Source organism: Opisthocomus hoazin, chromosome 26, assembly GCF_030867145.1.
Source record: "Opisthocomus hoazin isolate bOpiHoa1 chromosome 26, bOpiHoa1.hap1, whole genome shotgun sequence".
In the NCBI taxonomy this organism is placed as follows: Eukaryota; Metazoa; Chordata; class Aves; order Opisthocomiformes; family Opisthocomidae; genus Opisthocomus; species Opisthocomus hoazin.
In genome coordinates this window covers 1,413,466-1,544,129 of record NC_134439.1, presented here as the reverse complement: position 1 = coordinate 1,544,129, position 130,664 = coordinate 1,413,466, and the positions used below count along the sequence as shown (strand labels likewise).

At 67.6% G+C, this 130,664-nt stretch overlaps 12 protein-coding genes across 17 annotated transcripts; 4 read left to right on the top strand and 8 right to left on the bottom strand.

The window, feature by feature from the left end:
- Positions 1-11,563: 11,563 nt before the first annotated feature.
- RAPGEFL1 (Rap guanine nucleotide exchange factor like 1) lies at positions 11,564-18,911 on the bottom strand. Its single transcript, XM_075443493.1, has 15 exons — positions 18,463-18,911; positions 16,705-16,783; positions 16,063-16,213; positions 15,893-15,990; positions 15,109-15,221; positions 14,741-14,902; positions 14,559-14,656; positions 14,323-14,445; positions 14,062-14,240; positions 13,894-13,984; positions 13,747-13,797; positions 13,420-13,507; positions 13,264-13,328; positions 12,880-12,934; positions 11,564-12,030 (listed from the first exon to the last, which is right to left on the bottom strand). Exons 1-15 carry the CDS (start codon positions 18,845-18,847, stop codon positions 11,906-11,908), a joined length of 1,863 nt encoding a protein of 620 aa, XP_075299608.1. The 5' UTR covers positions 18,848-18,911; the 3' UTR covers positions 11,564-11,905.
- Positions 18,912-22,296: 3,385 nt separating this feature from the next.
- On the bottom strand, positions 22,297-36,029 carry CASC3 (CASC3 exon junction complex subunit). Its single transcript, XM_075443492.1, has 13 exons — positions 35,764-36,029; positions 34,515-34,542; positions 34,151-34,188; positions 32,291-32,449; positions 32,052-32,203; positions 30,800-30,976; positions 29,893-30,587; positions 28,083-28,147; positions 27,717-27,831; positions 26,412-26,510; positions 25,424-25,638; positions 24,153-24,275; positions 22,297-22,738 (listed from the first exon to the last, which is right to left on the bottom strand). The coding sequence occupies exons 1-13, from the start codon at positions 36,019-36,021 to the stop codon at positions 22,697-22,699; spliced, it is 2,166 nt and encodes a 721-aa protein (XP_075299607.1). The 5' UTR covers positions 36,022-36,029; the 3' UTR covers positions 22,297-22,696.
- Positions 36,030-36,281: 252 nt separating this feature from the next.
- Positions 36,282-42,201, bottom strand: MSL1 (MSL complex subunit 1). Its single transcript, XM_075443500.1, has 8 exons — positions 41,997-42,201; positions 39,970-40,193; positions 39,237-39,622; positions 38,512-38,576; positions 38,248-38,315; positions 37,866-37,990; positions 37,289-37,361; positions 36,282-37,193 (listed from the first exon to the last, which is right to left on the bottom strand). Exons 1-8 carry the CDS (start codon positions 42,138-42,140, stop codon positions 37,103-37,105), a joined length of 1,176 nt encoding a protein of 391 aa, XP_075299615.1. The 5' UTR covers positions 42,141-42,201; the 3' UTR covers positions 36,282-37,102.
- A 5,341-nt stretch (positions 42,202-47,542) lies between these two features.
- NR1D1 (nuclear receptor subfamily 1 group D member 1) lies at positions 47,543-53,023 on the top strand. The gene is given in 8 exon segments (XM_075443758.1): positions 47,543-47,640; positions 49,397-49,711; positions 49,795-49,883; positions 49,969-50,113; positions 50,598-50,761; positions 50,763-51,365; positions 52,165-52,375; positions 52,455-53,023. Coding segments are annotated over 8 exon segments (1,755 nt in total). The 5' UTR covers positions 47,543-47,612; the 3' UTR covers positions 52,655-53,023.
- THRA (thyroid hormone receptor alpha) lies at positions 53,024-67,971 on the bottom strand. Of its 2 annotated transcripts, none has more exons than XM_075443766.1 (10): positions 67,898-67,971; positions 62,997-63,043; positions 62,253-62,456; positions 60,717-60,778; positions 59,398-59,498; positions 59,173-59,320; positions 58,372-58,577; positions 57,814-57,960; positions 57,478-57,736; positions 53,024-56,231 (listed from the first exon to the last, which is right to left on the bottom strand). In XM_075443766.1, the coding sequence occupies exons 3-10, from the start codon at positions 62,303-62,305 to the stop codon at positions 55,981-55,983; spliced, it is 1,227 nt and encodes a 408-aa protein (XP_075299881.1). In that variant the 5' UTR covers positions 62,306-62,456; positions 62,997-63,043; positions 67,898-67,971; the 3' UTR covers positions 53,024-55,980. The 2 variants fall into 2 exon arrangements, with proteins under 2 accessions (XP_075299881.1, XP_075299882.1); XM_075443767.1 differs by lacking the exon at positions 67,898-67,971 and adding an exon at positions 67,732-67,769.
- Positions 67,972-71,504: 3,533 nt separating this feature from the next.
- MED24 (mediator complex subunit 24) lies at positions 71,505-90,439 on the top strand. Of its 3 annotated transcripts, none has more exons than XM_075443756.1 (26): positions 71,505-71,588; positions 71,841-71,979; positions 74,313-74,395; positions 74,895-74,933; positions 76,398-76,471; positions 77,622-77,845; positions 78,408-78,519; positions 79,009-79,159; positions 79,402-79,515; positions 80,226-80,273; positions 80,502-80,584; positions 80,951-81,037; positions 81,359-81,470; positions 82,082-82,224; positions 83,049-83,086; positions 83,751-83,833; positions 85,206-85,384; positions 85,519-85,618; positions 85,979-86,154; positions 86,241-86,505; positions 86,712-86,893; positions 87,195-87,288; positions 87,654-87,753; positions 89,598-89,675; positions 89,817-89,965; positions 90,112-90,439. In XM_075443756.1, the coding sequence occupies exons 2-26, from the start codon at positions 71,850-71,852 to the stop codon at positions 90,226-90,228; spliced, it is 2,961 nt and encodes a 986-aa protein (XP_075299871.1). In that variant the 5' UTR covers positions 71,505-71,588; positions 71,841-71,849; the 3' UTR covers positions 90,229-90,439. The 3 variants fall into 3 exon arrangements, with proteins under 3 accessions (XP_075299871.1, XP_075299870.1, XP_075299872.1); XM_075443755.1 differs by having other exon boundaries at positions 80,499-80,584; XM_075443757.1 differs by lacking the exons at positions 89,598-89,675; positions 89,817-89,965; positions 90,112-90,439 and having other exon boundaries at positions 80,499-80,584; positions 87,143-87,288; positions 87,654-87,742.
- A 2,764-nt stretch (positions 90,440-93,203) lies between these two features.
- On the bottom strand, positions 93,204-95,340 carry CSF3 (colony stimulating factor 3). Its single transcript, XM_075443771.1, has 5 exons — positions 95,300-95,340; positions 94,858-95,024; positions 94,344-94,451; positions 94,024-94,170; positions 93,204-93,875 (listed from the first exon to the last, which is right to left on the bottom strand). The coding sequence occupies exons 1-5, from the start codon at positions 95,313-95,315 to the stop codon at positions 93,705-93,707; spliced, it is 609 nt and encodes a 202-aa protein (XP_075299886.1). The 5' UTR covers positions 95,316-95,340; the 3' UTR covers positions 93,204-93,704.
- Positions 95,314-97,617, top strand: LOC142364201 (uncharacterized). Its single transcript, XM_075443336.1, has 4 exons — positions 95,314-95,570; positions 95,670-95,872; positions 96,489-96,698; positions 96,867-97,617. The coding sequence occupies exons 1-4, from the start codon at positions 95,314-95,316 to the stop codon at positions 97,316-97,318; spliced, it is 1,122 nt and encodes a 373-aa protein (XP_075299451.1). The 3' UTR covers positions 97,319-97,617.
- PSMD3 (proteasome 26S subunit, non-ATPase 3) lies at positions 97,617-103,297 on the bottom strand. Its single transcript, XM_075443759.1, has 12 exons — positions 103,080-103,297; positions 102,135-102,325; positions 100,842-100,979; positions 100,165-100,301; positions 99,866-100,056; positions 99,601-99,704; positions 99,388-99,502; positions 99,035-99,154; positions 98,826-98,929; positions 98,393-98,548; positions 98,250-98,300; positions 97,617-98,131 (listed from the first exon to the last, which is right to left on the bottom strand). The coding sequence occupies exons 1-12, from the start codon at positions 103,246-103,248 to the stop codon at positions 98,054-98,056; spliced, it is 1,554 nt and encodes a 517-aa protein (XP_075299874.1). The 5' UTR covers positions 103,249-103,297; the 3' UTR covers positions 97,617-98,053.
- A 570-nt stretch (positions 103,298-103,867) lies between these two features.
- On the bottom strand, positions 103,868-110,883 carry GSDMA (gasdermin A). The gene is made up of 11 exons (XM_009935374.2): positions 110,812-110,883; positions 110,409-110,559; positions 109,256-109,512; positions 108,886-109,096; positions 108,095-108,260; positions 107,912-108,005; positions 107,058-107,105; positions 106,627-106,781; positions 106,050-106,200; positions 105,325-105,398; positions 103,868-104,719 (listed from the first exon to the last, which is right to left on the bottom strand). The coding sequence occupies exons 3-11, from the start codon at positions 109,461-109,463 to the stop codon at positions 104,483-104,485; spliced, it is 1,344 nt and encodes a 447-aa protein (XP_009933676.2). The 5' UTR covers positions 109,464-109,512; positions 110,409-110,559; positions 110,812-110,883; the 3' UTR covers positions 103,868-104,482.
- A 621-nt stretch (positions 110,884-111,504) lies between these two features.
- On the bottom strand, positions 111,505-122,327 carry ORMDL3 (ORMDL sphingolipid biosynthesis regulator 3). Of its 3 annotated transcripts, none has more exons than XM_075443774.1 (4): positions 122,216-122,327; positions 117,792-117,998; positions 116,177-116,328; positions 111,505-116,039 (listed from the first exon to the last, which is right to left on the bottom strand). In XM_075443774.1, exons 2-4 carry the CDS (start codon positions 117,963-117,965, stop codon positions 115,904-115,906), a joined length of 462 nt encoding a protein of 153 aa, XP_075299889.1. In that variant the 5' UTR covers positions 117,966-117,998; positions 122,216-122,327; the 3' UTR covers positions 111,505-115,903. The 3 variants fall into 3 exon arrangements, with proteins under 3 accessions (XP_075299889.1, XP_075299887.1, XP_075299888.1); XM_075443772.1 differs by having other exon boundaries at positions 122,230-122,327; XM_075443773.1 differs by lacking the exon at positions 122,216-122,327 and adding an exon at positions 119,058-120,230.
- A 3,446-nt stretch (positions 122,328-125,773) lies between these two features.
- Positions 125,774-130,169, top strand: LRRC3C (leucine rich repeat containing 3C). Its single transcript, XM_075443770.1, has 2 exons — positions 125,774-125,837; positions 127,461-130,169. The coding sequence occupies exon 2, from the start codon at positions 127,539-127,541 to the stop codon at positions 128,316-128,318; it is 780 nt and encodes a 259-aa protein (XP_075299885.1). The 5' UTR covers positions 125,774-125,837; positions 127,461-127,538; the 3' UTR covers positions 128,319-130,169.
- Positions 130,170-130,664: the final 495 nt, after the last annotated feature.

Sequence of the window (130,664 nt, the reverse complement as noted above, 5' to 3'; positions counted from 1 at the left end):
ACCCAGGCGCCCACGACCTTTGACGTGGTTTGTATCAGGTACTAAAATCCAGATCCCTTCTGAGACTCACCTTCCACGACATAAACTACAACTTCCTGATGCCACGGTACAGAGACCAGAGGAAGCCAGGTCCACCCTCACGTCAGACATTCCCACTCCCTGATCACAGCACAGGTCTGAGAACAAGAAAGACGAGGAGCTACTGGAGAGAGTCCAGCGGAGGGCTACGAGGATGAGGAGGGGACTGGAGCATCTCTGCTACGAGGAGAGGCTGAGGGAGCTGGGCTTGTTCAGCCTGGAGAAGAGAAGGCTGAGAGAGGACCTTAGAAATGCCTCTAAATATCTGCAGGGTGGGGGTCAGGAGGACGGGGCCAGACTCTTTCCAGTGGTGCCCAGTGACAGGACAAGGGGCAACGGGCACAAACTGGGGCAGAGGAAGCTCCAGCTGAACCCGAGGAAGAACTTCTTCCCTCTGAGGGTGCCGGAGCCCTGGCCCAGGCTGCCCAGAGAGGCTGTGGAGTCTCCTTCTCTGGAGATATTCCAGCCCCCCTGGCCGCGGTGCTGTGCCCCCTGCTCTGGGTGACCCTGCTTGGGCAGGAGGTTGGGCTGGGTGACCCACAGAGGGCCCTGCCAACCCCTGCCATGCTGGGATTCTGTGAAACACAGACCAGCAGCTTCGCTGCAATGCCGGCGGCTCCCCTGCCCTCCAGCAAACCACCAGCTCTCTGCGGTTCAGGAAAACAAGTAAATAAATGCCTTTTAATTAAAAGCAGCTCTTCCAGCAATTGAAAAACTCCTCAGCTAGACACCCTCATTGAGAAGATGTTCCTCCCTCTGTCTTCTGGTGTTTTCTAAGTCACCCGAGATCTCAGGTTCGCTGGTGGCACCGGCCACACCTCTGCACAGCCGGGAACGGCAGGAGCTCGAACCATCGTGACTCCACAGGTCCTCGTCCACCTCACCAGGAAGCTGCCTCCCTCCTCCTCTCGGAAGCGCACCTTCCCCCTACCTTCCCCCCACGCTACTTTGCTCCAGACGAGCTCAAGGCCTCGCACTGCAGAGCCAACGTCGGGCGATTTCTCCTCCAGCCCCACCGCGCCAGGACGCTCCGCAGACTGGAACGAATCCCGGCAAACCCATTCCGGCTGTGCCTTTCCCACCGCAGCAAGACCAGAGACGGCTCACGACGTGCTCGTCCGGGACCTGCCGGCGCTGCCAGGACGTGTTGCAACAGGAGTGTTTCTCCTCCGTGCTCCTTCCCACCCCGCTGAGGGATTGCAGGGCCGGGCTGGCGCGAGCTGCTGTCAGGGCAGAGCGTGACATCGGGGGGACGTCGGGACGGCGGCGTGGCACGACCGGAGGGAGGGGACGGGCAGGAGAGCCCCGGCCTTGTTTGAACACCAGCGGCCGGAGGCAATTAGCAGAAATACAGCTGAGAAACGTGCCAGGTAATGAGACTCCTGACTCCGTCTCATGTGTCACAGGCCTGAGCCAGCACAGGAGCGGTGCCAGCGCTGCGGGCCGTCACCTCCGCTCCCGACCCATGGGAACAGAAACACCCACACCACCTCCCCGTTAGGCTCCGGCGCCGGCTGGTTACTCACGGGGCGACGCTTCCCACCCAGCCCTGCGCCTCGGTGCCACAGCAGACCCTTCGGACCCTCCTGCGACAGGGACACCCCACCTCGCCGTACGCAGACGGACAGACCGGGCGCTGCCGGCTGCCGGAGAACAAGTCAGTGCCACGTCTGCCAGGGCCGCACGCTGCTCGGGTCCCCCCCTTTGCCCTGCTGCCCCCCACGTCAGCCCTGCGTCAGGCGGAGCAGCTAGGGACGATCCCCCAGCAACGTTACCTCCTGTAAGCACAGCCAGGGAGGAGAGGGGGATTTCTACAAAGTAAACCATGAGTCGTTATCTCCCCGTATCTAACATGCCCTCAAAGCTAGGGCCGCACCGAAACTCGCACTCAGATAAAGGCTCTGACCTAGAAGGGCGAGAGGAGGGGAGAGGAGAGTTTAAGCTAAAGCAGCTTGAGGATAAACTGGAGCTGAATTCCCAAGAAACAGGTCATTTCATTTCAGCACGCGGCCCCGTTCAGGTTGTGGATTAACAGCAAAGGTCACATTGAAAAACCAAAATCAAGAGGCACCGAACTCGGCACGTGGTGGCTGCTGATTATTTCACACCACCACAAAAGCCGAGACCTCTGGGTGGGAACACCAGAGTGATCCGTGTTTGTCCTTCAGATAACACCTCGATCTTTAATGTTCGTGCAGACAGACAGAGCTGATAAAGGTTAGGGAGACACAAGCGAAATCCTCCAGGAAGAAAAAATCAGGGGGTTCTCCCAGCACTGCTCACCACCCCTTCGCGTCTGGCGTACGCCTTGCGGAAGCTGTGCCCTTTGAAACAATGCCGCTCCGCCAGCCGACGTCTCTGCGTTTCTTCTCCTTTGTTCTTCGTTACCAGGCTCCTTTCACCAAGCCAGATCCGAGCCTCTGAGAGCTCCCCACGCCGCGGCGGCAGCTCGCTGCGCTTGCAGGGAAAGCGGCTGGGAAGACCCGAACCAGGGCAGCAAGGGAGACAGCCGCCAGATCAAAGCGCAGAGGAGAGCTTGTCTTTGGCTAAGCCGCGCCGGGCAGGTTTGCACGTCAGCTTTCCTTTCAAAATAAAAAACCAAACCCCAGCAAGCCGTGAGAAAACCGGGAGGCAGGCGACGTGTGAAAAGCTGTCACTGTGGAGCAGAGACGGTTCCCCTGCAGGAAGCTGCTTCCAGAGCTGCTGCTCAGCCCCGCTGGACCCCCCCCCACTGCAGCACCCCTCGCCCCATGGCGGCACCGACCCCGGGGCAGTCCTGCAGCGTTCGGAACCCACTCTTCCAGCCCTGGGTTCAAAACACTGCTAACACCCACGAACGTCACACTCGGCAGCCCCCCTCTCCCGTGAAACGGCGGAACCAGCCAGACGTGGCCCGGCCAGCACCGCACGCCAGGCTCCCCGGCGTGTTTCAAGTCCCCGTGTGCCACAAAGGGAAATGAAATATGAAATGCCTTCTCCAGCAGGCAGCCCTGGATTCTGCTCGTCCCTCGGGGGGGGTTGCTTTTTGAGCAGGACGGGCGGCAGCGACCTTCAGACGCCGTCAGCGCGCTTCCTCGCTTTTCGGGGGGATTTGGGCGCTGCGGCGGATTTGTGTTTCCCAGCCACGCCGCGGCCAGCCCGCATTTGCAAACCCGAGACGAAGCTCTTCATCCTCAGGGAGGCAGCGGCTTTGAACTGCAGATCAAGAGGAATTTCCAGCCCTCTGATGTCGGCTGCAGAATGCGGCTGCACCGGTTTGGGGACGACTTCCAAGGCTGGACCTCCCCAGCACCCTCCCTCCCGCCCCCGCCTCGCAGGGCGCCTTTATCTTCCACCTCTCCCCATCCAAACCCTCGGCTCCTCAGCACCCTGAGCGCGGCCCTTCCAAAGTCAGACCCTGTCCTCTGAAGCCTGACATTTCTGCCCGTTCCTGAGGAGCGAGGGCTTCGGCAGCGCTGAAGACGCGACATTAATAATTTATCCCGAAAGACAGCCATCGCAGGATTTAAGGTCATTCAGGCTTTTAAAAATCGTATCAGCATGCTTTAAGAGAGCGAGCTGCCACCTCGATTTGGAGCGTCTCAAAGAGCCGGCGCATCTCTGCGTGCAGACAGACAGACACACTCCAGCCCCGCGGGACTCAGACGTTCACAGTGAATTATTCACAACCCACGGTCACTGACAATGCATTTTTAACAAAACCTCGAACACAAAAGTTTCTAACGCCTCGGGGCCGAATTCCGCAGCCCTCGGCGGAGCCATGGCTTCCCGGTCCCTCACCACGGGACCCCATGGCCAGGCTGTCCTTTAGCAGCTCCCCACCGAGCTCAGCTCCGCTCGGCAGAGGAAACCTTTAATCAGTGGCGAGGAATCGTGTCCTGACATTAGGGGCTGCGGCAAAGGGAAGCGCAGGAAAAGCCCGTCCCAGGAGGGCCCGCAGGCTTCCCTGCCTCTCCCCGTCCCGTGTGCCAGGCGAGGAGGGAAAGGAAGCCGGGAGGGAGAGGTGGCACACGAGGGGAGCGGGCAGGAACCGCTCCGAACCACCGCTCCGTCCCACGGACGTCTCCGGTTGTTCCAGCGGGAGGAAGCAGCGGGCGACGCAGGGACTTCCCGGCTGCCTGGGCAGTGCCCCGTGGCCGGGGATAAGGTGCCGCACGGCCCGCACCTCGCGGAGAACAACGCGCTGCCGAGCGGGACGCGGCTCCCGAGCCCGGCGGCGTCAGCGTGCAGATAAAAATGCCTTTTTACCAACTGCCAGCGAGGCACCGTCCCCTGCACCGCAGGCTCCAACGCTGCCTGCGCATTCAGAGCAAACGGAGCCCGCACGCTGGAGCCGACAGGGCCGGGAGCTCCTCCAGGCGCAGGGTGGGAAGGGAAACATCGGCGGCCTCAGGCTGCTCCGAGCGGGACAGGGAGCAGCGAAGGGCTCCAGCCACCTCCCAGAGCCTTTTGCAGCCCCCCAGCAGCGCCGGGCCTGCTGACGCTGGGCTCGTTTAGAGGCAGGCGCTAACGAGCCACGTCCCAGGCTCTGCACAGCAGACCCGGCGCAGCGCCAGTCTCCGGGTGACACGCTGTGAGCGCAGGGCGAGGAACGCCGAGAGCACCCACCGTGCTTCTGACCGTCACTCAAACCCGACAGCGTGAAGTTCTCAGAATCACAGAATCCCAGCATGGTGGGGGTAGGCAGGGCCCTCTGTGGGTCACCCAGCCCAACCCCCTGCCCAAGCAGGGTCACCCAGAGCAGGCTGCACAGCACCGCGGCCAGGGGGGCTGGAACATCTCCAGAGAAGGAGACTCCACAGCCTCCCTGGGCAGCCTGGGCCAGGGCTCCGGCACCCTCAGAGGGAAGAAGTTCTTCCTCGTGTCGAACAGCACCAGACGCGCCGCGGCGCTGAGCCTGCAGCACCAGCGGCCTTGCACCGGCGCAGGCAACCGGCCTCCAGCTCCAGTCTGCCACCCTGAGCCGACACCGTCCGCTGCCGCAGCGCCGGCCGACGCAGGTCTGAGTCACGAGGCAGCGACAGCAAAATGCCCAGAAAACTGTCTGCCAGAAAAAGCACATTAATGGGAGGGGGGCCCCCGCGGAAGGCCACGCTTTCAAACCAACCCCCCGCGCCGAGCTCTTCCCCCAGACCCACCCCAACGCCCGAGCGGCTGGCAACACGCCGAGCCACCCCCTCGGCAGAAGCGACGCCGGGCCAGCGCCGAAGGGCCGACATCGCTGCGCCTTCCCCCTCTGCCCCGGCCCAACAGCCCACGTCTCCGCAACAGCTCGAGCAAACGGGCCGTGCCGGTGTCTGAGGAGAAACGCCAGCGGTCTGCCCGGTCCCCCAGCCCCTACCCAGAGAGTTTGGGGACCACTGTGGAAAAAAACCCCCGGTGAAAGCCCGTGAGCTGCACACACGCCGCCTGGAAGCCCGCTGCTCTCAGGAGCTGCCATGAGAACAGCTGCGCCTTTGCAGTCCCGCAGGACGGCTCCAGCTTGAGCCCCTGCACCCCGAGCGGAGCGCTCAGTCACGCCCGAGACCCCGCAGCGGCCGCCTCCTGCTCTGCCCGCAGCCCTTCGGCCCCTTTGCCCCGCAGGGCAGCACCCGGGGCTGGGTCAGAGCCCCCCAACAGACACCCCGTGCCCCCCCAGGTGTCCCCGACCTCCTGCCAGGTGTCCGTGACGCTCCCTCCCTCCTCCCCTGCGGCCGGGGCTGCGGACGGAGCCAGCTCCGGCCCCTTCGGCCACCCCTCTCCGCAGGCCGGAGGCGCAGGGGCTCTGCCTGCTCGCCAGCCTTCGCAAGAGCCGCTCCGAGCCCGGCTGCGGGAAGCAGCGCCGAAGGAGCCGAGCTAGAGCCAGGCTGGAGCGCGAGGCCTCCTGCTGCTCCACGAAACCCCGCCAAGTATTCTCAGGGTTTTCCTAGGCAAAGGCCAAGCAGAGATGCGCCGATTCGCAATCCAGAATACGCAGGGCAAGAAACCGAGGCAGAGAGCACGCTGCTGGGAGGTGCCTGCTGCAAGGGCGCAGTCCCCGCCGCAGAACAAAGTCACCTCGAACCACCCCAAAGCCACAACGGCCGCGCTGGAAGGAAGCCACTCCGAAAACCATCGCTGACTGCTTCTAAAAAATCCAGTTGGCTGAAGAAACGCATCTCTCCTCTGAGCAGGTTTGCAGTCAGTTATGAGAACATTTACAAGCTACCACAGCACACCCAGCACTTCAGCGTTATTGTGGGACACACGCACACACCCGATGTTCGTGCGAGACCCCAGAGCTGCAGAGACCTCGCAGCCGGGCCGAGCGGCGCTGCGGATCGACGGGACGGAGCCCTCGCTGGGGCAGGAGGGCGAAGGCGGCGAGGGCCCAGCCCCACGCGACTTCGCTGCGACAGCCGCAGCTGCGGGAGGTGTCGGAGCAGGAGGGCAGCGCCTGTGCCAAGGCCGAGGGGAAAGCGAGCCAAGCCCCGGCAGAGCGAGTTCTCGCACAGTCGGATCCACGCTCGGCTGCTTCTCAGGTCGGTAGGTGCCAAGAACACGCCGCAAATTCACAGCCGGCGCAGAGGGAGAGGAGGGCTTTCTTCGAGACGTGATCCTGTAACGGGCTGTGACAGGCGGAGAGACTCGGCGACGGGGCCGGACGCCCTCGCAGACGCAACCCCGTCACTCCCAGCTCCCGGGCACAGCCACGAGCACCCCCGGGCCACCGACCCAGCCTCCAGCCCAGGCGAGGGAAGACCCAAGCCCCAGCAGCGCTGGCCACGCAGGGACAGTGCCCGGCTGCTTCGGTGAAAGCAGGGACAGGCCCCGGGCGCAAAGAAGCGCAGCGTGCGTCGCTGCCGGAGCCCCACGGCAGCGGGTGACAGAATCCCAGCATGGCGGGGGTTGGCAGGGCCCTCTGGGGGTCACCCAGCCCAACCCCCTGCCCAAGCAGGGTCACCCAGAGCCGGCTGCAGAGGACCTCGTCCACGTTGTCAGACCTGACGAGGACGCTGGAGCGCAGCAGCACCGCACGCCAGCACGCAGCGTCGCAGGGCGCGGGGCCCGGCACGACACCCACGTCTGCCCGGGGCCACGCCGCGAGCCAGCGCTGCCGAGCAGCATTCGCAGCTCCTCGCCTGCTCCCACCGGGAAGGGGAAAGCGGAGCAGCCTGCAAACCTCCGCTCCCGCCCGGCAGCTTCTCCCCTCGCCCTGAGCTGCCTCCGCCCCGCGGCTGCCGAGGCAGAGCCTGCGCCCAGGGCACGGGGCTGCCGCGGCTCCGGCCGGTGCAGCCGGTTGTGCCGAGCAGCAGGAATTTCCACGGGTATGGTACGGCCTGTGGGAAACACCCGAGGAAGGAAGGGGAGCGGGGATGGGCCGAAGGAAGCAGAGAGGCACCCCAGCCCCAGCACCAGGCCAGGGCGCGGAGCCCCACAGCCTCCGTGCTGCAGGAGACCCCATGTCCCGCGTCGGTTCCCAGCACCGCGGGCCTCCCCCGAGGCCGGTGACGAAGAACCCAGCTCAGCTCTGGAAAAGACCGTTTAATTTTGGAACCAGCCTCGTAACATCAGAGTGAGGAGCAAGCCCTGGGAGCCGCGCTCGTTCCAGAGCTGCCCTGGCAAAGGCAGCGGCAGAAACCCAAGACGCTCAGCCCCTCGTTAGGAGGGCACCTTCCCCCGCTCCCTCCTCCCAGCTCTGCGTCCCGGCAGAAAGCTGCTTCCTTGGCAGCGCCAAGCCGCCTTCCTTCCAAGCAGGCAGATGTAAGTAAGTAGGTCAGACAGCGACCAGGGCGCCTCGGCAGCAGCACTCTAAGGCAAAGCGCAGCGGGAAGCGAGCCCTGGCCTGGAACGTGCCCGTCACCTTGGCGCTGGGGGGGGCTGGCACGCCTCGCCTCGGGGGAACGCCGTCAGCGGGAGCAGAAGATCCTGCAGCAGCGGAGCGGCACGCTGCGCAGCGACTTTCGTCTCAGGGTCTAACACGCTGCGGCCGCAGCAGCCGAGAGCTTTGCGGCCCCGCACATCGGTGGCACCGGCCGGCCCGCCACGCTGCGGGACCGCAGAGCTGCCGTCCGCGGCAGAAAGTCACTCGGACGGACCCGCGGCGCTGGGACGGGCAGCGCTGCTGGAGGTGGCACTGGTCAGCCCTGCTCCGCTCTGTGCCACGCTCACGTCTCGGCGCCGGGCACGACACCTGCTCCACGTGGCACCAGCTCGGCACAGCGGGGCCCACAGCTCCCATTTGTTCACAGAGGGACGAAGCCAGGCCCCCCCTTGTGCCCCCCAGCACAAAGAGGGGTCTGTGCTCCCGGCCCCGGCACGGCCATGGGAAACGGGCCCTGCCTGCGCGTCCCAGCAGCGCTGCGTGGCTGCGAGTGGAGAGCTGCCATGCCAGCGCCCGGCAGCCCCCACCGGCGGGGAGCGCGGCGGCCGTCACACGGGGTGCGAAGGGGAGATGTCTCCCCGGGGGGCTCGGCTGAAGCACCCTGGGGGACCCGACGCAGAATCCCAGAATCCCAGCATGGCAGGGGCTGGCAGGGCCCTCTGGGGGTCCCCCAGCCCAACCCCCTGCCCAAGTAGGGTCACCCAGAGCAGGCTGCACAGGACACGCGTGACAAGCTGCGACCGGCGGGAAGGAACGCAGGCAGCGAGCTGCGAAAGGCAGAGGACGCGTTCGCCAGGTAGCTTCGCCCCGCAGAGCACGTCCGAGCTGGAGCCGGGCAGATTCACACCTCATCCGCAAACCGAGCCGAGTCCTTCGGCAGCGCAGACGGGAGCCAGGTCAGATTAGCTCCTCTCTGGCAGGCGCCAGCGGGGCAGCGATGCCGCGCACCAGAGACCAGGCCAGAGCACGCCGGGCGGACACCCACCCGCGGCCAAGTCTGCCAAAGGTGAAGCGAGGCCGACGTGGGACCGCGGCTCCTGTCCGAGGGCTCCCGCTCAGCCCCGCGCGCAGGCTGCGGCTCCTCAGAACGACTTCTGTGCAAAGCCTCTGCCTCCCCCTGGCCCGAGGCCGCTGCTGCACCGGCTCCTCGCTGCCGTCCCACCAGCTGGGGGGCAGCGGCCCCCAGCCCGCGCCTCGCCTGGGCGGCAGGGTGGGAGACCAGGAGCGGGCCTGTCTCGGGGCGTCCAGCTCCCCACGTCAGCTGAGGGTCAGGGGGCAACAGGCATCTCCCCACTCTGCATCCCGCCCCACGGGGCCTGGAAACGCTGCCCAAGTCCAGGCCGGGGGGGGTGACACACAGCCTGGGCCCCCTCCCCACTCGCACAGGGGGCAGCTGGAGCAGAGCCACAGTTAACAGCAAGGAGGATTCAAGCTAAACCCCGCAAGAAACCTGTCTCCGAGCAGTGCCGGGAAGATGAGCTGCTTCAGCGCACGCTGCGCAGCGCCGGGCTCGAGGGGACCTTCGAAATGCCGATAAATATCTGCAGGGTGGGGGTCAGGAGGATGGGGCCAGACTCTTTCCAGCGGTGCCCAGCAACAGGACAAGGGGCAACAGGCACAAACTGGGGCAGAGGAAGCTCCAGCTGAACAGGGGGAAGAACTTCTTCCCTCTGAGGGTGCCGGAGCCCTGGCCCAGGCTGCCCAGGGAGGCTGTGGAGTCTCCTTCTCTGGAGATATTCCAGCCCCGCCTGGACGCGGTGCTGTGCAGCCTGCTCTGGGTGACCCTGCTTGGGCAGGGGGCTGGGCTGGGGGACCCACAGAGGTCCCTTCGAGCCCCTGCCATGCTGGGATTCTGTGCCGAGCCCACCCTGGCTGCTGCCTCCCCCAGGCCTGGGCTCAGCAGCTTCTCCATGACAGAGCAAACACCAACCTGAGCAACGCCTCGGCGGGAGCAGGGCCCCGAAGAGGGACAGGAGGGACAGCACGGTGTCCAGGCGCAGCCCACACGAGGCACGCGTACCCCGCAGCCTGAACCCAGCAGCGTCCCTCCTGAGGACGCACGGGGAATCCCGTGAACACAGAGCTGGGCTGGGCGAGAGCGGCTCACCGGGGCCAGCCACGCGCTCCAGCCCAGGCACAACCCCTGCATCAGCTCTGCTGATCCTCTGCGGGGGGAAACGCTGCGGCTGCTCGTCCCACGGTGCCGCCGCTCGCCCTCTGTCCCCAAGGACACGCAGGAAACCATCACCGATGTCCCGCGCCTGCTCACGAGCGGGCTCTGGAGCATAACCCTGCAGCAGGAATCCGGTCCTGGGGGCCGGGGCACTGCCCAGGCAGCATCGGGCTCGGCTGCACGGCCGTGCGGGGAGGGCGGCCGGTGGACCCGGGGGGCAGGGGGTTGGGCTGGGTGAGCCACAGAGGTCCCTTCCAACCCCTGCCATGCTGGGATTCTGGGATTCTGTGACCCGGAGCAGACGGGAGAGCTCGGCCCCTGCCGCAGCCCTTGGCGGCCCGGGCAGCACGGCCCCGCACTCGGCTGCTCGCAGGCAGAGCCGGGCCCAGGGAGCAACCGGTCCCGCGTCCCTGCCCGGGGACCCCCGCATCCCCCCCTGCCCCGGGGACCCCCGGACCACCGCGTCCCTCCCGGGACGGCACAACCCGGCACGCTGAGCTCCCGCGGCGGCTGCCCGCAGGCCGACCCGGGGCCCTCCCGCTCCCCCGGGAGGGGGGCGAAGGGGAGGCGGTGACGGGCCCCTGCCCGGGACGCGGGGAGCGGCCCTCCCGGGACCCCCGCGGAGCTCCCCCCCGCCAACGCCCCGGTTCAGCCGCGCCTGCGGACCCCGCCGCGGCCCGCGCACGCAGGGCCGGCCCGGTCCCGCCGCATCCCGCCGGCCCCGGGCTCCTCGGAGGCCCCGCGCCGCCCCACTCCACGGAGAGGCCCCGCGGGTGCAGCCCCGGCGCCCAGAGGCCCCTCAACCCCCGGCCCGGTGCCCCGTACCCACCGGCAGCCCCCGGCCCGGAGCCCCGCACTCACCCGCGCCCCGCGGCCTCCTCCCGCCGCACCCGGAAACGCGGCCCCGCGGCCCCGTCCGGCCTCCAGCCGCCGCCGAACAAAATGGCGGCCGCCGCCCCTCCTGCGCCTGCGCAGCCCGGACCGGATGTGGGCGGGGCTCGGGGGGCGGCGGGGCCGCGGCGCCATGCTGGGGAGGTCGGGCGGCCATGGTGGAACGGGCTCCGCCGCCTCGGGAAGGGCAACCGGGTGGAGGGAGGGCCCGGTTCCGCGGGCGCCCGAGGAGCGAGGGGAGCGCGGCGGCGCCGGGGAGTGACCCCCCGCTCCGGGCCCAGCCGTCGCGGCAGGCAGGAGGCGCCGCGGCCCAGCTCGGCCGCCATGTTGGGAAGGTCGGGCGGAACCCGTGGTTGTCGCCATCTTGAGGAGGTCGAGGCCCGGGTCATGGGGGGGCGTGACCCTCCGCCCGCGCTGCCCCCGGCATGACGTCACGCAGCAGCACGGCTGTGACCGCCCTCCCCAGCGTGACGTCAGCAGGCGCGCGCCGGGACAGCCTTTCACTGGGGCTCCCCGCCCCCCCCCCAGCTTTTTTTGGGGTTTTTTTTCCTTTTTTTTTTTTTTATTTTTTCCTCCTTTTTCTTAAAAAATAAATGTACAGTTCCGGGCTGCGCTTTGGTACAAAATATACACGTCTGGGGGGCGGGGCACGTACAAAAACGGGAGGGGGGGGGGACACGGGGCCCCCCGGGGGTCCCTGCACCCAGCTGAGGGGGGGAGGGGCAGTGGGGTGCCAGGGGGAATGGGGGGGGAGGGGAATGCACCCGGGGTCCCCAAACCTGCCGCCCTCCCCCCCCCCCCAGGCTGGTCCCCCCGGGCAAAGTGCGTCAGTGCTGGGGGGGCCCCGGGCGGGGGGGGTCCCCGGGCCCCCCCAGGGCCCCCCCCGCCCCCCCAGGCCCCCCCCGCCCCCCCCGCCCCCCTCACTGGCCGCCCGGCTCCAGCTTGCGGGAGAGCTCGCCCAGCAGCGCCGGGTTGTCGATGACGCGCAGCTGCCGCACGTAGGCCTTGGTCTGCAGCTGGCTGGGGGAGGCCTCCAGCTCCAGGCCTGGGGGGGGGACAGTGGCGGGGGGGCCGCTCCGCGCAGCGACCGGGGCGCAGGGACGGGGATGGGGATGTGGGGACGTGGTGACAGGGATGGGGGGATGCGGGGACAGGGATGTGGGGACACAGGGATGTGGGGACACAGGGATGTGGGGACACAGGGATGCAGGGAGGGGGATGCAGGGATGTAGGGATGTGGGGATGGAGATGTGGGGACACAGGGCTGTGGGGATGCTGGGATGCAGGGATGCGAGGATATGGAGATGGGTATGTGGGGATACAGGGATGGGGATACAGGGATGCAGGAAGGTGGTGATGTAGGGATGGAGATGTGGGGACGTGGGGATGGAGATCCGGGGATGCAGGGACAGGGATGCGGGCATGCAGGGATGCAGGGGTGGAGATGTGGAGACAGGGATTCAGGGATGTGGGGATGCAGGGATGGAGATGTAGGGATGCAGGGGGGATGCGGGGGGGATGCGGGGATGGAGATGCAGGGACGGGGATGTGGGGATGCAGGGGTGGGGACGCAGGGGTGGAGATGTGGGGATGGAGGAGATGTGGGGATGCTGGGATGCAGGGATGGAGATGTGGGGACAGGGATTCAGGGATGTGGGGATGGGGATGGAGATGCAGGGATGTGGGGATGCGGGGATGGAGATGCAGGGATGTGGGGACGGGGACGCGGGTCCAGACACCTCCCCACCCCCCGGGGCCTGCACCAGGGGCGCGGGGCCATGCACCTCCCCCCACCCCGCGGGCTCAGCCCCCTCCCACAGCGCTGGCCCCTCGCCCCCACCCAGCCGGGGCTGCGGGGGGTCCCGGGGGGGTCCCGGCCCCCCACCCCACTCACAGAGCGGGCGGCTCCGGTACTTCCGGACGGTCCTCACTTTCTCGGCGATGCAGTGCTGGGGCAGAGAGCACCCCCCCGTCAGCCCCCGACCCCCCACGACCCTGCCCGGACCCCCAGCCACCACCCGCCCCCCAGGACCCTGGGGACCGACCCCCCCCCCGCGGGACCCTGCACACCCTGGGGCACCCCCATCCCCAGGGACACCCCCCACACACACCCCCTGGATCCTATTCTGCAGCCCGGGGACCCTGCACCCCCCAGGGCCCCCCACCCCACTGCAGCGCCCCAGCCCCTTGGGGGGCCCCCCCACCCCTGGCCTTGCCTTGGGGGTCCCTCGGCCATGTCGTGTCCCCCCCCCCCCCCCCCCCAGCGAGGGGCACCCACCAGCTTCTCCACGTTGACCAGCCCATCCAGGAGGGTCTTGCTGCCCTCATGCAGGAAGGTCAGATCTGGGGGCGAGGGGGGGTGAGGGGGGCCCGGGGGGTGACAGCGGGACCCCCAGCCCTGTGGGGTGCGGGCAGCCCCCCGTGCCCCCCTCACCTTTGAGGATGAGCGGCACAAAGGGGATGAGGGGGGGCTTCATCTTGGCCAGCACCTCCCGGTAGGTCTTGTGGTTCCTGCAGGGGTCCTGGGGGGGGGCGGGCGGGGGGGTCAGGTCTGGGGTGGGGGGCAGCCCCCCATGGGTGCCAGCACCCTGCCCAGCCAGCCCCGGACCCCCCCCACACTGGCTGCCGTGGGCACAGGGCTGTGGCCACTGCTGGGGGGCTGGGGGGGGGCGTGGGCACATCCCTGCCCACCAGCCCCCCAAACACCCCTTGGGGGGGCACGGGGGGGCCCAACGCCCGCGGCTCCCCAGGCCCCTCTCACCGTCAGGTTCTCAAACTTCCGAAAGAGATTCTTGAATTTCCCGGGGAGCTTCTGCAAGACAAGGCCGGGGGGGCCGTGAGTCCCCGGAGGGGTGGGGGTCCAGGAGCAGCCGGGGGGGGGTCGCGGGGCACCCCCAGCCCCCCTCACCTCCCAGGTGAGGCGCAGGCGGCTGACGGCCGCGTTGTTGAGCCCGATGACGATGGCGTAGAAGGAGAGCATGTCCTGGTTCTGCTTGCATCTGCGGGGGGGGGAGGGTGAGGGGCAGGCAGGGGACCCCCCCCGCGCCCCCCCGCGCCCCCCCAGCCCCGCACTCACATGGCGGCCACCTTGATGAGCTTCTTGAGCAGGTGGGCGCGCCGGCCGAGCGCCTCGCAGAGCAGCAGCTCCGTGCCCACCCAGTGCTGCACCTCGCTGCAGCGCTGCAGCAGCAGCTCCAGGTTGGCCGTCTCCCGCCGGCCCCGCTCCCCGTGGAAGACGTAATCCACGAACTCCAGCTGCCGGGGTGGGGGGCACGCCGGGTCAGGGACCCCCGAGCCACGGCGTGGGGTGCCCCCAGCCCCCCGGCACCCCCGGCACCTCGTGGACGCAGCGGAAGAGCTCCCAGTGGAAGGCGGTGAGGTGGTTGGCGATCTCCTCCGGCTCAGCGCGTTGCAGCTCCGAGTCCCCCGCCACCACCGGGATCTCCTCGGGCAGCGGCACCTGGGCGCGGGGACGCTTGCGGCGGGGTCGGAGCGCGGGGCCGGACCGCGGGGGTCCGGCAGGAGGGTCCCCGTGCCCCCCACCCCACCCCGGGGGGTCCCGGCGGGGCTCACCAGGGCGTCGAAGGAGTCCCTGGCGCAGGCAAAGAGGTGGCTGTTGATGCCCAGCGTGGTGAAGACGCACTCCTCGCTGGGCTGCAGCACGGCTTTCTCTGCGGGCAGAGCGCGGGTGGGGGGTCAGCGCCCACCGGACCCCCCGCCCGCGACCCACCACCCCGCCCCGGCCCCGCGGGCACCTCCGGACGAGGCCACGGCGACGAGGATGAGGGTCTGGTGGCCGCGCTCCTCGGAGTGCTGCAGCTTCTCGGTGACCGAGGCCAGGATGTCCTGCACCGAGGCCGAGAGGCGGCTGCGGATGGTGACGTACGAGTGGTCGGGCAGGTACACGCGGCAGAAAACTGGGGAGGGGGCCGGGGGGGGGCGTCAGGGCCGTGCCGGACCCCGCCACCGCCCCGGACCCCGCCGCCGCCCTGGGGAAGCTCCTCGGCGCCAGCTGGGGAAACTGAGGCACGGAGGCGGCGCGGCCGCTGGCAGCCGGCGGCGGGTGAGCGGGGGGGACACTGGCACCCGGCCCCCCCCCGGCCCCCCCCCCGCGGTCACCCACTCTCGTCGGAGCCCCGGAAAGCCACGCGCGTCTGCAGGCACGAGTCGATGCGGCGGAAGTGCCGGAACAGCGGCTTCACCTGCTTGTTCGGGGGGGGCGTCTCGTCGGCCACCCTGCGGCACCGGCGCGGGGTCAGGCGGGGACCCCCCAGCCAGCACCCCCGAGCCCCCCACCCTGCCCCGTGCTCATTACCAAGGGGCTGCTAATGAGCCCACGATCCCCCCCCAGCTCCTGGGCATCCCCAAGGACCACAACTCCTGGGCCCTCCCAGAGACCCCCCGGCCCCTCTGGGGACCCCCTTGCTCCCCCAGGGACCCCCTGACCCACAGGGATCCCTGCCCCCTCTGGGGACCCCCCTTGCTCCTCCAGGGACCCCCTGACCCACGGGGACCCCCGGCTCCTCTGGGGACCCCCCGACCCCTCTGGGGACCCCCTTGCTCCCCCAGGGACCCCCCGACCCACAGGGATCCCTGCCCCCTCTGGGGACCCCCCTTGCTCCTCCAGGGACCCCCTGACCCATGGGGACCCCGGCTCCTCTGGGGACCCCCCGACCCCTCTGGGGACCCCTCTTACTCCCCCAGGCACCCCCCAACCCACAGGAACCCCCGGCCCCTCCAGGGACCCCCCGACCCACAGGGACCCCCCAGCCCCTCTGGGGACCCCCCAACCCCCAGGGACCCCCGGCCCCTCTGGGGACCTCCTTGCTCCCCCAGGGACCCCCCGACCCCCAGGGACCCCCGGCCCCTCTGGGGACCCCCCTGCTCCCCCGGGGACCCCCGCTCACCTCAGCTCCACGGTCTCCACCAGCTGGTGCAGCTTCAGGATCTCGTCCTCCAGGTCGTGGTAGAGCGAGGTGTCCTTCATGATGAGCAGGTAGAGCTCCTGGGGGGGGCCAGAGGGGCTCAGGGCGGGGGGCTGCGGGGGCTGGGGGTCTGTTTGGGGGGGGACACCCACCTTGATCACCCTCCCGGCGCTCTCCTCCTCCTGCAGCAGCCCCTTGTAGGTCTCGAGGAACTGGAGCAGCACGGCCAGCACCGCCCGCTTGCGCCGCAGCCCGGCCCCCCCCTCCCAGCGTGGGGGGGGGCTGCCCCCCACCAGCACGAAGGTGCCACCGTCAAGGAGGTGTCGTGCCCAGGAGGGACCCCCCAGCCCGCGGGCACCCCTTGGCAGCACCCGAGGGCCCACCCCGCTGCACCCCACTGCCCGCCTTGCACCCAAACCTTCGCGCCCACCCCCCGGGCACCCCGATGCCCCCCCCAGAGCACCCCAGCACCCTCCTTGCTGCTCCCGCCTGCCCCCCCCATGGCACCCTGCTGCCCTCCTCGTGCCCCCCTACTCCTCGCAACCCCATGCCCACCCTTGTGCCACCCTCCTGCCCACCCTGTTGTCACCCTCATGCCCCCCCCTCCGATGTCCCCCTGGTTGCACCCTCCTTGTGCCACCCTCATGCCCCCCCCCCCCGTGCCCAAGCTCAGACCCCTCCCCACTGCGACCTCACGCCCACCGTTACCGCACCCCGGTGCCCTCCTCATGCCCAGCCTCGGACCCCTCCTCGCCGCAGCCCCGCGGTGCCCCCCCCGTGCCCCCCAAGGATATTGCTGGAGCAGCTGCTGCAGGAAGCGCTCGGTGGGCAGGAAGAGCGAGTGGGTGAGCACCACATCGTCCAGCAGCGACTCTGGGGGAGGCGGGGGGCGCAGGCGTGGGCCCCCCGCCCCGCCCGGGCCCCACCGACACCCCCGAGCCCCCCGCCCGGCGCGGCGGGCAGCCAAGGGCAGCGATGCCAACGCCCAGGGCGACGCTGGGAGCTGCCGGGCCCCGCGCCGAGCCCCGCGCCGAGCCCCGCGCTGAGTCACGCACCCGCTCCCAGCCCCACGGCGCGGCCGGGTCCCGGGCGCAGCGCGGCGCGGGGGCAGAGGCGCTGGCAGGGCGGGACCCGAGCCGCGACGCCCGGGCGAGGGCCTGAAACCGGGACACGGCTCGGGGCACCGGGGAAACTGAGGCAGGCAGCCAGGGCGGGCGCAGCGAACGCTGGGGCGGCGGCACCGCGGGCACCCCGCGCCGGTGCCCACCGCCGGGCTCTCCGGGCCCGGCGCAGGCGGCACCGACCCCGGCGAGGGCGCTGGGGCCCGGCCCGGTGGGCGAGCCGAGGGGCCGACGCCGGTGCCCGCCAGCACCCAGCCACCGCCGCGACCTTTGGCCGAGGCACCGCTCCCCGGCCCAGCCCCGCAGCGACCCTCGACCCCGAGCGGGTCCCCGGCCGGCGGGGTGCCCGGGGGGGCCGTGGCTGTACCGGGGATCCCGGTGAGCCCCCAGGGCCCGTCCGGGTCAGAGGGGCCGTGCTGAGCCCCCCCCGGCCCCCCCAGCCCCCAGCCCGTTAACCGGGCCGCGGATCTGTGCCGAGCGGGGGCTGCGGCTCCCCCGGGACCACCGCGCCGGGGCACGGTGCCTGCCGGGACCCGGCGGCTGCCGAAAGCGGGACACGGCCCCCCCCCGGCCCGGCCCCCCCGGCGCTGCAGGGCCTGCGCCCCACATCCAGCGCCCCACACCCGCGTTGGGGCGGCCGGGGGCAGCGGGGGGTGCAGGCACACGACCCCCAGCCCCCCCCCGGGCTCTGCCTGGGGTCAGAAAGAGCCAAACACCCCCCCGAACCCCCCCCCACCCCCCGCAGGGCGCAGCCCCCTCCAGCCGTGCCTCAGTTTCCCCAGCCGCAGAGCCAGGTTTCCCACGCTGGGGGGGCGGGGCTGGGGGGCACCCCCCGGCCCCCCGCGCTGGCTCCTGCCCCCCCCGCGCCCGGCAGCAGCGTGTTGGCGCAGGCAGAGCCCGGCGCTGCCAGCCCCGACCCGCACGGCCCCCGCACCGCGGGGAGCCCCACCCGGCACCGTACCCCGAGCGCGGGGCCGGGGTGCCCCCCCCCCCCGGGACCCCCGGGACCCCCGGAGCCACGCCGGGACCCCCGCAGCTCGGGAGCGCGCCCAGCCCGGCCCCGGGCTTCCCCCCCTCCCCGGCGCGGGGGCACCGGGCAGCTTGTGCCGGAGGAAGGGGGGGTCCAGTCCGGCCCCCCCCGCCCCCCCGGGGTTAATTTTAGCACCGGTGAAACGTTAAAGAAGAGCCGGGAGGCTGCGCTCCCCCCCGACCTTGCCCCCCGCAACCGGGCACACCGGGCTCCGCGGTGCCCACCCCCCCCCCCGCCCCCATCACCGCATCCCCCCGGGCAGCCGCCGGGTGGGCGCCCGCCACCCCCCCCGCTGCCGCATCGCCCCCCAGCAGCGCCCACCGCAGCGCCCGCCCGCGCCCCCCCCGCAGCACCCCTCGGGGGGGTTCCCGCCGCCTCCCCCCCGCCCCGACCCCCGGTACCTGCTGGGCAGCCGCGGCCGTGCCCGCCGCCCGCCGGGAGCCGCTCGAGCAGCGCGGGCAGGAGGCGCTCGGGGGGTGCGGGCGCGGGGGGGGCGCAGCCGCAGCCGCAGCGGGCGGGGGGCGGGGGGGGCTCGGGGCTCGGCGGCTCCCGGTCCCCGCCCGGGGAGGGGTCTTCGGGGGAGCGGAGCGGGGCCTCGGGCGGGCGCAGCTCCAGCCACCGGCCCTCGCCCCCCGGTTCGTCGGGGGGGGTGGGCGGGGGGCGCGACAGGCTCTGCCGCCGCGGGCCCGATCCCGGCCCCGGGCCCGATCCCGGTGCCGGGGGGGCGGCGGGGCGGGCGGGCAGGTGCGAGCCCGGTTTCTTCAGCAACTTCTCCAGCGGCTTCATGGCCGCCCGGGCGCGGCGGCGGCGGCTCAGGGGCCCATGGGCGGCGGCGGCGGCGGCTCCGGTCGGGATCGGGCCCCGGCGCCGCTCCCCGCCCGCCCCGCGCCTGCTGCGCCGCTCCCCGCCGAGCCGCCGCCCCCGGCCCCGCCGCCCCGCCCCGCCGCCGCCCCCCCCCGGCTCCGCCGCCGGCACCTGCCCGCCCCCCCCCACCTTCCTCCCCCCCGGGACCGGCACCGGAGCGCGGGGATGCGGTGACAGCGTCCGGGACGCGCCCCCCTCCCCGCCCCCCCCCCCCCCCGCAGCGCCGTCACAGCGGGGACACGGCCCCCGCCCCCCCCCAGCGGTCACGAGCCGGGGGGGGGGCATCGGCAGGGCCCCCGCACCCCCCCAGAGCCGCACAGCCTGCCCGCCCCCCGCAGTCACCATCGCATGTCGCGACAGAGGGACACGGTGTCACCCCCCCGTGCCAGCCCAGCACCCCGACAGCCCTGCGGCACACGGCCCCCCCCCCCCCCCCGTGCTGTCCCTCCCCGCTGTCCCCTCCGCGGGGGGGACCCGGCCCCCCCAGCCCGGCTCCCCGCACCCCGCCGCAGCGTGGGAACGGGCCGGGGGTGGGTGCAGCCCCCCCCCCCCCCGCGGGCACCCCCCGGGTGGGGCCGGGCAGGCCGGGGCGGCTGCCCCCCCCCCCCCCCCGCAGCCCGGGAACCGGCCCCGCCGGGCGGGCAGGCCGGGGCAGCGCCGGGGCCGGGCGGGACGTGCCCCCCCCCGCCGGGCACCGAGCTCCGGCCCTGCCCGGTCCCGGTGCCCCCGGCCCCCCCGCGACCCCCTGCTCGGGTTCTGTGCCCCCCCGCCCGGGCATCGCCAGTGCCACCAACGCGGGGACAGACCCCGTGTGCCCCCCCCATCCCCCGGGTTCGCTCCCCGCACGCCCGCGGCAGCCCCGGACGGCGGCGGGGGGGGCTGGGGGGGCAGCCCCGGGGGGTCGGGGTCGAGGCACGGGGGTCCCGGCAGCCCCCACTCGGCTCGCGCTTCGCCTCCGCCCGGCACCTGCTTGGCAGCTCCAACCCCGCGCCCAAACGCATCCCCGCGTCCCCACCCCGGCCGCACGGGACCCCGGGGGTGGCACGGCCCCCCCCCCCACCAGCCCCCAGCCCTCAGACCCCCCCCATCCCACCCAGCACCCCGAAACGCTCCCGGCCGGCCGAGCTCCTCCGTTCCCTCGGCCTGGGGCGGCCGGGCGAGGGTCCCCGGCCCCGGGTGCGAGCGGTGGCCCCGGGGCATCAGAGCCTGGGGGGGGGGGGCAGGAGGGGAAACTGAGGCACGGGGGGGGCCACGCTCGCTGGCAGCAGCCGGACCACGCAGCACGGTGCCGCGCTGGGGGCCACGCTCCCCCCCGGGACACGACCCCGGATCCGGGCACCGCTGGCGCAGCTGTTGGCTTAATTAATTTGCTGTTCTTTCTCCTAACGAGCCCCCCCCCCCCCCAATCCTGCGCCTCCGTTCGCAGCCGAGCGGGGGGCGCGAAGCCTCCGGGCCCTGCTGAAAGCGGAGCTGGCGTGGGAGGGAAAAATCACACCGAGGGAAAAATCCCCCCCCCCGCGCCAGCGCCGTCACCCACGTCCCGGCTGCGGCGTAGGGAGGGGGGGGCTTGGCCATCGGGGCAGGGGGGGCCCCCAGCAGCTTCCCCGCAGGCCCCCGTGCACGTCTCAGGCCCGAGGCCTCTGCCAGGGAGGGAAACTGAGGCACGGGTGCTGCTGAGGGCAGGGGCAGCACGGCTGGGGGAGGGGGGGGAGATTGATGGCTCCTGCGTCTGCTGCCGGGTGGGCTCCGGGACCCCGACCCCACCGCCGGCGGAGAGGGCAGGAGCTGGGAAGAGCTGCAGGGAAGGGGGCACGACGCAACGGGGGGAGCTGAGGACCCCCCACCTCTGCCATGGCACTGCCAGGCCCTGCCTGCACCCCCCCCGGCCAGAGCCCCCCGCCGTGCCCCGAGCCCCCCGCCGTGGGGCGCAGCGGGAGGGTGCAGCAGCGGGGTACCGGCCCCCCCCGTTTGCGGTGCCGAGGCGGGGGGGGGGGGCAAGGCGCAGCAGCGTGCGGGCGGCAGCTCCCGCACCACCCACGCACTGGTTGTTCCTTCCCCCGCGAGCGAGCGCGCCAGGCTGCGGGGAGAGGAGCGAGGGGGAGAGGAGGGGGCTCGCTTCGGCGCCGAGCCCCCCGCAGAGCCCGGCTGCTCCCCGGGGCCGCGGGGGCTGGGCCCAGCCGCCGAGCAGCCCCTCTCCCAGTCCCCCCGGAACCTTCCGGCAGCGCGGCGGGAGCGACGCCGGAGCAGGTCGCGGCGAGCTGGCTCCCCGCCACCGCGTCCCCGCAGCTGCGGGCGCAGGCAGCGCCGGCCCCCGGGCCCAGCGCGGCGCCCGCAGCCCCACGCCTGCGGTCGGGTGAGCGGCGCGCGAAGGGCGCATGGGGGGCACGCGGCAGGGGAACCGCTGCGCTTTGAACCCGAGGGGTTTCTGCTTCTAAAACCTCGCTCGGAGGCCTGGGATCAGGAGGGAAAGGTCACCGAGCCGCGAGCGACCAGCAAAGGGGGTTTTTGCGCCGGGGAGCCGGGCAGGCAGGAGCAGAGCTCGCCCAGCGCGGGCAGGGGGGCTGTGGGCACCCCCCTCGCCGCAGATGGGGGCTCGGGAGCCAAGACGCCGCTTGCCTGGCGCGGGGATGCTCCCGCCGAGCGGCCTGCGCCGGCCGCTGGCACTTCAGGCAGGAACCGGCAGCCCGCCTTGGCCAGGCCTCCACCGCGATCTGCAAACGGCGGCGACGCCGCGGCCGAGCCGCAGCCGCTCTGCCTGCCGCGGTGCCGGCACAGCGAGCCAGGCGGGCACGGCTCGGCCGACCCGGTGCTGCGGTGCCAGGCGCCGCGGCAGATCGGTTTCCAAACCCCAGTGGAGGAAAACGCCGGTTTGGGCGGTGGCAGGCGTAACAACCCCCAAGCGCCGGGAGCAAAGCGCTCCTCTGCTCGCCCCGTCGGGCGGGTTTGGCTGCCGGCAGGGCCGCGCCGAGGCGCCGGGACGCCCACCAACCGCCCTCCGCGGCGCAGGGCTCTCCCCCTGCTCTGCCACGCGTGCTGCTGGCAGCGGGGAAGGCGGCCGCCCCGCGCTCAGCGATTCCACGCGACGCGAGCCGGGGGCTTGCACGCGCCCCGACGGAAGCCGCGGCGGCGTTACCAACGGGGCTTGTTCGGAGCAAGGAACGGGAGGAGCTTCCACGTGACGGGGTGACTGCACAGCCAGCGCGTCCCCGAGACTCATCGCGCTCAGCCGCCCTGCCTATGCTTACACAACGGCAGAAATAAACTCTTGCTAATTTAAAAAGAGAATTAAAAGGATGAATTAACTCCTGAGCTGCCCGCACACGGGGCAGGGGCTGTTGCGTTCCGGTTAGCCAACAAATTCAACACACCCAAAAGAAACAAATGAGCTTTACTGAAGGAGCCGCTTCATTTCTCCTAATAAAAACAGAGACCGCGATCAAGCCAGTCGCGTTGACCACCCCAGGCAGGGAGAAGGGCAGGCGTTCGGTAAAGGAGAGAAGTTGCGAGAACGTGCGGCCAGGGACCGACGCGGGGGTCGACTGCTCGGTGAGCTCGGTGCCCCGCTGCGGGAGCAGGGGGAGGGCAGCTCAGCAGGGCGAGACGGCTTGCGGGAGGGCACCGGTAAAACCAGCGCGGGAAGGCGCCTGGCCCCGAGCACGAGACGGCGCAGCTGATCTCGTCCCGCTGCCTCCTCCGCGCCCCGGGAAGGAGCCTGTCCCCGGGAGCGTCCTCCTCGCCGAGGCTGGCGTCGAGACTGCCACGGCCGCAGCCCTACATGTTGCTCCTCTCCTTCGCCTTCTCAGCTTTGCTGTCCTGGCGGGGGGAGGAAAGGGGAGGCTCAGGCTGCCCCACCACGGGGGCTGCAGCCCACGGCCAGGGTCCTGCGAGCAGACCCCTCCGCGCCCGCGTGCCACAGCGCCGGACCACCGCCCGCCCGCGCCTCAGCCTCCCCGCAGGAGGAGGATGTGACACGGGGATGGGATATGGGGACATGGGGGGGAGACAAGGGGACACAGGGATGGGGCACAAGGGGACCTGGGGATGGGGGATACAGGAACGTGAGGACACGGGGATGGGACCTGGGGACTCAGATGTGGGGACAGGGGGACACAAGGATGGGACACGGGGACACAGGGATTAGGGGGACATGGGGACAGTGAGTGGGGGGACATAGGAACATGGAGATGCTTCACGGGGACACAGGGGTGGGACATGGGAAGCCAGGGACTGGGGACATGGGGACAGGACACGGGGACACAGGGATTGGGGACACGGGGACACAGGGATTGGGGACACGGGGACACAGGGATTGGGGACATGGAGATGGGATGTGGGGACATGGGGGTGGGACACAAGGACCTGGGACACCGGGATGTGGGGACAGGGGTACACAGATATAGGACATGGGGACACGGGGGCTGAGACAAGGGGACTCAGGGATTGGGGACAAGGGGACACATGGATGGGGGACACAGAGCCGTGGGGACATGGGGATGGGACACAGGGACAGCCAGCTCCCCGCGGCCCAGCTCCCCGCCTGGGTGAGCACTTCACGACGAGGCCTTCGCCGGGGGCCGGATCGGAGGCTCTGGTGGGGGGTTCACAACCCCCGCGCGTCTCCCGGCCCTCCCCACGAACGGGGAGACGACCGGCACGGGCCTGCCCGGGCGCGGGCTGCCGCGGCTCAGGCTCGCTCAGCTCCCCCGCGCCAAGCGAGGCCTTCAGAGCAAAGCAGACACAGGCGGCTCTGGCACGCACGCACACGCACAGCTCGCAGCGCTGGAGCGAGGAAACCGTGCCCAGCGCAGAGCAACGGCTCTGCAAAGCCTCCGTCTGCTGCCCGAATTATCTGCTAAGCTCTCGACATCCATTCTTCCAGGGAAGCCCCTGCCTCTTAGCTCAGGGCTGGGTTTGTCTCTCTCTAGTGGTTTTTTCCTCTCCAGTGTTCTTTTTTCTACCCTGACCAAATTGAAAAAAAACCAGGCAAGAGTCAACTTTGGACTTACTTTTTAGGTGAGTTTAGTTTTAAAGTAGAAACTGAAATTAACTGGAGCCCTGCTTACCACCCGCAACGAGAACCTGAGCTTTGGGACATGTCAAAGGTCAGACAGCTTACGATTTCCTTGGAACAACGAATTTTCTGGCTGGGAGAGGGAGACGGCAGCGTGGCGCGCGCCCCGGCGGTACGGCACCACACACGCACAGACTCACGCCGAGGGGACGGTACCTCCGGAGGTGGCGGCTTGATAGTCACAGGCTGGGACGTCCTCCGAGGCGGGGAAGGCTTGGGCTGCACTTGCTGCTGGACAGTGTTGTAGTACGTGACCCCTCCGTACACCTGGGACTGGGCCTGCGGTCCCCAGAGAGCGGCAGCGTCAGTGCTGGTCGCTGGGGGGGACGCAGAAAGCCGCCTCCACCGCGACAGCACGACGCGCCTCAGAGAGCCTCTGCGGCACCTAGCACCGAAGGCCAGCAGCGACGGGGAGACGGGGGTTGATTTGTGCTGTGCTCCCCAAGGCTACAGAGAACGGCGGCACTTACAGCTCCCGGGGACCCCCGCCTGCCCCTGCCCCTTCCCAGGGCCCCCCTGCCCTCGGCAGAGCGGGCAGGTGCCGGCTGCCGCAGCCCGCGGCCACGCTGCGCAGAACGTCCTGGCAGATGGGGTTCTGCAGCCCTGCAGAGTTTCCCAACTGCCACACAACATCGGCGCTTCGCTACAGCAGCGGCTGCCGTCCTTCCGCGCAGGCGAGGCGGGCAACCATGCCCTGCGGCGCCGAGACCCCCTCCAGCCGCCCGGAGCTCGGGATCTGCCCCGAAAGCAGGCCCACGATGCCCGGCGGGGCGGCTGGGATCTGCCCCGAAAGCAGGCCCACGATGCCCGGCGGGGCGGCTGGCACCAGCCCGGGGCAGCGGGAAGCCGCGAGCGGCAGCGGGGCGCGGGCAGCGCACACGTCTCCGCCTTGCCACTGCGTGTCAGCCGTGTGCCGCCCACGGGCTCCTCTCCACGATGCCCACGGAGATTCGCCTCCGCGCTGCCCGGCAGCTGCTGCGGACGCCGGGCATGAACAGCCAGCCCAGTGCCAGTCGCACCGCGGGCTCTCCCGCCCGGTGCCGAAGCACCAGCCAGCTCCCAGCCTCCCGCCTCCACCTCAAACAGCAAGGACTTCCAAAGATATTTTCCAGGTGTCCTTGGCGTGGACCTGGAGGCGACATCACGACCCACGGGCTCCTGCTGGGCTGTTCCCCTGCTCTGTAGGGCAAAGCCTCAATCCTGAGGCCCACCAGCACAGGCATCTCCCCCAGTGGACCCTGAAGCCCGGGCAGCTGCGCAGCAGCGGTGGGAGCGGGCCTTCTCAGCGACCCTCCCCAAGCGCAGAGAGGGGTGACAGCAAACAACGTCCCACCACGGAGCAGCCCGGCCACTCCCTGTCCCCTCCCAGGAGGCCTTGGAGAACAAACCCACAGCCCGCAGCGCCCACCGGCTCTCGCCCGGCTTACCTGCGTGTTGGAATAGAGGTGAGGAGGGGGCGGAGGGGGGAGCGCTCCCGGGGGGTAGGGGTAGCCAGGGTTCCCGAAATTCATGACTCCAGGAGGGGAGAAGTAAGTCGGCGCGAGCAGCTGCTGCGGCGGGGGCTGGCTGGGGGGCATGGAGACCGGCGGCGGGTACAGGCCAGGGTTTGCCATGGGGGCCGGCGTCTGGTGGGGGTGTAAACCTGGGAAGCACAGAAATAAGCTGAACGTGACGTCACGTGCAGAGCCAGGGCGTCCCGCGGAGGGGCCGGGGCTGCTACGATGCCAGCAGTCAGCACGCTGCGCCCTCCCCGCCGCAGCAAGGAGGAGAAGCCCTCTGCTCAAAGGCCTTTCCTGCAGCCACGAGACCTCGGCTCCTGCGCTGGGCAGGGAAAAAGGGAAGCGCAGCGGAGCACGGCCCCTCCCCGATCCGGGGTCCCGATTCACCGGAACCGGCCCCCGTCAGCACATCCACTTCAGGAAACAGTTCTTGTGGGTAAGGCAGAGAACATGCCAAGTCGACAGCTCTCGTTTCTGCTTTCCTGATCTGCAGGCGGCAGGGACTGAAGAACCAGCCCAGCACAGCAGCTGCCAAACGCCCACTGGAGGGGAGGCGGCTCGGCTGGGAGGGCCCGCACAGAACCCGCCGGGAGGGCCCGCACAGAACCCGCCGGGAGGGCCCGCACAGAACCCGCCGGCGTCCAGCCAGCGGCTGCCAAAACCTTCAGAACATCTCGGACCTGCACCGGCTGCACGGGCCAGAAATGCCTGTTTTTCTTTCCTTAGCATTTCTCTCGATTCAGCTTCTCCGCTGGAGGAAGGCAGGGCTCTTCCACGTTGCGGAAACAGGGAAAATGGGTTCCCTCAGTGCGAAAGCAGCGTGATCTGCTCCCCAGCTCCGGCTGCGCCGCCGCCGGGCACAACCGCGGTGTCGGTACCGGCCGCCCCGCGCCCCGCTGCGGAGCCGGCTCCTCACCTGGATGAGGGAGGTGCATTTCTGGCTGCACGATCATCCCTTGGGGCGGCAGCGGGGCCGGGTTCTCACTGTGCGTGTAGATTGGTCCCTGGAATTGTACTGCAACACACAACAGTTACTAAGGAAGAGCTCCACCGCGTTTTACTCGACTGCAGCAAGTCACGCGCGCGGCGCAGCCGGCTGCGGCTACGAGACTGGAACGCAGCGCTGCAAGCTGCTTTCCCGTCGGCACATGCAGTCTACCAGGCTCACAGATGCTGCGTGCTCCCAACAGAAAAGCCTCCTACTCCCTTCACCAAGCAGGAGAATGCTCAGGGAATTTCTTCTCCAGCACTTTAAATGCTGGAGTAAATTCCTAATCTGTCCTCAGTCCTGCTCTGTAATTCCCCCCGCTCTTAAACGCCAAAGACACCGCTCTGGTTTCAGGTTAAATCCCAGTTCTCATCAAGAAAAGCAGTGTCCCACAGAATCCCAGCACGGTGGGGTTGGAAGCGACCTCTGTGGGTCACCCAGTCCAACCCCCTGCCCAAGCAGGGTCACCCAGAGCAGGCTGCACAGCACCGCGGCCAGGCAGGGCTGGAATATCTCCAGAGAAGGAGACTCCACAGCCTCCCTGGGCAGCCTGGGCCAGGGCTCCGGCACCCTCAGAGGGAAGAAGTTCTTCCTTGGGTTCAGCTGGAGCTTCCTCTGCTCCAGTTTGTGCCCATTGCCCCTTGTCCTGGCGCTGGGCACCACTGCAAAGAGTCTGGCCCCGTCCTCCTGACCCCCACCCTGCAGATATTTAGAGGCATTTCTAAGGTCCCCTCTCAGCCTTCTTTTCTCCAGGCTGAACAAGCCCAGCTCCCTCAGCCTCTCCTCGTAGAAGAGATGCTCCAGTCCCCTCCTCATCCTCGTAGCCCTCCGCTGGACTCTCTCCAGTAGCTCCTCATCTTTCTTGAACTGGGGAGCCCAGCATTGGACACAGCACTGCAGATGGGGCCACCCCAGGGCAGAGCAGAGGGGGAGGAGAACCTCCCTCGCCCTGCTGCCCACACTCCTCCTCATGCACCCCAGAATGCAGTCCCAGCGAGCCCTCACGCAAGGAGGGGAGGTGGCAACCCCGATGATATTTCTGTGGGCTCACACATCGCCCAGGGAGGCTCAGAGCAGCTCCTCGGTCACTGCACCAGACGACGCAGCAAGGCTGCTTGCGAGGGAAGACAAAGCCCCCGACCCACCCGGCCCCAGCACGGCGCGGGGCCTCCTGCGCCGGCTGCCCAGGCCCGAGCGCACGGCCAGCCCGAGGAGCGGGACGCAAACACTCACGTGGGTCGTAGTAGTGCCCTTCCATGATGCTGATGTGCATGGGGGGGCCAGGCTCCGGCACCGGCGGTCTCTGCCGCTGCGACGAGTAGCGTTTCACGCGGCCCCCCTGCACCGCCTGGAAGAGTCCAAGGGCATCGGCGAGGGTCAGCGTGCGGAGCAGGAGCCGTCCCTCCCGCCAGGGAGCCCCAGCCCGCTCCCCCTCCAGCCCCTGCCAACCTCTATGTGGGTCACACAGAACCCCAAGCTCCCGCAGCAGGGAAAGGCTGAGGCGTCACAGGCAGCCTCTAATTACAACCCAGAAACGAACAAACGCCGGGCTTCCGCGCTTCTAAAAGCAAGAGCCGCGCTCCGCGCAGCAAGCTTTACCATTTCCTCCATCCTGTTGAACTGCGGCGGCGGCCCAGTTCCCACGTGCATATGGTTAGGAATACCTGAGGACGACACAAACTGGTTATTGTGGTTTGCGTTTGTTCCCAGTAAAGAGCCGCCCCACCCGCGGCACCGCCAGAGCCGCCGGTCGCCGGCCCGGTGAGCGCCGGCAGCCTGGGGACGTCGCTGTACTACAGACAGGCGCAGCTCTTGCTCTCAGGACAAGAAACCCTTTCTAGCAACTTCTCCTCTTAGGTTACAATTTTAAATATTTCAGTAATTAGAAGCTGTTGTGCCACTGTACAGCCACCCACGCTACTCAACACCTTTTAAATCTTGATGAAAAAAAAACTGAAACCCTCAGCTTGAACTCCAGGCGCCGATCTCAGCCCTGCTCCTGCGGAGACAGCGACCTCGCAGAGCAGAACCACGGGTTCTCGTGGGACTGGGTAAGCCGCAGTTTAAGCTCTGCAGCGCGCAGCCACTCGTGCCACGGGCTCCTTGGAATTCAGACAACAAAGGCAGGGCGCACACTCAAAACCAGAGTGCCAAACTGGTCACAGCCGACTGCGGGGGAGGGAAAGGGGACAAAACCAGCGCTGACAGTGCCCAGGGATCACCGACACGGCACACGCACGCACCGGCGTGCGCGCTGCGCGTACAGAGCGGCCTGGGCTGGCTCACCCAGCCGAGTGCCTCCCAGACGGGCTCCTACCTTCTCTGCTAGGAAGAGAGCAGGGGACAGGAGCGTAACGCGTCCCTCTCAGAGACAGAAAGCGGTCCCCTACCTGCGGCCTGGCGCTGTCTCACGGTAAATGTGTTAAGACGCTTTGTTTTTAAGCATCAGAAGCGTACGCAGTCTCAGCTGCAAACCACAGCGCTTCTGAACTCTCCTTCCACTGGCACATTCCAAGCCTGCCCGCTCGCCCCGCAGCCCAGACCAGGCTCTCCTCGCACGCAGACTTCACCAGTCGCACCGGTACAAGACGACTTACGGTTTCACGACCTAAACCTCAAGCGCTGCTTATGAAAGCAGCAGGTCGCTCTCTTCTCCTTGCTCCAGTTTTCTTTCCCTTGGGAAGGACTCTAACGCTCCCCAGGAAAGACTCTAATTCTGCAAAAAGATAATTATACCTGAATGACCTCTCGCATGGATGCTCATCTAGAACTCAGCCCTCGGCTCGCAGGGGGTACCTCCGCCACGCGTCCTTCCGCCCGCCGGCCTGCCTGCTGCTGCCAAGAGAGCAGCTTCCTCCCACCGGGCGTGAACGAATCTGCCGACCCCGGTCAGGCTTAGCTAGCGGCAACCAAATCGCAGTGCTAGGAAATAAAGCTCCCTCCCGCCCCTGAGCAGGACACGAGAGGAGCCCGATGACTCCTTATCCTCACCAGCCGAGCGCAGCGCTCCTTATCTGCCGACCTCTGGCTCCGCTGCGGCAGCTGCCCTCACCGCGATTCACAGCGCGCAAAGTCCCCGCTGCCCGTTCCGCACGCAGCCTTCACCTGCGCTGAACCTTCCCCGCTCCCAACACAACACAGGGCACAGAGAGGGAAAGGATCCAGTTTTGTGTCCTCTCCAGCCCTAACTCAATTCACCTGCACCGGAATGTTTCACTACCCCTTTTTCTCTCATTTTTGTCCCCTCCAACCATCCCCACTGCACCTTCTCAGCAGCGTGCACCGCCATGGCGTACCCACCCTGGGACTGGACTGAGGCAGAGACAATTAATTCGGCTCCAGCTGAACGAACGCAGGACCGGCTCTGGCTGGGGCTGCAGCGGCACAGCACGAGGCTGCCCCGACTTACCCCTCAGCTCCCGGGGCGGTATGAACTGCGACTGCCCCGGGGTCCAGTTCTGCTCGGCGAGATTCATTTGGGTCATCTCCTGCTCGAGTCCATCCAAGCTGGATTCGACTGGCGACTCCCAGTTGCTGCTCTTGGCTGGCGGGGGGGACGTCTCGGCTTGCACAGGTTTTGGAGGCACAGGAGGCAGCCCTTCCGAAGCGGGCACTTCGTCTGCCAGCTTCCCCGCATCCCCAGCTTTGATTCTGGTCCTTCTGGCCCGGGAATAAGACTTCTTTTCAATTGGTCTGTCTGGCGGTGGCTGCGCAGCATCAGCGGCCGTGGCTTGGTTCTCCAGAGCAACCTCCTCCTTCACCGGGCTGCCGTGGCCGTGCGCCGCTTCCATCTCGGGCGAGTTGTCTCTCGGTGGCGTCTGCTCCGCACGCTTCGCTCGATGGTTGCTCTCCTGTTTCTCTTGCTCGCCGTTTCGAGACAGATGCTGGACGCCTGCTTCCGAAGCTCGGTAGCTTGGACGGGTCTCCTTGTAGCCCCCCATCCTCGGGTAGTTCCTCGGCGGGGGCATCCTCCCCGTACCTGCGGAGCTCCTGCTGGTGAAGGTTCGTGGGGGAGCCGAAGTGCTGTCTGCACCTTGGTGCCTTGGGGGCTTACTCGGCCTCTCGTTGGACCAGTTTGGGTCTCGCTGAGGAGGACTCCCAAACCTGAGGGAGAAAAACAGCACAAACGACTGGAAAAAAAAGACCCTGGGTGAGAGGTGCCACTGCACCAGGGAACCCCTCTCCGGGATGCAGCGTCTAGAAATCCCAGGACCAAGGTCCCGAGCCCGGAGCCAACAACAGGGCCTTCCCGCCTCGGGGCTTCAGACCTCCTCCCTCTGGGACAAGCCAGGCTCTAAACCAAGTTCGCTGCTCACCTTGGTTTGCGCATCCTCCTCGGCTTGATGTCATCGGGGTTGTGAGCTGACCTGATGTCGTAGCCATAGAGCGCGATCAGCTCCTGCCTGGTCTTGGGGGCCTGCTCGTCCTCCCGGAATTTGTCGTGCTCCCAGCGGCCCTCGTCCTTCCACAGCTTCCGCTGACGACCCTTCGGCCTGGAACAGTTACACAGGGAGGACCAAGCTGATGCAAAGCCAAGGAGATGTGGCAGCTTCAACCACACACAGAGACCGAGCATTTCTGGGGCAGGGTGTGTGCGGGAGACGACAGCATCTCCTCCTCCTCCCGCTCCTTCTGCCCAGCAGCTGTTGGTCACAGAATCCCAGCATGGCAGGGGTTGGCAGGGCCCTCTGTGGGTCACCCAGCCCAACCCCCTGCCCAAGCAGGGTCACCCAGAGCAGGCTGCACAGCACCGCGGCCAGGCGGGGCTGGAATATCTCCAGAGAAGGAGACTCCACAGCCTCCCTGGGCAGCCTGGGCCAGGGCTCCGGCACCCTCAGAGGGAAGAAGTTCTTCCTCGGGTTCAGCTGGAGCTTCCTCTGCTCCAGTTTGTGCCCATTGCCCCTTGTCCTGTCGCTGGGCACCACTGGGAAGAGTCTGGCCCCGTCCTCCTGACCCCCACCCTGCAGATATTTATCAGCATTTCTAAGGTCCCCTCTCAGCCTTCTCTTCTCCAGGCTGAACAAGCCCAGCTCCCTCAGCCTCTCCTCGTAGGAGAGATGCTCCAGTCCCCTCCTCATCCTCGCAGCCCTGTGCTGGGCTCTCTCCAGTAGCTCCTCATCTTTCTTGAACTGGGGAGCCCAGCATTGGACACCGCACTGCAGATGGGGCCTCCCCAGGGCAGAGCAGAGGGGGAGGAGAACCTCCCTCGCCCTGCTGCCCACACTCCTCCTCATGCACCCCAGGATCCCATCGGCCTTCTCGGCACCCAGGGCACGCTGCTGGCTCAGGGTCACCCTGTCTGCCCGCTGCTATTTCTGAAAAGCAGCAGGAAGGGTCACTGCTCACTGGCAAGTGGCTTTCCTTCTCGGTTTTTTTGCACCACCCTCAGTCTCTCCTTCAAAACAAAGAGCTAAAATGTCCTGGCAGGACGGTGCAAGCCAGCGACCGCAGCACAGACCTGCCCCGCGCTTCACGCCGAGGCGAGCAGCCGCGCTGCCGAACGCTGGCCGGGGGCTGCTGGCCTCACCCTCCCCGCGAGAGGCAGAGCCGCGGCGGACGCTCACGTACCTGACCTCCTCCTCCTGCGTCTGCCCTCGGAGGTCATGCTCAAAGAAGAGCCCTTTGCGCGGGATGTAAGCCGGGTTCTTCCGATCCTCGTCGTCGTCCAGGTGCTTGGGAACTTTCTTCCCAACTTTATTCTCAACGGGTTCAGTGCTCTCCTGTCGGAATCAGACAGCTCTCACCACTGCAGCAGTCCCTCTGCGAGCAGCTCCCCACGGCCCAGAGGACGCATGTTCAACACCTACCTGCCCGTCCCCGCTCTGCCTCTCACCAGTTACAGCCCCTTTGGAGTCAGGTTTCTCATCTCCTTTCTCTGCTTTTGCCGCGGACTCACAGGAGTCGTTACTATCCTGCTTCAGCTCCACTTTGGCACTTTCCTCCTCGCTGTAATCCTCTTCCTCTGCCTGGAAGAGCCCCAGTTACTCAAACAGGCACCTTCAGTAACAGGTCCCCCACCAATTTCCCCACACAAGTCTCCAAATCTGGAGCTAAATCCCCGTTCCAGTTATCAGAGACTCGACTCTTTCAATGCAGAGGGTTAGCTCTTGAGGTCCTTCCTAACCCTGTGTTTTCATGGAACAAGCAAAGACTAAACCCAACACCTCTCCCCACCACCGACATCAGATCCAACAGCCACGCTTTCTCGAACAGGGCCGGGTCCAGCTCCAGCCACAGCCTCTCACCGCTCGGAAAGGGCTCGTGCAAGCCGGGGAGCCCAGCGACCGCGGGCCCTCGGACCGTCCCTTCCTTCCCACGCCGAGGGCCCGGATCCAGCCAGCGCTGCGTTTCCAAATTCCCTGGAGTCACTCAGCTGACTCACCCGGAGCACTCTGCTCGCAGGAGCGTGACCTCGTTTCACCCTCCAGGAGCCTGCAAGCCTTGCTTAGGCTGGAGCTGACACTAAAAATAGCTCTGCGTGATTAACAAAAAGACTGCTCTATTTTTCTCTTTCAACACAGCGTATTTGCACATCAACTGCTCCTTTTGTTTACGCTGGGGAAACCCAGACGTGGCATTATTTTTAGGCACAGGAACAGAGTCATCCTGGCATGTCAGTGATGCAATACCCCCGCCGCTCCGGCAGCCCAGCGCGCACCAGCACCGCGCCGAGCCTCCGGGCAGCCTGCGCACCGGCTCCCGGGCTGGAAGAGCTGCCGCACGGTGAACGCGAGGGGCTGCCCTTGCCCTCCACGCGCTGCCGCTGCAGCCTGCCCCACTCCTTCCCCACTAATGGCAGAGATTAATTCGCAAATTAACAGCCCCTCTGAGCTTCCATTTCTTCTGCCCTGTTGTTTTTGTGTTTTCTCTAACCGCTGCCTCCCTCAAGATCCCCAAAACTGCTGTCTCAAGAGAAAAAAACTTCACTAGAAAAACCTTCACTGTAATCATTAGAAACCAGAACGACTCATTTTCCTGGAAACGTTGAACTTACAGTTCTGAACTAAGAGCCCAGGGACACGCAGAGCCACGGGCTGCGCCGGCTGCGTCCCCGGCACAGGCAGGGGCTCTCGGTGTGCACGAGGGGGGATTTTCTCAGCACTCGCCCAGCGCTGAGCTGCCAGCGCTCACGGCGTGCGTCACCCCTCCGGCTGCTGCACGCAGGCGACAGGGATGCTGCCTGGGATGCTTCCAACCCAGCACTTAGGTTCTTTTAATTTCAACTAATTAAAAAGTAACAAGCATCCTACGCTTCCTTCCACACCCTCCTTGGCCACGGCAAACCCTGCTCCCAGTACGCAATGTCTGCGGCGCCGGGCGCTGCCCCCCCTCATGCACCAGCCCCACATCCCCCCCCCAGCAGCGCCGGCGCCTTCTCCCCAGGGCTGGGCGCAGCGCCGGGGGCCGTACGCCGCGGAACGGCCCGGCGAGGGGCTCAGGCTGGGAGAGGCCGTTCTCTGCAGCGGCGACGCCGCAGCGCGGCTCGCTGCGAGCCTCTGCGCGGCTGGCGCGAAGCACACGAGCTGGTATCCTGAGACGCAGGCGATCGCTGCCGACGGGGTCAGTGGAAGAGAGCGAAGGACACAAACTGTGTTTTGTGCTAAAATTATGCAAGACGCAGCCACTCAGCAGAAGCCTTCAAACACCGGGACAGGGACGCCTCTTACCTCCGAGTCTTCTGCGCTTTCGTAATCGGAGAGTACGGCTGCGGGGGAGAGAGCGGAGCTTGGTGTCAGGGCGGAAACAGAAACACAGCTTCCCCCGAGCGTCACGCGCCGCAGCGCGGGCGAACACGCAGCCGGCAGCCCCTCCGCGGGGAGGTCGGAGGCCAGCTCCAAAGCGCCCTGATGAACACCACCGCGAGCTCACGCAGGACGAAGCAAGGGGGAGTCTGGGGCTTGCTGTCCCTGCACCCCACATTTGCCTACTATTACGAGGCGATATCTGGGACGACAGCAACTGCAGAACTACTGGGAAAGGCATTTTGTCCGGTTTTTACTTTCTGCAGTGCCAGGGAGAGCCGTTACTCACCGTCTCCTTCGATGCCATCCTCGCTTTCCTGCGGAGAGAGGGAGAGAAAGGGGCGTTAGCACCGGGGAAGGTCGGCAGCCGGGTCCCTGCGGCACCCGACGACCCCAGTCACGATCACCACAAGGTCTGGCCCCGGTCCCATCACATCCGCCCTTGGAAGCTCAGCCTCAGGGACCAAGAGAGAAGAATCAAAGTCAGGGCTCCCAGTACCTTTCCCCAAGATTCTTCTGGTGCGAGCTACGCTGGGGGAAGGCAGCTCAAGGCAAAAAGCACAAACGGTGTTAATTGCTGGGGGTCTTTGGAGGGAAAAGGGCGACACGGACAGACAATCCAGGCTCCCCTCCCTCGGTAACGGAGAGCCAGACAGCCAGCTCAGGGAAGGACTGGGGGATTACTTCAAGCAGGAACCCAGGAATAAGGAACAGATGCGGAGCAGGACCGAGCTCAGATATCTGCCAGAGACTCTGGTGACAGAAACACAGCCCTGCACCCTGGAGGAGATGTTGGATGAAGAGGGACAGCTCAGACGGGGAAAGTTTCTAGCGAAGAAGGGACTGATGGAGCCGTGCAGTAAAAACAACCTCAGGTCAAAGACAAAGCCAGCCAACGCATTAACGAGGCAGGGCCAAGCACCAAAACAACCAAGCAGAAATACGCTGCCATGGAACTTGAAGTAACCGGCACTATAAACCCACAACAGGGTGGAATCCCGGCCGGCTGTGAACGGCCAGAGCAGAAGAACGACCCCACCGAGGCAGGGCACAGCCGCACCGCGGATGCCCTGGACCAGGATTTTAACGCCCTCACTGAAAACCGGCCTGGCCGGGGCTGAGAAAGAGCGGAGGAGCCCTGGGCGGGCAGCAAACCCGCGGCCTGCTGCGGGGGGCCGGGCCGGGGGGCAGGGAACGGGGGGGGCCCGGTCTGGGGGACAGAGGGGAGGCCAGGCCGGGGGATGGGGTGCAGGGCACAGAAGGGGGGGGCCGGGCTGGGCGCAGGGGACAGAGGGGAGCCCAGGTCGGGGGATGGGGCACAGGGACAGAGGGGGGCCCGGGCCGGGGGATGGGGGCCGGGGACGGAGGGGGGGTCCGGCCCGGGGGCGCAGAGCCCGGCTTGCCCCAGCCCCGCGCTCGGGGGTCGCCAGCCCCGTTCCCCCCAGCTCCCCAGCCCCGGGCCGCCGTGTGCCCCCCCCTCCCAAGCCCCCGATGCCACCCCGGGTCCCAGCCCCCCAACCTCCCCCAGCCCCACTCACACACTCGGACTCGGGCGCGCTCTTGGCCGCCCCCCCGGCCGCGCTCTCGGCCCCGCGGCCCCGCGGCCCAGCGCTGAGGGCCCCGGCGGCTCCCCGCGGCGGGCGGTGCGGCGGCCGAGGCGAACCGGAGCGGGAAGCGGAGCCGGAGGCCGAGCGGGAGCGGGCGGCGCTGGCGACGGAGCCGGCGCTGTCGGAGGCGGCCGAGTCGGAGTCGTCCTCGCTGTCCTGCGAGGCGCGCTGCCGCCGCCGGTCCGCCATCTTGGGCAGCCGCGGGGCACCACGGGACGGACTACAGCTCCCGGCAGCCTCCGCGGCACCGCCCCCGCCCTCCCGGCAGCCCCCGCGGCACCGCCCCCCCGCCCCGCCCTCCCGGCAGCCCCCGCGGCAGCGCGCGTCTCCCCGGCAGGGGGCAGGCGAGCGCCGGGCGGGGCGCCGACGTCACGGCGCGGGTGGCGTCACGGCGGCGGAAATGACGTCACGCTCGGAGGGGAGGGAGAGAGCGGCGCGCAGCGTCCCTTTTCCACGTTTATTGTTTTTTAACAAAAAAAACCCAACAAAAAACAACAAAAAAGCGGGAGCGCGCGCGCGGGTGCGCCCATGTGCCGCCCCCCCTACCCCCCCGGGCCTTCGTCGTTCAGCGCTTCACTTATTAAACGTTTTTGGGGGTTTTTTTCCCCAAGAAGTTCCCGGGGGGGGGGGGGCAGGCGGGGGCCAGGGGGGCACACGGGGACCGCCAGCCCCCACCCCCGCTGCTCGCGGCACGCCGGGCCCCCCACAAAACATTTAAATTATAAAAAAACCATTAAAAAACCCAACGTTGTGCGTAGAGATTTCTATTTCACAAACAAAAAAAAAAAAAAAGGTTTTGTTTTCACCCCCCGGCCCCCCAGGAGGGGGAGGAACCCCCTCCCCCCCCCCAGGCTGCGCCCCGGCCCCCGCTCCTCGCCGCGGGCAGCACCCGCCACAAACCAGCCTTCGCCCTTCTCTAATGAAACGTAGCGAGACGGCGCGGGGGGCAGGGTCCTGGCCGGTCGCGGCCCCCCCGACCCGGGTCTCTGGCCCCGGTGCTCCCCGCGATCCCGAAGCCGACGGCGCACCGGCTGCGGCGAGGACGGGCGGGGGTCCGGGGTGCGCCCGCCGCCCTGCGGCCGGAGCAGCCGGCGGACAGCGTCCCGGCGCGGCCGCCACACCGGCTGCAGCGCGGGGGCCGAGTCCGGGGGCCGCGTTGCAAAAACCCGAGAGAACAAAACCGGGGTCGGGGAGGAACGAAAGCACCCGTCGAGGGGACGGCGGCGGCCATGGGCGCGACCCGGCGACGCGCGGCGCTCCCGCGGCTCCGCTATTTCCGGCAGGTCCGGTGCGGCGTCTGCTTCTTCTGCATCTCCAGGCGGCAGCGGCTGCGCTCGTCCAGCCAGGGCAGCTCGAAGTTCCTGCGGGCAGAGCCGGGGTCAGCGCCACGCGGCCGCAGCCCCCCGGCCCCCCACGCACCCGGAGCAGCCCCGGCCCCCCCGCCGCCGGCACTCACTGTGGGGTCAGTTTGGGTAAGGGCCGGCCAAAGGCGACGACAGGCAGGTACGGGGTGATCAGCAAACTTTCCACTGCGGGAGGGAGACCGGAGCGTCACGCACCCCTGCCCGCCCCCCAGCACCCCTGCCCGGTCCCCGGCACCCCTGCCCGGCCCCTGCCACAGGCAGCACCCCTGCCTGCACCCCAACACCCCCCACCTGCCCCCCCCGCAGACAGCACCCCTGCCCACCCCCCAGTACCCCTGCCTGCACCCCCCTGCAGGCAGCACCCCCTGCCTGCCCCCCAGCACCCCCTGCCTACCCCCCCGCCACAGGCAGCACCCCCTGCCCACCCCCCCAGCACCCCTGCCTGCCCCCCCGCCTCAGGCAGCACCACTGCCTGAACCCCAGCACCCCCCACCTGCACCCCCCACACCACAGGCAGCACCCCTGCCTGCACCCCAACACACCCCGCCTGCCCCCCCCTGCCGCAAGCAGCACCACTGCCTGCCCCCCGGCACCCCTGCCTCCCCCCCGCCGCACCCCAGCACCCCTGCCTGCCCCCCAGCCCCCCCCCAGCCCCCCAAGGGCTCTCACCGTCATCTGGCTCAGGGAAAAATGAGGTAACTTCGGGCTCCGACTCCTGGATCCCTTTCCTCTTGTACATTCGGAGCTGCAGCCGCTGCAGAATCCTCTGCTCCCTGATCCGCTGGATGTCCCACCTGCGAGCCGCGGCGCCGCCGGCGCTGAGCACCCGTGGGCAGGGGGGCACCCCGACCCTCCCGGGGGGCTGTGCCGGGGCCACCACGCCGGCAGCGGCACCGGGCACCCCTCCTCCGGCAGCGCTCCCGCTGCCCACCCCAGCTGCGGTCCCATGTCCCCCCTCCCGTGCCACCCCGGGGCCCCTCCCCGGGGGAGCGGGTGCAGCCCGCCCGCTCGGCCGGGGACCCCGGCCCCCCCTCGCCCGCTCTGCTCCCACCTTTTCCTTCGTTTCTCATCCAGCTCCAGCTTCGCGTGCCGTTTGGAGAAGACGCTGTCGTCCAGGTTCTGCAAGGACAGAGGGGGGTGAGCGCGCCCAGCACGGCCCCCCGAGCGGCGGCGGCACGGGGGGGCTGCTCCCTCGCCCCCACCCCAGCCCTCCAACCGCAGCCGCAGGGTTGGTGCCGGACAGCGGGACGAGACGCGGCCGGCGCGGCCGCCGACACCCCGAGCCGCTCTCCCGGAGCCGCGGGAGCGTACGCACCTCCAGGAGGTCGGCGGGGTTGGGGTCTCTCAGGGGCTCCACGACATGGTCCCTCCAAGACGGAACTGCGGGGCGAGAGGCCGGGCCGTCAGCGCGCACCGGGACCCCCCGCGCAGCCCCCCGCCAGCCCACCCGTCCCCGGGGAGCGCGGCTCGGCCGCCCCGAAGCCCCGTCCCGAGGGCAGCGGGCGCAGCCGGGGGTCCGGGGGGAGGCAGAGCCACCAGCCCGCGCTCGTCGCCATCCCCCCGGCCAAGCGTGCCAGCGACCCGCAGCCGCTGCGCGAGGAGACGCGCCAAGACCCCCACGCCAGGGCGTTCGGCCACCGCCGGCAGCCTCGGCGACGGCCACGGCGCAGCCCCGTGCCGCCACGGCTCGCTGCGCTGCGGCGCGCGGAGGTCGGCAGGACAGGACGGGATTCGGGGGCAGCAGGCGACCCCGCGCCGCGCCGGCACCAGCCGGAGACGTTTCCCAATCGCGAGCGGGAAGTTGCTTCACCCCTCGCTCGAACGGGCGCGGGAGCTGCTCGGCCAACGGGGCGGCGACGGCCAAGCCCTGCCGCGAGCTCGGCCACGAGCCCGGCGCGCGCCGCAGGTGCGGTTCCGGAGAGCCCATCGCCGGCACCGCCGCCGCGGAAGGAGCCGGCAGCACCGCCACGACGGGACTCTGCCGGCGCCGCGGCGAGGGTGCCGAGCCCTGCGCCCCGCGGCGGGGTCTCCACCGCTTACTTGCGACAGTCTCCTCTTTCTTCGGGGAGGGCTCCCGCAAGGGCAGCGGCGACGGCGGCGGCTGGTGCCAGCGGCACAGGTACATCTCCGTGGTGGCGAGATAGGGCAGGTCGTCGGCCTCGCCGCCGAAGAAGCCCCTCTCCTTGGGGTGGGCGCCGGGGCCCCTGGGTGCGGCCGAGCCTCGGAGCGGGGTCTCCAGGAGCGCCCTGGGCTTTTCCGGAGTCTCTTGGCTCCGCAGTTCTCGTTTGCAAACAGTTTCCGACAAGGAGCCGCCCGACTCCTCCTTCCCCGGGGAGTGCTTCGGGGTTTTGCTCTTCACTTTGGAGAACTCCGACACCAGTTTCTTCACCGGCGTCTTCCTCTCCGCGCTCCCAAACGTCGGCTTCCTGCGGGAGGACGCAGAGCTGAGCCCGGCGTGCGGACCCCTGCCCCGCCGCAGGGCTGCCCTGGGGGGCCACCGGCACCCCCTGACCGCGGCTGCCGTGCCAGGGCCGGCCGAGGCGAGGGGCTTCCCTGGCGCTTCAGGACCCCCGCCCCCCACCTCGCGGCGTTCCCCCGGCGGGACGCGCTCCCGGTGCCGGGCAGCCCCCCCGAGCAGCTCGAGGGTTGCCGGGCCGAGCTGGCACCCCCACGCCCGGGCAGTGCCAGCCCCAAAAACAGAGGGCGAAGCCACGCGGACAGCCCCCCGCCGCCCCCCATGTCCCCCCGCCCGGCGCGGCCGCGCTCCCTCTACCTTCTGTGCCCCTTCCCGTTCCTGCCGTAGGGGAAGTGCTTGGGCTGCAGGGCCGGGGGGGGCTCCAGCAGCTCGGGGGGACACTCCAGGGGCAGCTTCTCGCACGCCTCCGCCTCCGCCTTCTCGTCCGCCTCGAAGGCCTGGAAGATGCGGTGCTTCTCCCGCTCGCTGTCCTTCTTCACCAGCTGCACCCGCCTTTCCATGCGCTCGATGCGCGCCAGCAGCTGCAACGCAGAGCGACGGCTCGCCTCGGGGGTCCGCAGCCCCCCACCCCGCGGCACCCGCACCCCCGCCATCGCGCACGCGGTGCAGCGCCGGGGCCACGCCGAGGGGCCGGGAGACGAGGGCAGGGTCCGCGGCCGGCGCGGGGGGGGCCGTGGGCATCGCGCGCCCGGGGGGTTTCACCGCGGGGCCGCCATGTCCAACGGCACAACACGGGCCCTGGCTCTCCGGCTGCGCGGCCCCCCCGGTGCGGCCAGCGGCAAACCCCCCGCACGCTGAGGGGTGATTTGGGGGTCTCGACCTCTGCTGCACCCTCCCCAGGTGCCCGGGGAAGGGGGCAGCAGCGGTTCGTAATTAGAGGTGGGCTTCGTTAGGGGGCAAGTGGCCGACCGGGTGACACTCGGTCGCCCGTCCCCGACCCTCGCCCGTCCCCGCCAGCCGGGAGCCGCAGCCATTCAGCGGGGTCCGATTGGCAAAGCGTGGCAGGGGGTCCCGGACCCCCAGGACGTGGCGGCGGGGGGGACCCTGGGTCCCTGTCCCTGCCCGCTCCGTCTCCCCGGCAGTTCCACGCCGGCGGCAGGATGCTCCGCGGCGAAGCCCCGTCACGGCCTCGCCGCAGCAGCTCCTCCATGTTGGAGCACACGGCGCAGCGACGCGGCATCGCCGCGCGGCCCCGCCGGCCGCACCACGTGGGGTGGCCCCCGCGCGCCGCAACCAGGGCCGCCGCGGCCACCGCCGTCGGGACGAGGCCACGCGGGCTCCCGGCACACGGCACGCGCCGGGGGCGGCGGGTGATGCGGGGGGGGCCACGCACGGTCCCCATAGGGCAGCGGGGCAGGGTGCCTATGGGGGGGGCAATGTATGGTATCCATAGGGCAGCGGGGGCAGGCGGACCCAGCAGGGTGGGGGTCACCACCCACGGGCCCACGCGAGACCGTGCCCCGCCGCAATCCCCCCCCCCCCCCCCCTCCGCGACCGCAGTGACGCGGCCCCTTTAAGTTAACCCCCGCGCGGCGGGGCGGGAAGGCTCCGCGGGCCCTTTAAGGCCCCGCCCCCCTGCCCCCCCCCCCCCCCCCCCCCCGGGCGCGCTGCCATGGCGACGGGCGGCGGCCCGTTAACCCCCGCCGGCCCGCCCCGCCCCGGCCCTTTGTGCCCCCACCGGCCTTTGTCTGGGGGGCGACACACACCGACCCCCCGGGGGGGCATTAACCCCGGGGGGGGGGGGCAATAACCCCCGGGGGGGGGGCATTAACCCGGAGGGGGGGAATAACCCCGGGGGGGGGGGAATCACCGCCTATGGGGGGCATTAACCCCTGGGGGAGGGCAATAACTTGGAGGGGGGGTTATTTAGCCCGGGGGGGGGGTAATGACTGCCTATGGGGGGGCGTTAACTGCTGGGGGGGGGCATTAACCCGGAGGGGGGTAATGACTGCCTATGGCGGGGCGTTAACGGCTGGGGGGGGGGCAATAACTGCCTATGGGGGGCCGTTAACCGCTGCGGGGGGGGCATTAACCCCTAGGCGGGGGGCATTAACCCGGAGGGGGGTAATGACTGCCTATGGGGGGGCGTTAACGGCTGTGGGGGGGCATTAACCCCTGGGGGGGCAATAACTGCCTATGGGGGGCCGTTAACCGCTGCGGGGGGCATTAACCCCTGCGGGGGGGGCACTTACCTGTGGGCGTGGGGAAGCCCCGGGGGACCCCTGAGTGCTGGGGGGGGTGGGGGTGGGTAACCCCGGGGGGTGACCCCGCGGGTGGGGGGGGGTTAACCCCTGCCGTGCCGCACTGCCCCCCCCCCCCCGTACCGTGTCCCGCTCGGCCTTGAGCTCCTCGATCTGCCGCTCCTTGGCCTGCAGCTGCTGCTGCTGCTGCTCGATGAGGTCCAGCTGGAGCAGCAGGATCTGCCGCAGGCAGGCGGCCTGCCCCGGCGAGCCGCCGCCGGCCCCCATCCCGCCGCGCTTCCCCTTGCCCTCGGCGGGCGGCGGCGGCGGCGGAGGGCCCGGTCGGGCGGGCCCCGCTCCGGTCCCCGGCCCGGCTCCCGGCCCCGCCGCGGCCTCCCCGGGCAGCACGGCCTGGCAGCGCGGCCGGGCCCCCGCATCCCCCGCCGCGGCCCGCTCCCCGCCGCCCGCCGGCCCCGGCCCGGCCCCGCGCTGCCGCCGCTCCGCCGCCACCCCGCGATCGCGGCCCGCGGCTGCCCCCAGCGGCGGCGGCTGCGGGGCCCGGCGGGGCGGCGCGCCGCGCCCCCCCCCTTCCTCCTCCTCCTCCTCCTCCTCCGCCCGCCCCTGCCGCCCCCCCCGGGAGGCCGCAGACCTCATGGCCGGGCCCCCGCCCCGTAACCGCCGCCACCGGCTGCGCGGCCCGGGGAGGGGGGGGGGACGGAGGGGCCCCGGCGCCATCAGCGCGGCGCAGCCCCCGCACCGGGGCCGCGGGGCGGGGGGGGGGCAGGGCGGGGCCGGCTCCACGCGGCGGCGGAGGGTGAGGGGGGGGGCGCGGGCCGGTACCGGGGAGGCCCCCGGTTGCCTTTACACCGGGGTCGGTGCGCATGCGCCGGCCTCGGGGGGGGGGGCTGGAGGGGGGGCAGCCCCGAGCGCGGGACGGAGCGGGGACACCCGGGGAGAGCCCACCCCCTCCCCGCACCCCCCCCGCTGGGACGGGGGGTGGGCTCCGCGCGGGGGTCCCGGCAGTACCGGGGCGCGGCCGCCCGGTGGCTCCCGAGCGCGCGGCTCAGCCCGGACCCCCCCAACCCCCACCCCCCGGCCCCGGTCTGACGGGGACCCCCGCCCGGGGGGGGGGCACGATCCCCCCACGGGCCGGGGGGCGAGGAGGGGGCGGCTTTGTCCTGCGGGAGCCGGGCCCCGCCAGTGCCCCCCCCCCCCCCCCGCGGCGCATGCACCCCCCCCCCCGCGGGTCCGCAGCCCCCCCGCGTGCACACCCCCCCCCACGAGTCCGCAGCCCCCCTGGTGTGCGGCCCGCACGATCCCGCGGGGCTCTGCAGCCCCCTCCCCGCGCGCACACGCACAGCTCCACGGAGGTCGGGACCCTCCCCCCCGCCGTGTGCACCCCCCCCGCCCACCCCCACGGGTCCGCAGCCCCCCCGCGTGCACACGCACAGCTCCACGGGGGTCTATACCCCCCCCCCGCGGGTCCGCAGCCCCCCCGCGCCGCCCTGCAGAGCCCGCAGTTCCCGCCCCCCCGCGGCACTGCAGCCCCCGCACGCACACGCGTGCACACGCATTCCCCCCCCCCCCCCCCGCAGCCAGGGGCTGCAGCCCCCGCCGCCGGCACCCGCGCAGCCTGCGGACATTGCAGCCCCCCCCGCACCCCCCCGCACACGCAGCGGCACACGGGGACACGCAGGGGACACGCGGGGCACGTGCCGGGGCTGCGCAGGGGACACGTGGGGGACGTGAGCTGCGTTTGGGGGGGGGGGGTGTTCACACAGGGGGGGTCCCCCTGCACCCACAGCCCCCTCCCCAACCCCACGGGTGGCGGGGGTCCCCCTGCGCCGCGGCCATACCCCCACCCCACGCCGCAGCGGGGGAAGCCCCCGCGCCACGCGTCACGCCAAGGCCTCCGGCCGCGCACACGCGCGGCCGCGCTCGCCCCCGCGCCCGGCCGCGCTCGCCCACGCGTGACCGCGGCGTCCGGGCGAGGCGCGGCGGGGGGGGCGGCGGGCCCACGTGCCGCACATGGCGGTGCCGCAGGCCCGCGCGGCCGCCGCGGGTAAAAATGGAGCAGGGCTCACGTGCCAGCGCCACGTGACGCCGCCACCCGCGCGCCGCCATGGCGGGGGCTCCCCGCACCCCGGAGCGGGAGGAGGAGGAGGAGGAGGAGGAGGGGAGCGCCCGCTCGCCCGGGCTGGCGCAGCCGCCAACCGGCCCGCGACCCCCAAACCGCGGCCGCCATCGTCCCCTTGGCCGCGGGGTCGGGGGCTGCGGGGGGGGCTGCTGGGGGGGGGGCTGCCCCGCGGCCACCCCCGCGCTGCCTTTCCCGAAGGCGAAATGCGGGGCCGCCGAGGGGTGGGAAAGGGGAGCGGGGTCCGCAGACTGCGGGGTGGGGGGGGGCGTGAGGCCGAAGGAGCCCCCGCGGCCCCCGGTGCTGCCCCCCCCCCGCCAGCAGCTCCGGGGCCGTGAGCGCAAACGGGGGCGCGGGAGGTTTGTGGGGCCACGGCGGGGAGCGCTGCGGGGAGGGGGGGCCAGCAGTGGGGCAGCCCCACCCGGCAGGAGGGGGCTGCGGGGGTCCCCCCACCCGCCCCGGCTGCTCCCTGGACCACCCCGCATGGAGAGAACGGGCTGGGGTCCCCCCTCCCCCGGGGCCCCTGAGCCCCTGCTGCCCCCCCATATCCTGGCATCCCCCCCATCTCTGGGTCCCTGCACCCTCCTGGGGTCCCTGTACCCCCAGACCCTGCCCCCCTGCACCCTCCCGGGGGTCCCTGCACCCCCAGATCCTTCACTCTCCTGGGGTCCCTGCACCCCCAGACCCTGCCCCTCCCGGGGTCGCTGCCCCCAGCCCGGCTCTGCCCCGTCCGGCTGCTGCTGCATGGCGGAAGGGCACCCCAAAACCCCCAGCACCCAGCCCCACCTGGCCCCCCACGGCGGGACTGGGGGTCCTGCCCCCCCCCCCCCGGCAGGGGGACAGCGAGGTGAACCCCCGGCCGGCCCCGGGTGGAAATAAACCCTCGGCGGGCGCGCGCAGCGCGGCGTCACGCGGCACGGCCCCCCGGCATCCCCGGCACCGCGGCACGCGGCCGCCCGCCCTCGCGCCCACGCCCTGGCACCCACCCCCGCCTCGTCCCGGGGGGCTGCGGGGGGGACGCGGGGACGGAGGGGGGGGCAGGGGCACCGCTGGGTGCTGCCCTCGGGTCGGGGTCCCGCGTTGTCCCCCCGCCACGCCGGGCAGGGCTCCCGCGGCACCCGAGCGCGGCGGCACGTGACGGCATGGCGGGAGGCCGCGGTGCCCCGTCCGCGCCGTCGACCGCCTGGCGCGGGGACAGCGGTGTCGGGGGGCACGGGGACCTGCGGGGAGCCCCCCGCCGCACGGCCCCGGCCCCTGGCAGGGGCACCGCGATGGCTCGGCCGTGGCGCTGCCGAGGGTCCGTGTGCGGCCGCAGCACCGCGCCCCGTCCCCCGCCGCCCGCGGAGCGCTCCCAGCCGGCATCGCCCACCCGCGCTGCCGGGGTCCCAGCGCCACGGCGGGACCCCCCCGCGGGACCCCCCCGGGGTTCAGCTCGTCCCTCCCAGCCCCGCTGCCACCCCGGGGACCCCCGGGGGAGCTGAGCCGCGGGGTCCGGGCGAGCGTCGCGGCGCAGGGCCGGCTGGGCGCCGCGTGCCGCGTGCCGCGCGCCGGGGTGGCTGCCGAACCGCGCCGCGGGGCCCAGTCGCGGCCACACCCCCAGCACCCAGCAAGGGTCCCGGGGACCCCCAGCAGGGGAACAGCCTCGTGCTCCCACCGCAGCCGGGGGGCTGGGGGGCTCCTTGGGGTGCCGAGCTCCGGCGCCTGCCTCCCGGCGCCCCGCAAGCCCCCGGCGCAGCGGGGGTCCCCGAGGCCTCCCCTCCCGCGGCGTTGCCCAGCGTCGGCGCGTCCGCGCTCTGCTCCCAGCACGTGGCACCGGGGGGGTGGCGGCACCCCCTGAAGCCCCTTCCCCGGGGCCGGGAGCACCCACAGAGACCCCCGGCGCCGCGGCCCGGACCCGCTCGGCAGCGCTGCCCCGGCAGCGTGGCGCTGGGCACGGCGACGCCGCCGCGGCCGGCAGCGGGGCCAGGCACGGGCCACCGCGGGCCACCGCGTCACCCCACTGGCAGCGGGGACGGGCAAGGCTGCGACGGGGTCCTGCAGTGCCGGTGTCCCCAGGGCAGGGGACGGTGCCATGCGGGGTGGCAGGGTGCCTGGGTGTCCCCAGGGGACGGTGCCATGCGGGTGCTGGGATGCCAGTGCTGCGCCCGGGTGTCCCCAGTGCGGGGGACAGCGCCATGCGGGGTGTTCCCCACACAGGGACCACCCTGTGCGGGGTGACCAGTGTCACCCAGTGTCCCCAGTACGGGGCACGGTGTCATGCTGGGTGTCCCTGGTGCAGGGGATGGTGCCATGCAAGGTGACCAGTGTCACCCAGCGTCCCCAGTGCAGGGGATGGTGTCATACTGGGTGTTCCTCACACAGGGACCACCCTGTGCAGGGTGACGAGTGTCACCCAGTGTTCCCAGTGCAGGGGATGGTGTCATACTGGGTGTTCCCCACACAGGAACCACGCTGTGTGGGGTGACCAGTGTCACCCAGCGTTCCCGCTGCAGGGGATGGTGTCATGCTGGGTGACAGCAGTGCCAGTGCCACGCTTGGGCGTCCCCAGTGCAGGGCACGATGCCATGTAGGGTGTCCCTGGTGCAGGGGACAGTGCCTTGTGGGGTGTCCCCAGTGCAGGCGCCATGCTGTGCAGGGTGACATGTCACCCAGTGTCCCCAGTGCAGGGGGACGGGGGTATCTTGGTGTCCCCAGTGCAGGGGACGGTGCTGTACAGGGTGACCAGTGTCACCCAGTGTCCCCGGTGCAGAGGCCGGTGCCGTGCTGGGTGCCAAGGACACCCAGGTGTCCCCGGTGCAGGTGACAGTGCCACGCTGGGTGTCCCTGGTGCAGCAGCCGGTGCTGTGCGGGGGTCCGGGGGTGCCCGGGCATCCCCGGTGCGGGTGCCGGGGGGTGGCCCCGGTGGTGGCGGGGGGGGGGGGGGGTGTTCCTCGCGGTCCCGCTCCCCACTGGCAGGGGTTTGGGGGGGTCCCTGCTCCCCGGTGGTGGTTGGGGGGGGTCCCATGGTCCCGTTCCCCGCTGGCGGCGGTTTGGGGGGGGGTTCCCGCGGTGCTGCTCCCCGGTGGCTGTTGGGGGGGGGGTCCCCCTGGTCCCTTTCCCCGGTGGCGGGGGTTTGGGGGGGTCCCCGCTCCCCGGTGGCGGTTGGGGGGGGTCCCCGCGGTCCCTTTCCCTGGTGGCGGGGGTTTGGGGGCGTCCCCGCTCCCCGGTGGCTGTTGGGGGGGGGGGGTCCCTGTGGTCCCGTTTCCCGGTGGCAGGGGTTTGGGGGGGTCCCCGCTCCCCGGTGGCGGTTGGGGGGGTCCCCGTGGTCCCTTTCCCCGGTGGCGGGGGTTTGGGGGGGTCCCCGCTCCCCTGTGGCGGTTGGGGGGGGTCCCCGCGGCCCCGCTCCCCGCTGGCGGCCGGGCCCGCTCCCGCCGGCGGAAAGTGTGTCACTGGGGCACGAGGCTCTCCCCGGGCGTCACATGGGGGAGGCGGCGGCGCCGCGTGCGGCCCGGTGCGCAGGCGCGGCCGGTGCCGGGCGGGCGGGGGGCGGGCGGCGGGCGCAGAGCGGCGGCGGCGGGCGGCGGAGCGGCTCGGTGCGGCCGGGCACGGCTCGGTGCGGCTCGGTGCAGCCCCCCCCCACCCCGAGGATGGCCGCCCCCGAGGCCGGCAGCACAGGTCAGTGCCCCCCGCCCCGCCGGCACCGGCACCGGGCAGCGATGGGAGCGGAGCCGGGGTCGGTGCGGCGGGACCGCGGCGAGGGGCTGAGCGCTGAGACCGCGCGGCGGAGGGGTCCGGACGCCCCGGGACCGGGACCGGGACCGGGGGGGGGGGGATCCCGCACACCCCGCCGGGGCGGGAGGCGAAGCGGGGGCCGGGACCGGGCTCCTTCCTCCCGGCACCGGGCGGTCCCGCAGAGCGGGGTAAGGAGCCGGGGGGGGCACCGGGAGGGAGCGGGGGGACACCGGGGGGGGCTCGGGCACCGGCACCGGGGCTCTGCGGTGCCCCGGGGTGGGGACCGGGACCGGGGAGTCCCGCACGGCGGGGCGGGGGGGGGGGGTGCGGACGGGGCTCGGTGCACCCGGAGAGACCCGCAGCGATACCGGGGGGTGGGGGTCCCGGGGCAGCGGGGACCGGGCAGCGCGTGGGAGGCGGAGGCGGAGCCACGCGTGACGGGGACGCGCACCGGGAGGGGCGGGGGGGGTACACACGGGACAGACGGAGGCGGTGTTTCCCCCCCCCCCCCCCCCCGGCACGTGTCCCCCTCCCCGCCGCTGCCACGTGCGGAGTTTGTTTTCCCCGCAGCCCCGCCCCTCCCCCGCCCATTGGTCGCCTCGTGACGTCACACCCGGAAGCGGGGACGCCGCCGCTCCAACTCGCCGCCGGGGGGGGTGGGGGGTGGGGGCCGCGCCGTCTCCGGGGCAACGAGAAGGGGCGGGGCGCCGCGGCGGACCAATAGGGCGGAGGGGGGCGGGGCAAAGCGTGAAGGGGCGGGACGGCCGGTGGCCACGTGCGGCTCGAGCACGTGGGGCGGCGGCGTGAGGCCGCCTGAGCTATTTTTTTTGGGGGGGGGGGGATCCCGCTGTTGCGGGGTCGGGAATGGCCCCCCCGTCCTGGTGCACGCCCCTGGGGGGGGGATCCCCCGCCCCAAAGCCCCGGGACCCCCGGGAGTCCCCGGGCTTTGGAGCGGGGGATCCCCCCCCGTATTTTGGTCCCCCAGCAGCTGGGGGTCCCCAGGAGCTGCAGTCCTGAGGGGGGGGGACACATGGGACCCACTGTCCCCAATTCGGTGACCCCGTTTGGCTCGGGAACTGCGGGGGGGCCGTGACTGTGTGTGACGGGTGACACACGGCCCCCGCCGTCACCCTCCTCCCCCCCCACGTGACCCAGAGCTGCTGCGTGACCGGGGGGGGGGGATTGGGGGGCTGTCGCCTCTCCCAGGGCTCGGTGCGGGCACAGCGCCGGGGGCTTGTTGATATTTCGGGGGGTCCCCCCATGTAGAACCCAGCCCCGTAGCAGGGCTGCATCCCCCCCCCAAAAGAGGGGACCCCCCCCACCCTGGTGACGTAGCGGGGGCTTCGCCGTGGGGCTGTGCTGTGGGCACGGGGCTGGCGGCTGCGACCTCCGCGACCTCCCGGTTACGCCTCCGCCGGGTCCCCGCATTCCTCCCGCGGGTGCTTCCCCGGTGCCGTGTCCCCGGCCGGCACCCCCGGCTTGTCCCCATCCCACGTGGCACCGGCAACGCGTGGCGGGCGCGGCGCCTGGCTCAGCGCTGGCACCGCCGTGGTGCAGCCCCGGGGGGGGCCGGGGTGCTCCCAGCGGGGAACCCCCTGCCCACCCAACCCCCCTCGGCCGCCGTCCCCCTCCCGCCGGCGTCGCGGAGCTGAGCCCGGCGCAGCTCGGTGCATGCGTGGCCCCGCTGCTCTGCCCGCAGGCGGCGTGATCAGCTACGTGGGCTCCCGCGCCGCCTCGCCCGGCCCCGTCCCGCTCTGCAGCGACAGCTCCCAGGCCGCCTGCCAGCCCTTCCCCACCTACTTCCCCCCCTCGCCCACCGGCTCCCTCCAGGACTCCCGAGCCTACGGCGGGGGCTCGCTGGCCCCCCGTGAGGATGGCTCCCCTTCATCCTCCTCCTCCTCCTCTTCCTCCTCGTCATCGTACGGCTCCTCGGGGAGCTTCCCCGGCCTGCAGCAGGTCCCCGCGGACGAGCGGCGCCGCGGCTCGCCCAGTAAAGCCGGCAGCAGCGTCACCAGTGAGTGGGGTGGGCCGGGGTCCCCCCCTTCCCCCTGCGGTGGGCACCCCGGGGCCCCGCTGACCCCCCCCGTCGCCCCGCAGAGCTGAACGGGATGGTGCTGCTCTGCAAGGTCTGCGGGGACGTCGCCTCCGGCTTCCACTACGGCGTCCACGCCTGCGAGGGCTGCAAGGTGCGGGGACGGGGACGGGGCGGCTCTGACCCCCTGCCGTGCCGGGGGGGCCCCGAGTGACCCCCCCCCCCCCCCCGCCTCGCAGGGCTTCTTCCGCCGCAGCATCCAGCAGAACATCCAGTACAAGAAGTGCCTCAAGAACGAGAACTGCTCCATCGTCCGCATCAACCGCAACCGCTGCCAGCAGTGCCGCTTCAAGAAGTGCCTGCTGGTCGGCATGTCCCGCGACGGTGAGCCGGGGGGGGACACCCCCGAACCGGCACCCCCCGCTCCGGCTGCGCGGCCCCTCGGGGCGGGGGATCCCCCTGCTCAGCCCTGCACGTCCCCCCCGCCCCAAGTCGCGTCCCCGTGCCCGCGCTGGTTGCCCCGGGGATGGGTCCCCCCCCTCCACGTGCTCAGTTCTATGCATCCCCTCTGGGGGTGGGACCCCCGGTGGGACCCCCCCGTGCTCAGCCCTGCACGTCCCCTCCTGGGATGGGTCCCCCCGCCATGCTGGGGGCTGTATGTCCCCCCCCGGCCCTGAGTTGGGTCCCCGTGCTGGCGCTGGGTGCCCCGCATGCCCCAGGGATGAGTCCCCCCCCTCCACGTGCTCAGGGCTGCGCGTCCCCCCCAAGCTGGGGGGGTAGGGAGGCAGCCGGGTCCCCGGCCCCCCGCGGTGCGGGGCTGGGGGCTCGGTGTGCCCATGCCGCCCGCTGACGCCCGTGTCCCCCGCAGCGGTGCGCTTCGGGCGCATCCCCAAGCGGGAGAAGCAGCGGATGCTGGCGGAGATGCAGAGCGCCATGGGCGCCATGGCCAGCGTCGCGCCGGTGATGCCCGGCCCCGGCGAGGCTCCAGCACCGGGCGGGGGTCGCGCGCCGCTCCCCGGCCCCCCGCCGCTCGCCCCCCCCCGCCTGCTTCTCCCAGTTCCCCCAGCAGCTGACGCCCCCCCGCTCGCCCAGCCCGGGGGGGGCCACCGAGGACGTCATCGCGCAGGTGGCCAAGGCCCACAAGGAGATCTTCGTCTACGCGCACGACAAGCTGGGACCCCCCCCCGCCCTGCGACAGCGGCCTCCTGCGCTGGGACGCGCCCCCCGCCTGGGCCCCCGGCCCCCCCGAGCCCCGGCTCTGCCCCCCCGCCTACCCCGACCCCCCGGTGCGGGGCTGCCCCTGGCCCCGCGGCACCAAGGACGTCTTGCCGGTGAGCGCCGTGGGATCTCCCGCTCCCCGGGTATTTTTAGCCGCTAATCGCGCTAATCGCCTCGCGGCGGGGCCGGGGGAGCCCCGCGGTGCCGGGCTGAGCCGTGCCGTCACCCGCAGGCCTGCCCCATGAACAGCCACCCGCCCGGGCGCAGCGGGCGCTCGGTGCAGGAGATCTGGGAGGATTTCTCGCTCAGCTTCACGCCCGCCGTCCGCGAGGTGGTCGAGTTCGCCAAGCACATTCCCGGCTTCCAGGCCCTCTCCCAGCACGACCAGGTCACCCTGCTCAAGGCCGGCACCTTCGAGGTACGTCCCGGGACGGCGAGGGCTCGACACGGGCACGGTGTCCCGTGGCATTGCGCAGTGCCCCACAGCCTGGCACGGAGCCCCACAGCCCAGCACGGTGCCCCGTGGACCGGCACGGAGCCCCACAGCCCATCATGGTGCCCCACAGACGGGCACGGAGCCCCATGGCATTGCACGATGCTCTGCAGTGTGGCACAGTGCCCATGACATTGCACAGTGCCCCGCGGGATGAAGCCCTGGCACGGAACATGGCATTTTATGGTGCTCGATGGCATTTCATGGAGCCCCACAGCCCAGCATGGTGCCCCACGGGCTGGCACAGAGCCTCATGGCATTGCACGATGCTCCGCAGCGTGGCACAGCGCCCATGACATTGCACAGTGCCCCACGGGATGAAGCCCTGGCGTGGAGCACAGCATTGTACGGTGCCCCACGGCCTTCCATGGTAGCCCACAGAGCTGCAGGATGCCCGCTGGCACGGCACAGTGTCCCGTGGATGGGCATAACGCTCCCTGGCCCAGCACAGAGCCCCACGGCATCGCACGGAGCCCCACGGCCCAGCCCCGTGCCCCACGGCATCACACAGAGCCCCACGGCTCAGCACAGAGCCCCACGGCTCAGCACCGAGCCCCACTGCGTCGCACTGAGCCCCACGCCGTGGCACGGAGCCCCATGGCCCAGCCCCGAGCCCCACGGCATCGCACCGAGCCCCACGGCTCAGCACCGAGCCCCACGGCGTGGCACGGCAGCCCACGGCGCCGAGGATGCCCCCGTCCCGCTGACGCCGCGTGTGCCGCAGGTGCTGATGGTTCGCTTCGCCTCGCTGTTCGACGTGAAGGAGCAGACGGTGACGTTCATGAGCCGGACCAAGTACAGCCTGGAGGAGCTGTGGGGCATGGGCATGGGCGACCTGCTGGGCTCCATGTTCGAGTTCAGCGAGAAGCTCAGCGCCCTCGACCTCACCGATGAGGAGCTGGGGCTCTTCACCGCTGTCGTCCTGGTCTCGGCAGGTGGGAGCCGCGGCGGGGCGCGGGGGGCCGGGAGGGGGGGGTCTCCCCCTGACCCCGCTGACCCCCCCGGTGCCCGCAGACCGCTCGGGGATGGAGGACACGGCGTCGGTGGAGCAGCTGCAGGAGACGCTGATCCGCGCCCTGCGCGCGCTGGTGCTGAAGACGCGCCCGGCCGAGACCTCGCGCTTCACCAAGCTGCTGCTGAAGCTGCCCGACCTGCGCACCCTCAACAACCTCCACTCCGAGAAGCTGCTCTCCTTCCGCATCGACGCCCAGTAGGGACCCCCGGACCCCCCCGCCCCGCCACCCCTGTACATAGCACTGCGGGCTGGGGGGGGGGCACTGAGCCCCCCGAGGGGGCCGCACCAACCCCACGGCGCCCGCCGGACTCCCTGAGGGGGGGGCTGCACCCCCCGGGTGGGTGCCGGGATACCGGGACCCCCCCCTTCCCACCCCAGCCCCGGTTGGGCAGCGGCTCCGCGGGCAGCACCGGGGGGGTCCCCCCACCCCGGCCCCCCCCGCCGGCAGCCAGAGGCCGGATCCCGCCGCGCTGGGTGGGTTCGGTTGGGCTTTGGGTTTTGGTGGGTTTTTTTTTTTTTCCATCATATATTTATTACATAAATATATAGTAAAATAGACCGGCAACAATTACCATAAAAATATCTTTCTTTAAAATCCTGACCAAAACACGAAAGGGTTTCAAATCGCACGTCACAGACTGTGATTGTCACGGAGCTCGGCGGCCCCCCCGGCCCGCGCCCGACATTCAGCCCCCACCCCGCCGCACCATGCATAGAGGGGGGACCCCAGGCCGGGCTGGGGGGGGGCCCGGCGGGGGCACCCCGGGAGCCATGAGGTATGTGCTTGGGGGGGACGGGGACGCGGGGACGGGGGACGGCCCGGGGGAGGTGGGGGGGGGCGCGGGGGGGGGACCAGTCCTGCACCCCCCGGGCGAGGCCAGGGCTGGCGCTGGACGTGCGATGGAGACGGGGGCGCGGGGGGCGCGGGGGGGGGGGGCAGGGCTGTACCCCCCCGGGCGGGTGCCCTGGGCATCGCCTGCCCCTGGGCCGGGGGGGGGGGAACCGCACCAGCTGCGGGGGGGCCACGTTTGCTGCTTAAGACACGTCCCGCGAGAGCTCTGCCCCAGCGCGGGCAGCGCGTGGGTGGCACACGGGAACCCACGGGCACCGCGCAGCACCGGCACGGCCACGGCGCTGCGCCGGCATCGCACAGCACGGGCATGGCCACGGCACCGGCATCGCACAGCCTGGGCATCGCGTGGCATGGGCGCTGCGCCGGCATCATGCGGGCACTGCGCTGGCATCGTGCAGTGCGAGCACTGCACCGGCACGGCCACGGCGCGGGCACTGCGCCGGCATCGCACGGTATGGGCACTGCGTTGGCATCACACGGCACGGGCACTGCGCCGGCATCATGCGGCACCGGCACGGCCATGGCACTGGCGTCGCGCAGCCTGGGCATCGCGCGGCGCGGGCACTGCATGGTGCGGGCGCTGCGCCGGTGTCGCATGGCCTGGGCGCTGCGCTGGCATCGCGCGGCGTGGGCGCTGCACCGGCGTGGGCACGGCCCCTGGATCGCGCGGTGCGGGCGCTGCCCGGTCCCCGTGCCGGGGGGCCGCAGCCCCTGCCCGCAGCCCAAGGCACGTGTTGAGGCCCGTGCAGCTGTGGGGGGGGGGGGTTGGGGTGACCCCCCCACCCTGCGCCCCCCCCAGCGCGGGCGTTCCCCGGCACCGGCTCCTCTGGCACAAGGCGCAGCGGGCGCCGGTGCAGCCGAACGCGCCGGGGGCTGCGCCGGGCCCCCCCAGGCCAGAATTTAAGACATTTTGCACCAAGGGCGCCGCGACCCCCCCAGCCGCGGGGGCACCCCCGGGTGCCATGGCCCCAACGCCCCCCCCCGGCCAGATGCAGGGGGCTGGCGGGACCCCCCCGACACGACCCCCATGGTGGGGGGGGTGGGCCGGGGTGCGGCGGGGGGCCCTGCCCAGCCCCCTGTGCCCGGAGGGGGGGGGGGGGGGGGAAGTGTCTCGTGTTGGGATTTCTGCTTTTAAACGACCCGTAAAAAGATTTTTTTTTTTTAATTACAAAAATTATATATTTTATATATATTTATATATATATATATATTAGCTTAGGTGGGCCCGGCGGGCTGCTTGCCTCGCCGGCCCCCCCGGCCCGCGCCCCCCCTCGGCCTCCGCCTGAGGTAAGAAAAAATTCACAAACCTAAACTGGGGGGGGGGGGGGGGAAGGTGATAAAACCATTCCTGGGTGCCCCCGCCGCAGCCCTGCCCCCCCCGGGCCCCCCCCCGGGCCCCCGCCGCAGCCCGGACCCCCCCCCGCCCCGGGGAGCAGCGGGGGGGCGGTGGGGGGGTGCAGCCCCCCGAAGTGCTGCTGCCGGGGGGCCGGGGCAGTAGTGCAGTGGGGGCCGTGCGGGGTCCCGGGGGGGGCACCCCCTGCCCCCCCCCCCCGCCGGCACCTCCGGCGCCATCGCAGCTCCTGACGGACACGAGAGACAGACCCACGAGGACGAGGGGGGGGACAATGAAAAAAGAACAACGGAAAAACTGGGGGGGGGGATTAGGGGGGGGGGGCAGCCGCAGCGGGTCCTCACGCCCCCCCCCCGCGGCATCCCGCAGCGCCCACCGCCCGCCGGCGCTTGGCACAAAATCGTCTCCTCTCAGCCCAAAAAACCCAGCGGAGAAAACCAAAGCCCCGAATCTGGCCCCGAATTTTGGGGGGGGGGGGGGTGGGGGGGTCACCCCAGCCGGGGCAGACCCGGAGGCTGGCAGGGTGGGGGTGGGGGGGCCGCCAGCCTTGACACCTCCCCCCCATGGGCTGGGGTCCCCCTTGCCGCCGCTGTGCCCCCCGTGCCCCCCATGATGGGGGGGGGTCCTGGCCCCCCCCCGCGCCCCCTGCGCCGCTGCCCGGCCAAAAGTGCGTGTGGCCGTGGCCCCCCCGGCTGGGGCAGCGTCTCCCTGCGCAGCCCCGAGCCCCCTCCTCTCCTCTGCTCTTCCTCCCCCTCCTCCTCCTCCTCCAAAGTGCACTCAGTTTCATATTTTAGCCTCTCAGGGAGGGAAATAAATGCTTCAAAAATAAGAATCTACGAGGAGACGGGCGGCGAAGGGAACGCTCGCCCGCCGGGGCCCTCCCCTGTGCAAACAAACAAAATTCATCAAGTCCTGGGGGGCGGGGGGGCGGCGGGGGGGCGCAGCGGGACCCCCACCCCGGGCGCAGCACCCCCCGCCCTCACCCCTTTGAGGGGGGGGAGCAGGGATAAGAACATTTTGGGGGTTGTAGGGGCTTGTTGGGGGAGGCCCCCCCACCCTCACCCCATTGGGGGGGGAGCAGGGATAAGAACATGTTGGGGGGGGCCCCCGCTCTCACCCCTTTGAGGGTGGGGAGCAGGGATAAGAACATTTTGGGGGGGTGTTGGGGGGGGCCCCCCACCCTCACCCCATTGGGGGGGGAGCAGGGATAAGAACATGTTCGGGGGGACCCCCTGCCCTCACCCCATTGGGGGGGTGGGGAGCAGGGATAAGAACATTTTGGGGGGGGGTGTTGGGGGGGGCCCCCGGGGGGGTGGCAGCCCTACACCTCCTGGTCCTCGAAGACCTCGAGGAAGAGGGGGGGGAAGAGCTCGGTGGGGCACTCCACCTTCATGTGCAGGAAGCGGCTGGCGTGGCAGGCGCCGATCATCCGCAGGTCCGTCACCTTCATCAGCAGCTTGGGCCAGAAGTGGGGAATGTTGTGCTGCCGGTAGTTGATGTAGTGCTCGAAGGCCAGCAGGTACGTCTCCTGGCACTTCTCGATCTTCTCCACGCAGATCAGCCCCGTCCGGTCTGCGGGCACACGGCGGGCGCGTCCGCGGGGGGGGTCCCAAACCGCCTCCCCAGGGTGTTGGGGGGCTCGCCCCGTAGGGCCGGCGTGGGTTGGCTCGGCTCCCCGGGACATCGAGGGGCTCGCCCCACGCACCCCGCGCTGCGGGGCACTGGGGATCGGGGTGCCCACCGGTTCCTGGGGCACTGGGGATCGGGGTGCCCACCCCTTGCACCCCCACACTGCACCACTGGGGATTGGGGTGCCCACCCCTTACACCCCCAAGCTGTGGCACTGGGGATTGGGGTGTCCACCAGTTCCTGGGGTACTGGGGATCGGGGTGCCCGTCCCACATTCCTGTGGCACTGGGAATTGGGGTGCCCAACCCTTACACCCCCAGGGCTGCGGCACTGAGGACTGGGGTGCCCACCTCACACTCTTGAGGCACTGGGGACCAGGCTGCCCACCCCATGCTCCTGGGGCACTGGAATTGGGGTGCCCACCCCTTGCACCCCCAGGCTGCAGCACTGGGGATTGGGGTGTCCACCAGTTCCTGGGGCACTGGGGCTCGGGGTGCCCACCCCACATTTCTGGGGCACTGGAATTGGGGTACCCACCCCTTGCACCCCCAGGCTGCAGCAGTGGGGATCGGGGTGCCCACCGCAAGCCCCTGGGCACTGGGGATCGGGGTCCCCACCCCTTGCACCCCTCCCAGCCTGGCACAGCTCCCTGGGGCTCCGGGCAGTGGGTCACCCACCCCATATCCCCCCCCCACAGCCTGGCACAGCTCCCCAGGGCACTGGGAATCGGGGTGCTCACCCCACGCACCCCCGGCTCCTGGGGCAGGGGGCATCTCAGTGCCCACCCTGGGAGCTCCCAGCCAGCCCCACCTCTGAGGGCTCACGGCATCAAGGCGCCAAAGCCCATGCACCCCCGGGCACTGGAGTGCCCACCCAACGCACCCCGGGGATGACGGGGGCTCTGGCATCATGGTGGCCACCCCATGCAGCCTCAAGGCTCCCTGGGCATCGGTGTGCCCACCAAAAGCACCCCAAGATACTGGGGGCTCTGGTGCTGGGGTGCCCACCCATCAGACCCCCAAGATGCTGAGGGTTCTGGATGTCGGGGTGCCCACCCAAAGCACCCTCAGGATGCTGGGGGCTCTGGCATCACGGTGCCCACCCCACACCCCCTTACCGCTCCCTGGGCACGGGGTGCCCACCCCGCTCCCCCCCGCAGCAGCGCCGGGGCGGACGCCGATGCCGCTACCTGAGGACATGAGCAGCACGGCCTGGAGCAGGGCCACCTCGGTGTCGTCCAGGTTGAAGGCAGAGAGGGACTTGCCCAGGTCGAAGATGGCGTCGGAGACGACGCCGAGGCCGCCGTTCTTGAGCTGCTCGCGCTTGACGGCCATCTCCCCGCTGAGCGTCAGCGTCTCGCTCTCGGGGTCGTAGCGCACGGCCGCCCGCAGCGACATGATCTCCATGCAGCAGCCCTTCAGCAGGATGATCTGGTCTTCGCAAGGCAGCTGGGGGGGGGGCGGCGTCAGCGGGGAGGGGGATGGCCCCCCCCGGGCCCGCCGATGCCCCCCGGCCCCCCCGTTACCTCCGAAAACATGGGCAGTTTTTTGGCAAAGTCGACCACGCGGGTGATGGCCGGGGTGATGATTTTTGTAAACTCGCTGAACGCCTCCAGGTCGACTTTGTCCCCGTCGGGCATGGAGGCCATGGGCGACTGGCCGATGTCCTCGGGCTGCGGGGACGGCCGCCAGGGTTGGGGGGTGCGGTGTGACCGTGACCCCCCTCCCGGGACCCCCGCCACGGTGGGGGAAACTGAGGCAGCGCCCGGCGCGGGGCAGCAGCCAGGAGAGGGAGCTGTGGGGACGGGGACGTGGCCACCTCCCCCCCGGGGACAGCTGTCCCCTTCGGTCACCGCTCACCCCTTAACCCCGCCGGGGGGGACAAGCTCAAGGACACCGGGCGACGTCCCAAACCCCCCCGGCTCCGACCACCCCCCGGCGCAGGGGCACGGCGAGCGCTGCCCGCCATGCGTGCACTGAGCGCGTGGGTGCTCAGCGGCCGCCGGCCGGGGCGGGGGGTGCAGGGTGGCACCGGGGGGGGGGGTGCGTGCGTGTCGCCCCCCCCCCCAGCCCCGTGTCCTCACCAGGAATTTCCGCTTCTGCTTCCAGTGGCTGCCCTGGGCGTTGGTGCTGCGGTGGGCTTCGGTCACCACGTGGATCAGCTCCCACTCCTGGGCGCTGGGGCTGGGGCGGTGCTGCAGCGATTTGATCATCTCCTCCTTGCGCCGCCGCTCCCGGTTCTCCTCGATCAGCTTCCGCTTCGCCACGCGCTTCGAGTCGTCCAGCACCACTGCCGGGACCCCCCCGTCAGCCGGGACCCCCGGGTGCACGGCACGCTGGGCTGGGCGTCCCGACCCGCTCCCACAGCACGCCACCCCACAGCACCGCACCCCACGGCGCCCCACAGCACGGCACCCCATGGCACCCCATGGCATGGTGGCACCCCACGGCATGGCACCCCATGGCATGGCACCCCATGGCACCCCACCCCATGACACCCCACAGCACGGCACCCCACAGCACGGCACTCCACGGCACAGCACCCCATGGCGCAGCACCCCACAGCACCGCATCCCACAGCACCCCATGGCACGACACCCCATGGCACCCCACAGCATGGCACCCCATGGCATGGCACCCCACGGCACGGCACCCCACGGCACCCCACAGCACGGCACCCCACGGCACGGCACCCCACGGCACCCCACAGCATGGCACTTCACGGCACAGCACCCCATGGCGCAGCACCTCACAGCACCGCACCCCACGGCACCCCACCCCACGGCACCCCATGACACCCCACGGCACCCAGCCTGGTCCTGGGGGCCGCCCCCGGTCCCTGCCAGCCCCCCAGCCCCCCCCCGCCCCCCGCGCCCCCCGCTCACGGTCCATGGCCATGCCCACGGCGATGCACTTCTTGAAGCGGCAGAGCTGGCACTGGTTGCGGGTGATCTTGTCGATGACGCAGCAGCCATCGTACTTGCAGGAGTAGGTGGGGTGCAGGTTCTTCTGGATGGTCCGGCGGAAGAAGCCCTGGCGCCGGCGGGGGGGGGGGACGCGGTGAGGCCCCGGCGAGCCCCCCGCCCGCCCCCCTGCCCGCGCCCGCTCACCTTGCAGCCCTCGCAGGTGATGCAGCGGTAGTGGTACCCGGTGGCCTTGTCCCCGCACACCACGCACTGCTCATCCTTGTCCAGGTAGCTCGGGATGTACCCTGCGGGGCGCGTGTCCCCCCCCCGGGCCTCAGTTTCCCCCCCCCGGCAAGCATCACGTGTCAGCCCCCCGCCACACTGTCTGTGTCCCCCCACCCCGGCCTCAGTTTCCCCCCACGGCACCATCACACGTCAGCCCCCCACCGCACTGTGTCCCCCCCCCGAGCCTCAGTTTCCCCCCACGGCACCATCACGTGTCAAGCCCCTGCCACACCGTGTCCCCCCCCCCATCAGCATCAGCCCCCTGCCCCGCTGCGGGCGGCCCCGGCACGGGAAGGGTTAAAGGCTGGGGGGGCTGGGGGGGCTGCCCGAGCCCCCCGCACCAATAAAGCTCCCATTATCCGGCTCCCCAGCCGGCTGCGGGGGGGGGCAGCCCCATCCCCCCGGCACACAATGGCCCACTGTCCCCGCCGTTGTCCGGGGTCCCCCAGCCTGGCAGCCCGGGGACCGGCCCCCCAAGTCCCCCCCCCCCCAACCTCACAGGGAAACTGAGGCACGGAGCACCACGATGCAGAGGGAGCCCCCAGAACCCCCCCACACCCGGGACAGAGAGCACCCATGCACGGGGGCCCTGAGAGCCCACCCCGGCCCCCCGCGGGAGCCGGATGCGGGGGCCTCCAGGTCCTCCCCCCCTCCCCCCGAGCGGGGAGGGGTGCGGGAGGGATGGGCCGGGAGCCGGACGCCCGCCGCTCCCCGCCGGGGAATGGGGCAGGGCGGGGGGCAGCGCCCAGCCGGGCCCCCCTTATCTCCCACCCCAGGGTGCTGCCGGCCCCGACCGCACCGCCCGACCCACGGAGGGGGACGGGGACCCCGCGGGGACGTGGGGGGACGGGGACCCTGCGGGGACGTGGGGGGCCAAGGACCCTGCGGGACACAGCGGGGACGTGGGGTGCCGGGTGGGAGGGGCCAGGGGAGTGGGGTGCCTGGGGGACCCCGGGGCACCCGCCAAGGCCATGGGGTTCCCGGGGGACCCCGAGCTGCTCATGAGGGACACGGGGTGCCCGTGGGGACCCCGAAGAGACGTGGGGAGCCCCGGGATGCTCCGCGTGGACGTGGGGAGCCCGGGGGGTGCCCGGGGGGGTCTGTGGGGTACCCAGGGAGGATGTGGGGTGTCCGGGGGGCACTGCGGGGTGCCTGAGGGGTCCGGGGGGGTCATGGGGTGTTCGGGGGGGGCCGTAGGGTGCCCGGGGGGAGTCGGGGGGTCCCGGGGGGGCCCCTACCTGACATGCTGCTCTTCACCAAACATTGGCTGCTCTTTCTTTTGCGCTTGCCATCCAGCCACCTGCGGGGGGGGGGGGGGGGGGCTGGGAGGGTGCCCCACGGCCCCCCACAGCCCCCCCCGACCCCCCCCGGCCCCCCCAAGCCCCCTGAGACCCCCCCGACCCGTCCCCCCCCCCGCGGCTGGGCACCCCCCACCCGCGGGTCCCGGGCAGGGGCGATCGCCAGGCGGGGGGGCCGGCCGGGGGGGTCGGGGGGGGGCCCTGGGGACCCCCGACCCGGTGACGGCAACGCCCGGGGGGGCTGAGCCGGGCGGGGGGGGTGGGGGAGGGGGGCAGGGCAGGGGAAGGGTGGGGAGTGGGGGAAGGGCGGAGGTGGGGGAGGAGCAGGGATGGGGTGGGGGAGGGGGGGCGGGGGGAGGGGCTCCTTCCCAGTCAAAGACAAAATGTCCTTTCGGCTCGGCGGGGAAGTGACGTCAGAGCGGCTCAGCCAATGGCGGCCGGCGGGGGTCCGCGCCGCGCCCGCACGGCAGCAGCCCATTGGCGGAGGCGCCCGGCGGGGGCGGGGCGGGGGGCGCCGCCGCGGGGACGGGCACCTGCGGGGGGCGGCGGGGGGGTCCCGCACCCAGGGGCGCCCCACGGGGGTCCCCGGCTCCAGCCCAAGGTGACCCCAGGCCCGGCCCCCCCCCCCCCCCCCCGGGGCGCGCGAGAGCGCGCGGCCCTCCCGAAATAGCGCCGGGACCGGGCGGCGCGAGGGGCCCCGGCGGGGGGGGAGCGGGGGGGGGCCCGGGGCGTGGGGACACGGGGGGACACCGGCCTGGGGGGCACGGGGGGGGCACTGGGTGCAGAGACACGAGGGCACGGGGACACACGGGGGACACGGTGGGTGCAGAGACACGAGGGGATGGGGACACACGGGGGACACAGGGGCATGGGGACGCGTTGGGGACACACTGCGGGCATGGGCATGAGAACGCGGGGACGCTGGGCACAGAGACGCAAGGGCACGGGGACACATTGGGTGCACAGATATGAGGGCACGGGGACACACAGGGGACACACTGGGTGCAGAGACACGAGGGCGGAGGGACACACGGGGCACGGGGACACGTGGGGACACGCAGGGCACGGGGATGCACCCGGCATGGGGGCACTTGGGGACACACAAGGCACAGGGCATCAGGCCACAGACATGTACGTGGCCATGAAGGGATAGATGGGGACACGCAGGGCATGGGGACACACAGGGCACGGGGACATGTGGGGACACGTAGGGCACAGGGTCACGCAGGGCAGGGGGACACACAGAGCAGGGGGACGTGTGGGGACAACAAAGGGCACGGGGACACACAGGGCACAGGGCCATGTGGGGACACGTAGGGCACAGGGTCACGCAAGGCATGAGGACACACAGGGCACGGGGACCCGCAGGGCACGGGGACGTGTGGGGACACGCAGGGCACTGGAACACGCAGGGCACGGGGACCCGCAGGGCACGGTGACGCGTGGGGACAGCGGCGCCGCGGGCCGGGGGCTCACCGGGTGTCCTCTGGCTCCGACAGCGGGGGCAGGGCGCCGGGCTTCCGTTCCATTCACCGCGATCCCATCCAGGGGCGCCCAGCACCGAGCGAGGGGGCTCCGCCGCCGGCGCCACGCGCGGGGGGGCCGCGGCGGGGGGCTACGAGGCGCACCCCATGGCGCCCGCCTCAGAGCTCGGCTCCGCGCAGCATCCCGCGCCGGGCCCTGCCGGGACCGGCCGCCGTGAGCCCGCGGCCGCCGTGAGCCCACAGCCGGCGAGGGCACGCGGGGCGAGCGAGGGCACGCGGGGCGAGCAGCACGCGGGGCCTGTGCACCGCACGCGGGGCTGAGCGCGGGCGTGCGGGGCGTGCGGGGGCGGGTGTGAGTGTGCAAGGGCTGCAGAGGGCGGGCGTGAGCGTGCGGGGCTGGGCGCGGGTGTGCGCGAGTGTGCAAGGCTGCGGGGGGCAGGTGTGAGCGTGCAACAGCACGCGGGGCTGGGTGCGGGCGTGCGGGTGTGTGCGGGTGTGCAAGGCTGCGGGGGGCAGGCGTGGCCGTGCAAGAGCGAGCGGGGAGCACCAGCCCGCGGGGGCTGCACCCAGCTGAGGGGGCGAGGGGCCCCCCCGCGCGGCGGGGGGGGGCACAGAGGGGTGGGGGGCGCACAAGGCAGCCCCCCCCTCCCCGCCCAGGGCTCAGCCCCGATGCGTTCGCCCCCCTCCCGGCCCCCTCCCTCCCCCCTGTGCTGGGTGGGTGCAGGGGGCGACTTACGGGGTGGGGGGTCGGGGGGGCTGTCGATCCCTCCTCCGGGTGCTCTCCTGCAGCAAAGACACGGCGCGGGGGGGCTGGGGGGCAGCTGGGGCACCCCCTGCCCCCCCCACTGCAACCCCCCGCGATGGGGAAACTGAGGCACGACCCGGGTGGACCCCCGCCCCCCCTGCCCCCCCACCTCAGGCTCCGCAGGGGTGCCCAGCACCCCCCCTGCACACCCGCAGCACCCCGGCGGGACGGGGGGGCCCCGCTTGTGAGCACCCACAGCGACGCACCCTGACGCGGGGGTGTGGGGGGGGTGCGGGGGGGCCCCCCACCCGCGCCGGGGGGGCCGCGGGGCTGCGCCGGGCGCCGTGCCCGGCCCTCGGGCTCGGTGCGGGGACGGGCAGAAAGTAGGTCACGTTTGTCTTGGCCGCTGCAGAAATTCCTCCGGCGGATTGAAAACGCAGCGGCCCCCCCCCGGGGCCCCCCCCCCGCACCCCTGGCCCCCCTCCCGGCATCCCCGGCCCCCCCACGCCGCGGGGCACCCCGGCCCCCTGGCCCCCCTCCAGCCGGGGATGCCCGGGATGGGGGTGAGGGCCGCGGCACCCCACGCCGCTGCGGGGTGAAGATGCACAGTGGGGGGGGGTGGGGGTCGCGGGGGGGGTCCCCACCACCCCCAGGCGCGTGTGGTGGGAGGGGGCCCATCGCCTGCCCCAGCTTCTGCGGGGAAACCGAGGCACCGCAGGGCACCCACCCACCCAGGGGTCCCCTCCCCAACTCGGGGGGGCTCAGAGGGGGTTGGGGGAGGGTTTGGGGGGGGGCTAGGCCCCCCACCCCCCCTCCAGCTCCAGGCACCCATGGAGCCGCGGCGGCGCGGCCGGGGGCTGCAGCAAATGTCGGTCCCCATCTGGGAGCGGCGCGCGGAGACTTCCAAGTATAGGCACTGGCAGCGCGCCAGCCCGCGCGGCCCCCGCCGGGCACCGGGCCCCCCCCGCCGCCCCCGCCCCGCTCCCCCGGGACCCCGCTCGGCGGCACGCGGGGGGCCGGGGCGCGGCGTCGCGGCGTCGACGCTGGCGCGGGCCCGGGGCGCTCCGAACCGCGGTGGTGGGTGGGCTCGGTGGCCGTGCCTCAGTTTCCCCACGGCGCGGCCCCCAGAGGGGCTCGGGGGTAACGCCAGGGCTCAGCGCCGCGAAGTCGGGGATCGCCCGTGCCGGGGGGCGGCTCCGGCAGCCCCCGCCGACACCCCCGGCGTCGGGGCGCCCGCGGTGCCGCGCCAGGAACCCGCGCTCGAGGAACCGCGGGTGCGCTGGGGCGGCCCGGGCAGACGGACGGACGGACAGATGGACGGACAGATGGACAGACGGACGCGGGAGGCAGCTCTCCTCCTCCTCCTCCTCCTCCTCCTCGACACGTGCGATGAGCGCGGTCGGGTCTCAGCCCCCCGTGGCGGCTGCCACCCCGACCCACGCGTCCCCAGGCCGCGGGACGGGCGCGGGGCTGGGTGGGCGCGGGGTGGCAGCCAGCGGGGGCCCCCACCCGCGCCCCCCCCGCCCGCGCCCCCCCGGCCCAGCCCCACGCCCAGGGGCGCGTTTCTGCTGAGTCGGGCGGTTGCAGGCGACGCCAAACAACCCGGGGGCAAAGTCCGGGGCTGGGGGGGTGGCGGGAGCCGTCTCACCCTGCGGGGGGCACCCAGCGCCCCGCCGCCCCCCGGGACCCCCCGAGGCGGGCACCGCAGCCCGGGGACGGAGGGCACCGGCCACCTCGGCGCAGCCGGACACGGGCACCGGGGTGGCCCCGTGGGGATGCCCCTCAGCATCCCTGCCCCCCCCGGGGACAGATGGGCTCCGGGGGTCCCAGGCACCCCCCACCCAGCTGCCATCTGGGGCAGGGAGGTGCGGGCCTAAGCGCCTTAGCCAGGGCGCCAATTAGCGTGATTAGCGCGGGCTGGGGGCAGGGCGCCGCGGGCAGTCGCCCGTCCCGGGCACCGGCGCGGGATGACGCCCGGCGGCACGGGCAGCGGGACGGCGGGCACCGGCGCAGAACGGCGGGCGGGGAGCGCGGCCGGGTGCGGGGACACCCGCCACGGCGCGGCTGGCGGCACCCAGCACGTGGCTGAGCCCACCCGCATCCCCTCGCCCGCCGCCCCGCGCTCGCCCCGCAGCTCTGCCCGTGCGGCGGGGTGCCCGGGGCAGCGGGGCACGCGTGGCGGCGCGCGGGGCGGCCGGGCTGCAGGAATCCCCGGCACGCGCAGCAGCTGGGGGATGCCACGGGCCTGACGTCAGCGCAGCCCACCCCGCGGCGCCCGCGTGCCGCCCCTTCCCCGCGCACGCGGCGGCCGCGCCGGGCTCCGCGCGCACCCCGGGGCTCGGCGGCTCAGGGAGCCCGCGCCGGCGCGAGGGCCAGCGGCTGCGGGGACGGTGACCTGCCCCGGCGCTGACCCACGCGCTGCCGCGGCCTCGCGCCTCCGACGCGTCCCGCATCGCCGCGGCGGGGACCTGCGCCGCCATCACGGCCCCGCGGCCGCCGCCAAGCCCACGGCCTCCGCGTGCCGCCACGTCCAGCCCTGCCGCTGCTCCCGTCCACGACGCCCGCGTCTCGGTGTCCCCATCGCGCCCGGCCGGGAGCCGCGCGGCAGAGGGACACCCACGCTGCCACTTCGAGCCCCCCGCGCCGGCGTGGCGGGACGTGGCGGGACGCGGCCGGGTCGCCGGGCCCCCCCCCGGCTCCCGCTGCCCACCTGGCGGGGACCCCCGCGTGCCCGGCGCGGCGGCGGGTGCCGAGCCCCGCGGGTGCCCCTGCCCGCGCCCGGAGCTATTCTCAGCGCCCGCAGCTTGGCACGGGGCTGGGGACGTTTCTAAATCGGGGGCTCACCCGCTTCACGTGCGCCGGGGGGGGGACGGAGCCCCCCCCACCCCCGCCACGACGCACCCGGGTGTCGGCAGCGCCCGTGGGACCGGCACTGAGCCCCCCCGGTGGGCTGCCCACCGGGCCGGGGGCCACCTCGGTGCACCCTCCCACCCCGGGGGACCCCAGCCCCCCCCCCCCCGCCCCATCCAGCCCGAGCGGGGCCCCGGACGCGCTGCCCGCGCCCGCCTTCACCGCATCCCCCCCCCCCCACCTCCTCCGGCTCCCCCCACCCCCCCCCCCGCCTGGAAGGGGACCCAGGCGTCCGGCCCCGCCCCCGCGCTCCACCGGCGGCTGCGCGGGGTCCGGGGTGGGGGGGCGCGGGCGCGGGCTGGGACCCCCCCACGGGCGGGTCCGGTGCTGCGGGGCCGGGGCGGGGCTCGCTGCCCCGGGAAAGTGCGCGGCGGGGGAGAAGGGGGGGGGGCCCCCGCTTCCTGGAGCTGCCACCCCCCGAGAGGGGCCGGGGATGGGGGGTGCGGGAGCAGACACCCCCCTACCCCCCCTTTCCCGCGGGTTGCGGGGCCCCGGGGTGCACAGCCCCCAGCGTCCGCCCCGGGCTCCCCCCCCGGACCCCCCCCCCCCGAGGGGCTGCCACGCCGCGGCCCCACGAAGGTCACGGCCGGGCAGGGGGTGTCAGGCGGGGACCCCCCCGCTGCCGGCCCCGGGGTGCGGGGCTGCACAGCCGCGTGCCAGCAGCTGCGGGGGGGGCACAGGCGGCGGCGCCGGAGGCGGGGGGAGATGCGCCGCGCCCCCCCCTCCGCAGAGACCCCCGGGGGCGCGGCAGCCCCCCCCCCCCCCCAAACCGGTTCCACCGCGGTCTGCCCGCGCCCCACGGCGGCCCCGGCCCCCCGCCCCCCCGGGGGTCCCCGCTGGCGGCGGGGTCAGGCGGGGTCAGGCGCAGCCCCGACGCCCCCCGCGGGGGAAGGTCCGCCCGGGGCCGCCGGACCGGGGGGGGGTCGCGCCGGGAGCCCGGGCAAGGCCGCCCGGTCCCGGGGTGACCTTGGCCGCGGCGCCCGGCCGCCCTGCCTCAGTTTCCCCGGGTCGCACGGCTGGGGGGGGTCACACACGCCCCGGAGCCCGGGCGGGAGCGCAGCCCGCACCCCGCCAGCGGCACCGCGCCCCCCGCACCCGCGCAGGATCCGGCCCCCCGCGGGGCTGGGGGGGGGGGACACCGGGGGGTGAGGAAGGGGGGACCCCCCCCGCCACGCCCCGCTCGACAGGGGCAGCCCCGGGGTGCGGGGCCGGAGCTCCCCACCCCCCCCGCTGCCCCCGCCCCAACCGGGAGCGGCCGGACCGCCCCCCCCCCCCAGCCCCCCCCCCCCCCCGCGCGCTCTGCTCCCGGCGCAGAAAAAAATAATAATAAAAAAAAAATCAAAAAAAAAAATCGCAGGCATTCCGGCCGCCGCTGCCAGGAGCGGGAGCGGGGGGGCGGCCGCGGGGCACGGCCACGGGCCCCCCCCCTCACGGGGCCCCCCCGCGGCCCCGCCACGGCCACGGCCTGCCCACGGCCCGGCCCCGCGCCCTGCCCCCGGCCCGGCCCCGCACCCGTCACCCGCAGCCACGCCACGGCCCGGGCCCGCGGCCCCCGCCACGCCGCCACGCCACGGCCACGCAGCCGACGCGGGGCCGGGGGGGCCACGGCGCTGCGTGGGGGAGGGGGGGGTTACCCGCCGCGCGCGACCCCCCCCGCGCCCCCCCTGCCGTGGGCAGCGGCCGTGCCCCGCATGCAGCAACGCGGGGGGGCCCGCCCGCCCCACGGGTGGACGCGACCCTCCCCCCGCCAACCCCCCCCCCCCCCGCACGCCAAACGCCCGGATTTGCTTATTTTTTTGGCAAGAAAAATATTTACCCCCGGTTTTTTTCCTCCCGGTGCGCGCTCGGGGCCCCCCCGCGCTCCCCGCCGCTCCCGGCCCGCCACCCTCCGCCCCCCCCCCGCCACCGCACGCACCGAACGGCGCCCGGGCTCGGCCGGGGGCTCCGGGGGGGGGGTCCGGGGGGCGGCGGCGGGGCCGTACCTGGGCGCGGAGCGGAGCGGGGCGCGGAGCGGGGCCGAGCGGGGCTCAGCGGCGGCGGCAGCGGCGCGGGGGGGGGGCGGGGGGGACGGTGCGTGGCTCCGCCCCCGGCCCCGCCGCCCGCCCGCCCGCCCGCTCCGCCGCGGCCGCAGCCCCCCCCGCCGGCCGCCGCCGCTCCCTGCACCCGCCGCGCCCCGCCGGCACCGGGGGGGGGGCGGGGGGGGCCGAGGGGGGGGCGGGGGGCGCGGCCGGGCGGCGGGGGGGGCGCGGGAAGGTGCCCGCGGGGGTGTCGTGGCGGTGGGCGGCGGGGACAGGGGACGATGTCCGCGGGGGGGGGGGGGGGCTGCACCCGGGGCTGGGGACGGCGTCCACCGGGGTTGGGGACATGGGCACAGGGGTGTCTTGACAGTGACGACGTGGGGATTGTGCCCACGGGGATATCGTGACAGTGACGACAGGGACAGGGGATGGTGCCCATGGGGTGGGGGACTGCGCCCAGGGCTGGCGACGGCACCCACCGGGGTTGGGTTCAGTGCCCACGGGGGGGCTGGGGACGTGGGCACAGGGGTGTCGTGACAGTGACGACGTGGGGATGGTGCCCACGGGGATATCGTGATGGTGACGACAGGGGCAGGAGATGGTGCTCACGAGGGTTGGGGACACCACCCATGGGGAGCTGGGGACAGTGCCCATAGGGATGTCGTGACGGTGACGCGGTGGGGATGGTGGCCACGGGGACTGGGGACGGTGCCCACAGGGATACCGTGACAGTGGCAACGGGGACAGGGGATGGTGCCCGTGGGGTTGGGGTCTGCACCCAAGGGGAGCTGGGGACAGTGCCCACAGGGCCCCAGGGCTGGTGCCCATCTCCGGGTGGGGACAGTGCCCACCGGGACTGGGGACGGTGCCCACAGGGATGTCGTGACAGTGGCAACAGGGACTGGGGATGCTGCCCACGAGGGTTGGGGACAGCACCCACAGTGCCCCAGGGCCGGTGCCCACGGGGATGCAGTGACAGCAGCAACAGGGTGCCCACGAGGGTCAGGGACAGCACCCACGGGGACCTGGGGACAGTGCCCGTGGTGGGGACAGTGCCCACGGGGGTGTCACGATGGTGACGGCGGGGACGATGCCCACGGGGTGGGCGGCTGCACCCAAGCGGGGCTGGGGACGCTGCCCGCAGGGCCCCAGGGCCGGTGCCCGCGGCGGGTGGGGACGGTGCCCACGGGGATCGGGGACAGCGGCCGCGGGGAGCTGGGGACGGTGCCCACAGGGGTGTCGCGACAGTGACGACGACATGCACCCCGACCCACTCGACGCACCCCACCTCCTTCCCAGCAGTCCCCGCGCCCCCCCCCCCCGCCCCCCCGGACTACACATCCCGTCATGCCCGGGCGCAAAGGGCCGCTCCCCGTGTCCCCCCCCGCCCCCGGCACCGCAGCTCGGCCCTGGGACCCCCGGGGGGCTCGGCCTGGCCCCCCCCCCCCCCATGGCGCGCCCCTCCCCGGGCTGCACAGGCAGTGCGGTGGCACCCAGGGGAGGGGGCACCCAGGGGCTGGAGACACCAAGAGAATGGGGGTACCCAGGGGACGGGGGTACCCAGGGGATGGGGGTCCCAGTGGTGTGGGGGTCCCCAGGGGATGGGGGTCCCCAGAGGAGGGGCGTCCCTGTGGATTGGGGGTCCCCAGAGGAGGCGGGTCCCCAGGGGAGGGGGGGTACCGAGAGGCGGGGGGTCCCTGTGGATTGGGGGTCCCCCGAGGCGGGGGGTCCCCACGGCTCGGCGGTGCCCAGGGCAGAAGGCACCGTGACAGCCCGGGCTGCTGCTGGGTGACCCCCGCCCGTGCCCCCCCCGGCCCCCCAGCCCTGAGGTCCCCGCGACCCCCGGCCCCCATCTCCGCGGCCGGGGCCCCCCCGGCGCCAGCGTGGCAGGGGCAGGGGGGGCGGGGGTGGCGGCCCCCCCCCGGCCCGGCCCCGGCCCGCGCCGAACACTTTATCCTCGGCAAACACGGCGCGGCCCCCCCGCCGCCCCCCCGCCGTCTGCCCGCGATAAGGCCGGGGCTGGGCTCGGCTGCCCCCGGCCCCCCCCGCCGCAGCCCCCAGCCCCCTCCGCCCCGACGGGGAAACTGAGGCAGGGCTGGGGTTCGCCTTGCGACCCCCTCCCCCCTTCCCCCCGGGGTGTGGACGGGGGGGGCTTCTCCCACCCGTCCCACCCCCGCCATGGGCCCTGCCAGTGACCCCCAGTGCCACCCCCAGCCCCCCCCCCCTCCAGCAGGGTCCGGCCCCGGGGGTCGCGGCTGCCCCGGTTACCCCGCGGGAAGGGGAAGCCCCCCCCGCGCCGGCCCCCGCTCGCCCCCCGCCTGCCCCCGGCGCTGGGAACGGCCCCGGCCCCTTCCGGGCCCCCCCCGGTCCCCCCCCCCCCCGGCTGGAGGCAGCTGGGCCGGGGCTCCCTGCCAAGGCCCGGGGGAGGGGGGGACTGGGACCCCCTCGGCGCATCCCACGGTCCCCCCGTCTCCGGGGGGGGGGGGGTCCTCTTGTCCCTGCCATCCCCGGTCCCCCCCCCCCCTCCCGGCAGCAGCGGGGAGCGGGACCCCCCCCCCCGCCCGGCACAGGAAATCCCTCCTCATGCATAGGGGCCGGGGGGGCCCCCCCCTTCCTCATGAATAGGGGCCGGGGGGGGGGGACGACCCCTCCCTCGCCGTCTCGTCCCTTTAATCCCGGCCCCGGCGCGGGGGGATTTGCGGTGCCCATGAATAATTAACGGCGGGAGGGGGTGGGGGCGGCGGGGCCCCCCCCCTCCTCCTCTGGGGGGGGGCAACGGGCGGCGGGGACCCCCCCACCCACCCCATGGCGGCACATGGGGGGGGGGTCACCCCGTTATTAATCCACGCGGGGCTGCACCCCCGCCCCCCCCCCCGAGCCCCTCCCCGAGCCCCCTCCCCGGTCTCCCGTGGACGTGGGGTGGGGGCCAAGGCCTCACAGCTGCTCACGCGTGTCCACGCACATGCGTGTCTGCGGGCACCCCTGTGCACACGCATACGCGTGTGCACAGGGGTGCCCGCAGACACGCGTGCGCATGAACACAGGCCCCGTGCACGCACGTGTGTCTGCGGTCACGCGTGTGCAGGCACACGCCAAGGCACGCGTGTGCACAGGCCCACACTCGGACACGTGCATGCACGCGTACACTGGCACGCACGCGTGTTCCCATGGGTGCACACCCGTGTTTGCACGCCTGCACGTGCCCCGCCGGCACCCCCACGCCTTTGCACGCCCACGCCTTTGCACGCACCATTTTTGCACCCCCACTCCTTCCCACATCCCTTTTGTGCACCCCCACGCCTTCCCACGCACCGTTTTGCACCCCCACACCTTTGCACGCCCAATTTTTGCACCCCCACTCCTTTTCACGCCCCATTTTTGCACCCCCACTTCTTCCCACACCCCATTTTTGCACCCCCACTCCTTCCCACGCACCATTTTGCACCCCCAAACCTTCGCACGCCCCATTTTTCGCACCCCCGCACCGCCTCACCCCCCCAACTCCCGTCCCCTCCCTCCGAACTACAACTCCCAGCAGCCCCCGCGCCCCGCCGCGTATCCCGCTGGCCAATCAGCGCCCGGCTTGCTGGCGGGCGCCACCATGGCGGTGCCCAGGCGCTGAGGGACGCGTTCGCCGGCTGAAGGAAGGAGGAAGGTGAGGGGCGGCGGGAACGGGAGGGGACAGCGGGGGCGGGCGGGGGGCTCCGGGGTGGTGCGGGGGTCGGCCCCGGAGCCCCCCGCCCGCCCCCGTGAAAGCCAGGCCCCGAGCCGCGGCCTCCCCTTCCCCTCAGAAACCGCTGGGCCCAAACCCCTCTGCTTTTCCCCTGGGGAGGGGGGTTCAATAATCCTTCCCCCCCCCCCCAAATAAAAACCCTGTCAGCCCTGCCCTGCCACCCTCCCTTCGCAGAGCGCGGCCATGAAGGTGGTGAACCTGAAGCAGGCCATTCTGCAGGCCTGGAAGGAGCGATGGAGCGACTATCAGTGGGCCATAAACATGAAGCGGTTCTTCCCCCGTGGAGCTACCTGGGATATCCTCAACCTGGCAGGTCTGGGGACCTGGGGGGGGGAATGGAGGCGGCGGGGGGGCTGAGAAGGGGTTTTCTGTGGTGGGGCTGCTCGCCTTGGGGTGATCCTATTGCCTGGAGCCGCGGTTAAGCTGGCCCAAAGCTCAGCCCGTGGTGGAGGGCTGGGATCGCCGCTGGCTGCAGGGACACGAGGGCTGAAACGCTGCTGGCGCAGAGCTCTGGGGTCGCGCCGCTCTGCTCACCGCCTGGCTGGACGCAGGTTCCCGCTAGCTGCCTCGGTTTCCCCCGCCAAGAGGGGAGAACGATCCCGTCTGCCTCGTCGGTGTGCTTTACCAAGGGAGGGGAAAGCGCTGTGAGGGAGCCAGGTGCTGCTGCGAAGGCCCTTCCCACCCCCTGTTATTCAGGTTTCTTGTCCCGTCCCCGTTCAAGGGCGTTTGATACAAATCCTGCCAAACGCTGGTACCTGCTGAGCTCCACGGTTTAAAGATTTGCCAGGCTTTTATGCCAATTATAGAAACTTGCTGCTAGTTTGTTTGGTTTTTGCTTTTCCTGTGCAGCAAGCACGTGTTTGCAAGCCCTGGGTAAATAAACAGAGCGCTGCTCGGGGGTTGCTGCACCGGGGGATTTAAAGGGACACAGCCCTGGCGCAGGCAGCGGCGCTCCTCGCCCCGCCGAGGAGGGGGGCCTTTCCCTGGCGAGGCTCTCTTTGCCTCCTCCCGTCCTACCAGTGCTTTTCTGGCAGCGTCTGGCCCGCGATGGTGGGTTTTGTCAAGCCCTGTCCTCACAGCTGAGCTCCTCAGGCCGGGTTTGTCCCCCTCCCGTTGCAGCCCGTGGGGGGGTCAGCATGTGGACGTGCCCAGCCCCATGGTGGCGTGGGGCTGGAGGAGCCGAGCTGGAGCTGTGGGGCCTGGCTGTGGCAGTGAGGTGCTGGGTTTGCGCGGGGGGCTGGCACGGCCTGGGAATGCAGTGCTGGGGGGCGCGGGGGGCAGTTGGCTCGAGGGCTGGCCCTGCCACTGGCCGGCCGGTCCCCGGGGCTCCCTGGTGCCGGTTCCCAGCCTGGCAGCACCGGCTCCTGCGCTGCTCGCTGAGGCAGCGGGGCCCTTGGGGTGCTTGGCGTGGGCCCGCCTGCGCATCCCCGAAAGCAGGGCTGGAGATAATCAGTCTCTGAGGTTGCTGTAGAAACGGGTTTCTCCTGGCCAGCTTGTATCCGGGGAGAGGCTCGTTATCCTGAGCTTCGTTGGAGGGCAGCCCCTCTGCAAGAAGGGGAAGGGAGCCGGGTCCTGTTTTCCCCGCTGAAAAAGGGAGCTTAAAAGGGACGATGCTGACACCGGCGCCGTGGTGGGCACGCAGGGAGGCTGTTCCTGAGGCCCTGCTGGCTGCAACGACCGCTGCCTCCCTCGCCGCAGCCCTAGAGCCATCCTTTCCCAAGCTCGGGCCTTTCGGATTCAAACTACAAAGGAGGAAAAGCTGGCACAAGCTGCCAGGATCACGGCGGTGCCCGGCAAATCTGTGCTGACACGTCTGCGGTGGGTCACAGCGTGCGGCTGGCTCGTGTTGACACTCACTGATTAGACGGGGAGGGGAAGGCTGCCATTAGCCTTCTGTCCTCGAGCTGAGATGCTTTTGGCCGAGGTCTCAGCCTTCGAGCGAGACCCAGGGAGTCTCCTGCTCCCGCGGTCGGGATCCGGCGACGGCTGCTGCTCCTCCTCGTCCTTGGGGCGACGGCTTCCCAAACGGCTGCTGGCCCCTCTTGCATCTGGCTGCTTTGACCTACTTACAGCCCGTGCCACAGCCCCGGGGCCTGCTTTCGGGAGGTGGTTCCTGCGCTCTGCCGTGGTTCAAATGGTCGATTAAAGGCTTGACTGAGCAGACGGGACGGGCAGAGCCCCTCCAGCGCCCACGGGCCGGCGCTGGCAGGCAGCGGGGGCAGGGAGGGCCAGGCGTGCAGGGCTGGTCCCAGCTGACAGGGGCTGCCTGCCCGGAGTTGAGCCGCAGGTGCCGGAGCGAAAGTCGCTCAGTGGAGGATGCATGAGCCTCCTGGGCAGGACATGGGAGGGAGGGGAACGTCTTTGGAGAGCAGCAGGTGCTGTTTCAGGGCCAGAGTACCCGGGGAAAGCTGAGGTAGCAGGAGGCTGCTCGTGCTGCCGGAATTATTTACTGGCTTTTGCCATCGGGGATTAGAAAGTTGTGGGATTCGGTTAATTGCAGGGAAGAGCGATGCAGAGTCGTGGTTAGCACAATTAGTCTCTGCCACCTTTCCTGGGGGATGAGGGCAGAGCGCTGGTGTGTCTGCGTGTCCCCACAGCGTGTACGCGCTGACCGGGGACCTCCCGGCCCCTCTCCTTTGCTTGCAGAGGCTCTTCTGGAGCAGGCCATGATCGGGCCGTCGCCGAACCCACTCATCTTGTCCTACCTGAAATACGCTATCAGCTCCCAGGTAACGACTGCAGGCGCTGCGGGCTGTCGCCCCGCAGCCCCACTTGGCAGGTGGGCAAAGAGACCGGGGTGCGGAGTCGGTGGCGGGCGGACGCCCCGAATCTCCTGTCTGCGTCTCCCCAGGGCTCGGGCGGGCGGCGGAGGGCTCAGCGCGTGGCCGAGGCAGGGACCTTTCTGTAAACAGCCTCTGCCCGTCGCCCGGCTGCACGCGGGGTGGAAATCCTTGCCCTCCAAGAGCCTCTGCGCTTGCTGTAAGCTCTGCGCTTTCTTGGTGCGGCGTTTTAATATCGTCTGAAGTTTGTGTGAAACAAATTAGCCGTCACCTAAAAACGTCTGTTTGGATTTGTGCCGGGTCAGCGCCCCAGCCCTGTCTGCGGTGACAGGCAGCGAGGCCGGGCCCTGACCTTGCCGTTCCTCGGCAACGGGCGCCGCGCTGGCAAACGTCACCCGCTAACACGCCGCTGCACTGGGTTTGTTTTGGTTTTGTGTTTTGTTCCTAGATGGTGTCTTATTCCACGGTGCTGACGGCCATCAGCAAGGTACGGCTCTGACAGGTGCTGCCTGAGGTTTTGCTCTTTGCCTGTGACCCACGTATCCATTTCCCTCCCCACAACTCTCCCCAAATGTAGGTCAAGTGGAAAACGACATTCTCTGCTGAGTCAGCAGTGGTCAGCCAGCGCAGATTGGCGCCCGAGTCCTTCCGTGTCCCGCTGGGGACACGCCTGGCGGGTCCCGCTCTGGTTTTGGGGACGACTGCGGGTGTGAAAGCCCTGTCCCTCCGTCATGTGGGGCCTGGCCCTCAGCACCCTGCGTGTAAACCACGCCCCGGCTGTCGGAAACCACATCCTTCTGCCGTGGGGATCCGGTGCTGGCGATGGGAGAGCTGCGCCACTGACGAGGGAGTGCTGCCAGCGCCGAGCCCCGGGCTGCGGCCACCCGCCCCCCGCAGCTGGCCAGCTTCCCACGGGTGCTCCCTGTCCCCAGGGTCTTTCGGTGGGGACGAGCCCTCTGCGGCTGCCTCCGCTCGGCGTTCGGGGCGGCTCCGTGGGGAGCTGTAGCCCCTCGCCGGCTGCGTTGGGGCCCCCACTCTCCCCAGGTGCTGTCCTTGTCAGGGCAAGCTTTGATCTGAAGGAAGAATAACGTGAGGGAGAATAGTTTCTTCCCTCCCACCTTCTTGTCGTTCCTGGGGACAGGAGGAAAAAGGAGCTGGTAGCCATGTGGCGCTGGCACTGTTCTGGGGTGCCGCAGGCTGAGCTTGGAGCCGTGCCGTAGATGTGCCACGAAGCCCTGGTGAAGGTGGGGACCCCTCCGACAGGGCCTGGCACCGGTGCAGGGTGGTGGGCACGCTCCCAGGGGAGGGCAGAGCCGGCGCACGGCCGCTGACGCCGAGCACAGCGGCAGGTCTGCTCCGAACGGCGCAGGCTCGTCGCCGTTCCTGGGCCGTGCCCGTTCCAGCAGGGCGAGCAGAGAGCTGACCTTGACAGCCGAGGCTTCCTCCTTCAGCTCAGCGTGGGCCCAGGGCAGAGCTGCGGGCTAGCTCCGGCCCGGCGGGGTGGCCCCATCTGCTCTGCCAGGAGGCGGGGAGCCGCGCTTCTGCTGCCCACCGGCCCCGCGGCCAGCCGGGCTGTTGGCGTGGGCTGCCAGCCCCGCCGCGCCGGTGGTGGGCACGCGGGCTGGCGCCGAGCCACCGCCACGTCAAGGCAGCCGGCAGGGAGCGGAGCTCAGGCCCCCCGCCACTGTCTCGGGGATGCTGTGGAGAAAACCCAGCCTCCAGTCTCTGCTGCCGTGGCCTGGTTGCCTCCTGCGACCCCGGGAGGGCACGACCCAGCCGTCGGACAGCCCTGACCTAGTTCCCATTCGAGTGGCTGCTGGGCAGCTGCCAGGACGAGTGTCCTGCGGCCGGCAGCGCCCGGCCCGGCCCCTGGAGGAAGGGGTTGTGTTTGTTTTCGGAGCTGCTGAGGCCCAGCAGCCCCCATTTGAAATCTCGACTTGTTCTGCTCTAGTTCGACGATTTCTCCCGGGACCTGTGTGTCCAGTCGCTGCTGGAGATCATGGACATGTTCTGCGACCGCCTCAGGTACGGTGTGGCCCTCCCAGCCCTGCTGCCGCGGCCCCGGGCTGCGCCCCGGGCAGTGCCGGGAGCTGGCGGGGGCCGGTGAGCCCGGGATGCTCACCCTGGCAGAGAGGTGCCTGTTCCCCTCCCGTTCTGCGTCGCCGTTCCCCTGCGGCTGCCCCAGCCTGGGCTGCCACGCGAGCGCTGGCACGGGCAGAGCCGAGGGAGCCCAAAACCCCACCAGCTTCGTGGGAAGCTGCAGGAAACCCACCCGTCCTGGCAGAAACGCCTGCGCCGTGGTGTTCCCTCCTGGCTCAGGGGGTTAGGGGTGGGCGTGAGCCCTGGGGCCGGAGGGTGTCTGTCCCCTCGGAGCGTTTCGTTTCTCTTGAGTGGCCTCTGCAGCTTCCCAGGGCCCTGGCTAAGCGTCCCCGTCTGCCGGCGCTCACAGCCCTGCCTGCGCTGCCCCAGGCGCTTCAGGCAGCTGCCTTGTTTTGCTTTGTGCTCTTCCGCTGGTGTTGCAGGACCCAGGGGAGTCCAGACAATTCAGGCCACAAAAACTTTTTTAGAAAGCTCAGAAATCTTCCTGTTAACCCCTGACAGCCTCTTCTGGGAGGCCGAGGCAGTGAGCGTGCGGCGGGGGGCAGTGGGAGGAGGAGGAGGAAAGCTGAAGGGAGCAGCTCTTCAATTACATGAAATGAAGCAGCAGCAATGAATATGCATCAGTCACAGATGTTGACAAGGAGCTGTTGCTGGCCAACTGCAGAGCCGGCCACTTAATCCAGTCTCTGCCTAATCTGATCCTCTGCTTAATTTGATCAAAACTTCTGGCCCTGATGATTTGTGCATCAGGAGGGGAAAGCACTCGCCTCTCGCAGCACATTGATCAATGCTGAGCCTCTCTTAGCAAGATAATTTGATTAGAGGCTTGGAAAGTTTCCCTGTAGTAGAGTGGTCAGAGAGGAGTCTGCGCTGGGCAGGCTTTATTTCCCCTGGGACAGCAGGGATGCTCGTGGGCTGGGCAGGCTGGGATCTGCGGCGGAGGAGCCGGCGGGCACGCTGGGCTGGGAGCACGGGGTGCGGGTTTGGGTCCCCAGCCAGCCCGGTGTCTGTGCCTCGGTTTCCCTGGGCCAGGAGCCCGGCGCACGGTGAGCGTGGTCCCGTTTCTCCTCCCCAGCTGCCACGGCAAAGCAGAGGAGTGCATCGGCCTCTGCCGCGCGCTGATGAGTGCCCTCAACTGGCTCCTGCGCTGTGCCGCCTTCTACACCGAGAAGGTGAAGGAGACGCTGGAGCAGGCGGCAGCTGAGAGCCAGCTGAAGATGTGTCTGGAGCGGCTGGAGAAGATGCTGGGCAGCACCAAGAACCGCGCCCTGATCCACATCGCCAAGCTGGAGGAGGCGTGTATGTCGCTGCCCCGCAGCACCGCTCCGCGTCCCCGCTGCCGGGGCTGCCTCCTGGTCGCGGCTGGCCCTGGGGAGATGTCAGTGCCACCTCTCCCTTCCCCCTGCCCGGCTCCTGCCGCAGTGTCCCTGCAGCTCCAAGCCCATCCATCTTCCAGCCCTGTTGCTGTAACCGTCTCCTCCCTGGCTCCGTGCCACCCTCTGCCCCCTCCCTTCCCTGCTGCCCTTGGATGAGGAGCAGAATTAATGCGAAGGCTGTGTGAGCTGTTCCTGGGCGCGCCGTGGGTCCTGTGCTCCGCCAGCGTGCCTGGCACAGCCCTGCGCCTTCGGTCGGTGCCTGCGGCTGGCCAAGAGGCTGTGCCAGCCCGAAGCCAGAGCTGCTGAGCGGCCCGCAGACCCTCGGCTTGGGTGTGCAGGGGTGCCCTGACTTCTGCTCACCTTGGGCCTCGGTGGGGAGCCCCGGCCTTGGCAGGCCCTCTGTGCTGCCTCGGGCCTTGGAGCCAGCCTGCCTGGCTTCTCAGCCTGTCATTGTCCCCCGCCAAACGCCTGCCCTCCCTGCCCAGCCTCCTGGAGCGCCGTGGAGCAGTCCCTCGTCAAGCTCGGGGAGAACCTGAACAGCCTCAGCAGCTCCCCACTGCGAAGCCAGGCTGACGACTGCGTCTCCCTCATCAAGAGGTAGCTTTGCGCTGCTGTCTCCGTGGGCTCGGAGGGTAGAATGGGTCTGAGCCCTGCGCCGAGGTCCGAGAGCCTCCTCCCTCCCTCCCAGTTGACCCTGCGCTGTCACTGGGCTGGGGCAGGTGAGAGGCCCTGGGCTAGGAGAGGGGACAGGGCTAGTGGTGACCTACTGCAAAGGAGTCTTACCCAGGGATTGCTCCTCCGGAGACCCTGCGGCCCCTCGCCATCCCTCAGCTGCTCTGGCCACTCCGGCGCTGCCGTCCCTGCTCTGGATCCCCCCGGAGCGGCTCCCAGAGCCCGGCTGTGGCGCGGGGGCTTGGCTGTGCCCCGGGCTCTGCTGCAGGGCACAGGAGCTACAGGCTGCCCTGGCCCAGAGGGGTGCAGGACAGCAAAGGTCAGGGGCTTGGCGGGAAAGGAGGAGGGGATAGGGGAAGCAAGGATCGATCCCTGCAAGGCTCCAGTGACCCTGTGCTGTCGTCTCCCGCCCAGCATCCCCACCATGCTCTCGGTGCACTCCGAGCAGCTGAACAAGACTGGCTTCCCCACCGTGCATGCCGTGGTGCTGCTGGAGGGGACCATGAACCTCACGGGAGAGACCCAGCCGCTGGTGGAGCAGCTGATGATGGTGAAGAGGATGCAGGTACAGAAGTGGCATCTTGCTTTTCTGCTCGGGGTGGCCTGGGGCCGTGGGACCGGGGCCTCGCTGCGGCTCTGTGCTGTGTACCTCCCTGCGCTGATCCCGGTCCAGGGCCGTGGGCACAGCTGCAGGGAGCAGCGGGAGCCCATCGACACCTTCGCAGGGGGTTCGGGGGTTGGCTGTGCTTGGCGGAGGCACTTTGTTGCCTTTCCAGCACTGGAGGGTTTTGTCTCTGTGCCCCGCAGCGCATCCCCTCCCCGCTCTTTGTGCTGGAGATCTGGAAGGCCTGCTTCGTGGGCCTCATCGAGTCCCCGGAGGGCACGGAGGAGCTGAAGTGGACAGCCTTCACCTTCCTGAAGGTAGGGCCTGGCCCCGCCGCGAGCGCGGTGCTCTGAGCCCCGGGCCTGCTGCTGCGTTTTCCCCGCACGCCCGGCCTCTGCTGAGCACTAAACCCTGGCAGAGCAATTAGTTCTCCTCTCCCGCAGCGTGCCCCTCGGGGTGCCCCCACGCCCCAGCTGAGCCCCCAGCAGCCAGCCTGCAACCTGCTGAGCATCGGCTTTGCTGACCAGGGCCTCTTCTCAGCCCGGCCCCGCTTTGTTTTGCAGAATGGCTTTCCTGGGGTGCTGTGGGGGCCGTCGTGGCCCGTGAAGGATGCCACAGCAGCCTCGGGGCCTGCGCTCCCACGGCTCGGCGGTGGGCAGCCCCGGAGCAGTCTGCTTCGCCTCCTGTCTTTGTACCAGACAAAAGGGATCTGCGTGTAATTTCAGGCCGGACACGTGCTCTGCCTGTGCTGCGCTCCTCCGCAGCCTCGCTCCTCTGCCTGGCTGTCGAGAGGTGGCCGTGCCCTGCGGCTCCCTGGGGTGGTGGAAGGGCCTTGCAGAGGGCAGGTGGGGGGACAGAGTCCCCCGGCTGCACGGGCTGCTCCAGCAATGCTCCTTTCCGTGGGCTGGGAGAGCAGCTGCTTGCAGGCGTGTTGCACGTGGGCTCCTGCTGCCTGTGTTGCTGGGAGGTCCTGAGTGCAGAGCGGGCTCTGCCTCGGTCGCTCACATCCACGCCCCGTGTCTTTCAGATCCCCCAGGTCCTGGTTAAACTCAAGAAGTATCCCCAAGGGGAGAAGGTGAGTCTCGGGGGCCGTCGATGGGAGCTGTGTGCCACGTTGTGTGCGTAAGTGAGCTGTGTTTGTCACGACGGTGCTGGTGCCTGGCCAAATTGTGCAGGGGTGGCCGGGGTGGGAAACGGTCGGTGGCCCAACAGCCTTCTTCTGGTGTTCAAGGCGGCGTGGGAGGGGAAGGTGGGCTGGTGTGGGCAGCGCTCCGAGCTGAGTGCTTGGCTTTGTGTACAGCAGGACTTCACCGAGGATGTAAACTGTGCCTTCGAGTTCCTGCTGAAGCTGACCCCTCTGCTCGACAAAGCAGATCAGCGATGCAAGTGAGTGCTCGCCGTGCGCGGGGTGACCTGCAGCCCCACGAGCCCGGGGCCAGTCTGTGCCGCAACCGCCCCGTCCGCCGCGGGGAGCCGCGGGGTGCTGGGGCAGCTCCTGGCAAGGCTCGCTCAGTCTCTGGTCCCGTTCCTGACCCTGCCACTGCCAGATGAGCGCAGCCGTGAGCGTCTGGCAGCCGGTTCACGCGTTGGTGATGCTGTGTGATATCTGGAGCTGCTTCTGGCCCTGCAGCATCCTCAGAGGGGTGGGAGCAGAGCCAGGAGGGCAACCCGGGAGTCCCCCTGCCCTGCAGCGCTGCCTGGGGCAGCAGCAATGTGGTCCCTCGGGCGAGCGCTCTCCTCTCTCTCTTCCAGCTGCGACTGCACGAGTCAGCTCCTGCAGGAGTGCGGCAAGCAGGGGCTGCTTTCAGAGGCCAACATGAACAACCTGATTGCCAAACGGTACGGCCCCCTCAAAAGTTTGGGTAGCCAGGTGGGGTTGGAGCACCTCGTCTTGCTGTCCTTCTCGGGGGGAGCGCAAAGGACCAGCTGTGGTGCCGCTGGCTGTCCTGCAGCTGGGACGCCGTGGCCTGGAGGGACGAAGCTTTGCTTTCAGTGACAGACAGAGTACAGGCGAAGTCTGTCCTCTCGGAGTGGCAGCTGGCGGTGGCCTTCCCTCGGGGATGCCGAGCTTGGAGGTGGCTGGGAGGTGGCTGAGTGTGGGGAGGAGTGCGGCAGGGTGACGAATTCCTGCTCACCGGCCCTTCTTTGTGGATCCCCCAGGAAGGCGGACAGAGAACACGCTCCGCGCTTGAAGTCGGCGGAGAACGCCAACATCCAGCCAAACCCGGGGCTCATCCTGAGGGCCGAGCCAACTGTCACCAACATACTGAAGGTGAGGCCCCTCCCGCATCCATGCTGGACAGACTGGTCTCAGCCCCACATCCTGTTTCCAGCAGCACCAGTCCCACCAGGCAGCCAGGGGGGTTGGGAGGTGCCTGATCTCCCCCTGTGCTTGGGGTGGAGGAATGGAGGAATTGCTCCCAGCCTTGCCGCTCTGCCGGGGGGACCGGGAGCTCCCCTCCTCCTTCCCAGGGAGCCGGAGGAGCCGCAGGCAGCACGCTGCTGTCAGTGCCAGCAGCCTGAGCCCAGCCAGCCCTGCCTGCCCTGCTCTCGGCCACTTCCCTGCCTGCATCTCCCCCGGTCCCTGGGGACTCCCCCTGTCCCCGTGTCACTCTGGTTGCCTCACCACTGCTGAGTGTGAGAGGGTGTTTGGGTGTCAGTCGTGCTGCCCTGGTGCGCTGCGGCTCTCCCCTCCACCATGCCGTGCAGTGCCTGGGGCATGGGGGGTCCATCCCCGCCCTCCCTGAGCCCTGCGGTCCCAGCTCCCCGAGGCCTCATGGGACAGCGCTGGCAGCCGATCAGCTCTGCCCCCGTGGCCAGAGTTTTACTGCTGCTCTGTAGCACACGTTCCCCATGACTTCTCTTTCCTTTTTTTGTTCATAGACCATGGATGCGGATCACTCCAAGTCCCCTGAAGGCTTGCTGGGGGTCTTGGGCCACATGCTGTCTGGGAAGAGCCTGGACTTGCTGCTGGCAGCGGCAGCAGCGACGGGCAAGCTGAAATCCTTCGCTCGGAAGTTCATCAAGTGAGTGTCCACCTGCAAGGCCATTCCCAGCGACTAGCAGGTCTGGGGTGAGCGGGCAGCCCCCCAAGCTCTCCCCCAGACAGGGCTGGGCGTGCCTCTGGCCCAGTGTCCCTGCAGCACTGGATCCAGCAGGGCCCTGGGGAGGGCTGGGATCTCGGGGAGGCTGCACCCCGCGGCACCACGTCTCCTGCTCCTGCGTGAGCAGGGCAGAGAATCCAAGTTAGGTTGGTTTAAGGACGTTAAGAGAACTGAAAGCACTGGCACAGCCTCAGATCCAGGCCGCTCGCTGCGTGTGCGCCCTCGGTCCCCGGACGCCTGTGACCTGGTTAGAGCGCACGCACCAGCACGCGTGGGGCTGCGTGATGTGCTTCCTTCCTCCAGTGGGGAGGCCTGAGGCAGCTCGAACCGCGCCAGCCTGGCTGGGTGCCGGGCCCCGCCGTGCTCGCTCCGTTCCGGGGGTCGTGCCGCTGCGGTGTGGGGAGGGCCGCACTCAGAAATCCCCGCGCAGCCGGGCAGAGCCGGCTCCAGCGAGAGGGACACGCTCAGGCGCTGGGCTGGCTGGGTGTGGGGAGAAGCAGCGTTGCTGGACCTGTTTTGCTGCAGGGGAGCAGAGGCAGAGGGAGGCGGTGGCTCGTCCCTGCTGTGCCGGAGGGTGTCTGCGGAGCTGGGCCCCGCTTCGGACCCTGCTCCGCCGTGCCGGGCGCTGGGCTGGGGTGCGGGAGGGGGTCTGCAGGCAGGGGCAGCCCCCCGCCGTCCCGGGGGTGGGAAGAGGCCTGTTTGGCGTGGTGATAACGCTGCACTGCGGCTCTCTCTGTCCCCTCCAGGCTGAACGAATTCACGAAGCACATCACCGGAGAAGGCTGTAAGTGCATGCGCATCCCTGCGTGGGGTGGTTTGAGCTGTGCTCCCCCCGCGCCACGCGCTGGGACGCTGCGGGGCCCAGCTGGGTGAAGCTGGGACTGGCTGCGGCACCGGGGCGAGCCGAGCTGCGCCGGGCCCGGCTGGGGGTGCCGGCAGGGAGCCCGGCACTGGGGCACGTGGCCGGGTGCCAGTGGGGGTCTGGGCTCCTGGGGACCTGCCGCCCTCACGCGTGTCCATCCCAAGTGTGGGGTGTTCCCTGCTTGCAGGGGAAGAGCTCCTTCTCCCCGGCCCAGCCCGAGGGGCCCCTGGGGCCGGCCCTGCCCCAGCTCCCTCCCTGGAAGGGGTGATGTGTCAGCACAGAGCCCGAGATAAGGACTCTGACTGCATTTGTGCGTGATGAAACTTAACGGAGTGCTCTGACCTTCCGTAGCGCGGGGGGAGCCCGGGGTGGGCTGGGGAGGCCAGAGCTGCTCTGGAGGCTCAAGCAGAGGCAGACGGGGCGGGGGGAGGTGCTTGGCACGTCCCCTCGTTCACACACGAGCGCTCCGGGCTTAGGAAAGCTGCCTGGAGGAGGCAGGATCCTGGCCCCCGAATTCACAGGGCTCCTGCCTGCCTCCGTGTGTCGAGGCTGGAGGTCCCCAAGGTCTTCTTTTCTCCTCCCTCAGCCAAAACAGCCCCAGTTCGGGCCCTGCTCTTCGACATCTCTTTCCTCATGCTGTGCCATGTGGCCCAGACCTACGGCTCGGAGGTAAGCATCCTCCGAGGGGATGGGGCTCCAGCCCGTGTGCTGCAGCCTGCCACTGTCCCCACCGTCCCCGCAGCCACCCCGTCTCGTGGGGGAAAGCACCCGGTGCCTTCCACCTGGTGCAGGCAGAAATCCGTCGCTGCGGGATCTGCCAGTGCCAGGCAGCGTAGCGAGGGTGGCTGCAGCCTTCCTGAAGGCTTTGGTTGTGCTCCCTTTACGGTGCTGTGGTGTCGGTGGGAACGCTGCCTCCGCACCCTCTCCGGGCTGGCTCTGATCTCACCGGACTTTTCCCAGTATTGCCCCTCCTGTTTGGCACTGGTTGACTGGGGGGGCCCATGCAGCCACGCGGAGCGTCAGCCCTCCTCCCCCAAGACAGGAGGAACTTGCTGCCCTGCTCAGGAAACGGCACTTTTGGTTGCGTGAAAATTTTCCAGGTTTCGACATCTGCGTGTGTTGGGAGGCAAAACGATACCGAAACACTGGGAATGCGGAGCGGGAGCGAAAGGCGGGCGGGAGGGGGCCTGCCCGGCCGGCCCTGGGGAGGGGGAGTCCTGGCTGGAGGCAGCTCGGAGCAGACGTGCCCGGGGCTGTCTGAGGAGGTCTCATCCCCCCACGCTGGCCCAGAGCGACTTCCCTGACCAGCTGCTGCTGAACAGATGTGCAGAACCGGTTTTGACAAAAATAGTGTCCCCTGGGTGATGACGGCGGGCTGAAGGGAGGAAGCGGGGTGTGGGATTCCCAGCTCGTGTGCCCCCCGAGACACCTCCCAGCTGGCTGCCAGCCAGGCCGTGCGCCCCGACCCCGGGCTGTGCACCCCGACCCTGCGGAGCCGTGGGCTAGCGGGGCTGTGGGCCAGCCGGCCCCGGAGCTGGGGAGCCTGAGCACAGCTCGGCGGGCCGGGGACAAGTGGCCCTTTCCGGGCAGGACGCGGTGACCCTGCTGCCATGCTCACAGCCCCTCAGGACTGGTCCTGTCCTGGCATCTCCCCGAGGGAGGGTGGCAGGCGCTGCTCTGTGATGGGCCGTGGTCCCCCGGGGAGTCCTCTGGTAGAGGGGGGAAAACCACAGCCCACAGGCTGGAAACCAGTGCCCTACTGGGGGCCGACCAGTGCCTGCCTCTTCGTGCAGGCCACAGGGCGGCGCTGCTCCCCCAGCCATGAGCACCCCAGGGTGGGGGTCCCCAGCAGGTTGAGGGAGTCCCACCTGGTCCCACCCCAGGGTGGGGGTCCCTGGTAGGGTGAGGGGGTCCCACCCCAGGGTGGGGGTCCTCAGCAGGGTGACGGGGTCCTACCTGGTCCATCCCAGGGTGGGTGTCCCCAGCAGGGTCCCTGCGGGACGCAGGCCGCGTCACAGACCCTGTGGCGGTTCCTTTCCAGGTGATCCTGTCGGAGTCGAGCCCGGCGGGCGAGGTGCCCTTCTTCGAGACCTGGATGCTGACCTGCATGCCCGAGGAGGGGAAGATCCTCAACCCCGACCACCCCTGCTTCCGCCCCGACTCCACCAAGGTGGAGTCCCTGGTCGCCCTCCTCAACAACTCCTCTGAGATGAAGCTGGTGTAAGAGCTCAGCCCACACGCCCACCCTGCGGGCCAGGGCAGACCCGGGAGGGGAGCACCCACCCTGTCTCCCCCAGCCCTGTGGCTGCTGTGAGCGAGTGCCTGAACCCTCTTGGCTCCGTCTTTCCCGGCAGGCAGATGAAGTGGCACGAGGCGTGTCTGAGCATCTCGGCCGCCATCCTGGAGATCCTCAACGCCTGGGAGAACAGCGTCCTCACCTTTGAGTCCATCCAGGTGGGCCTGGCAGGAGGATGGCGTGGGGCAGAGCAGGGGCACCGGCACCACTCTGTGTCCTGCAGAGGGGCCAAGGCCTGAGCAGGGCAGGGGTCCCCTGTCCTGCCCTGAACGCTGCTGCAGCCACTGCAGAGCTCGCTGGCTCCTTCGTGACATGAGTGGGGAACTGACGTGCCTCCAGCCTCTCGGTGCTGCCCTGAACCGCCCCGACGGTGGCAGTGGGGCTGGCAGGGGCAGGTTCACCCCGTGGAGAAGGGCTGGGCCCCTGCAGTCAGGGCCCACGGCCCTGGGGGGTGATGCTGAGGCGAAGCCTGTGCATCCTCTGTGCTCATCCACCTCTGCTCACACCTCCTCCCCTAGAAAATCACAGACAACATCAAGGGGAAGGTGTGCAGCATGGCGGTGTGCGCAGTGGCCTGGCTGGTGGCCCACGTCCGCATGCTGGGCTTGGACGAGCGGGAGAAGTCCCTGCAGATGATCCGGCAGCTGGCCACCCCGCTGTACGGCGACAACACGCTGCAGTTCTACAACGAGCGGTGAGCTCTGGCGCGCCGTGCAGTGCCGCCTCCTGCCCTGCTTCCGCTGCCCGGGGCCTGCCTGACCCCGTCCCTCTCTGCCGCAGCGTGGTGATCATGAGCTCCATCCTGGAGCACATGTGTGCGGATGTGCTGCAGCAGACGGCCACGCAGATCAAGTTCCCCTCCACGGGCATGGACACCATCCCTTACTGGAACCTGCTGCCCCCCAAGAAGCCCATCAAGGAGGTGCTGACGAGCGTGTTCACCAAGGTGCTGGAGAAGGGCTGGGTCGACAGCCGCTCCATCCACATCTTCGACACCCTGCTGCACATGGGGGGTGTCTACTGGTTCTGCAACAACCTGGTCAAGGTATGGGGTGAAGGAGGGAGGTGGCCGTGCATCTCAGCACTGTGGCTGGGTGGTGAGGGTAGAACTGGGGGTCTAGCCCGTGCTCCCAGTGCCCAGGAGTGCTGGCTGTGCCTGGGCTGGCTGCTGTGACAGTCCTGGGCGCTGGAGGGGAGCAGAGCAGGCCCAGCTGTGCCCGTGCCTCCCTCAGCCCTGCCCGTGCCTCACAGGAGCTGCTGAAGGAGACGCGGAAGGAGCACACGCTGCGGGCCGTGGAGCTGCTCTATGCCATCTTCTGCCTGGACATGCAGCAGCTGACGCTGACCCTGCTGGGCCACATCCTGCCCAACCTGCTGACGGACTCCTCCAAGTGGCACACTCTCATGGACCCGCCGGGAAAGGCCCTGGCCAAGTAAGACCCCAGACCCACGGGCACCGTCTCCTTGGGGGCAGCGGGGCCTGTCTGTGGAGATGGGGAGATGCTCTGTGCTGGGTGGGGGTCCCAGCCGCCCGGGTCCCGCTCTGGCCCCGGCACAGTGCTGACAGGAGCAATATGCTGGTGTCTGGGCCCTGTTCCCTGCTGCCTCTCATCGAGGAGGGACCTGCTGTGTCCCATCCTGGTGCACGCTGTAGGCTCTGCCATCTTCCCTTGCTCCCGCAGCGTCATCCGCGTGGGCTGGCAGCACCTCGCAGTGTCCCCGCTCTGTCCGCAGGCTCTCCGTCTGGTGTGCCCTGAGCTCCTACTCCTCCCACAACAAGGGCCAGGCGTCCGCCAGGCAGAAGAAGAGGCACCGAGAGGACATTGAGGTGCGTCCGGCGCGGAGCGGGGTTTGGTTGGAGGCTCTCTGCGCACGAGAGCGGGCAGTGTCTGTGGGGGGTGATGGTGGCAGGAGGAGTGGGTAGCTGGGACCAGGCTCCCTACCCAGGTTCTCTGGGCTGTCTGAGGTCCTTTGACCTGAAAATACGGGTTTTTCCCTTCTCTTTTCTGGGGAGGGGGGTTGTAATGAGATGGTCCGTATGTGGTTGGCACAGGCCGTGCTCTGGGTGAACAGAGATCATAGCCCTGGGCCATGGGGCTGTGCAGAGCGCGGGGTGGGTCATCAGCCCTGGGTGGGGGTCGGGATCCCCCCTCGGAGAGGAGCTGGTGGGGCTGAACCCCCTCTGCCCCCCAGGATTACATCAGCCTGTTCCCGCTGGACGACACGCAGCCCTCCAAGCTCATGCGCCTGCTGAGCTCCAACGAGGAGGACGCCAACAACCTCTCCAGCCCCAGTAAGTGCGGGCAGGGAGGGCGGCTCCGGGGACGGCACCGTGCTGCCTCGCCGCTCGTCCCGGGGTCTGAAATGTGAATTGGCACAAAGCTGCTTCTCTCCCCAAGCTGGCCAGGCGGAGATTCAGAGCGCTCGAGTGTGTTTTGCTGAGTTACCCTGGAGCTTTTGCGCTTAGAAAAGGCCAAGCTCGCTATTTCGCTGATCAGAACAACTTAGGAAAGGGGATGAGATTGCGCCTTCCCTCCGTGACGTTGCCACCCGAGGCAGTGCGTCACGCGCAAGGGGCTCGGGGAGGTTTCGCTGGAGCCCTGTCACCCCCAGGCAGTCCGTGTGGGACCGGGGAGCTGATGTCCTGCAGCAGGAGTGGCTGGAGGTGACGTTCCTGATGTCTGTGGCTACATCCTGACATTCCACTGCCGTTAACAAGGCAGCGAGCGGCGCTGACGAGTCCCCCCGGCCACGTCTCTGTGTCCCCGCGGCGCGGTGCTGCGGGTTGCGACAGCTCCGGCGGGACGTGCCGGGGGGTGTCCGTGCCCTGCTGCCGCGGCCGGGTGCTGTCACGGCTCCCACACGCGTTGTCTGGACTCCTGAGCCGTGAGTCAGGGCGTTCCTTGGTCATTGTTCTCCTGATGCTCTTGTCCGAAGTTGCTCTTTGTGTATTAGTTGTCAACACATCCATCTATCTGCGGTTTCTGTTGGTTTCATTACTGTTGAAATATGGGGTTTTCCCTTTATATCACTATCTTTTTTTAACTTTTAAGGCAGTTCCACCTCTTTCCAGTGACATTCAGGACTTTTTTGGGCTGTTTGCTGCAGTGATGTGGAAATGCTGCTTCCTGCAGCAGCCACGTAACTCGTGATTCCATGAGAAAAGTGTGGGAGGGCTTTCTTTTTGTGTTGAGCATCCTCAGAGCAGCCCAAGGTGGGCCCTGCTGATTTTGGGAGCAGCTGTGCGCTGTGGGGTCTGCACAAGAGGACATTCCCGTCCCGTTGGACGGAGGTGGCCCAGTTCCTCTCCCTCAGGAGCCCCCAGCAGTGCTTCACAGTTTGGGTCCGAGAAATCCCCTTGGTCTGTCCCCATATTTGCTGTTAGTCCGTTGGACGTGCCTCAGCTCTGGTAGCTGAATTCCACCCTGAGAGTGAGATCCGAGTGCTGCTGTGCAGCTGTTGAACATCTGGCCGGCTCCACCCCGCCGGCTGGCCTGCAGGCAGCGGGCGCAGGACGCGTAGCGTGCGTGTCGCTCCGCCTTGGCGCAGCGCTGCTCTGCTGCTCTCCCGATCGTGACATTGCGCTACGCTGCTCGTGCCCGCGCGCGGCGTCAGGGACGAGTCACGGCTGGAGTTCGGAGCCAGCGGGGAGCAGCAGGGAGGCACGCTCGCGGGCTCTCTCACGCTTACCCCTTGGAGATGCCATTGAGCTCGGTCAGACTCGGAATAAATCTGGCTTGTGCAAGAGCGAAGTGTCACACGCCGGGAGCGGCAGTGGCAGCGCCTGGAGCCCTCCCGGGCTGCTGAGCTCCGTCACGCCTGGGGCACGTGCCAGCGCTGCCTGCGCCCCGGCAGCGAGGGACGGTGACCGAGGCAGAGCCTGGCTGCCTGCGGCGTGTCCTGGTGTGCCCGAGCAGAGAAGGCTGCGCTCGTTTGGGTATGGAGGGGGCCAAGGACCATGGTCCAAACCCCTCCCACCCCAAGGGGCAGCTCATGGCAGAGCCCCTCCTGGAGCCCAAGGGCTGGGCAAGCTTGAATGGCCAGAGCTGGCCAGGGTGGGCACGTTGGCACGGCCGAGAGGGCCAAGAGGCCATTCCAGCCTCCCCCCAGCCTGACAGGCGTTCTCCTCCCCGACAGATCACTCGATGAGCAGCTCGCTCTCGGCCTCCCAGCTCCACACCGTCAGCATGAGGGACCCGCTGAACAGGGTGCTAGGTAACGGCGGGGGTCTGCAGGGTGCCCGGCCGGGAGGCCTGGCGTGGGGTCGGACCCACCGTGCCGAGACGTCGGTGGGGACCTGTCCACCCGCAGCCTCCCTGAACCGGCCGGGCTTCTGACACTTCCCCGTCTCCACAGCAAACCTCTTCCTGCTCATCTCGTCCATCCTGGGGGCCAAGACGGCCGGCACACACACCCAGTTTGTGCAGTGGTTCATGGAGGAGTGCGTGGACTGCCTGGAGCAGGGCAGCCGCGGCAGCATCCTCCAGTTCATGCCCTTCACCATGGTGAGTCCCGTGGCCGGGAGATCCTGCTCCCCGCTCCCAGGGTCTCTGGGGCGCTGGTCCCACGGGACGGGCATGGCCAGGCGCGTCCCGCTGCCCGGCTCTCGCGGCTCCCGTGACTCAGCTGCGGTTCTCCTCTCTCCGGACAGGTTTCGGAGCTGGTGAAAGTCTCCACCATGTCCAGTCCCAGGATTGTCCTGGCCATCACGGACCTCAGCCTGCCTCTGGGCCGCCGCGTCGCTGCCAAGGCCATCGCAGCGCTGTGAGCAGGGCAGCTCCCTGCTGCCGGGGAGGTCGGGGAGAGCCTGGGTGCTGGGACGCCTGGGACAGCCTCTCCGTCACCGCGGGCTCAGCCTGGCCCTGTCCGGGCGCTGCTTCCTCTGCGGTTGGGCTCCCCCACGCAGCCCCTCGCCCTGGGCTGGCAGAGACTGAGCCAAACCCCCTGATTTTCTTCCGTAATTAAGTCCTTTTTGTAGAACCGGGCTTTGCTTCGTTTCTCTTTGCGTTCCTGACTGCAGCCCAGCGCCGTGGGGCTCCCCAAACCCCCCCATTTCGGGGCGAGCTCGATGTGGCCAAGACCTGCGCCGGGCCCGGGAGGGGAACCACGCTCGCTGTGCCGCGGACCCCGGAGAGGTGCGGCGGGCGGTGGGCTGCGCGGGGAGCGGGTGCCTGCGGCCGGCCGGCTGCAGCCCTGCGGCCGGGCGGAGCGGAGATGCTCTCCTGCCAGCCAGTTCTGGTTGGAAATTCCTCCGTGTGAGCGTGAGTTCAGCCCGCGTCCCCGGCCGGGAGCGCCGCGCCGGCCTCGTGCTGGGGCAGGCTCCTTGGCGGGGCTGTCCCAGCGCCCGGTCAGCTGCTTCGGCGCCGAATCCGCCCGTCGCTGTCACGAAACCCCGGCCCCGAGGGGGTGGCAGGGCCGGGGCGGCTTCGCCTCCGCTCCTTTCGTTTGTGTTTTCTGCTTGACTCACGAGAAAGGGGGAAGCGGTGCCTGGGGTAGCCGGGCACCGGCCTGCACCTTGGGGTGCCTCGGCTCGCAGCGGGTCCCTGCCGCACCCCCGGGGCTGGGCTGGGCCTCCCACCCCCCGCGGCATTAGCGGGGTTCGCAGCCCCTGTTTTGGGGGGCAGAAGCGCGTGGTTTGGTGATGCCAGGGGAGAGGCAGCGCCGGGAGCCCTGGGGCTGCTGCCTGCTCCCCGGCGTGAGCTCAGCTCTCGGCTGCTCCCAGGCTCTGCGGGAGGGCGAGACCCCGAGGGGGTCGGCGGAGGGGCCTGGCCGTGCTTGGGGCGGCTGCGTGGGCACCATGCTCCCTGCCCGTCCACTGCTCCCGTGGGTCCGGCCCCGAGCCGGCGTGGCACGCACCGGGGTGACGGCTGCCGTGCCGCGGGGCTCGGTGCCGGGGCTGCTCCCCGCTGGACCTGGCTCGGGCGCAAGCCCTGCGTGAGCTGGCACCGGCCTGCCCCGCGCCTCTGCCCTGGCCGGCGGCAGCGCCCGCTCGCCCCGGGGCGGCTCTTTACCGTTAGCTCGGAGCAAAGAGCAGGACCCGGCGCTCTTGGCCCTGCACCTCTGTCAATATTTGCCGGTGGCAGCCCCGTGCTCGGCGCTGGGGCCCGGCGCTTCGCCTTCCGGGAAAGGGCTGGAGCGCGAGAAGGGGTTTCCTGTAAGCGCTGATGAGCCGGGAGAGGAAGGAGCGATGGCTCTCGCCGCTCGCTCTCCCGGCAGCCGCGGCGGGCAGGGTCTGCGGCCAAACAAGGCCGGGAGCCATGGCGGCGGTGGGCCGGGATGGGGCGGTGGGCAGCAGCGGGGCTCCAGCCTCGCCCCTGCCCCTTCCCCGGGCTGGGAAAGAGGGGGAACGCCGGAGCAGGGACCCCCCGGCCCCCACCGGCGTGCGGCTCCGTCACAGTGTGGGGCTGCTGCTGGCCACGGACACGAGCGTGGGGCTGGGGGGGGGCAGTGGGGCTGGGGGCCAGCCTGGGAGCGCAGGGACCACCCGGGGTGGCCAAAGGCCAGGGGGGAGCGGGGGGAGGCCATGGGCCAGCCAGGGATGGCCGTGGGGGCTTGTCGGGGCGGGGGGAGACGCCCGGGTCTCCTGGCTCTGCCGGTTTCACTCAGTTGCGTCCGTTTGTCCGTCCACGCTGCCTTCCTCGCCGCTGGAAGCCCTGTGCCACCGTGGCGGCTCCGGGAGGGCTCCAGGTGCCTCCCCGGGCAGCTCCAGGGCCCGCTCCCCTTGGGGCAGCAGCGAAAGCGGGGTGGCTGGGCCCCCCCTGCCCCGACCCCCCCCCCACTGCCCCCGACCGCAGCGCCCGCAGAGCCCTGAGCGCTCATCACACCGGTGCTCGCCCTCCCGGTGGTCCCCGCGCGGGACAGGGATGCTCTGCGCTGCCGGGGCGGCGGTGACCCCCACGCCGTGGCCGGTGGGTCCCGGCATGGTGCCGGTGCCGGTGCCGCTCCCGGGCTGCCGCGCTCGGCTCGGCGCTGCCGGCGTGGGCAGGCTCCGGCGCTTTCTAGGAATCGGCTCTTGCCCAAGCGGCGCTGCGGGGCGCGGGAGGAAGCTGCCACCCCCGGCAGCCGCCCCCGGCTGCCCCACGGGCGCTGCCCGGCCCCGGGGAGCTTGTGCCGTGGGGCCGGAGGGCCGGGGGTGGTGGTTTCCACCGCGGTCGGGCACCGCCGAGCCGATGCCAGCGTCCACAGGCCGGCCCCGAACGAGCCTGTTCCCCCGTGCCCCGTCTCTGTGTCCCCGTGTCCCCGCGCCCTGGCCACGCAGTGTCCCCCGCCCGCAGGCAGAGACGGCAGGAAAGGCAGACAGCCCGGACTCTGGAGCAAAAATAGAGTTTATTTCCATTTTTATCGTGTATAAAAAAATAGCCTGTGTTTCTCTGGGGCTCACCCAGCTGTGGCAATAAATACAGCGCAAACCACAGCGCTCGCCAGCCGCCGCCGGGGAAATTTCCAACGCACAAATCCGGCTGCGTGGGCTGGTGGGAGCTGGCTCGTGGCTGTGCCGGGCTCGGGGCGGCCAGGCCCGGGGTGCCGGGGGGCCCCGCTCGCTGCGGCACCGCAGAGCGGCCCCCCCGCCCCGGAGCTGGCCGCAATAAGTTAAATTGCAATAAATACGCCGAGTTCGGCAGGGCCAGGCGCTGGCAGAGCCGCAGCCCTGAAGGTGCTGGGGCTCCCCTGGAGAAGCCCCGTCCTGGGCAGCCGCCGCACCCCTCGGCCCCTCCATCCCCCCTCCCTCCCTCTCACCTAATGGCTAATAAATATTAATTAATGTAAGTGTAGCTAATAGAAATAACACCCCTCGGGTCTCTCCCTGCAGGCTGCAGCCCGGGCGGGGAGATGCTGCTCTGAAGCAGCTTCAGCCGAAGGCGGTTTCCCCTTGGCCGGGTGGGATGCTGCCGGGGTACCCGCATGGGGAAACTGAGGCACGCAGGGCGCCGGCAGCAGCTGGGCTGGGCACGGCGGAGCAGAGCCGCAGCTGCGGGGGCTCAGCCCAGCTCCCCACCCGCATAGCAGAGATACGCTTGTGTTTAAATATTAAACAAGGGTGATGCCTCGCGCAGCTACCCGTGCGCGGATGCCACCGCAGGGCCGGCCGCCCTGCTCGGGGACCGACGGGCCAGGGAGCACCCCCGGCCGGATAAATATTAAATAGCGATAAATATTAAAAAAGCGGAAAAGCCGGGCGGTCCCGGGGGAGGTCGCTCCGGCCCAGAGATCAATAAATAGGGTGCGGTGGTGCGGGGCCGGGGGTCAGAGGCGGGCGAGGTGCCGCAGCGCCCGGTACGCCGTCTCCAGGAACCGCTGGAAGTTGGCCAGGATGAAGAAGCCGCCGACCTGGTGCTGGAAGCGGGAGGAGAAGGCGGGGAGGGGGCCGCGGCCCTCCGCGGGGTACGTCACCGTCGCCAGGCCCAGGTCCTCCATCTGCAGCCGGGCAGGGGCGGAGGCGTCAGCTCCGCGCCCCGAGACAGCGCGGCAGCGTCCCGGCACTGCCCGCGGAGCTGGGGCCCCGCCGTCCCCACACCGTCCCCCCGGGATGCAGACCCCCGTCCCGGCCCCCGAGCCCCCTCACCTGCTGCTGGATGTTGCAGGAGAGGTTGGCGGCGTCCAGCTGCAGGGTCTCCACCAGGTCGGCGTGCCCGGGCAGCAGCTCCCGGACCGCGGCGAGGGAGCCGTGGTAGGCGTGGAGCCCGTCGCGGAGCTGGCCGAAGCAGGCCTCCTGCGAGCGGGCACGGCGCGGTCAGCGGGGCACGGCCACCGCGTCCCGAGCCACGGTGGGCTTCAGGCTGCCCCGAGCAGCAGCGAGGCCGGCGGGGCTGAGACCGGGCAGCTCGTGGCAGCGATGGGCTGAGACCAGGCAGCTCGTGGCAGCGATGGGCTGCCTGCACTCACCGCGTGGAAGCTGCGGCCGTGGCACTGCTCCAGCGGCGCCTGGGCGATGCCCAGGTCCTGCCGCACCAGCAGCAGCTCTTCCTCCTTGCACAGCTGGAAGGCGTCGCACTGCGGTAGGGGGGGACGGGGTCAGGGTGGCTGGAGGACCCCACTGCCCCCTGACACCCCAAACCTGGGCTGCGGGACCCCCTTGGCCAAGCCCATGGGAGGGAGGGGATGGGGTGGACCTGCCGCCCGCTGAGATGGGGACGGGGCACGAGCAAAGGGTGAGTGTCCCGGGGAGGGGGTCCCCACGCGTCCCCGAGGGAGCAGAGCGGCCGAGCGCGGTCACAGCCCTCACGGGTGCCCCAGGACCCCGGGGCCGAGTGGCGTGGCGGGAGTCTGGGACGCAGGGGACACCGCTGGCTCCCGGCCTCGCGGTGCCGATAAGGCCGGGGAGGGGAAGGTCACCTTATCTGCGACCCCGCAGCGCCCGCGCCCGCCGTCCCCCCCGGCCGCGGCACCCGGGACTCACCACGGCGCGCTGCAGAGCGGCCACGTCCCCCTTGATCTTGCGGGTGAACTCCAGGTTCTTCTGCAGGAAGAGCTGGAAGTCCTGGTCCCCCGAGAGCTCGGCCAGCGGTGCCCCGTCCAGCGCCCGCCATGGCGCCCACAGCAGCGCGCCCAGCAGCGCCAGCAGCCCTGCGGGCACAGCGGCTCAGCGCCCACCCGGGACCCCCCCATCCCCAGCCCAGTGCCGGGGTCCGGGCTCCGCAGCCAGCAGCCCCCTGGGGACGGGGCAGCGAGGCAGAGACACCCCCCCCCCCCCCCCCCAAAAAGTGGGAGTGCAACCGGGCGCTGCGAGCGTCCCACCAGCCGCACGAAGCCGGGGCTGCCGGGGTGCAGCGGGTGCTGCAGGTAGGGTGGGTTTTAGGGGTGCTGGGGGGGCGGTGGGTGCCGGGGCTGCGGGTACTCACGGCTGAGGGAGCGCATGGTGCCCGGCTCCGCGTCTGCTGCTCTCTGCGAGCGCGGCCCAGCCCGGCACGGCGCGCTCCTGCCCCGGCTCTGCGCGGCCTCATCGATCAGGGCATTTATAGCGGGCCGCGGGGATTCACACCGATGTGGCAACAGTGACGATTGCTTCATTGTCTTAATCACCACACGCAAAGCCCGGGAGCTGGGAGCTCCCAGCCGCTGCCCGCACCTCGCTGCCCACCCGCGGGGCTTTCCCGGAGCCGGTGGGCAGCGGTGCCCGCGGCGGGCGCCCGGCGAGCCCTGGCATGGGGCAGGTGCCGGGGGCTGGGACGGTGCCGGCGGTGGCTGGGTGACTCATTAACCCAACCCCAGCGCTCGCGGGCCGGCTTGGCCAGTGCCCAGAGCCACCAGGTCGCTCGCAGGTCACCGGGCGAGGGGATGGTGGCTCCCACAGGCTCCGGGATCGTCACCGTCTCCAGCCCGTGTGGCCATCGCCAGCTGCCCGGGCCCCGGTGTCAGGGCGGGCACCGGCGCTGTGACCTTCACGGTGGGGGGACCACGCGGAGGCGGCCGAGGTGAGACCCCCGCCAGGCATCCGCACAGGGTCTTGGCACCTCGGGCTCGGTCCTGCCCCGCTGGCCATGCTCAGTGTCCCCGTGTGCCGCGCCGAGCGCTCGGCCGTGTCATGCCTGACCCCCCCCCCCCGGCGTGGGGCTGTCCCTGTCAGCCCTTCAGGGAAGCGGCAGCCAGTGCAGCCCCGGGAGCGGGGCCCGCTGCTCCCTGCCCCGCCGTGGCCCCATCGCGCTGGTGTGGGAATTCTGGCTCGTGCCGGTTCCCGCAAGTCCTCCCCGGCCGATCCTCTGGGCCGGTGCCAGCTGGGCCGTCTCCTGCCTGGCACGGGCACGGGAAACACCCGCTCCAGCCACCGCCCTCCTGCCTGGGCCTGGGTCCCATCGCTGCCCCCCTGCAGGCCGCAGGGTGGGGGTGGGGACAGGGAGCCCTGCCCTCGCACGCCGCAGATCTCGGGGCACACCGGGACGGGGTGCGCACCCGGCAGGGCGCAGCCAGCAGAGTCAGCCCCGAGCCCTGGGAGCTGCTCCCACCTCTCGCTGGGGAAAGGAACCACCCAGGGCCTTGCTGGGCATGAGGCAGGTGTTAACTCTGAAACCTAATGATGACTTCCCTTCCCAGGACCAGGCAGCACTGCGTGTTCTGCGCTCAGGCCGTGTGAAAGGACCTTGGCAGCGGAGCCTGTTCATGGGTTTTCCTGGGAAAAACCCCTCGCCCCAACGCTGCCTTTGCCATCCCCAGAGCCGAGAGAAGCCAGGGCCCTTCCGGAGCGGGAGCCTGAGCGCCTGCAGCATCGCCCCGTTCCCCGGCACGGAGCTGCTGTCTCAGCAGGTCAGTGCTTTCAGGAATTGGGGTGGGGGGACATGAATCAGCGCCTGATGGGGCCCAAAGCCCCCGTCAGCTTTCCAGGGAAGGAAGTGGTGGCCGGACCTGAAACCCTGTGGGTGGTGGGGCGCGGGTGGCAGAGCTGGCCCAGCACAATCCCCCTCACCCCCCCAGGGCTGGAGCTGCTGGACCTGGCCCCAGGGACCGTCCTGCCGCGGTTCTGCCTCGTGGCGTGGCCGCCCTTCCTCCCTGTGGGGCCTGACCAGGGCACCCTCGGCCCCTTCCCGGCCAGGAAGCGAGCGCGTCCGGGGTGGCCCTGCGTCCCAGTGCCAGACGCAGCAGCCCCCCGGCGCTGGCTGGGCTCTCGCCGTCCCTGCCCTGCCCCAGGGACCCCAGGGTGGCCCCGGAGCCAGGACAGGCTGTGCCCATCGCTCTGGGGCAGCCCCACACTTGACGCTCAGCCCTTGGCCGCCGGCCCGGCATGGGCGCGCCGGGAGATTCCCAGATTTCCCCAGCAGAGGAGCCCAGCTGGTCCCAGATGCTGGCGGGACCCACCCGAGGTGGCCACGTGGCCCCTGTCCCCATGGCTGGTGTCTGTGGGGGGGCACAAGGAGGGCCCACCCTGACCCCTGGCCCCTGTCTGGCAAGGCCCAGGGGGAGTGGGAAGAGGAGCCACGAGCCGCAGCCGACGCCGTCTGCCGCAGTGCTCCCTGCCCGTCCTCCTGCCGTCGAGCACCTGCGGCCCCTGGCTCAGCCCTGGGCTGGCCCATGGCTCCCGTAGCCCCCAGGACCCCCTCCCCGCACTGCCAGGGCTGGTCCCAGCACCACCCCAGGGGTCTCTGGGACAGAGCTGGGGGTGGGGGGGGTGACAGCTCCCACAGGCGCTCAGTCACATCACAAACCCCTGGCGGGAGCAGGCCAGGCTGGTGTTTTTCCAACTTTTATTTTAAAAGTCATCATTGAAGCTTACCAAAGTTTGACCCCGTTATTGTTGTGTGAGCTGGGGGCACCCGCGGTCCCTGCGGAGCCGTGCTCCGGCCCCCCTGGACCCCCTTCCCTGGGAGCTCCCACATCCCGGGCTCATCTGCGCCTCCGCGGGGCTCAGCAACAAGCGTGACCACAAGAGAACGTAGAAGAATGTTTGTTTCTTGGGGAAGGGGGTTCCCGCCGTGGGCGGGGGGGGGACAGGACAGCAGGGCCACAGCTGCAGGCCTGGGGGGGCCCCCTGTCCCCCTCCCCCAGTACAGACATGCAGGTAGCTATAAAAGGGAGGCAGAGGGGGGACGGGGGCTGCGGGGGGGAGCTCCGCTCAGACAGCGTCTGCCCTAGGGACAAATAAAAAGTGCAGCCAGGCCCGAGGGTCACGGAAAACCATCGTCATCGTCCTCTGCCATCTCCTTTGCGAACTCCAGGTCCTGCTGCTCACGTTCCCGCCGCTCCTGGAAGGCAAAGGCAGAGGCTGGGGGCAGCTGGGGGAGGGGAGCCGCATCCCTGTCCCCCCCCCTGGCCTCGGTGCGCGGTGGGCTGCAGCACCAGCGGAGCCAGCCAAGCTCTCACCTCCGCCGATTCCAAGTCCTTGTTGTAAGATTTGGGTGGGAACCTCATGGCCTGGAAAAAAGAAGGGAGAGGAGAAGCTGGGAGCTGGGAAAGGCCTCGTGGCCGCCACGCCGACCCCTCCCGCCGGGCCCTGCCGCCCTCACCTTCACCGACATGTTGTGGATGTCGAGGCAGAAGGAGATGCGCTGGTGGAACGCCAGCTGCGGCTCCCGGGTGGAGTAGATGTCGATCATTTCCTTCGACTGGACGTAGCCCTTCTCGTGGTTAATGCTGGCCTCGATCACGCCGTCGCGAATGGCCTGCAAGCCCGAGGGCAGGCGGTCAGGGCCCCCGCTGGCTCCGAGGGCTGGGGCAGCAGTTGGGGGTGGAGGGAGGAGCTGGCTGCTGCGACAGGAGCGGTGGGCTCAGGACACAGCGCAGAGAGGGGACGTGGTGCCCTGAGGGTCCCCAGCAGCCCCAGGAGGGGCCTCAACCCAGGACCAGCGACCGGGAGGGGACGGGACGCTGCGGGGACCGGGCGGAGGAGGGCTGTGGGCAGCCCAGGACCCGCAGGGACACGGCTGCAGCGGCAGCTACCTTGGCGACGATGAACTCGGCGTCCTCCGGACTGTCCAGCTGCAGCTTCTGGGCAATATCGGCCAGGGAGATGCGGGAATAGGAGAGGCTGATCATACGGACGCCTGCGGGGCAGGAACAGGAGTGAAGCCCCCCGGGCCACGCAGCCCCGGGCCCGCCGAGCCCCCGGCCCCGGCCACGTCCCCACCACCACAGCGGCCGTCTCCTACCCGTCTTGATGACGTTGTGCCTCAGGCGAATGATCAGGGTGTAGGTGCCGTCAGCCTGGAACTTGTCGCCAAACTGATCGAGGACTTGGTTGAACTTGGCCAGGTTGCCGGTCCTGACGGCTGGAGGAGAGAGCGTGTTCACCGGGGAAGCAGCGAGGGCCGGGGCGTGGCGGGGAAGGCGAGGCAGGGCTGACTCCCGGGCCTGCCACCCCCTCCCAAAGCGGAGTCTGCGGGGGCTGCCCCACCGAGGAGAGAGGGGAGAACCCCCCGCTGCCCCCGGCTCCCTCGGAGCGGGGACGCTGCGCCAGGACACCGGCGAGGGACCGAGCGCGGGCGGGAGCTGCCCGTCCTACCCTGGGTCAGGAGGAAGTAGGGCATGAGCGACCGCTTGAGCGAGGGCTGTCGGAACTGGAGCCTGTCCGGGATCTCCCCCAGCAGCAGCTCCACCACGATGAGCAGCTTGTGCACCTGGAGCAGAACGAGACCCTGAGTCCCCGCGGGGCCCGACCCCAAGGCAGCTGCCCCAGGGGGCACCCGGACCCCCCAGGCTGCCCGTCCCCGCTCACCGTCTGCTTGAAGCCGACGGCCGTGTGCTGCGGTGCCTTCCGCAGGGCGTTCGTCATGGTCCTCCGCGCCTCCGAGTACTCCAGCTGGATGGCCTTGATGCGCCCTGCGTTCACGCAAGGCGTTTGGAAAAGCCGCTGAGAACCCAGCTGCAGCCACCCAGATGGGGCTTCAAATCCCGCCTGGAAGCCCCGTCCCCAGCTGCCCGGACGGGTTCTCGGGGGAAGTGGAGCCCCCGATCTCGGGCGCAGACCCCCCGCGCCTCACCTGTGTAGTAGAGGTACCGAGCCCACTCGTTGTTGTTGGCCTGCTCGGGAAACACGGACTTGGAGACGAGCTTTTCCGCTTGGTCGTAGAGGTTGTAGTGGAGATAGTTCCTCAGCAGCAGGTTCAGCAGCGTGGCCTGCCCGTCAGCGTCGTGGCGCAGCGTGGCCGTCCGCAGCCGGGCGTGCAGGAAGCTGCGGGGAAGGGCGAGAGGGTGCTGAGGAGGAGGAAAGCAGCAGCCCCGCTCCCCGGGGCGCGCGGGACCGAGCTCGGGGCGAGCCCGCACGCCGGAGCCACCCTACCTCCTGACCACGTCGAGCTTATTCAGGAACTCGTAGATGCGGGAGTGGTAGTAGTAACATTTTGCCACCACCAGGTCGAGGGCGCGGCGGTTTTGGGAGCTGATCTTCTGCATCAGGTCGTCCGACACTTTCTGAGCCTGCGGGAGGGGGACGGAGGTCAGAGCCGAGGAACCGCTGCCCGGGGAGAGCGGAGGGGCTGAGCCGGAACGGAACCACTGATATCGGGCAGAAACACTCAGGGCGTAGTAAAGCTTAGGTTGTCATGATACAGGGCAGAAATTCTTCAGTAGTAGTGACATTGTTTAATTTTAGGCCTGACTACTTTGTATGAACAACGGATGCCTTACTAACAATTATGCCCTTGAAGAGGAGCTAACAGACAGATAAAAGGGGAACATCCAGCCCAGGTGGCCTCAAAAGCTGGACACCTGCCGAAGAACCATGAAGGGAACAAAGACCTAGGGTAACTAGGAACAAAGTAAAGGCGGCAGGGGGAGATCACGACCACCGACTCAATTCAGAACCAAGAAGACTGCACTCCCCCCAGGGTGAGCAGCAGAGCTGAAGCGGAAAGCGCAGGGCCGCAGGCAGGTCCCCGCGGCTCCGCAGACCCTGCCCGCTGCGGGAGCTCCACGCGAAGGGCTCGGCTTCCGAGGCGGCGGCGCGGGGAGCCTCACCTCCGGGTAGCGCTTGCTGTTCATCAGGTAGATGACGAGGAGCAGCTGGAGGTAGGTCTCCACTTCTGGCAAAAGAGGGGCTGAGGCCGCCTTCCCCGTCCGCGGGCGAAACTGCAGCTCTGCTTCCGTGTCCATGGACTGCGGGGAGAGAGACGCGCTGGAGCCCCGGCCCCGGGGACAGCTCTGCTCGAGCTGCGACGAGAGCGCCAGCCTGGGCTGCTGGCCCTGCCAGCCCATCGCTGCCGGGAGCCGCAGCGACCCACCTCGTCCCACCCGCGCTCCTGGGCTGCGCGTCCCGAGCGTCCCCAAGCCCTCCCGCCCCGCACAGCCGCACTCCAGAGGCCCCTCAGTGCGGGAACAGAATCACAGAATCCCAGCACGGCACGGGCTGGAAGGGCCCTCTGTGGGTCACCCAGCCCAACCCCCTGCCCAAGCAGGGTCACCCAGAGCAGGCTGCACAGCACCGCAGCCAGGCGGGGCTGGAATATCTCCAGAGAAGGAGACTCCCCAGCCTCCCTGGGCAGCCTGGGCCAGGGCTCCGTCACCCTCAGAAGGAAGAGGTTCTTCCTCGTGTTCAGCTGGAGCTTTCTCTGCCTCAGTTTGTGCCCGTTGCCCCTTGTCCTGTCGCTGGGCACCACTGGAAAGAGTCTGGCCCCGTCCTCCTGACCCCCACCCTGCAGATATTTAGAGGCATTTTGAAGGTCCCCTCTCAGCCTTCTCTTCTCCAGGCTGAACAAGCCCAGCTCCCTCAGCCTCTCCTCGTAGGAGAGATGCTCCAGTCCCCTCATCATCCTCATAGCCCTGCGCTGGACTCTCTCCAGTAGCTCCTCATCTTTCTTGAACTGGGGAGCCCAGCACTGGACACAGCACTGCAGATGAGGCCTCACCAGGGCAGAGCAGAGGGGGAGGAGAACCTCCCTCAACCTGCTGGCCACACTCCTCTTGATGCACCCCAGGATCCATCGCCCTTCTTGGCACCCAGGGCACGCTGCTGGCTCATGGTCAGCCTGTCGTCCCCCAGCACACCCAGGTCCCTCTCCACAGAGCTGCTCTCCAGCAGGGCCGCCCAAGCCTGTACTGGTGCCTGGGGTTGTTCCTCCCCAGGGGCAGGACCCTGCCCTTGCCCTTGTGGAACCTCATCAGGTTCCTCTGCCCAACTCTCCAGCCTGCCCAGGTCACGCTGGATGGCAGCACAGCCTGCCGGTGTGTCCACCACTCCTCCCAGTTTGGTGTCGTCAGCAAACTTGCTGTCCCCTCCGCAGCTGGTGGCCTCTCCCCCCCGCGCCGCCGCACCTCCTCCAGGAAGGCGAGCAGGAAATCCCGCGTGGAGCTGTTGGAGGTGAAGAAGCCGCTGACGGCTTTGTGCAGCACGTTGGAGTTGAGGCGGCGGGAGGTGGAGGGCAGAGCCCGCAAGGCACGCAGGACGTAGCGCGGCTCCTTCCCCGACACGGCCTTCTCCAGCTGCTTCACGTGCTCTTTGATGTCTGGGGGGGCACAAGGGACGCCCCGTCAGGGGCCTCTGCCGGACGACGCCCAGAGCGACGCCGGGACCCCCCGGGTACGAGGCGCCCGTCCCGCTGCTTGGGTGGCTCTGTCCGCTGGCAGCACCGCGGCTGCGGGGCCTCAGTGTGCAGGGGCTGGAGCAGAGCCCTGTGCAGGTGTGTGTCCCCCCCCCTCCTGCCTCTGCAGCCCCTCGGGGCCCCCCCCCCAGCATCCCGGCAGCTCCCCCAGCCCCTCATGGGGATCCTCCAGGGGTTCCCTCACCAACGAACCCCCTCCCTCCCGCTCAGCCCCTCCCCCCAACTCCTGTTCCACACGGTGCCCCCCCATTCCCATTCTCCGACTCCCCCGCCCCCGGGCACCCCCGCGCTGCACACACACCCCCCCCCGGACACCCCAAACCGGGCTCCCTGCACCCCCTGCCCCCCGGACCCCCCAAACGGGGCTCCCTGCACCCCAGGACCCCCCAAACCTCACTCCCTGCATCCCCCTCCCCCCCCCCGGATCCCTCTAAACCGGGCTCCCTGCACCCCCCCAGGACCCCCTAAACCGGGCTCCCCCACCCCCAGAATCCCCCAAACCGGGCTCCCTGCACCCCAGGACCCCCCCCCAGGATCTCCCAAACCTCGCTCCCTGCACGCCCCACTCCCCCCGAACCCCTCACGGCCCCCCCCGAGCTGCCCCCGCTCCCTCTTCCCCCCCCCCCCAGCTGACACCCCCCTTCCCCCCCGCCCTCACCCTCCAACGTGATAGCGTCAAGCTCTCGCTGCGGCTGCCGCTCCCCGGCCGCCTCGGCCGCCGCCGCCGCCGCTTCCTCCTGCATCTCGACGTCGGGGGGGGCGGGCGGCGGCCCCTCGGGGGGGGCCTTGGCCTTCTCGCGGCGGCGGGACGCGCCCTCCTGCTTCATGGCCGGCGCGCCGGGCCCGTGACACTGCAACAACCGCGGGGCGCGCCGGGAGCCGCCAGGCCTCGCCAGGCCCGACCAGCCGCGCCGGCAGCCGCCGCCAGACCCGCGTGGTCGAGCGCCGAGCGCGACGCCCGCCGGCTCCTTCGGCCGCTCCCGCTCGGCTGTTTCCGCCGCGCTCTCGGCTGTTTCCGGCGGGCGCTCGGGCGTTTTCGCCGCGCTCTCGGGTATTCCCGCCCGCCGCAGGGCTGTTCCCGCCCTTTTGGCGGCGCATGCGCGGGCGCTCCTCAGCCGCCGTGGTGAGGCGAGGTGTGAGGCCCGAGGCCGTGGCTTTGCCCCGGGGGCGGCCGCCGTCCTTTCCCCTCTGCCCCCCTCCCCCCCCCCCGGGATTGGGACCAGGGCCGGGCTTCCCTCATCGCTGGTACACAGCGTGGCCAGGCCCCTCGTGCTGGTGGCATCCCCAGAGCCATCGGTGACCCTGAGGTGAGCAGCGCTGCCCCTTGCTGAGGGCCCCTGCCTCGCCCTGGGAGCCTGAGGGGAGCCGGGCCTGCAGGCAGGCAGCGCCGGGTGACTGAGAATACCTGCGGATTAAAGAGTTGTCTTTAAGAGCATCCACTTACTCGGTAAGAAATGATCCTCTTTATTTATAAAGCAGTAATGAGAGTATTTGTGGCCTTACTCTGAAGCGCTGCAGTGTATTCCTCGCTGCCGCTGGTGGGCTGTGCGATCGGCTGCTGGAGGTGCCGTTTGACCAGGCCTGTGTCGTTACAGCGTTCCGAGGTCCCGCGGCTGCCTAAGGTTTAGCAGCTTGTTCAGTCTCGCCTGAATCACGGGTGTGACCAGGGTATGTGAAGTATTGCAGATTTAGTCCTTGCTGCCTTATTGCTTGCGAGAGTGGCTGTGTGCTAACGTGCTTTAGGAAAACTAGGATCACATAAGCGCAGCTGGCAGGCTTGTGAGTATTTGCGCTAGGGGATTTTTCAGTGGGCACTCCGCATTCATAGCAGGGGAAAGAAAAATCAATTTTGATGTCTAGATTCTGGCTTCTATAAGGAGCTTTCTTGCCTTAAGTTTGTTTTTCCACTCGTTTCAAAGAGCAGCACTGAGCATTGATAAGGAATGGCTCCCCTATCTAGGGGTAAAGTTTGGAGAAAGAAACTGGCTTGCAGTAAGAGACTTTCAAACACGTTATCAAGTGATTCCCTGTAAATCATCGTAATGAGAGGACACATGTAACCTAATTTGAGTTACTCAGAAGGCTGAGGACATACAGAGAGACATACAGGGCTGCTATGGCCGAGACGGCTTCTTCCGTACAGACACCAGATCCGTCCATCTGGAGCTTCGCTCCACTCATCTCGACCATTGCAATGGTTATTTTTTGTTCCTTCTCTCGTGAGAAGGAGAGCAAGCTGGCATCCACGCTGAAATGCTCTTTCCCCTGTCTTATGTCATGTTCCAAGATGCTCCCAACCTTCGCAGCAACAACAAAAAAGGGCAAAATCAGCATTTTAGTGCTCCCATCTGTGGAAGTTGTTAAGTAAGTAAATGATCTCTGACTTGTGAGGTGCTTTACCATCTTACAGGTGCACTAAATAATCCACATATATATATGGGACTTTTCACTCTGAAAGATGATGATGCTCATGTATTCAGTTCCCAGTTTCTTGTGAATTTATGTCCAAGAAATTGAAGTTGTAGTTTGGTTTTGTGGTTTTTTTTTTTTTCTTTTCAATCTGGAGCCAAAGCCAGAAAATTCTGACTACCGTTTCAAGAAAAATGGTAGTAAGCTGTGTCCAACTTAATGTTTATCAGCCAAACAATTGTTAGAAATCTTGGGTATTAAGATTTTGGGGCAATTTCTCTCAAAGTGAGCATTTTGATCGCTGCCAAGTTTGAAGTGATTTTTCCTTCCCTTCTTCATAGAATCATAGAATGGTAAGGGTTGGAAGGGACCTTAAAGATCATCTAGTTCGTGATACTGCTACCTATATCATCATCTAAACGATGCTTTACTTAAAATAACATCCCCCCCGCCGCCCCTTCATTTTGAGCCGAGCGCGATGTATGTTCTCTCACCAGCTTAAGCTGTTGGGACGCAATCTTCTCTTCCAAGGACTCGAGCAGTAACAGCAGCTGATCCTCCGTTAGCTCTGCAGAATTAAAACAGGTTTGTACCAAAAAAACCCACCGATGTTTCGGAGACAGCTGGGGAGAAGTGAAGGGTGACCATCAACTGTCTTGCAGGGAGTGCCTGTTTGGTCACAAGATTTTCAGATGCTTTAAACTAAATTATTAGAGCAGCCTCCCTGTGAGATGAATACGGCTGTTGCTCTGGGTACAGATGATGGTAACATTGAGTGCAGAGACCAAGGGGGTTGAGGGGAGTTTCAAGCCGTCTTTTGTGGCAGCCTTGGGAAAAGAACCCTGGAATTTGCACTGCTCTTTCTGTAGGATGATATTGCCATCTTTACCCACATTTTAATTCTGACTTCAAGCCTTCTTTTCAGGGATCCCCTTGTGCACGCTGTTCCTGGACCGAGTGGTCATTCAGTGCAACGCTTCTGGCAGTCGCGGCTCTGCGACTCTCCAACTGTCGCTGAACAGCAGCTGCTGCGGGCAGGTCTGTGCTCTCAGCATAAACCACCTTTATTCCCACAATATAGGAAATGATTTTATGTAAATCCTCTGCAGCTCTCTCACTCTGAAAGTTTTTTATGTTCTGCTAGTCTTGTTGGTAGGAATGCTCTTAATATGTTCTGGTGCTACTGGATTTCTCTGTTAAAATGGCCAGACAGCCTTACCATCTAAGGCGTCAAGAGTGTAGGTGATTGCTTCTGCCATCTGGAGGAGAATGTGACTTGAAGAATACTGTAAGGTGCTCAACAGGTCTTTTAAATCTGGGCTTTCTGTTTTCAGCTCCCAACTACCAGTTTCATCAAGAGCTGCTTCCATCTAGGGAGATAAGAAAAAGAAATGTCAGGATTTAAGAGCAGAGGTTGCTGATCGTCCCGTGCAGTCTAACTACAGAGGTGTATGAGCAGTCATGTAACATGTTTCTCCCCTCCTTAAGCTATTTGTGCGGCTATAATTGAGGCTTTAGCATTCGCACTGGCTCCAGTTAAAGACAGGATATGAAATTTAAATGGTTTGATACCTTCAGGTAAATCTGCTAGGCTATATTCAAGACCTGTTTCAGTGATTGACTCTGTCCTGAGCACCTTCTTTCTCTGCATGGTGCTGGAGACCAGACAGATGTGCTGAATGAAGGGTTTTTGGATTGATAGTTGTGGCACCGGAGAGATGACGTCTGGGGCAAGAGGTATGATCTTGCATGTCTCTGTATTTATAAATCCTGGCAAGAAGAACAACTTTGCTTACTCTCTGGCTCAGTTCTTGAAAGAGGGTCCTGTCTCTCATCACAGCTTTGAAGGCTTTTAAAAGTATGATGGACAGATCGGAAGACAACTTGGGGAGAATTTCACAATTCTTTTTAACTTCTGCCTGCAGCAGCCCTAATTTTCCTTGCGAGACACCTGAAAACCAGAAAGAGTCCAGAAATGTCACGTGTAAACTAGGCAATCCCACAAGAAGTTCCCCGACATCACTAAATTTAGAATTTGAATCATTTCTATTAATATTTTCAAAAAAATGTGCCATTTTGACTTGAAGAGTTGTCACGTCTCGGGTAATAGGCAGTACTCTACAGTAAACACATCGCTTTTGGTGGTTTGTGTTCATCCTGAGAGATTCCATCTTGCCCAAAGGAGGTAAAAGTAGTGCAAGTGGAAGTAGTAAAATACGTTGCTTACCATCAGATACGAGCAGTCTGTTGTGTCCTTCTGGGAAATAGTCAAGACCTGCAACAGCATAAAAAGAGCTTTGCTGGTTTAGACTGGATAGGAATTTTTTTTTACCAGTGTTGTTGTTGAGGCTGAACCTGCTGTCCCAGGTTTGAAACCTCACGTGCCACTCATAGGTCAGGCTGGTGTTTGCACTCTTCTCCAGCACATCTGTCTTCTGCCTGTTCATTTAGAACTCGTTATTCCTAGACCTCATTCCCTACTGTCATGTGCCTTACGTTAGGGTCTGTATTGGCCAAGATGTGTGTTAAAATGCAAGTAAATTAAAATGACAACTTGTACTCAGCAAGATCCGTGCAGGCGTGGGAAGCACAGAGCACAGGGGAAGCAAGCCAAATGCGGTCTCTAAAATCCTGCAGCAGGTTGTGTGGATCTCGGTCTGCTCTTTCTCTACCTATCCAGCATAAGCATCTTGTACGCCAGTCTTCCCACTGAGGGGTCAGCCACCCTGTTTTCTCCCTGGCTCTTTTCTTCCGAGTAGGAAAAGAAAACAAAACAAACCTCTGCCATCTGTGCTGTTTTCCAACGGGAGCTCTGCAGTCCCTGAAATTTAGAGCTGAGACTTCCAGTATCCCTCTTTCATTTACTTACCACCCCTCCACCCCCGAAACTGCCTCTCTTTCCCCAGTAGCTCCTTTAGCTTGCACACTACATACGGCCTTTTCCCAGATGATTTCCGCCATTCATGTTGTTGCAAATGAGCTAAGGGTGGCCGTGAGGCTGAATGATACTGCAGAAAATGTTTCTCCTCTTCTGCGTTGTTTCCTGAATGGAGCAGTCGGTAGTGTCTATAAGTTACTTACCCCATGATCTGTCTGTAATGGCCAGCTGGATTGCCCTGAACGCCAGAGTGCAGCCCTTGGGTATAGTTATGCTTTGTTTGTTCTCCCTAGTGCCCTGGTCAAAGGAAAAAATCTGTTACTAGGCCTGGATGGCATGCAGATGTTTGGGAAGGGCTAATTCCTGAGGCTAAAGAGAAATCAAACCTTCACACAAAACTTGGCGTAAAACTGGGTCATGAAGTTCCCCTCTGCCTCGGTGGACTCCGTGTAGCTGGTCTCCTCTGAGGTTTCTATTGTTTCATGAACCACGTACAGATTTTGTCGTGCTTTCTGTAGTTGTTGAATGAGGGAGTGATTCGCATTTATTTTTCTAAAAGAGAGAAAGGATGCAATATCCTGGCTGTTTTTCTGTGAGTTACGCCAAAAGTACCATAGTCACCTTGGAGCCGGAAGCCTTATGCTTGTGTCCTTTCTCATGTTACATGAGTACATAAATATCACAATGTCAGGAACTTCTTGGGGGAAAAAGGTGGCAGAAAATGGGCTGCAATTCTTGCTGTCCTCAACGCGTTCCCCTCCTATGTCTGAGGGGGAGCAAGGCAGCAAGGCAGTGGCCTGGCAGGTCGTATGGGTGATCCGTCCTGAGCTGTGTGCACCTCTCCAGGTACAAACCACGAGAAAAGATGGCTTGACTGCACAGTGAGGTGTTCCTGCTTTCTGAATTACAGAGAAGTCTATAAACATTATGAAGCTGAGTAAGGCATCGTTACCGCCTCTTTCCTGTCCTCTAGAAGTGTGCGTAGTTAGGGAGAATGCATGCTCGTGGGTCTTAATCTTGGGGTTGGGCTGTTGAAAAACCATTGCATTACCTGGCACGGGGTGGGGGTTGGACTAGATGACCCACAGAGGTCCCTTCCAACCCCTACTATTCTGTGATTCTGTGATTCTGTGATTCTGTGACCAGCGGGCACGTTCTCCCTTTGTGTCCGTCTTACCTTTCTGTTTTCAGCACCTCAAGTTTTGGTAGTAATATGTTGTTCTTCTCCAGCTTGATGGACCACTCTTTGGCCAAGGAGGCAGCTCCTTTCAGCCCTACGCTTGCAGAGTCAACTGAAAGGCTCAGGCCACCATCAACTCTGTCACTGACGCTTTTTTTGATTGTAAATTGCCTGGAGTCTTGACCACCTCCGCTGGGAAAGAGGGACTCTGAAATAATTTGGTGCGTTAGTGTGATTACACAGACTCAGTAGTATTAACTGTTGTGCACGCAAGGAAGACGAAATGTGGCAGAGTTCAGGCACAAATGCTCTAAATGTTTTTGTCTATGAAAACTGTGAATTTAAGATTGATAAATGTGGGCTTTACCTGTGCTTTTATCTCCAGGCAGCAGCACGTCGTCGAGTCTGTAGCATGTCCGTTTGTAGCAGGGAGATGGGTGGAACATGGCTTTTCTTTTTCTTTTCAATAGACAGAGGGGTTTGAAATGTTCGTGGTCTAAGATGCTGTGAACTGGGACCAGGTCTCCCTTTGGATCCATTTGATTTACTATGGATTGGGTGACTTTTTTAAACATTCTGCTGCAGCTGGGTAGATTTTTTAACCAAAGTGAAGTGTCCTTGTGCCTGAGGAAAAGAGGCAAGACAAGTTCAGCAAAATGACGTGAAATATAAGCAGAAGGTTGTAACAAAATACCTGTTACTTTAATTATTAAGAACTTTTCAAAATCAATAATAACCCCCAAAAGCCCGCGTTAGTACAAGGACGTAGCTTTCACAGGGTGGTGTGTAAGGAAGCATTTGGAGAGGTAGGAGCAGGAGCTGTGGCTTGCGAAGGAGGCTGCTTTGGACTCGTCCCCCTTTGCTGTAGGACTCCCGGTCATTGTGCGGGCTGTGGAGGCAGCAAGCAGTCTGAGGGCACTGAGCTTCCGCCCTGGAGTCTGTGGGGGTTCTTTCAATGCAGATATTTTGTTGCATATACCAGTACATACCGTAATAATGTTTATTACTAAACTACATATTGCTCCTTAACCTAGCACCTAGCATGGTCCTAATGCTTTAATCTTTAATTAATATGTTGCCCTGATGTAAGTCTAAAAAGAAAAACGCTTGAACAATTTCTGGCTGGTTTTTTTTCACAGCCTCAGCGCTTTGCCTGTCATCTTGTTGCCTGGCAGACAGGAATGGTTTAGCGTTGTTTCGAAATAGAGCGTTAGCCAAACGATTTCATCAAAGTCTTACTGCAAGGAAGTGAAAGTGCTGAGAGGGGAAGTAGGAGAGCTTGTTCTATGGCAAATCTCCTCCAAAATATAAAGAAATCATCATTCCGGCAGAGCTCCTTGGGTGTGCCCCACAGCGGAGAGCTGGGTGGGCAGAGGGGCAGGAACAAAACCACTGTTTGCTTCCGGTGGCAGCTTGGTTTTACTCCTAAGTTTCGGTTTTGCGTCTTGCTTCGGTGGGTGTACGTAAGGCATGATGAAGAAGAATTTTGATCTACAAATGAAAAAACTTCCTGTACTTACTGAGAACAGCAGCAGCGGGCAGGTCTTTCCCCTCTTCTGCACCCGCTACTTTATCAAGTCTTGTTAGAGAAGAGGCTCTGATCCCTGCTTACAGTTCAGATGAGCAGATGGGTGGGGGATATCTTCCCTCTCCCTAATGTCCCTCAGAGGTCTGAAAAAAGAGGCTGACTTAGTCCATTTCTTCCAGAAAGTAGAAAGACTGTCACAGCACAAAGGATGGTGTGTTGTATGCGATGGAGCTGGGGAGGGGGAATAGTCTTGTGTGCTTAAAGTGGGATCATTTCAGTAGTACCTACAGGACTCTTTCCCTTGAAGCACTTCGAAAAGATAAAATCTAAACAAGGACACTTAACAGTTTGCTCCACCCCTTTTCCATGCCGAAAGCTCTTAAATATGTACTTGCCTGTTTGTGCAGTGAATGGCTTCTCATCTGCTGTCCGTGGGCAAAGTGCGGAGCAGTCTGCTGTGCGTCTGAAGCAGCATGACCTCTTTAAAGCCGCAGGATCTGCGAAAGTGCCTTCTCCCCGCCTTTCAATTCAGAGATCCGGAAGCATCTGCTAAATCTGGGTGCAAAAAGCCTGTTGGTTGCATAATTCTTCCTCCAAAACGTTTCAGTCATTGGCCTGAGTCAACTTGTCATGATCTGTTACAGTGGCTGTGGAGAACTCGAACTTGTTCTACAGGTGTACCATTCCCATAAGATTTAATTTCTAGTAGGCTTCTGGTTTTCATTGATACTTCTGATCTGTTAGGATGAGGAACAGTGTGTTCTGGTTTAGGATTTCACTAAACCTGTGAGAGCTAACTAATTAGGTGTGGCGTAGGCAAGGGGACAGTGTTAGGTTTCTGGAGGCACTTTTATTAACTTGTTGACCAGATGCACACATGTTTCCATGCTATACGGCTTGTTATAGCAGAGGGCTTGTGTGCCTCCCTGCTGAGGGATCCATGCAGTGGGCTGCAAGCTCTTTGCTTCACTGCAGTTGATTACTGGGTGGGCTTGGAATTGCCGTACAGTATTCATCTGCCTTGCTTGTTTAAAAGCAAAACCTGTCCATGTAAACATCCAAGGAACCAAACACAAGTTTTTACATGAATACTTACTTTATTAGTTTCTCTTAGAGTACTGTACAAAGGAGTAATAAAAATATTCACTTTATTTTAGAAAGTTGTCTACATGAGACTTCTGTATACACAGCAAAAAGAAGGGCTACTGGAAAAAAATCCTAAAACTATGTACAGTGTCAGAATGTTTCATTTAAAAAAACCCAACTAATTTAGCTCACTTAAACTGATCCAAGGAGGATACGTATACACAAACACTTGCATGCTTAAAAGATATTATAGGCAATGATAAAGCAACATAAGTCACAATGAGAAATATTAATGTGTCAACAATGGTAACCAGCTGCTGTCCCCTTTTCAAAGGCCAGTACCATGCTTCTATTAAAACAAACAAACAAAAGTAATGATTAAAAAAAAGACTTGGGAATTAAGTAGCCCCAGATCTCAGGCTTTTCTCTTTTTTTTTTCTTCCTTCTTTAAAAGGCTTTTCCGTGGAAACAGTTGGACTGTATGACATTGTCAGCTGTGTTAAACGAATCGCAAGACTGTTAGTCCTTGTTTGTCTTCTGGCTTGTGCAGTGACTGCCGTACTGTGCGAATACACGCCTGGTATTGACAGTGGCCTAGAAGAAGCTTTGCCCAGGACAAGATGGAGCAGAGGAATGGGTCAAGTGGTAGTTTTCAAAAGCTTTTCTCCTTCGGTGTTCATTGCAGAACAAAAAAGAAAAGCATTTTAAGTACTTATCCAGTAATTGTTTCTCAGTCACAGGGCGGAGCCCACCTTGAATTCTCCAGCTGACAGTTTGCCCACGTCACTATGCAGGAAGCCAGTACAATACCTGTCAAGTGTGAAGTGATCAAAATCCCGTTTAAAATAAATAATGATGAATTATCTCCTTCCTGCAGGTACTTGGAGAGAAGTCTACAATCCAAACGAATGAATGGAGAGTCTTCGCACTTGTGTTCTGGTTCTCCACGCAAAAGGTAGGCTTCACCCTTGGATCGCTGCCGTGTTAGCTGCACGTACATGTCTGAAAATGCTTCATCCTGTCCATGCTGCCCTGATCGCCCTTTTCTCAGAAATGAGTTACCCCATGAGAGTGTTGGTGTTCTGAATATGTTCTTGAACTTCTTGAATCCTGTGCGCAGGATTAGCCTTCGAGTGCTGAACTCACTTCTATATGAATTTAACAAACACAAATAAACCAGAAGTGGTCTCAGTACGGAGTTCCAAGAGACCTGGAACTGTGCCTGTGACTTCCACACCACTGCAGTGGTGGTTTCCAAGTGGAAAGCTCATCGGGTGACGCTGCCAGGAAGGAGCCACGCATCTGCTGTACGTGGGTGGCTCAACCAGCAGCACCCAAACCCCTTTCACTTAAAACTACCTCAGGTACACCAAACAAGCAGCAATTCTGACTGTGGTTTAATTACAATTAACTTACGGTTTCTTTTCTATTTTTTATTAATTCTGATATCTACCCTTAAGACAGGATCTTAAGGAAGCTACTATCAGATGTATAACTGTTCAAGTAATTATTAATCTTCTGTAGATACCTAACACACCACTTTATTAACATGAAATTTTTCTTCAACTCTCCACTCCTTTCCATATTTCTCCAGTTTTCATTTGTTTCCCTTAATTGGATTAACTGTCTGAGCCCAAGTTAACTTCAGTTATTCTGTGGCAAAAATGCTATCCCTGGGTTGTAAAGAATTGCACTTGCCATGTAACACACATCTGCGTAATGGCTGTTTTAATCATTTGTGTGAACAAGGTAAATCAGAAAAGCTTACTATTATAATTAAGGCTTTTCCTAACAAGTTTTAGACTTTAGGCTTTAAAACCTGCTTTTTTGGGAAGTTCCATTCTGTTTTATAGTTGATCTTTAATTTAACAAAACGGAATCAGATGTCCATAGTGTCAGTTAACAGCACACACCCTTAGCTGTTGTAATGCCAAGGCCTTCGAGGCAGCTGTCTGAAGTGCTGCACTTCATCGAGAAGAGCTGACCCCTACTTGTACTAAACATGTCAAAACATGCATATACTTGGAAATAATCAGTATATGTTTGTCTATATAGGAGTAATGTTTTTAAGCTTATAATGACTGTTTCTGTTGCAAAAAAGTTGATGCTTTTTCCCTCGTACTCTACCAAAATAAAGAAATAGTTTTCTTTCCGCTGGAGATTTACCCCGGCATGTAAGTTGTGTCTGTGGCCAGACATTCAGATCTGTTGAGCAACGTACAGTCTGCCTCACAGCCACAGCCTTAGCCATCCTGCTAAGGACAGACTCGACAGCTCTGAGGGCATCGGCCTTCCCATAAGCAGTCCAGGCATTGACACTGTTGATTTCTCGGTCCTTTCAAAGGTACTTAGCGGATTGATGAAATAACTCTATTTTGAAAACAATATTTTTCTAAAAGTCATTGTCTAGTAGCTTAAGAGTATATTGGCTTTAGGGTATATAGTACCTTGACTAAAGCAGCAGTCCTTATGTCATGGTGGTTCAAAGGTTTAACCCCCCCATCAAGTAAATCGCACATCTGTCAGACTCCCTCGCTGGAGAACAGCACTTGGGTATCAAGCCAGATTCTCTTCTCTTTCCACCTTCTTGAAAACTTCCTTTTCACTTAAAATATTTCCACTTTTCAAACATACTAGGTAATGATTCTCTATGCGTTCCAGCAGCCCTCTGAGGTACACTAAATGTTTTTCCCTCCTCTGCAGCAGTTTGATAGCAAGTCTGAGATAGAGAAGTAAAGCAGCTTGCCTAAAATTATGCATGGAGTACTACTAGATCTTCTGTGCAAACCTGAAATTCCCTTATCCATGTCCAATGCTCAGACCATCAAACAACTCAACAATATCCACTATGACCTCTAAAGCTAGACTTGGCTAATGCAGGAACAAAAATAGCATATTTAGAATGTTTATACCATTGTCAAAAGTGTGAGACAATATAAGCACTAAGACAACAAAAATACAGGCTTTCATGAGTTTACAGGGGAAGCACGAGGAAAACCACATTTGATGCGGCACACAACCCAAAAGAAAAAACGATTGCTTTGCACAGTAGAAAGCGGTCTCAGCCAGGAAATATAAACCTGCAACCCCACTTTATTTAGGTGATAACTTTATGGGAAGAAGGCTCAATTTTGTCCCTATACTATATAATCTATTATCTTCAGAGCCCCATGGCATGCTTCTGTTGGTCAGTTCAGTCTGCTGCTCGTTAGCATTGCTCTCCCGCAGCCCCCTCACCCTTGCCAGTGATCACCTGAGAGCTCAGGGGGATGCTGCTGCAGGACCTGGGTGCGGAGCCGAGTGACAGGCTTCCAGGTGAGCCAGAAACCAAACCACTCGCTTGCCTTCAGTCAGATACGGAGCTGAGTCCGCTGGCAAATCCCAGTAACACATACGCAGACTGAAGAGACCAAGGAGTTGGACTGTGGAGAAAAATTCCAATTATAGTCACTAAGTGATTATAGCAAGCAGCCGTCCGTCTCTCGTTTGGCCTATACCTATCAGTCTTCGGCTTCTCCCATGCTCGTGCAGCCTCCGTGTACCAAGTAGCTCAGTGGCATTTGTTGTCAATCATTAAAATAACCTGCACCCCGGCCCTTAATCCAAATGCTGTACTGCCTGAGCACTCGGCGTGTGCTTAAAAATTAGCAGTTTGGGGTGGGGAGCAGTTACCCAGACAGATTCTGGTACAAGCTGAAAATCCCAAGTACGATTTAGGATCTACTGACTTTGTCCCTGAACCACACAAATGGTACCGTAGAAAACTGAAAGCTTTGTCAAATTGCAGGTCATTCCTTCCTGTACTGTTTTTAGTAAAAGAACTTCCTTTCTCAGTGGTGTAAAAGATTGTAAAATAAAAATCTGTCATTCTCTTCCTATTCCCACTCCCCCACTCAAAAATGGAAATCAAACCCCAAAACAATCAAGTATTGGGAAAGTCTGGCTGGTATCCCTTTGGATTTCCCCCACGTATCGCTTAAAACACCTAGCTTCAGAAAGGGAAATGTATTTTAAAGTGCATTTACCACAGCAATAGTACCAGCACTAAAAGCTTTTCCCCTCATCCCTCTTCTCTTCATTCAATGTCTGGGGTAGATGAAAAAGTTCCCAGAGTTCATCCTTGTTGTACCTTGAAGTCTCAGCGTATCTGCATCTATTTACGACACTGGAATAAAAGAAATCCAGTGTCGCGCATCCTGCTCTGCACTAAACTCTACTCTGGAGCTTGTTTAGATTTATTGGGCATGAGGATCCAGCATGCGGTATGTGTCTATTGGATACTGCATTTAAACAGCCGCTGTGAAATTATATCCCAGTGTGCCTGGGGTGGAGAAACAGGACTAGAGAGAAGGAACTCCCCCCTCTCCCCTGCTCCTCTTCCATTTGCTCCAGCCACGCAATTCAGTACTTGTTGATCCCAAAGATCCGGACTCCATGAAATTGAGGCAGTTTGGGGATCAGGACGCTCATAAGGGAGATGGTGTTGATTATGAAGTGTATCCGGTCATACTTCGTGTAAAAGCTGGTTAGAAAATACCTGGAAAGGAGGGGAACAGAGAGAGAGGGAAGCTGAATGACAGCACTCTGGGCTCTCGTTTCCCAGGACAGCAGGTGCGGCAGAAGCGGTGATGGGTACAGGCGCGCAAGACAGCTCAGCTGCCCCGAGGTACTCACAGGACAATGGGCATGATGGTCAGGAACTTGCGCGACGCCGTGAACTGCACGCCATAGTCCATCTGCTCCCAGTGCGTGAGCAGCCGAGCCTTCCCCTGGTCCGGAGTCTCAAAAGGAGTTCCTTTCACGGTGTGCAGGAAGATGTACATACTCTGCAGCAAATACAGACGCAGTGTGAAGCAGGCAGAGTGTTCTCCATGCCCCTCGCCACGCCACCAGCACTGTTCAAGTTCAGCAAGACCAGCACAGCTGTGGGAGCCTGCACCAGCGTGCCGCTCCGCTAGAGGGATGCGTTGTTGCTGCTGGAGAACGCGCTCCAACTCGCAGCGGCTGACGAAGCAGCCGGAGTTTGGGAGGAAGGCTGCTAGCCAGGGCTAGCTCGGCCTTGGCTGTTACACGTGAGGCCTCCTGTTCAGCTCCTGGGCGTAAGCCAAGAAGGCGGTGGCAAGATTACAGCACTCGGATCTCTGGGATTGGGAGATTAGCACAGACTTGCTCTGCCGTGCAACAGCAATGCTGAATGCTTTCTAAAGAAGTGGTGGTAGAGCTGTGTGCAGTCAGGGTCTGCTACCGCTCCGATTACGAGTTACCCTCTTGAAGTGGAACCCAAGTTACAGATAAACAGCAAGTGTCTGCCTACATCGCGTGTCTTTTAAGTACAGCCATTGCTGGCCTTTAAACTCCTTTCCATTCCCCGGACCTAATCATTTAAGCTGCCAGAGAAGGGGAAGGAGCTGGATGAAAAGCAGGCAGCTTGTGAACTGAGCCCTGAGCAGCTCTAGTTGGTGGTTTGGTGGGGCTTTTGTCTGCTGGAGACATCAATAACATGAGCACGAGGGTCCCCAGTAAGGGCGTCATTTTTGTCTCTGGAATATTCTTGGGATGAGATGTTACTTAAAATAAAGGGTATAAAATAGATTGCTGCATCTCTCAAGTATTTTGTCTATGCCTGAGGGTGAACGGCTGCTGAGGGGTCTGCTCCTCAGCTCTAGGACCCGAGCAGGCCAAGACTTGTGCAGTGGGGTGGTGGAGGCACAGAAGTGCAGCAGCTTCTGGCATCACCGGGAACCCAGGTGCCCTGCATCCCCAGAATGTGCATCTGTTGACTGTGCCTACCTGTGCACCCCCAGCACAGCACTCTACCTGATCCTTAGAAGGGGAGAATCTGTTCCTGGACTAATCTTTTCCTTTAAGCAGAACAAAGTTTGAGTTTTAATCTTATTTTCTTAGCTCTGATGAGGCCAATTCAGATTGTGTCAACCAAAGTGAAAGCTGTCCTGCCAGCTTCTGTGGCTTGTCGCAGCCACTCCTCTGTTAAGGGCGCATGACAAGGGGACTTAGCCTGCAGGCAAATGAATTCAGTGTCCCCTCTGAGCAGCCTCACCAGATGTTTGCTGTCTCATCAGTGCCTAGGCTGGATTTAAATATACGACCTAGAGGCAAAGGTGCAGTCTGAGGGGTGGAGGTTGAGTAACTCACCCCACGTCTTTGGAAATAGAGGGAAAGGAATTGTTTCAACAAGAATCTTATGAGATTGCTCTCAAAAGAACAGCTGGTGCTGAGAGATCACCTCTCCGTGCCCCAGGAAGCCAAGCCAGCCACACTGTTCCCTTACCATGTTGTGAATGATGTTGGTAAGAGTCCAAACCACGGGGACGCTGAAGAAGGGGATGCTCAGGAGTACAACGTGCAGCAGGCCAATTCCGAGGACGTAGGATAGCCAGATGCCGCGGCTGTTCATGACACGGGTGTTGGGGTTCACCTCACTGTGTGCTGTTCCCACGTTCATGTTGGCTCTTGTGTCCAGCAGGCAGCCCTGAAACTAAAGCAGAGTCAGGTCAGTACTCGGATCCCAGTAACCCTCCGTCTGAATTGCTCAGGTAGGCACAACGGGGGTGGAGCACCGTCTTGCTGCTAAGCAGACCTGAAATCTGTTGCCTGCTATAAAAATCACAAGTCAGTTCACTTCTCTGCACCTCATTTCGATTTGTAGCGCTGACATTTCTGAGAGGAAGCTAAATCCGGGAGCGGTTGAGATTCGGGAATAACATGTGGGAAGCCTGCCTGTGACAGAAGCTGCTTGTGAGCTGCTGAAATGTTTTCCTGGAACCAAGATGTCAGGGTTCAATCCCGCAATTGCCTGACAAGACTCAAACGAATACTTTTAAGTGCTTTTTAAGTCGTCATCACAGTGTTAGTCATGGAAACATTCAGCACATGAAGCTTCTTGCATGTTTAGGCATTCAGCGTACCCTAAACTCAAAAAGAGAACACAAGTATTTTCAGAGTAAAGGCATGGCAGCTGTCTATCAACAGATCTCCTAATTAGTTCAACTAAATTAACAGGGTTCTGCACAGCTCTAGAGGCTTGCTAGTCTGGCTTACATGTTTTGCCTTCCAATTTAAGAATTATGGAGGGGGGGAAGAAAAAAACAAGTAACAAAAATCCCCCCCCAGGGAAGGAATGAGATTCTTGTTGAGGAACGTAAAAAGTTAGAGATAGCAAGGAAAAGTGCCTTGGGAGGATATTTCAGCAGCAAGAGCTGCAGGAGATGGCTCTTCCCCTACCTGGCAAGAGCAGCTGCACGCGGGAGGAATAGAGAGAGACGTTTTTCTGAACAGTGCCAGGAAGGCGAGGAAGCAAGACAGTGTCATCCTCTCAGAGCAAGCCTGTGGAGTGGTGCCCTACGGACAGCGTGGGTATCGGAGCGGCGTTTTGGACTGCCGCAGGCAGCAGCAGCAGGTATCGGTCAGCCTATAGGCTTTCTGGGAAGATCAGAGCTCTGGTTTACTGGTTTCCAGGGATCACAGGACAAATCAGAACTGCTGTGAGGCTGAGTATCTTTACACCGAGATCAGGGAAGTTCTGGCGTACAATCACCTTTGTGTCCCGTGGAAGTGTAGTTTCATTAGATAATATGGCCTGTCCCTCCTTGGACGGAGGACCCCAGGGTGAGGGCTGTTTCCTGACGTCTAGCCTCGTGTTTTTGCCGTTTTGGTTCCCACAGCTGGAAGACGGCGTTGCTGTTCTCTCCAGCTCTCACAGCCTTTGGTCTCAGGAGGCGAGTCCGAGCCAGATCCAACATTACACTCTGTGTCGCTGCCAGCTGTTCGAGTTCCCTTGCAGAGCGCTGGGCCTGGCTTGTTTCAGAAGCTGGCGCTGGCCCCTCTTCCTGCCCTGGGCTAGGACACAAAGCGAACGCTTGACTCCGCAGCTCCTGGGATGCTCGCTGTGACTTCCAAGCCTCTTTCAGCTGCACAGGCGGCTGTCACTCGGTGAGGCAGGGCTGCTGGGTGAGCGGAACAGAGCTCGCCTACCTCTGCTAGCCAGGTGTCAGTCGGGGACCTTGCGTCTGGAGAAGGTTTCTGTTAGCAGAAGAGAGGCTGCAGGTCTGCGGAGCGCTCGTTTTCTTGTCACTTGTCTCCCGGGTCAAAGGATATCGGCTAGTGGATATTCCAGGGAAAAGCCTGAAGCCTGGTCTGGAAGCAGGGCTCGGAGCCAGGGTTGAGCACTCCAGTCCTAGCAGGGGGAGCAGCTCCATCCTGAGTCCGGTGCAGTTCTGAAGGGCTTTCGGAAGGAAATCTAGGGCTTGCCGTGAAGCGTGACAGGAGTCAAAAAAGTCACATTGTTGTAACAACAACAAAAAATGTAAACACCGCTGTGGAATGCATAAACAAGAGAGCTGTTTGCCAGACATGGGGAATAATTCTCGATACGGGTAAGGCCTCAACTAGACTACTGTCCAGTTCTGGGAGGAGCTGGAGGGAGTCCAGGGGAGAGCGGTGAGAATGAGCAGAGGTGTAGGAAAAACATGACCTGCAAGGACGGATTGAAGGAAATGGGTTTGTTTAGTCTAGAAAACGCCGGAGAGAGGCGTGAGGAATAGTCCTGAAACACTCAGCAGATAGCTGAGATGGGAGACCAATTTTGCAGCAGCATTAACAGCACGACGGAGGCTCGGCGCAGCTCGATCATGCAGCAGGACTGATGCCGGCACGGACTGCCTGCGGAAAGCGCTCGCTGGAGGCTCTAACACCAAGTTTCATAAACACTGGAAAAAAATTCAGATCCCTCTTTGGAGCGGGGGGGTGACCAGGTGGCCTCTTCGGGACCCCCTGTTCTTGAAAGGGTGCTGTGAGCCAAAGCCTGCGGAAGCTGGCAGACCTTCCCGCAAGCCGTAGAGCTAGAGGTGCGCCCTGCCTCTGTAGCGATACGGTGGAATTGCCATTGGAGGACAACCATGAGTGTAATTTGCAAAAACTAGTAGGCAACTTCTACTTGGTCCCCTCTGCAAATGAGCGCAGTTGCAAACCTTCGGCTGGGTGGCAAAGGGCCAAGCTTAGAAGCTGTACATGACGCAGTTCCGCTCCCTGTGCCTCAGTTTCCTTGTTTGTGAAAATGAGGAGCAGACGGGTGAAATGCTGGAACGTACAAAACGTTAATCCATTCTTGCACGAGAGGTATGGAGATGTCGAGCATTTGGTCCCACAAGGAGGATAATTCTGTGTGCTTCTCCAGTTCTGCCCTTCCCCGCCTTAAAAATATTTCATCTGCGACTCTTTTCCATTTCTGAACTGGTGTCTGCAGCCCTTGCCCAAGCTCTGTGCTCACCAGATTGCACACACAGCTCTGCGCGGTGTTGCAGAAGCCTGGCTGAGGAGCGTGAGCTCCGATCCCTACCCCCAGCCCAGATCCCACCTTGTTTACTTTCTGATTTTACACTGGGGGTTTGTTCACCTGCAGGAAAAACAAGGCAAAACACAACAGCGGGAGGAACTCCAGCTCCTCCCCGGCACAGCTGGCTGCGAAGCTCTGCTCTCCTGCTTGTGCAGTGGTTTTTTGGGACAGAAAAGCATTTAATGTTTCACCAGACTGGAGTGTGAAGGTCAGGACTGCGCTGCCGCTGGACGGCGTCCATCCGAGTCCCAGCTGTGGTCAGAGGCGAGCAGCACGCGGTGATGGCGGAGCCGAGCCCTTCCTCCACCCGCTCCTTCGCGTCCTGTTCCCGGCTTCCCGCCGTGCCAGCTGCCTGTCCGCAGGGAGAGCTCCGAGCTGGGGCTCCCTGCTTCGAGGGAAAGGGGAAACCAACCCCCACGGGCCGTCCTCCGCTCGCTTTGTCACCTGTCAGCTGCTGGAGGACGACCACAGCTGTGCCGCCAGCACCCCGGGGCGCAGCCCCCTCCCCACCTTTGGTTTTGCCCCCAGAGGAGCGTGACCACGTCCGTCCCGTCAGCAGCGCTCCGACCCCGGCATCGCTCTTCCCGGTGGCCCGGGGCCGCAGCCCGGGCCGGCACCCGGTTCTGCTGCGGCCTGTTGCAGAAACGTCAGCTGGGGAGGAGGGCTGGGTGCTTATCTCGGCCGATCCTCGCCAGTGTTCCCACAGCGCAGGTGACCGCGATCCCACGGAGCCGCGATCCCTATCTCTGGCAGCGACGGCAGTCGCCATCTCCCAGGCAAACAAATGTTCCAAACCCTCCTTTGCGAGACGGCCCCAGGGTTTGGAGCCGGGCGCCGAGTCCCTCGAAGCCGGTGGCCAGCACGGCTGCGTCCGGAGACGCCGGAGCGGGGAGAGAGCGGCTGGACCACAGCAGCGCTGCGCCGCGTCCCGCTCCGGCCGATGGACCGCGGCCTGGCTGCCCCGGGAGAGTGGGCAGGAGCGGGGGGCTGCGGGCTCGGGGCGATGCGTGACCCCCCCCCGCAGCCGTTCCCGCGGGGAAGCCCTGCCTGGCCGGGCCGCGGGCTGCTGCAGCCGCACCGGGGGCTCGGCCCCGGCCCCCCCCAGCCCCGCTCACCCCAACCCCGCAGCTTTCTGGCCCCAGCTCAGCAGCCGCTTTGGGTTATTTTCCTTTTCTGGGCGTTTTCCTGTCGGGCCCACGCGAGGCACCTCCCCCCCCACCCCGGGCCCGGAGCGGGGCTCGGCCGCCGGCTGCTCCCGGGGAGGGGGCTCGGGCCTCCCGCCTGGGCCTGCCGGGCTCCGGGCTGGCACCGGGCCCACCGGCGGAGGCCGGAGAAGAGCCGCCCGCCCGGCCCGCACTCACCGGCCCGCACTCACCGCTGCTCGGCCCGGCTCGGCCCGGCCCGGCTCGGCTCGGCGGGGCCGGGGCTCTCGGTCGCGCTCCCCGCCGGCCCGGCTGCTCTCCCGGCGGGCAGCTGGGCCCGGCCCGCCCCTCGCCGCGGCACGCCGGGAGCTGTAGTCCCGGCAGCGCCCAGCACCGCGCCCGCCGCGGGGAGGAGGGACGGGGATCGGGGTGCGGGCCCGGGGGGGGCCGCTCCCCCGCCGCGGGGCTCAGGCGCTGGCGGCCGGTGGTCCCGGGACTCCGGCGCTGCCCTCCCGGGGCTGGGGGGAGGCTCGGACCCTGCCAGGCCCTGCTGCCTCTCTCCCTCTTCCCTGCCGGGCAGCAGGGTGAGGGGCTGCCCAGGCGGGGTAAGGGGCTGCCAGCGCTGGGGTCCCGAGGGGGGGGTCCTGGCTGGCCCCGCTGCTGTTGGCACTGCCGCCGCGGCCGGTAGTGCGGTGCTGCCGCGGCCCCTCGGAGCATGCAGCCATCTGTGCGGGGCCTGGTGCGCGACGGCAGCGGCACGGGGTGCAGAGCCATCGCCCAACGCTGAAGCCGCTTCATGCTGCGAACCCCCCCTGCCCGGAGCTGGGCTGGGGTCCCGGGCCGAGCAGAACCCCCGGCCCTGGGCGCGGAGCCCGCAGCATGGTGCTCGCCGGCTGCCCACGCCGCATGGGCAGCGCTGCCAGGCCTGCTCACGGCCCACGGCCTCGCTCAGCCGCTCGCAGCCCTCCCCGGGCGCTCAGCAAAGCCCAGCTGCGAGGTTTCAGTTCGGGCCCGGGGGGGTTCGCAGTGCCCTGAAGAAACCGAGGGTTCCCCCGGTGCTCCCTGGGGGGTGGGGGGCCCTGCCCCAGCCTCCCCATGGGGCTCCCACGCTGAGCCCTGCATCCTCACCCTGTGTGCATCCGCCCGGCCTCGGCACCAGCTGTGAGCCGGCTGGGCACGGCGAGGGCACGGAGACCCCCAGGCCCGGGGGCGCTGAGGGGCCACGTTCTGGCACCGTGCAGCTGCCAGGGCCCCGGGCTTGCTTCCCGGCGGGCCTCAGGCACGGTGGACCGCATGCACGTGTGTGGTTAACGCAGCCGTAGGGCCACCGACGGGTGCTGCGGCACCCCATGCACCAGTACAGGCTGGGGCGGACCTGATGAAGAGCAGCTCTGCGGAGAGAGACTGGGAGTGCTGAGGGACGACAGGGTGACCCTGAGCCAGCAGCGTGTTCTGGCTGCCAAGAAGGCCGATGGGATCCTGGGGTGCATTGAGTGTGGGCGGCAGAGCAAGGGAGGTTCTCCTGCCCCTCCGCTCTGCCCTGGGGAGGCCCCATCTGCAGTGCTGTGTCCAGTGCTGGGCTCCCCAGTTCAAGAAAGATGAGGAGCTACTGGAGAGAGTCCAGCGCAGGGCTATGAGGATGAGGAGGGGACTGGAGCATCTCTCCTACGAGGAGAGGCTGAGGGAGCTGGGCTTGTTCAGCCTGGAGAAGAGAAGGCTGAGAGGGGACCTTCGAAATGCCTCAAAATATCTGCAGGGTGGGGGTCAGGAGGACAGGGCCAGACTCTTTCCAGTGGTGTCCAGCGACAGGACAAGGGGCAACAGGCACAAACTGAAGCAGAGGAAGCTCCAGCTGAACCCGAGGAAGAACTTCTTCCCTCTGAGGGTGCCGGAGCCCTGGCCCAGGCTGCCCAGGGAGGCTGGGGAGTCTCCTTCTCTGGAGATATTCCAGCCCCGCCTGGCCGCGGTGCTGTGCAGCCTGCTCTGGGTGACCCTGCTTGGGCAGGGGGCTGGGCTGGGTGACCCACAGAGGGCCCTGCCAACCCTGACCATTCTGTGATTTTGTGATTATCTCCGGCGTGGCCTCAGCGGCCGGGCGAGGTGCGGGATGCCGGCGTGCGGTGCCAGGCCGGGGATCCCGCGGGAGCTGGCCCTGCCGCGCAGGAGAGCCACGCACGCACGCCGCGCTCTATTTTTATCCCCACTTCTGCCCGAGCCAGCGGCTCCCTCGGCGCGGTGACATCGGATTTAGCAGCTTCCCCGTGCCCCGCTGGCTCTGCGCGTGAGGGGGAAGCACAATGCGACAGCTATTTTTAAACGCCCATAAATATTAATCCCTCTCGCTGATGCGGCAGGCAGCCTCTCGCTGCCGGGCCGAGCGCAGGGGGGGAGCACCCGCTCCCTGGGCTCCCCGCACCGGATTCACGCGCCCAGGGAACCCCGGCACCGGGGGTGGGGGGTTCCCCGGGGGGGTTGCGGCCGCCTCCGCAGCACAGGCCGGTGGCGCGGGGACCTGTATTTCCCCCTGCTCGGCGGGGCTGTTCCCGTACGGATTCCCAGGCCTCGCTCGCTGCCGTGCTGGGGGGCCGTGCCCCCCTCCCGCTCTCCCGGTCCCGCTCCCGGTCGATACCGGCTATATTTAGCACAGCGGTGGCCGCGAGAAGCCGGGCCTGGCTATTTTTAGCCGCCCCTGCCACGGCCGCAGCGAGGAAGGGTCTGCACTGCGGTGCTGGGGTTCGAGGCTGCTGGGGGCTGTGGGACCCCCGTGGTGGGGGTGCTGCTCCCGCCCGGGGGTCTCCACCCGCTGCCGCGGTCCCCCTCCGCCTCCCGGGTGCTGGTGTGACCCCCTGCCCGCTGCCTCGGCCCTCGGCTCCCGCAGGCCCCGCTGCAGGCACGCGGCTGGGACCCGGCGACCGGGCACCCTGACGGGGGGGTCCCAGGGTGCTGGGGTGCCCCGGGCCGGCCCTGCCCGCTGACCCCCGGCCCCGGCGCAGCCCCTCGCACCGCTGCCGGCTGCAGCACCCCGGGGTGCGGGGCTGGGCGCCCGCCCTCTCCTCCCCGGGCAGCGCGGGGGGGTCCCGGGGAGCCTCTCCCGGTGCCTCTCCCACCGGGTCCCGCTCCCATGACCGAGCCGGAGGAGAACCGGGCGGCGGGGGCGGCGGCCGGGCTGGCTCCCGGTTTCCCGGTGGGGCGAGCCCCGAGGCTGGCGGACTGCGGGGAGGGGGGGGCAGCGGGGCCCGGCCCGGTAACGGCGGCCGCTCTCCATGGTCCTGAGCCGGCCCCGCCGGTGTCCCGGGGCTGGGGGCCCCGCGCAGCACCGAGCCCCCCCTCCCCAGCCCAGCGAGCCCCGGCAGCTCGGGGGGGGGGCTGGGGGCCCGCCGCGGCTCGGGTTTCCCCGGGTAAAGCGATGCCGGGCAGGGGCGGGGGGGCTGCGGGCGGGAGCGGGCACCGTGACCCCGCCGGGGGGGGCGCGGGGCGGGGTGCGGTGGCGGCACAGCCGGGGGTGCCCAGCGCCCGGGGGGCCGGGTCGGGCCGGGGGCACCGGGGCTGCGAGGCCGGGGGGGCGGGAGTCGGGGGGAGCCCGATGTCCCCGGTTCCCCCCGCGGGCCGCGGTCCCGGGGCAGAGCCTCCCCCGGGGGCGGGAGGCGGGAGGGGACCCCGGGTGCGGGCCGGGGGTGCTCGGCGCGGCGCGGCCCCCGCGGCGGGGCGGGCCGGGGGCGGGGAGCCCCGGGGAGGCCCGGCCGGAGGATCCCGCCCACCGGCCCCCGCCGCCGGCTCCGGGCCCGCCGCGCTGCGCGGGGCGCGGCCGCTCCGGCCCGGGGCGCGGGGCCGCGCACCGCAGGTGAGTCCGCACCGGGACCCCCCCGGGGGCAGGGCGGAGGGGAGGGGAGGGGGTCCCCGGCTGTGCCGCGCCGAGCCGAGCTTCCCCCGGGGAAGCACCGGGGCTTCCCTCCGCGGCACCGGAGCGGGGCGGGGGGGAACCCCGGGCATCCCCGGCTGCGCGGGGAGCCCGGCCCGCCCCCGGCCCCGCAACCGCCCTCCCCGCGCCGCGCTGCCTGGCCCGGGGCACCGTAGCCAGTACCGTCGCAGCCCCCGGGAGCTGCCCCCCACCCGCGGGGGTCCCCCGGCAGCACCCCCCTTTCCCGGCCCCCGGCTGGGCTCGGTGGGTTTCCCGAGGGGCAGCGTTTGACTTCTGGCGGGCTTGGGGGGCCGGGCTCCCCGCCCTGGTGATGGGCCAGCCTGGGGCTGGGGGTCCCGGTGCCCTCCCGTCCCCCCCGGCATCCCCAGGAGCCCGGTCAGGTTGGCAGCGTGGGGTGCGGGGCGACCTTGGGGTGTTCCAGTGCCGTGGTGCCCAGCAGCTGGGCGCTCGCCCGGGCTGGGGTCCCGGCTGCGCTGCCAGGGCCACCCTTGGGTGGGCACCCCTGCCCCCCGCTGCGGAGCCCCGGCTGGCACCCGGGAGCGGGTTTACTCCGGGGGTGGTGGGAGCAGCGGGCGGCACAGCCCGGGGGGGTCCCGCAGCAGGGAGCTCTGCTGGGCGGGGTGCCGTGGGGGCCCCTGTGGTGCCGCTGCCTCTGCCCATGGCGGGGGGGTGGGAGAGCCCCTGCATCCCGCCTCGATGGCTCTGCCGCCGCGGCGCTGCCTGGGACGCGCTGGGGTCCCTCCGTGTGGCAGCCCCACGGCTGGGAGAGCCGGGCAGCGCGCTCGCGGGGCTCGGACGCGGCCCTTATCTGGTGCCACCGCCCTGGGAACCCGCGGCACGCTCGGCTCCAGTGAATTTCCTTTTTCTGTTTTTGTTTCTTTCCTGCTGACGTTTTTCCCCTCTGGAATAAAGGGCTGGATGGGGACCATGGTTACAGGGTGGTGTGGGCAGCCAGGCCCTGCGGCCAGGGTGACACCAGGCAGGGGACAGCGGCTCCCCGGCAGCCAACCCTGCCGGGCCCTGCGGAAGGGAGAAGCCCAGCGCACGTCTGCATGTGCCCCGGTGCTGCTGCGGAGCGGGGCTGCGGAGCCGGAGCCTGCTTGGCCCCTGCCCACACGCTTCCCGTCGCGCTCCCCGGGGGCTGCCTGCCACGGCCGCTTCCCTGGAGCCAGGGCTCGCCCGCGGGCGCGTCCGGCCGGCCGCCGCTGCGGGACGTATCGGCCTGCTGCGAGCCACCAAGCCGCCGGTGACCTTGGCGGGGTGGGAGCTCACCCCCGCCGCTGGCTCAACTCGAGCCTCTCCGCTTGTTACGGCCCAGCTGCCGGCACGTGGATCTGCCTTCGCTCGGCCCCGGGGGCCCAGTCCTGCTGTGCGGGAGCCCCGAGCGAGGCCGCTGATGGCAGGGGGCTGCGGGGGCTGTGTCGGCTGTCCCCGTCCCCGGCCAGGCTGCGCCGGGGCAGGCGTGATGCTCGCAGCGGGCCCAGCAGCGGTGCTGCCTCTCGGCACCCCTGGTCTGACGCCGTCCCCTTGCTGTCTCCGTCTCAGATGCGCCGAGTCCAGCCGAAACCACCACGGGTGAGAGCCGCGGGGCCGGCGGCTGCGTGAGAAAGCCAGCGCGGCACCATGCCTGCGGCGGAGCGGGTCGTCCCCCGCTCGGTGACCATGTGGCTGCTCCTGCAGAGCCTCCTCCTCCTGGCCTGCCTCCGCTCGGCCGCCGCGTTCCCCAAGGGCTGCTACCCCTCGGAGGAGGAGGGGCTGAAGACCTTCCGCTGCAGCAACGCTCACCTGACCGAGGTCCCCGGAGACATACCCAATGACACCCACAAGCTCTACCTGGACTCCAACCGAATCCCCTTCCTGCCCCGCGACGCCTTCCGGGACCTGCCGCTGCTGCGGGAGCTGGACCTGTCCCACAACGCCATCACCAGCGTCGAGAGCGGGGCTTTCCGGGGCCTGGCAGAGCACCTGCGCTCCCTGGACTTGTCTTCCAACAGGCTGGTGTCGGTCAGCAAAGACGCCTTTAGCAACCTGAAGGCCAAGGTCAACCTCTCCAACAACCCCTGGCTGTGCGACTGTCGGCTGCAGGAGCTGATCCGCACGGTGGACCTGGCGGCCGGCTCCTCAGGCGGCATCGTCTGCGACTCCTCCGCGCAGGAGGAGCACGTCGGCAAAGCTTTCCTGCAGGTGATCGCCGACACGGACTTCTGCAACGTGTACAAAAAGACCACGGACATCGCCATGCTGGTCACCATGTTCGGCTGGTTCGCCATGGTGATCTCCTACCTGGTCTACTACGTGCGGCAGAACCAGGAGGACGCCCGGCGGCACCTCGAGTACCTCAAGTCCCTGCCCAGCAAGCAGCGGAGGTCGGAGGAGTCGTCCACCATCAGCACCGTGGTGTGAGGCACCGGCGTCCCGCAGGGTGGGGACCGGCCGCTCCGCGGGTTTGCCGTGACTGGGGGAGCCGTCGCCAGCCGCCGTCGCTGCACAGAAACGGTCACGGATTTGTCCTGTTGTCCTCGGGGAAGCGGCGTCTGGCAGCGTCTGGCTCTGGTGTGGCCAGGGGCGAAGCGGCCGGGGGCGGTTATCGGCGATGAGCACAGAGCGGCTGCGGTGTCCGCGCCACGAGGGACCGGAGGGACCCTGAGCACCCCCGGCACGCGGCCGATGCTCCGACCGACCTGGACATTCGGACGTGTAAAACTTTGATGTTTCCTTGGCAGAGATCCCTTGGGGCGTTAACGAAATCCGTGGTTTGATCCCTCCCTGGCTGCCCCTCGGCTGTTCCCGGCAGCACGGGGCAGCCGGGGCCTGGCCGGGCAGCAGGGAGCGGCGGTACGGCCGTGAGGGCGATGCCCCGGGGGGGCCGTGAGGGCGATGCCCCGGGGGGCTCACGGGCTCTGACCGCAGCCCAGGGGGCCGAAGGGCAGGGCGGGAGGGGTTGGGAAAGGCACGAGGCGGGTCCAGGGATGCCCCGGCTCCAGCGCCCGTGCTGGACGGTGCTGCCCCATCTCCTGTCTCCGCTCCTTTCCCGGCACCCCCAGCCCAGGTGGGGTGAGGGGCGTGTGGGTCCCTGCTCGGGGATGGGTGATGGGTGGGGTCCCCCAGCACCCGCCCCCTCGGAGCCCACTGTTCCTGTGGGACAGAAACGGGGCGTGAGAAGCAGATGGGAGACGAGCTCCCGTGGTCTGAGCGCTCTGCGGCCACGAAGGGAGGTGGGTGCTATTGGAGGGGAACCGAGGGGCCCAGGCAGTGGGTCCGGCCCTGCCGGGGCATCGGGGGGAGCGGGTTTCCCCTTGGTGCTCCCCGGGGACCAGGCAGGTGGGTGCAGCCCCCCTCAGCAGCCTGCTCCGCTCTGCCGCCGGAGAGCTCCCACCTCCGGCTCCAGGACTGCCGAGGCTGCCGACCGGTCACTGTGACGGGAAGCGGGGACGGGGGGAGCCGCCCCGGCCCCTCCGCCCTCTCCCCACTCCCGCGCCGCTGGCAGGAGCCTGAATCTCCCCTCACATCCCCAAAGTCCCTTCCTGGCACTGCCAGTGCTGGGCTGCCCGTTCCCGGTGTCGGGAGGCAGAGGCGAGGCCGCGGGGCCGGGGGCCGGCGCGGTTGGGGGTCGGTGCCCACCTTGGGGCACGCAGGGGCCGAGCGGTGACTCAGAGCAAGGCCAGAGCAGACCCAGCCTCTTCCCACCCAGCGTCTGGTGGCCGGGAGCTGGGTTTGCTGGTTTTGCCCTTTTTTAAACCAACTGAAGCGAAGTTGCCTTAATTCACCAAGAGCACCGACCAAAGCTGCTTGAGCATCCTCCGTGCCGTGCCAGACCCCGCTCCGGCTGCCCCGGTGCCGCGGGGGCTGATTGCCGGCACCGACCCCGGCCCCCGGTGCGTCGGCGCGTTTTGGCGCGGGCAGGGCTCTGCTCCCTGGCTGCTGCCCGTCCGCCTGCGCCCCGGTGCTGGCGGGAGCCGCGGGACGGGGCCCTTCCCCAAGTGCCTACTGCCCCAGCGCAGACCGGGGCTCTGCAACGCACAAACGCCTCCGCCCAGCTCCCACCCCGGCCTGCCCCGCGCCCGCAGCCCCACGGGAGCTCCGACCCCCAACACCCGGCTGGGGGGGACCAGACCGAGTCACCGTGACCGGCTGCACCACAGCCCTGGGTGCCACTGCCCCACGGGGCGCCCAGGATGGTCTGACCCAACACGAGTTTGATTTCGGGACCTTTTACGTTCTTTATACGACAATAAAATTGGCTTTTACTTTGGAGCCCGTGGCCGGCGTGCACTGGGGTGAGTGTGTCCACGGGGGGCACCGGGCGCTGCTCCCACCGCAGCCGTGGGCCGAGGCGGGTGGCGTCCCCCGTGCCGGGGCTGCCCCGCTCCCCTGTGACACCCTGGCCGCCAAGGGAGGACGATGGGTGCCCGCGCCAGCGGGTGTCTTCGTCCGGCTCTGCTGGGTGTCCGGTTCCAGAAACACGACGCCGGTCCCTCCGGTAACGCTGCCTCTGCCTGCAGTAAACGAACACCTGCGGCTCGGCTCCTGCGAGCGCGGCTCAGGTCACTGCCACGGTGCCGGTCCCCAGGCCACGCCGTGCTGGGACCCTGCGGGGCGGTTTGCCGGGGCCCTGCTCTGCTCCTTGCCCCACCGCACCGTGGCAAGGGACCGCGACGCGGGAGGGACCGTGACGCTCAGCAGGGAAAAGCCCTTCCCCGTGCTTGCGGTCCCTGGGGTCCGCGCGAAGGCCACGGCACCCGCAGCGGC

Excerpts from the sequence above, each read along its gene's own strand:
- RAPGEFL1 (XM_075443493.1), bottom strand. The coding sequence starts at position 18,847 with ATGAAGCCGCTGGAGAAGTTGCTGAAGAAACCGGGCTCGCACCTGCCC. Across the intron at positions 16,214-16,704 it reads CTGCAGCAGCTGCTCCAGCA|CTTCGTGCTGGTGGGGGGCA; the intron begins ATATCCTTGGGG and ends TGACGGTGGCAC. Across the intron at positions 14,241-14,322 it reads TCTTCCGCTGCGTCCACGAG|CTGGAGTTCGTGGATTACGT; the intron begins GTGCCGGGGGTG and ends CCACCCCGGCAG.
- CASC3 (XM_075443492.1), bottom strand. The coding sequence starts at position 36,021 with ATGGCGGACCGGCGGCGGCAGCGCGCCTCGCAGGACAGCGAGGACGAC. Across the intron at positions 34,189-34,514 it reads GGATGGCATCGAAGGAGACG|CCGTACTCTCCGATTACGAA; the intron begins GTGAGTAACGGC and ends TCTCCCCCGCAG. Across the intron at positions 22,739-24,152 it reads TCAAGCCGCCACCTCCGGAG|GACAGCAAAGCTGAGAAGGC; the intron begins GTACCGTCCCCT and ends TCCCCCCGCCAG.
- MSL1 (XM_075443500.1), bottom strand. The coding sequence starts at position 42,140 with ATGGGGGCCGGCGGCGGCTCGCCGGGGCAGGCCGCCTGCCTGCGGCAG. Across the intron at positions 40,194-41,996 it reads TCAAGGCCGAGCGGGACACG|CTGCTGGCGCGCATCGAGCG; the intron begins GTACGGGGGGGG and ends TCTGCGTTGCAG. Across the intron at positions 38,316-38,511 it reads ACCCCGCCGACCTCCTGGAG|AACCTGGACGACAGCGTCTT; the intron begins GTGCGTACGCTC and ends CTGTCCTTGCAG.
- THRA (XM_075443766.1), bottom strand. The coding sequence starts at position 62,305 with ATGGAACGGAAGCCCGGCGCCCTGCCCCCGCTGTCGGAGCCAGAGGAC. Across the intron at positions 58,578-59,172 it reads CGTGGGCATGGCCATGGACC|TGGTGCTGGACGACTCGAAG; the intron begins GTGAGCGGGGGG and ends GGGTCCCGGCAG. Across the intron at positions 56,232-57,477 it reads CGTGCTGCTCATGTCCTCAG|ACCGGACGGGGCTGATCTGC; the intron begins GTAGCGGCATCG and ends GTGTGCCCGCAG.
- MED24 (XM_075443755.1), top strand. The coding sequence starts at position 71,850 with ATGAAGGTGGTGAACCTGAAGCAGGCCATTCTGCAGGCCTGGAAGGAG. Across the intron at positions 80,274-80,498 it reads AGTATCCCCAAGGGGAGAAG|CAGGACTTCACCGAGGATGT; the intron begins GTGAGTCTCGGG and ends CTTTGTGTACAG. Across the intron at positions 87,289-87,653 it reads GGCACCGAGAGGACATTGAG|GATTACATCAGCCTGTTCCC; the intron begins GTGCGTCCGGCG and ends TCTGCCCCCCAG.
- LOC142364201 (XM_075443336.1), top strand. The coding sequence starts at position 95,314 with ATGGTGCCCGGCTCCGCGTCTGCTGCTCTCTGCGAGCGCGGCCCAGCC. Across the intron at positions 95,873-96,488 it reads ACCACGCGGAGGCGGCCGAG|GACCAGGCAGCACTGCGTGT; the intron begins GTGAGACCCCCG and ends TTCCCTTCCCAG. Across the intron at positions 96,699-96,866 it reads CGGAGCTGCTGTCTCAGCAG|GGCTGGAGCTGCTGGACCTG; the intron begins GTCAGTGCTTTC and ends TCACCCCCCCAG.
- CSF3 (XM_075443771.1), bottom strand. Across the intron at positions 94,171-94,343 it reads ACGGCCGCAGCTTCCACGCG|GAGGCCTGCTTCGGCCAGCT; the intron begins GTGAGTGCAGGC and ends GCCCGCTCGCAG. Across the intron at positions 93,876-94,023 it reads CCTGCAACATCCAGCAGCAG|ATGGAGGACCTGGGCCTGGC; the intron begins GTGAGGGGGCTC and ends GCCCGGCTGCAG.
- PSMD3 (XM_075443759.1), bottom strand. The coding sequence starts at position 103,248 with ATGAAGCAGGAGGGCGCGTCCCGCCGCCGCGAGAAGGCCAAGGCCCCC. Across the intron at positions 100,057-100,164 it reads AAGCTCGACGTGGTCAGGAG|CTTCCTGCACGCCCGGCTGC; the intron begins GTAGGGTGGCTC and ends CCTTCCCCGCAG. Across the intron at positions 99,155-99,387 it reads CTACTTCCTCCTGACCCAGG|CCGTCAGGACCGGCAACCTG; the intron begins GTAGGACGGGCA and ends TCTCTCCTCCAG.
- GSDMA (XM_009935374.2), bottom strand. The coding sequence starts at position 109,463 with ATGTTTAAAAAAGTCACCCAATCCATAGTAAATCAAATGGATCCAAAG. Across the intron at positions 107,106-107,911 it reads CATTACAGACAGATCATGGG|GTCTTGACTATTTCCCAGAA; the intron begins GTAAGTAACTTA and ends ATGCTGTTGCAG. Across the intron at positions 106,782-107,057 it reads CAGACTGCTCGTATCTGATG|GTGTCTCGCAAGGAAAATTA; the intron begins GTAAGCAACGTA and ends TCTGGTTTTCAG.
- ORMDL3 (XM_075443774.1), bottom strand. The coding sequence starts at position 117,965 with ATGAACGTGGGAACAGCACACAGTGAGGTGAACCCCAACACCCGTGTC. Across the intron at positions 116,329-117,791 it reads CCAACATCATTCACAACATG|AGTATGTACATCTTCCTGCA; the intron begins GTAAGGGAACAG and ends TATTTGCTGCAG. Across the intron at positions 116,040-116,176 it reads ACCATCATGCCCATTGTCCT|GTATTTTCTAACCAGCTTTT; the intron begins GTGAGTACCTCG and ends CCTCCTTTCCAG.
- LRRC3C (XM_075443770.1), top strand. The coding sequence starts at position 127,539 with ATGCCTGCGGCGGAGCGGGTCGTCCCCCGCTCGGTGACCATGTGGCTG.